Below are 144,179 nucleotides of genomic sequence, written 5' to 3'. Positions count from 1 at the left end.
CGCCTTATGTTCTCTAATGGTCTGTATGTTAGTTATTATTCTACTATTTCACAACATTTTAGAGAGGTAGATGAAAGAAGGAGATATTTTCAATATAAGTAAGCCACGAAATGTAGGCCATCTTGTGTTCTGATACTCACTGGGAAGTACAGAAGAGGCCAAATGGTTCAGACCTTGGGGTCCCCAGACAGTTCCAGTGAGTTCTGAGAAAATGACCTGAGCTGACTCTCTGTGAGTAACAATGGAAAGGAACCTCTGTTCTCTGAAAAAAAAAAGTCTGCAATTTGTTTTCTGCATAGATTGCAAAATTGTGATTAAATTCAAACTCTTGGAAATTGACCTGTACACATGACTCTAAGAGTCTGTAACTATAAATACAAAAGCAACACTGACCATTTCCCCACAATTTTTTATAGTTTAGAGCAGGTACTCAAATGCTTTCAATTTGCTAAATGATTGTTGGTTGAGGTGAACTAAACATGAGAGCTCACAACGAAGTTGTAAGAGCTCAGCACGGCATAGTGTGAAAAATGTTGGGTTAATATATTTGGGCGCAGGCATGCAGAAGCTAGTGGGGATTATTCTTGAGTTTGAGGGGCACATTACTTTTTCTTATTGCATACAGCCAAAACTGTACCCAAGAGAGTTTAACTGGGTAAGAAGGTAACAGGGCACTGGACTATGAAACAATACTTTTGATAAGACAAGTCATGGAGAGACTGCATGTTGAAACCATACTTACATGTTTGGATCAACAGAACACAAGGTCTCTTTATTCGTTTTTTAAATGATAAAATAGGAGTTATTATGGTTAGTTAGTAAGCAGAAACATCAGGAACATGCAGAAGAAGAAAGGTGGGTCAAACTTGAAGATCGCAGTTCATGGAAGTAAGGCAGCCCATCAATATGGTCACCCACCTGACCCCCATGGGCCTCGGCACTGATTAGAGAACTATGTGATGTTGTCTCTTAACTATGGTTAAGAGTCTGTTTCTATACCTATAGCTATGTTTCACAGAGTAATTCAGAGGGCTATAATTCTAGACATCTGACACAATTGAGAGATTGGGAAACTCAAAAACAGTTCCATATAGCTCATGTTCACTTTGTTCTAAAGTGATTCATGAGGCCAGATCAATCTGAGGTATAGAAATATGAAATAATAATAGAACCTAGAATTTATAGGTTATCTTCACTCCCAAGAGTATGAAATGTTTTCCTGTAGACTCTTTTTGATTTAGGTTGATATCCTCTCCATTAACTAATGCAGGGAAGTGGAATAATTCCCACTGATGAGAGAGATGAGCCAAGGCACAGAGAGGGGAATTGATTCACCCAGCACCCAGTCATCAGAAGAACTAGAATTTTCAGTTCACCAGTCACTCTTCCATAAATGATGATGGTCCAGATTCTTGTGAATTTTCCTGGGAGTCATCAAGACCCATCAGTGGCCCAGGACTTATCTGTTTCTTCACATTATTTTTTTAATCTCTTTGCCAGTTGTGTATAGTTTCACATGAATATATTTTTTTTTTCAGTGAGAGAAACAGGAGGTTAAAGGGTTTTCTTTGGAAGCCAAGGAAATCATTACTGTTTTGTGGAAGGGAAGAGAACTTGGCTAATTGCCGCTCTGCCACTTTAGAAATGTTGAAAAATCAGTAGCAAAGGCTTAGTTAAAGCTTAAAAGAAATAAAAGCAGAGCAATAAGCCACCTGCCATGGCTGGGGGGTGCAAGGGCAGTAAATCCAGGAGGTGGTTTTCATGTACAGTGTATAATTTGGGCCCTGACAGAGCTCAGATGAGGAATAGGCCTATATAACTATTGATCCACAGAGCTATCAGGGACATCATTTAACTTGATGGCTTGTGTTGGTCCCTTAGGATGTGGAGTCAGCTTTAACCTGAGAGGAAAAAAAATTAAAGGTAAATGAAAAGAAAAGAAGGGAAAGACCATGGAGACTCTTCTGTACCCTTGCTTTTAATAAGAAACACTTCCAAATGACCTCGATTTTCAGCTGCCATTTTAAATGTTGGCTTATTTCATTCATTTACCTAATTACATTGAGAAACGCCTATCGTCGGACATTCTATTAGACATAGACAAAGATATCACCAACACCCAATTTTTGACAGTGATTACAGCTCAGGAGACAAAGGAAAGCAAGGCCACCCTGGCCACAACTGGTAGCAATCACAGGTCAGTGTGACAAGCCAAAGAAGGAAACGGAATGCTGCCACTCAGCCGGAAGAGCTGCTGCCAGTCTCCTTTGGTGGAGACTTTGTAGGGGCTGCTGTGTTTCAGTCCTTTGATCTGAGCCTGCCAATCCTTTGGGCTGTAGGTCATATTCCTGAACCATGAATCTGCCTCCATACTCAGCCATCTCTGACCTTCCTGCTTTCTTTCTGAACCCTCGCTCTGGCCCACTGTACATGCTGCATTCCCACCTGTCTGCCTTTATTCTGGTTTCTGAACTCATGATTAGGTTTCCTCCTTCTGGCCTAATTGCTGGGTGCTGCTGCTCTAGCTGGCTCTTTGCACCCTCTTTGACCACAAATGAGACTGTCCTTCCAGTTATATTGCATTCGGCTGCCTTGGGTAAATACTCCACTTGGTCCTGACCACAGTCTGGAAACTCAAACCTCAGAGCATGTTTTCAAGGAGGTAACACCCCTTCTGACTTCACATCCTGCTAAAGGGTTAGAACTACACACATATTTAAAGGCTAACGGGATTAATACCTATGCAAATCCATAGCCAGTGTTTTGTTCATTTCTACCATTAATTCAAATGATTTGTTTGCAATAAACTCATGGTCATTACTCACTGTTGGTGAGAAATAAGACGCTTGCATCTCATATCCATTGACATGCATGCCTCTCTATGACTTAAGGTCTTTGAGGTCAGGACAGACTCTTATAAAATTTGTTATTCCTTCCAGGTACACCTGAAATAAATATTTTGGATTATTTTATCCAGAGAATTTATGAATTGGAATAAAAATGTTTTGTTTCATGTCTTCTAAAAAGAGAAACCTCTGCTCCTTTAGGGGCCCTGAGCCCAGGCTCTTTGAGTTCTTCATCTACTTCTCTGACTTCCTCCGTGCCCTCCTCGCCTGGTGGTCCTCCACCCTCATAGTCTGGTCTGATCTTAGCAGTCTTCTTAGTTCACACAATTTCTCTTATGACTCCCAAATCCAAAGATTGAGCCCACATCTTTCTCCTTGTTTTCTAAACACCCAATAGGTATCTCTTCTGATTCTCATCATGAAAAAATTTCTAACAAAATATGCACAACCTGGTACTCATTATTGTCCTGATGATCCACCTGTGCCTCACTCTCCAACTGAACCCATCCCTCCCTTCCAACTTCACCTGAAATGGCCTCCTACCTTGGCTCCTTGGCTTCCCTTTTGTTCCCCCCATACCCATTATTCACTCTGTACCAATTGATCACCCTCCAGCACACAATAGGTAAATTATTTGTTCCATTCTTATTATTGGGCACCTGCTATATTCAAGTCACCAAATTATACAGTGATGAGGGAAACAAACTTGATCCATATAAAGTTCGTGCTATCTTCCTCATGTAACCCTTTAGTGGCTCCTATGGTCTTGAGACAAAATCCAGTGCTTTAGCCAGTCATACAAGATATTCAAGAACTGGATTTTCTCAGTTCATCTCTAGTCACGTACCTTCTCACATTCTGCTCTTCAGTTAGATAAAACTATTTGCAGTTTTTCAAACATCCTGTGGGATTTCCTCCCTCTGCCAACCTGTTCAATTCTCTTTTTCAGGTAGAGTTGCTTTCTCTCTCTTTTTGTATCATTACTGTATCATAGAGTACTTCTATTTTAGAAATACTGTTTACTCCAAAGTAAGGCATGTTTGCATTTCTGTCTTTCCAAATAAATTGTGAACTACTATGTCTCCTTAATTAATAGCATAGTTGGCACTTAGCCATAATGTCTGGGACATAGTAGGTACATTTTAGACCAAAAAAAAAATACTCAGCTAACTCAATTCTTTTCAGAGAATTACTTAATTCTAATGGATATTCTAATTTTTATCTCATAATAATGTACACTGTCATGTACTTAATTCATCAGCAGGATCATATTCATTAAGAGTCAGCAAACTGATGAGATCTGTTTTAGAAATGAATAATGGTTGCCTGTCTTTATCTGATTCTTTGCCAATTTGTTTTAACACCATGATTTTCAAATGTTAAAGATGCCGAATGAGGATAATTAAATAAATAAGCTGTTGATTTGAGAATGCAAGTGTAATTTCCTAACTTGTTGGTAGGCAGTGGCTTCATAAGTCATTTTGTCAAGGACATAGTTCTTATTCTGTACACATCGCTGTCCAAGGCAATAAGAAGGTAAAAGAAAGTAGAAGGTGCAGCCATTGCTTGTAATAGAGTTAGAGAAACAAGATAAACAGGCAGGAAATTGATAGCATGATACCTGAAATGAGAAATAATATGCAAGAAGCTGTAAGAAAGATTGTAGGGGGTCACACTGTAGTAGCAGTCCAAGAGAAACGGGGGCAAGCAAGGAAGTCTTCTTAAATGTCTTTATCTGGTTCTTGCTCGTGGAGCTAGATAAGCTAGACATGTTGAGAGTGACATCTGCTTATCTCTTTATTCTCAGTATGAAGCCTAGTGCTTGGTATATAATAGGGAGCTCTACAAATGTGGAATTAATGCATGAATCAATTAATATATTAATGGTAAATAAAGAACAAAGCCTCAGGGGTGAATGAAAGCAAAATATGAGCATTTAATTTGAACTAGGTAGGGCGAGCCCATATCTACTCCCTTGCCAATTAAGATCTAATAGTTGTAGTTGTCTGCAGCACTGACTTTTAGGAGTGTTGGACTAAGGTTGGACTTTTACTAAGGTAAGAATTCAAATGATAGGACCTGGGAGGAGAATACAACACTGCAGCCCTCTGGCCGGGAATTTGCCACTTCTGTTCTCTAGGCAGAAGGGTTTTCTGTAACTTACTATATGAAGATATGAGATTGAGAAGTGTCTTGGATATATAATGGTATATAGATTTTTTGGAGAAGGGAGCCTCCCTGTACACATACATATGTATGTGTTTGTGAGTACATGTGAAAACATGTTTTCTTCAAGCTGTCTTGCAATGCATAGTATTCACATGTCTCCATCCAGATTTGCTGTGTTATTCATAAATTCCTGGAGGGTGGACATTTTTTTTTGAATGAAAGAATTCTTGTATTACTTCCTCTTCATGGAAGCTTAGCAGATGAACCTAGGATCAATGGTTCAGGTGGACTGTCTGGAATGGATTCTCCCAAGAAGCTTTCAAAGCTGGTACCCACTTTGATGCTTGAATTCTCCAGAAGAAATTGGCAGAAAGTAAGTAGATGTGTGTCAGAAGATATAAACAAAAGTCATGAGTGTTATTTATAAGGCATCCATGTATTCCCAAGGCCAGAAACAGTGCCATGGCAGAATGAATCTAAATGGTCTGACATACCAAGAAATGTCTGCTTCAGAGACTTCTACTGCATGCAGAAAGATATAGCACTTGACATTTACAGGGTAGTCCTGCTAAGGCTTTTGGGCTGTGTGTAGGCAGAGTCATAAAATGATACTGGAAAGAAAAAGAAAAAAAAAACGTTACTGAAGCACAAGAGGAATCAACCTGAAAGCTTGATTTTTCTCCTCCTCCTTAAATCTTTGGCTTTAGAAACAACTTCTCCCCTTTCTGAATGGAGTTGCTTCCAATTACACAGGACCATGGAGCTCACCAAGTTAATATTGGGGGGTGATTAGGGACCTGCATGGTTGAACATAGAAAAGAGAACAAGACTGCTATTCCTAGGGGATCTAGTAACTGTTTCTCATCTTAAAGATTTATAGAACTTTATACATTAAATATTTAGACTAGAAAATTTACTGAGAATGAAATCAGGCACAGGTTATAGGACTGGGATATACAGTTGGTTGAAAGGAAAACAGCATAAAAGTAAGGACACTTACTCAGAGTCATAAGGGCATGCATTGGTGACTTGAGGATGCATTGCCACAGAATACACGTGACTAATTTTGAGAGTTTGTTTTGAGTTTGTTCCTGTGCCATCTTCTCACTATGTACTGCTTTCTCTCTGAAGTTACCCATTGGAGGTGAATACAGTCCTACCTACACCCTTCAGCATAAGTCCAAACTGCAATTGGAACAGAATTTAGAAGCTCCAAATTCTAGCCCAGATGCTGCTTTGCCATTGATTTACTTAATAGATACCACTTAATCTTTTATTGCCTCAGTTTCCCCATCTATAAGATAGGACTTGTAAGGATAAAAATAAGCTTCATCACTTATGAAGGAGTGATGCACACTGAGATGAAGCTAGCCAAGGGAACTTCTAAGTGTGTGAGTGAAAAATGAGGAGCTGCCTCAGTGGTAGGTATTGAAGGTACAAGAAATGGAAGTGACTGGAGAAGCAGCGTGTAGGACTAAGATATGCAGAAGATGGCATAAAAATGGATAACTGCTATCAGAAGATTGTAGATGTTTGCATCAGTAATACTGAAGTCAACTCACCATCTACACGCGCCATACTTTCACTTATCACCAAGGGAAGCAGGAGTATCCAGTGTCATTGGTGGACACTCTTGCTCCATTTGCCCCTATTCTAATCCAGTTTATGTGGCCACTGGCTCTGCTTCTGTGCTCTGGCCTGGACATTTTCACAAGGCTCTCAGTGTGGTTCCACAGGTTCCTTCCAGGGGTCTTCTCCAGGCTTACCATGGTGGGATGCCTTATATTAAATTTGCGGCAGCTATCTCCTGACCGGGGCCTGAACTGGATTTAACTTCTCAACTTGTTCTTCTAATCTGGGATTTTAAAAGCATCATCTTCTTTTGTTTGTTTGTTTGTTTATTTGTTTTTATGACATTAAGGGAGATCTGGTAGCCATACATATTGGGTCTTTGAAGACAAATGTTCTAAGATGGTATCATGGTGCAAACTGGGAAGGACAGAAGAAGAAAGTAAAACATGAAGGTAATCCTGGTTTTTCTGAATTTTCAGAGCATAAGAGAATTTGTGTAGTTTCTGGGGAGGGAAAAAGCAAAAGAATCATAAACCTTTGGGACACACAGTGGACCTGACTCTTGGGTCTCCCTTTTGAGGCAAAGATCAACTACTCAGAAAAAGACAATTCAGTGGTGGAAACCTGATGATGGATTCAGTGAAAGGGTGCTATTTATAGCATGCTGTATTTCTTCAGGCTTGGAGTTCAATGGCGCAGAAGCATTGGATATGGTGTGGAGGTTGTATAAGGAGAGAAAGAACGCTGGACGAACATGTTGGGCTTTAATAGGGCAGCTCAGGGTCAGGGGCTCTGTTCATTCTACTCATGAATGAAAGGGCAAGTATAGAAAACACTGTGACTTTGTTTAGGAGGGATTTACTTGTGGTCACAGTTCCAGTAAAGCAGCGTGGTTTGAGGTTTGAACTTGGCAATATAAGTGGGAAGTTGGGCTGTGGCGAGTTGGAGGATGGTTTCTATCTACCTGCTAAGAACTGCTTCTTTTTTTCCCGCCTTCTTAATTTAGAGTAGGGTAGAGAAGGGTGTTGGAATGAGGATGATCTAAAAGGTAAAAATGAGATGCAAGAAATCATTTGTGCTTAGTAATGTGTCAGTAAGTCAAATGTTTTGGTTGTGGAAAGCAAGGAGGTCGGATTACTGGATTTATATAAACATTTGGGAAAGAGACTCTATAAAAAATACCAAACAAACCAAACTTTGTTAAAAGAGAATTTTTTTTTCAATTTAAAAAAATGAAATTAAGCACACTTGAATCTTAGTTCAAATAAAATATAAAATTTGAAACTCTATAGTGTATAGTTGTCATGTATGAAATGAGTACACCACACACAGAGATACAGCTAAAAGCCATAATAAAAGAAAAATTTATAACCATAAATGTTTTAATTAATACAGAAGGAAGACTAAAATAAACAAGTCAAGCATTTAGTTCAAAAAAATAAAAAGCATAATAGAGAGACCAGTAAATAGAAAATATTTTAATGAAAAAGGAGGGAAGAGGAAGTGGAATGGATTATTATTATTTATTTCAGCTGGTCTCAAGATTGAAACCGATACTCATTATCTTTCTCTTCTGTCATGTATTCTAGATCCCCTTTACCCTTGTCTAACAACTCTTTTGGTCTAGGTGACTTACTTGGTAGGATCCACACTGAGATCCACATGCTTGTTTTCAATCTTACTTTCTGATATGGATGGGAGATACCACACTCACCAGCTCAGTTGCCACATACCATGTACTTAAGGCCACGTTGATCTACTCTAGAAAAGGTAACACCTATGACATAGAAACTGCAATTAGAGCTAAGTTTGGTGTTATCTGTTGACGTCCTCCAGGATCTATCAGGTTTTTGTAGAGGCCAGACTAATGAATAAAATAGGAATATAATGGGATCCACCACCCCTCTTCAACCTAGTTTATGATGGGTTTTTAGAGGTAGAAATAATCTTTATTATTATCCTCAGGATATGACAGTATATTTTATTTACATTTTTTTGGTGTTGCTAGGGATTGAACCCAGAACCTCACTCATGCTAAGCACAAACTCTACCACAGATCTATACCCCAAACCCTTTATTTACATTTCTTATTTGGGAAGGCATAGGTTCAAAGGCTTCCCTTTGACCTCTCCCCAAATAGTTACTCTTAACTACAAAGAGGAAGGGGCCCATGTAAGAATTTTGCCAACTAGCAGATATGTCCACTTCAATTGTACATTTGGGGTCCAAGGAAATTTTCATTGCATGTTTCTATGGATCTAGTGGGCCTATTGTGAGCAAGGTTATGTCCGGGTCTCCATTGATTACTCAGCCCCTGTGTTCAATTCTCCATGAAAGATTGATGTATTCCATTTACCCCAGTGTACTATTACCACAGTAAGTGGTGTGAGGTGCCTCTGGAAACAGATTGGCAAAATTATTCTTGTGCATACTTGCTTTGGTGTTGCAATGTCCTTTCTTACCAGCACCAAGCTTCTCCTTCATTTGGTGGGTTGTGACCTAACCCAACAAACAAAACTGGCTCAGGTTCAAAAACTATACAAGGGATTACACTGTTTTATTAGAATTTCCCCCTTGGCTTCCCCAATCATCTACCTGTGATTTCTTTGATTGTTTAGATTGAGCACTGCCCTCATTGGCTGCCTATCTGTTTTGCCTCTAGCTTGCCATGTTCCGTTAACCATCTACACAGCTCTTCCTGAGTCAGGTACTCCTGAATGCCACTTATGACTTGTAGTTCATTAGGGTCATTGGGCCTGCAATGGACTGAGTGTTGTTTCCCCTCAAAACATAGGTGTTGAAATCTAACCCCTAATGCGATGATCTGTAAGTGATAATAATTAGGTCATGAAGGTGGATGCCTCATGAATGAGATTAGTGCCCTTATAAAAGGGATCTCAGAGAGTTCCTTTGCCTTTTTCTACCTTGTGAGGATACAGAAGTAAGACAGTTGTGTATGAACTAGGAAATGGGCCCTCTCCAGACACAGAATCTTTTGACATCTTGATCTTGGTCTCTCTACCTCTATAACACGAGAAATAAATGTTTGTTGCTTAAATCACCCAATTTATAGCATCACCCACTTCATAGCATCTTTTTAATAATAGCCATGACAAAGAGAGTGGCTTTCTTGCCTCTGACAATTAAGTATCACTGCCACAGTGATCAGCAACTCCATTTTGACTAGTGGCATATATATCTTTTTAATTGTAATTGAATATTTATTTATTTATTTTTATGTGGTGCTGAGGATCGAACCCAGTGCCTTGCACATTCCAGATGAGCACTCTACTGCTGAGCCAAAAAATGAACTTTATTTTAATAGGGGGACTATAGTATATCTAATCTCTTTGCAAACGCAGTACATGATCAGCCAAATTACATTGTAACTTGATCCTCCTTCTTGTTTTCTTGACCAGCAGGGGTAGGGGTGGAAAAGCTGTTGCCTTATAGAACAGAGGCCTCTTCATCACCTTTAAGCAAGGGAGTAGTGACTAACATGAAGCAGTCAGACACTGCTGTAGGCCCCCAAAGCTCAGGTGGATCTGGAGAGTAAAGATGTTTAAGTGCATTTACCCAAAAATCTGTCTCAAGTCTCAGGCCACTCCTTCCCAATTGGGGTCCTGACCCTGGAAGAACAGACTTATTGAGGCTGAGAGCTCAGCTTTCTCTGGAGTTTTGCTACTCTCGTAATTAAGTCTTGAGCTTGATCCTTAGACCCCTCCTCCCCCAGGAGTTGAGAAGATCAGAACCTCTGTATGTTGCCAAGGAGGTCCTCTGGTGTTCACACTTAGCTCTCAATTAGTGATTAATTACCCTTAGCCTTTTCTTGTCTTTCCCCACAGCGTCAATGCCACTCAGCAACCACTGGATTTCATTGTTCTTGTAATTAGTGCTGCTTCAGAACCTAACACTTACGCTGCAGTGCCTGCCAGTGCATTTTCTTCCAAGAGCATCCTGTCCCGGGATGTCACTGATAAAAAGTTCTGCTACTGCCTGCCTAGAGTTTTCAGTGACCCAACTGCCACGGGGGATGGGGTTCTCCTTGCCAGCTCGGTGGCTGGTGATCCAGTTTCAAAATTGCTCTTCAGTTCAGTCTTTTTCCTCCCATCACCCTCAGCAACAATTGCCTTAAGACTGGTTCTCAGGAAAATAGACTCTAAGAAGGAGAATTTCATGCAGGACATGGATTGATAGGTGTTCTTAGGATCAGTAGCTTTGGGGGAGTAGAGGGAGGGGTGAAGGGTGATGTAGCTGTTGCAAGAACCTTGTCTACTTCCTGGAAGTGGGAGTCCCGGAGCTGGATGGGTTCCTTAGCATTTCCTGGCCTTGAAGCAAGGGGTTTGGATCTTGACACCTGCAACTTACTAGTCACTGGGTATGAGGTATGTGGGGAGAAGTGAACCTTTGGGCAAGGTGGCTATCCTCTGCTAAGGGCAGAGAGAGACTCAACTCTGTTGTCCATTAATACCCAGCAGCTGAGGAAATGCCTGCCTAAGCCCACAGTGGGTCTGAGGTGCATTTCACAGTGCATATTGAAATACCCCAGTAATCAATATAATGGGGAAGACAATCCATTAATGATACCAGCTGGAAATATAAAATGTGTTCATGTTAACTGAATTTAATTAGAAACTAAGAACTTATTTGGGAAACAACAAGTCTTTATTAAGAAACATTAATAACTTATTGAAAGAAGAAACATAAATATATAAATGAAGTAGTTACTTCATGTCTGAGTAGGAAGACTTAATAGTAAAAATGCCAATTCTTTTCAAATTAACAGGATAGAATATCCCAAGAAGGACTCAACTATATATAAGATGTTTAATAAGACAAAGTATGGTAGTTAAAAGCACTGAGGAAAAGAAGGAATATTTAATGGGTGGTTTTGAAACAAATGGCTAGCCATTTGGAGCAAAAATGAGATTTTCTACTTCACAACATTTACCAAATTAAGTTCCCTGTGAACTCACTGTTTAAATATAAAAAGGAATCAATAAAAATACTAGAAGAAAATACAGATGCTTGTCTAAAAAAAAAATCTCATTTGTTGGAGACGACAGCAAAAATGAGATTTTCTACTTCACAACATTTACCAAATTAAGTTCCCTGTGAACTCACTGTTTAAATATAAAAAGGAATCAATAAAAATACTAGAAGAAAATACAGATGCTTGTCTAAAAAAAAAATCTCATTTGTTGGAGACGACATTTAAGGCATAGCCAAGCCAGATTGTACACAAGAAAAGAATAGTATAATTAAATAAAATAGTATTATAAATAAAAAGACTGTTCATTAATAAACACAATGGAAATTTAAAGCCAGTGGGGAACTAGAAGTAAGTTATTTGTAAGAACAGGTCTACTACTATTATTAAGGTATAAAAGACTCCTATGATTAAAAAAAAAGACAATCACCAAAGAAATAAAGTCTATAAAATATTTGAGCAGATAATTCACAAAAGCAGAAACGAAAGTCAATAAATATTTGGAAAATATTATTACCTACTAGTAATTAAATGAGATTATTAAAAGTAACAAATGATAACATTTATCACCTATCAAATTGAATTTTTTTATTGTAATGCCTACAATGGTCCTGAATGTTGAATGTACACATGCTCAATCCAGAGAATCTAAACTGATAAATTTAGAGAGTGTGAAGCTCATATGGAAAGTGAATATGTGATCTATATTCCAAAATTCCATTCATATCCTTTGATCAAGCAGTTTCATTTCTAGGAATGAGTCCTAAATAAACAATCATTGATATACTCAAAAGATTTTCCTATAATGATGTCCACTATGCAATTATTTTTTTGACACAAAATATTGGAAACAACCTAAGTCTGACAATTGGCACTTGTTGTTTAAATAATAGCTTATCATCTACCATATGAAATACTACATATGCTTTTAAAATGATGTTGTAGAACAATATTTAGTAACAGAAATATGTGCATAGTAGAATGTTCAGGGAACTTAGTAAGCAATAAAATGCAGTGCACAAATTATCCCATATTTTTGCAAGTGAAGAGGAGAAAAAATAAAACCATGTAAGTTTACACTCCCAAATATTGATCATGATTATTTCTCTTTGGCCAGATTTTGGATAAATTCAGTGTTTTTCTTTTCAATATTCTGTATTTGTTGCAATGTTCTATGAATCAAGTTGCAATGAAAACACTAAAGTAAATGAAAAAGTTTTATGCAAGGTTAATTCCAATTTCGCTCTCAAGCTATTCTCATGACTTTAGAGGGATGAACTTAACTGAGGAAAAAAAAAAAAGAAAAGAAATCATAGAATAGGGTTGGCCTCTCAGCTCCCTCTTGAATAAACTTGGATTTTTAAAGATGTACCAATATTTCGGAGAATAAGCTCTAATTCAGAGATGTCAGAAAGGGAATGTCTAGCATTTTTTAAAAGAAGATAATAAAAGGTAAAAGTTTAAGATCAGAAAGCTAAAGTCTAAAGTGAACCACGGGTTCCAAAATGCTTACTATGGGGGAAAAAGATTTAAAACTAAGCATGGAATTAGAAGAAAAGCAACCCTTTGGCTGTGTGCTTGGTGGCACTGTTGATGAACGATGGGTGCAGTGCAAACTCTTGTCAATGCTGCTGGTTTGCAGTCACCTTTTCTGCCAAAGGGAACGATGCTGGGGCTGCAAAGGGAGGAAGAAATCATGTTTCATGAGTAGGAAGGAACTGTGGCCCAGTGCAAATGAACAGACCCAGGGACCTCCCTGTTCGGGATGAATTCTAATTGCTAGCTGGAGCAGACACATTTCTGAGAAGGCAGGTCTGCCAGTGACCCTGGACCAACAGTGGAGGAGATGTGAGGGGGGGGCAGCGGATGGGAGATGGGCAGGCACAGTTCCCTGTTGCAAAAAGAAAAGAAAGGTGAGGCCTTTCTGCTGCAGTCTGGTGAGCAAGATTCTCAAGTCAATTATTACAGGGGAGGTTCTGAGGAAGCCCAGAATAGGAAGCAAATAAAGGTGAATGAAGGGGTAGGGATAGTGCACGTCAGAAAGCAAATGAGAGTCACTTGTTGATGTTGTGCAGGTGACAAAGCATGAGAGAAGACCAAGGAAGTGCTACAGTGCCACCCACACACACCTGGAGATAACCTAGGGGATGGTGATGAGAGAAGTGGAATAAAGAAGCAGTTCCAGATGTAGTTGTTTTCAGGGAAGATGCAGAAATTGCTGAAGTGAATCAGGAGTCTAAGGGTAAGAATGAGTTGGAGAAGTCCAGAAGTTCCCCCATGACTGAGGGCCTTGTGATCTGCAGGACTCTGTTGAGGCTGATGATTGTCTAATCCATTTCTTAGCAGTTCTTCTTCTTCTTTTTTTTTTAAAGACTCTGTGCCTCTGTATTTTATTAAAGCCAGGGGTCTCCCTTACTCAAGATGAGGGCCAAGGGGGCATTTTGGCCAGGATGTAGGACGTGGGAGATGTTTTGGATAGGCTACCTGGAGGGTCAAGGGATTCTAAATAAATTTTTTTTATATCATTCTTTTTAGATATACATGACAGTAGAGTGTATTTTGACATATTCTACATACATGGAACATAACTTATTCTAATTAGGATCCCATTCTTGTGGTTGTACATACTGTGGAGTGACACTGGTCGTGTATTCACATATGAACATAGGAAAAAGATGTCCGATTCATTTTACGGTCTTTCTTATTCCCACCCATCCTCTCTTCTCTTCATTCTCTTGTCTGATCCAATGAACTTTATTCATTTCTCCCCACCTTATTGTGTGTTAGCATCCACATATCAGAGAGGATATTCAGTCTTTGGTGTTTGGGGATTGTCTTATTTCACTTAGCATGATAGCCTCTGAGTCCATCCATTTACCAGCAATTTTGGCGATTATTTTTGATGGGTCATGGGAGAAAGACAAAGCAACAAACACAATAAAAGAAGCTGTAACAACCTTTAAAGAAAGGTGGAAGCTATTCTCAACTCCCAAGTTTCAGCATTTGTCCTTCCCTTCCTTCCTTCCACTGTCAATCATTTATCAAATGACGACTATAAACAAAGCATTACACTAAACACTGGGCATACTCATTCATTTAACAAATATTACTAGGCCCTAAAGATTCATCAGTGACAAAGACAAGCAATAGGTTCTGTTCTCATGGCCCTTAAAGTTTCGTGTGATGGTGAGGGGGTGGGGGTGGGGCAGAGACAATGATCAGCAAATGAGTATATAATCTGTACAGTTGTGCCCTGTGCCATGAACAAGAGTGAATCAGAGAAGAAAGATGGAGACCAGGGGTGAGGAGTGCAAGGAATGCTGCTGCTAGCAGGACCTCTGAAAAGATGACATTTGAACAAAGAACTGGAGGAATTGAGGCCCAGGCTGTGCAAAGATCTAGGGGCAGCAATATCTAAAGCAGATACTTGAGTGGGAATAAAATTTGCTGTTCAGACAAATAAAATAGAAGAGGAAAATCTTGGGGACAGAGGGAATGTTTTGTGCAAAGCGTCAATGGTAGGATAGAGCATGATTTATCTGAGCAACTGAAATAATTCGGTTTGGAATGTGATGTCAAAGCAGTCAAAGAGGAGCCTGAAGATAAGAAGGGGCCGACACGTGGACAGCCTTGTAAGTCCTGCTCAGACTCCATTCTAAGGACAATGAGGACTCATTGAGAGTTTTCAGTAGGCTAGTTAAAATGATCAAGTTTTTTATTTTAGAGCTGAATGGAGAGATGATTGCAATTGGAGGTGAACAACAGGAGAAACAGAGAGAGCACTTTGAAAGCTATTGTGGAAATTCAAGGAAGAGTTGGTGGTGATAGTGATAGTGAAGTTCAAGGGAAGGAGACAGATCAAGAGATGAACAGGGGGTGAGGGTGAGAAAGGAGAGGAATCAGAATGACCACAGATCAAGGTGCCTGGTGGTATATTCGCCAGGCAGGACCAGCAGGTTTTGTGGTGAGAGAAGAAGTTGGTGAAGGTGAGGAATTCAGTTATGAAAACTGAATAAGTTCTAAATACTTCTGGGTCACCAGGTGACAGCACCAAGTAATTTATAAATATGAAAGTCAGGAGATGTGACCAGTTAAATATCAAAATATGTTGCAAAGACCAAATACCTGAGACCTAGGTTTGGATCCCTGTTTACTCATCTTTAACTGAGCTGGTTGGATTAGATTTTATAGGTTTCTTTTAACTTTGTGGTCCTGTCCTGGGGGTGAAAAATAAAGATTGAGTTTGTGAGAAGAAAAATTTTGGAAGGATTCTTCACCTAAATAAGTAATTTCATTTTGAAGTTGACGGTCTTGAAGACTAACATCAACTTATCTTTGGAGCCACAGAAATAGAATCAGGGCAAGGAGGGCCTGGGAGATGCTCCCTACCCAAATCACAAGGAAATTCAATGCAGGTACTAAAGAGTATAGCCAAGAAAAGGGGATTGTAAAGAGATGACAAAGCAAAATATCTTGTGAAATATGTGGGCATAATTTGATCAGGGTTACTGGAGTACAAAAAGAGAATAAATAGAAAGAAATTTAAAAGGGAAAATAGTCGAGATACCTCACTTTATGAATAAAGATTCTCAGAGGTGATGGAAATGCAAACACCTGTAGCTATAGTAACGTCGGCAGTAATAAAAGTTGTGAGAGAGGCAGAATTGAACAGGAGGGGAATGAAGCTTTTAGGGAAGAGGAAGGAGTGAGGCTCTGGATGAAGAGAAAGATCATTCAAGGCTATAAGCAATAGAGTCACGTGTCACATTGATGGGCTTTATCAAATGTGACTACAGATCTGAGGGTACTTGGACACTGTGCAAGTCTAAGCATATGTTAGAGAAGAAAAATACTCCTTTTGATGAGAATACCTGTTCTCCCCCACTTAAAATCTCAAAGGAGCAGCTCAGACAAAGAAAGGTGTGCTTGCCTCCCACATAATCCCCGGAGAAAGAAACGTGTTTGTGTGCTACAAATGTGGAAATTTGGGCAATTTATTTCGGATAATTTAGGACAATGATATTCAGGTTTCTCCGTGTGTCTTAGCCAGGTCTATGGGGACCTACTGGATCTGTCAATTCTGTTGAAGTCTCAGTTTGAAGATTGTTTCGTTGCTGTGAGTGCCTTTGATAAATCAACGACGGTCTTAATACCCTAGACAAGAGCAAATGTGATTCGAAGGGAAATAACGTGGGAAGGCAGGAGTTGGGGAAGGTGTCATCCTTCTTCGGGGGTTTCCCAGCTGACAATGATTCAGGTCAACAGAGAGAGGCGGTGCGGTGGGGGAGGGAGAGAGGAAGGAAGGAAGGCAGAGAAAGATCTGGATTAGATTCAGTGGAAGGCAAGCACATACCACATGTGTATTTTTGCCATTAGACAGTTAACATAGTTAATCAGTTAACAGGATTTTTCTCTGTAGCAGAGCATAAACTCCCCGAGGCTGAACTGGAAAGTCTGGATGGCTCTCAGTGTGGGTTCCTCTTATCTCCATCTCTTGGCTCCTTACTGAGCCAGTTTCTCCTTAGCGGCGTGGTGACTGCCACGTGGCATTATTTATGAAGAGAAAAACCTACTCTTGCCTTCCAGGTTTTCTCACACAGATGCCTCTTAGCTTCTCCTTATGCTCACATTATTGTCTTCTGCCTTTTCACCCATTTATTTTTTAACAATTGTAATGTACACATTTTACCATAAGAATATATATATATATTTTTTTTCTTCAAAATTTACCCCTTTTAGAGGATGCTCTTTTATCTCCTTGCCATGTTTCTAGGGAATACCTTTTCTTTTTCTCCTTTCCATGTTTTCATTCTCTGTCTTCTTATCTTTTCTCCCTGCAGAGCTGGATGGTCTAGATTGGAAGGTTAAGGCCTATAGTGAATTCATTCCTCATCCTTCTCTGCTCTTTTTTCCCACTTGGATCCCTGAGTCAAACGTCTGGGCTGTAAGAGGTTCCTTGGGGGGACTGGTTCCCTCTCTCTGAGGTTGCCGAGTAATGTTTTACATGTGGCCGGCACATGGTTGCATGTTCTGCCTTTGCGTGGGATTGGATGTTGATTGACAAGGCACCAATAGCAACTCATTTCCTATTCCCAGAGCTCAGCTCTGCTGTGTTCCTTACCAGGTGGCAAAGGCTGGACTGAAGGCCTGGAGAATCTGGGAGTGTCTGGGTGCGTTTTGATATTTAATGTTGTTCTGATTCATTTGAGAGGCAGGGAGGGAAGACCGTGGGTGGTACAGAGCCTCTGGGGTGTAAGTGACACTCTGAAAGCATTCCCTTCTTCCTCTGCGGCTGCTCCCTGATCTAACAGAAACAGAGGGCTGTAGAGAAAACTCTTCAGCTTTCAAGTCTATCTGGTGCGTTTGGGGAATTGAAGGAGGGGGGCACTCTTCCAAACTCGTAGAAAGACCCCCAACATTGAAAGAAGAGAAAACCCTTTAAAATATCTGAAGGCAAATTAAAATAAATAGGGCCACCTGGCCTTTTTCCCCTCCTGACAAGATTTTTCATGTAGCCACACAGGACTCCATCCTTGACGGACTCAAGACAGGGACTCGGAGCACTGTGCTAATGGTGCTGACCCCCAGAGAAGAGATAACGAAGGATCATCCTACGACCTTGCATAACCCACTCCTCATAAGCCATGTTTAATCACACCTAAGGTGTTTCTGATGTATTATATCCCATTATTATATGTTCCTCTGAGGAAGGGGGAAATGTTCCTGTTAAACTATAATATGCCACTGATTGTAAGGTTCTTTCTGAGTTTAGATATGTTAGTAGGTTAAGAGACTTAGAAAAGATCAAGCACAGTAAAATGCATCTTCGAATTATAAAAAGACAGGGGGACAACCTGCTCTTCATCCAAAAACAGTAAGTGGCAAGCCTAGCCCTTCCTTGGGATTGTCTTAATGGCCATACCTCACCTGGTTGGTGATTAGACATGGCTCTGCCTATGTACTTTGGAAAAGTCTCCTATGTACTTTGGAAAGTTAGATTTGTCTCTTAATCCCAGAATGAGCAAATGTGTTCAGCAGATGGTGTATGCTTTTCAGACATCTCCATCTTGCTGAATCCAATGCAGCCCAGTTATTCTGCTCCCCAACACTGTGTGGACAGTCACCCTCTAGTGACTGTCCAGGCTATACTATGGAATCCAATGTGTGTGTGTGTGTGTGTGTGTGTGTGTGTGTGTGTGTGTGTGTGTGTGTGTGTGTGTGTTTGGGGAAAAGTTCTACAAACTCCTTTCTTTTTTACCTCCTCAATTTGAAACTTACCTGCCCTGGTACTCCTTCCCATAGAGACCTACTATTAGATTAGGTCATTCTTCCCAAGAAACACGTTTTAAGGATCACTGAGATTTTTGTTGAAGCTCTTTAGTCCTAAAATTGGTTAGAGGGAAAAGGAAGTAGTTGAGAAAATATTTTACCTGAAGGCCTTACCACCTTTGATTATAGGCTGCTACCATAGCACCCTGTTTTAAAGCTTTGAACAGGTTGGTTTACAGACTGACAGAAGGATCTAGATTGGTCTAGCAAATACCTCAAACTGTTTTCAGCCTCTGAGCCCATGGCACACACTAATATTTGATCAAAGTGAATTTTCTTTTTGAGGTTAGAATCCTCCTTCACAGAACTCTTGCTGGGCTGGACTGGAGGTGACATAGGAAAGAAGCCTATTTTTCAGCTCTGAGGTAGGACCCCATGGTTAGGGAAATTTATCAGCTGACATCTTTTCTCAGTTTGGAGCACATTCAGCTCTTTTCTACTGGAGACCTCTAGATCCATCAGATTAAGGCAAAGAAAATAGTAAGAAAGTATATGGAATCTTGCTTTTAGAAGTATCTGTCTGCATGCACGACACATTTGTCAGAACTGAACACAGGGGAAAGTGATTTTGGAGACTGGCAGGTGCTTGTCCTATCTGGAGCTCTCCTGGACAACACAGAGAAATGAATGAAGGAAGACCCTGGGTTAAAGGATGATTAAAGGCTTGGTGTATATGTGGGTGTTCTGTGTGTAGCAATGTGAAGAATGGATTAAGAGGATCTGATGGATCACCTAAGAGACTCATCAGGTGCTAGGGGCATTGTGGTGGAGAAGGTGCTCAGGAGCCATCTCTGATCAGGCCAGAAGGAATGCAGGTTTGCTTAAACAAGAGCTCCCAGGCAATGTGACATACACATACTAGACGATCTGGCATACACTAGACGATCTTGTGTGAGGAATACCAATCTGTGATGGAGACTGAGTGCTAAAAATTCCCTGATTCCAAACAGCTGACAACTGGTGTGTGGGAGGCACCTTCTTAGTAGTGGATGCCTGCAGAAGGCCCATGTGGAGTTTGTAGGGAACTGTTCCATGCTTGATGTGTGACCTTATTGTAGCTGTGCTAGTTAGTTTACCGTTGGTGTGAAAAATACCTGAGATAATCAACTATAAGGAGGGAATATAATTTAGGCCTCACAGTTTTAGAAATGTCAGTCTGTGGTGGGTTGTCCCCATCACTTCAGGCCAGGGATGAGGCAGCAGCATATCAGGATGGAAGCATGTGGTAGAGGAGGCTGCTCATCTCATGGTAGCCAGAGAGGCAAGGGTCAGGGTGCCAACATCCTCTTCAAGTCATACCCCCAATGACTTAACTTCTTTCCACTAGGTCACCACCTCCCAACAGTGGCATCAGCTGGGGACCAAAACTTTCAACACATAGGCCTTTGGGGAACATTTAAGATCCAAGCCTTAACAGTACCCATTTTACAGATGAGGAATGGAGACCTGGAGATGTTCTTTAATTTGTCTGGGTCACTCGACTGGCAAAGACTTATAATTTACTTAGAGCCAGTATCCACACCAGACAGCATCCAGAATCAACGCCCTGCATCAAAATGTAGTATTGTCTCTCTAATTACTATTCCACTGGGCAGAAGGAACTAATCCCCCAAAAGAGAAGTGTAAAGGAGAGGGGAGCTTCATGGGTTCCAGCTCACCAGGACGATGATTAGCAGTTCTCTGTGATGGACCAAGTGGTTCTCCTCTAGCTTCTGAGAGCAGGACCATGGTTTCCACCTATTTGCATCCCATGAAAAGCACAGCTCTTCTCAGTATGAAGAATGAGAGACCGAGAGAATGAATGACGGCTGTACTTTTATACGTGTGCATGTTTACACCTAGCATCAGTCTAGTTTTGAACCTTAAACTGGAAGAGAACAAAAAGCTGCTCCAGTTAAAGAGGGACATATTGCTATGTCCCATGGTCCCAGATGGTCTCAGTGCAGTGACAGTCAGGATTCAGGACCCTCGTCCTTCCAAAGAACTCAAAGCTCATGACTTGGGATGCCTTACCCACCCCCCAGTTTCTCCACCAAGGCTTCCCAATCTTCCTCCTTCCATGAAGCTTGCTTCCTCCTTCTAAGAAGTATCTCCTTCTCTGCCTTTTTCTCATCTCATCCCTTCTCTGCCTTTTCTCATCTCATCAAGAAGCATGCACTTCTTGTAACTTCAACATGGAATGATGTTAATTCTAACGAATCCTAAGAAAGAAGAAATTCGGTGAGCTACACAGGAACTCTCCAGGAGAGGGGAGGGTGTCATGTCTTATGTTAGGGTTTGATTGTGAGGTATCCCCCAATGCCCTAGTGTGAAACAAAGCAAGAAGGTCTAGAGGTGAAATGATGGGTTTGAGAACCTTAACTCAATCAGGGAATTAATCCCCTGATGGGATTAATTGGGTAGTAACTGAGAGTGGCTAGGGTGTGGCTAGAGTAGGTAGGTCACTGAGGTCATGCCTTTGGGCTATATGTTTTGTATCTGGCAAGTGGAGTCTCTCTCTCTCTCTTCTTCTTGATCATCACATGAGCCAATTCTCTCTGCCACACTCTTCTACCATGATATCCCATCTCACCTCAAGCCCCAAGGAATGGAGCCTGCTGTCTATGGACTGAGACCCAAATAAATTTTTCCTCTCCTAAAATTGTTCTTTTAGTCACAGCAGTGAAAACGCTGACTGAAACATCTTATTTCTTACATTCATTGCTTGGGATCTGGTTTGACCCAGAATGGATATTTGACAAGTACCATTGGCATTCAACTGAGTTGAGTATTTCCTCCCAATATGTAGTAGGTGAACCAAAGTCGTCTCAGAAAGCACCAAAGCATCAAGCCAGGATTATTGAAATACCTGCTGCTGATCTTGGCTTAGAGAAAAGAAATCTGGACTTTGTTGCCCTGATGTTCATCACCTCCCTAATAATAATTGCACTTATTAACCCACTTTACTGTAGGAGGGATGAGGTCATCTAGTTTTTTAGTGGATGATCTGAGAGTACAGTCCAGTCTTCCTGGCTCTTAGCCCAGTGCTTGTTCCTCTGTGATTCTATTAGAGTCTTCACCAAAAAATAATGGTAACCCACAGAAATTACAAATAAACATATGAATTACTGATATGTTAAGGTAGTGATTCTGGGAATCTAGTCGGGGAGGCCACATGCCACCAGAAGTGACTTGTGTTCTTATTTAAAATACATATTCCTGGGCTTATCCTCAGAAGGAATAAATCAGAATACCCGTGGGACAGCCCAGGACTCTGCATGCATTCCTCAGCTAATACTCACACCCTTGAATCTGATGCACCAGCTGGTCAAATGTTTTCCTATAGTAGCAATAGTTCATCAAATGAACTTTTTACATTCCAAAAGGTCTTAGAAAATAATTGAATTCCATCCCTTTGGTTACTTTCTTATAAGGCCTTTCTTTTCCTTTGTTACTTCTCATCTTTCTGGACATTTAAAATGACATTTAAAAGGAATAAAATAAAGGAATAATGCATTTTTAAAAAATATCAGTCTTCTTGCACTTGCAATTTGGCCTGATCCATTTATATATATATATATATATAAATATATATATATGAAAACAAATTATATATAGTATATATAACAATTTATGTATATATATATATGTATATGTGTAACTATATATATACTTTTTCTATACATCACAATTGTTTTCAACTTTTAGCCTGATACAATTGCAGTAGATAATATATGTATGTAAAGGATTACCTTTGGTAGCTAGCTCACCTAAAATGGGAAGTGCTACATAGAAGTGATTTGGAAAAGAAGAAGGTTGGAAGAAACTATCCATCTGTACTGATTTCCTTTTTAATGATGCTTCAATAATCTTTCTTTCTCATAGCCCTTGAGGTTTGCCATATGAATTTTTTTTTTTTGGCACCGGGTATTCAACCCAGGGATACTTCAGCACTGATTCACATTCCCAGCCCTTTTTTGTGTGTGTTTTATTTAGAGATAGGGTCTCACTAAGATGCTTAGGGCCTTGCTAAATTGCTGAGGCTGGCTTTGAACTTTAGATCCTCCTACCTCAACCTTCTGAGCCCCTGGGATTATAGGAGTGTACCCCTGTGCCCGGCTCCCATAAGGATTTTAATGTAAATCCTGAGAGCTGCCCTGTCCAGAATAGAATTTATAGAGAGGCACCATAAAAAGTGTCCAAAGAAATGAATCTTTGCAATGGGTTCCTTCTTGTTTTTCCCACTCTGGTTCTATAGGCCACATTCCTTCCTCTACCTGATTTGCAGACTCTGCTTTGTGTTCAGGTGCCTGAGGACTTGCTCATGATATCTCTTCAGGTATGTATTTTACCAACTGTAAAATGATTGTATTTACATTCTACCAAAGCATCTTCAGTGATACTACAAGTTCATCTTTTTTATACCTGTACTTACAATACACTGATAAATAGAAGTTTGAATTTCTGCCAGGAAGGTATAATCAAGCCTGGCTTGTTGCCTGTTCAAGCCCAATTTTTTCTCTTCCAGACATTTTTCAAATGGGATTAATATTGCAGTCTCAAACATTGAGATTCTTGTGGCTAAAAGCAGATACTAGAATCTGAATTTAATTTTATAGATCATCTGGTCTAATGGGTACAACTGAAGCCCTAGAAGATAAAAAAGATTTTCTAAAGCCATTCAGCCAACCATGGCACAGCTGGTGCACTGAGTCTCCAGGCTTCTGGTCCAGTGTTCGCCTCAGCAGAGCACCAGAAAGGGGCTCATTTTTTCTGTGGCAGATCTTTTTAGTATGCTCATGAGTGGTGAGGGGTGGAAGAGACCACATCTGGATTCCCAGGCATCCATGATTCAGGTTGAGAGGATGACGTCCCTGGGGCTACAATGCACCTGTGTCTTTGCTTCCCCCCCCCAGGACAGACAGAAACATTTTTTTAAAGCAAATATTGGCCATTATACAAGTCATACTGGGCCAATGTCTTTTCGACACATTCTAAAAATTACAACGTAAATGCAGTTTGTTTTTCACTTCTTCACATTTCTCTATGATACTCTAATTGGCAAGAGTCTGTGAGCTCCTCAATATTAGCTGTGCAGTACTGGTACAGCTACCTACCCTCTCCATGTTGTTTGGTCTTCCTCTTTCAAAAGAGGCTGAGAAGGTCTACTCCAAGCGTACAACACTGTTGATGATATTTCAAAAATTGGAAGAATTATATGAGAATTCCTGAGATCTGACATAAATGTTACAGATTTCAAGAGTCTAACAGCCATTCTGGGAGGGAGGAGAGAAGTGCTGAAGAGTGGTATTGGTCAAATTATATTGTCATATTGTATGCATGTATGAATATGCAACAACAGATCCCTTCAGTATGTACAGCTATAATGCACCAGTGGAAAATGTGGGAAGAAAACGAGTATAACAACCCTTTAAAAGAAGAGTGAGCAAAAATTTGTAAAAGACAGGAATAAGCAGAAGAAGACTATCGTTCATCCTCAGTTTACAGCTTTAACACGGCCTAGCTGGAGGTCCCCATTATGAGTGAACGGATGGGTGACTCTCACTATACAGCATTCTCAGTTATTTCTTGGCTCTCACTGGTCAAAGTTCAAAGTATAACAACTCTCTAGGATATTTTATTTTCCTTGTTCCCTGTCTCAGAAGTGGAAAGCTACAGAAGGGTGCAGTGATTGCCCAATGACATAAACTTTTCCAAAAGATTCAGAGAGCCAAAGTCAACTTGGTGAGAAAACAAATAAAGAAAATACTAAAATAACATTGAGGGCAGAGGCCCCTGTGGAACCTGCCAAAAAGATATGAAGTTTTATTAGAATAATTATTTTAATTGAATTATCATTTTAAATCAATTAAAGGAAAGGATTTCAATGGAAGGATGCCAAATCCTATGCATGGGATCCATTTGTTGGGCAGAGTGTTGGGAGCCCAAATGACACGTGTGACTGCTGGGTACACTCATGCCCTCTTTAATAAATACTCACACACAAAACCTCTCACAATTGATCTTCACACCCAGGACTGCAGACCTCAGCTCTGTTGAGCCCTGTAATGGGATAACTCAGGGTGATTATGTGGTTTAGTAAATATCCATAAATTAAGGGCAGTGTTTGAAGGCTGCCAATAACGACCTCAGTTTCCCAGTATCCCCCAGAGGAGTGAATTAATTCTTTTAAGAGTTCGGGGTAAAAGGCAAGCCAGGACAGAGAAGATTAACTCCTTCTCTTTCTCCTCTTCCATAATTGGTTACCTTCCTGGACCCTCCAAGGGCACTGGAAGTGTTTCACACAATCTCTGGGTCTCGACAATAATGTACTTCGAAAGGAGGCTGATTACGTTGACTGAAATCCGTCCTGGCAGAGGGCCTTTGCTGCAGCTGGTTCCATTTACATTTTGTATTTTTGGAGCTTGTGCCTGTTCCAGGGAGGGATGGGATAATTGATTTAAATCAAATTATGAAACGCGATACTTTGAATTCCTAAAAACATGTTTCCTGGCACTGCCTTCAGCAATAGTGCCTCGCAGGTACGGTAGAATGGGGATGGGTGCGTCTGCCCCTCTTCAACTGTGTGTGTGTGTGTGTGTGTGTGTGTGTGTGTGTGTGTGTGTGTGACTTCAGATTCCTCCCTTACTGCCTGGAACCCTGTCCCCAGGCTCTCTTAGGTGAGAAGCCGTCATCACGTGGCTGCCATTCCTCACTCATGCCAAACACAGCCATTGATTTTAACAGAGAGCTTCTCGAGTTTCATCCCTTTGATCATGGAGCTGAAATTAAAGACTATACATCGCGTCGATGACAAAGGCAATAGACGAGGGCTCAGCAAAAGATGCTAATAACTTTAAGACTTCACGGCGTCACGTGTTCATTTCCATTTGGAAAGACAATTTGCCTCCTAGATTTTAAAAGCTATTTTAGAACGGTTTCAAAATCAAGATCCTTAATGTTGCTTTGCTCCCCATCTGTAGCCTAAATTATTTGTAATTAAGTTAAATAGCTTCATATAAATAGTAGACCTATGCAGTCAGGGAATGATTGTTTCACATACATCCATGCTTTGTGCATTTGTTAGTAGCAAGGGCATCTTTGAGAAGTAGCCCCCCTCTATCTGGTGCAGAACTTTGATGCTGATTTTGAGAAAAACGATACTTATTCCAAATACTGTGACCAACTGACTGACATCTCTGGGACCAGCCAGATAGCTGGATTCAAACTGAAACCTGGGTATGATATTTCACCTCTCAGTGCCTCCATTTTTTTTATTAGTAAAATGGAGATCATGACCATGCTGACCCATGAGGGGATGCACAAAGCACTTAGTACAGTACCTCGTACACATAGCAAGGCTGTTTTTCTATTTCAGTTATTACTGAAGAAAAAATAATATTCATTCTAACCATCTATAATCCTTGGAGTGTTTCCAGCCATTTATTTAGATGGCTTGTTGAGCCTTGCCATTTCTACCTGCTTTTCTTCTCTTAGAATAACTCACCTCAGCCCAGGGGGCAGCTTGGTTTGTGGGAAGGTCTTGGCATCTTGCAACTACATCCAACTGTTTGGATCTTGGGGCTTTACCTCACTGGAGATGCAGGGCACTGGGAGGATGGGTCTTTTTGGAGCCCCGGCTTGACTGGCTTTTTATTTATGAACAAAGATGGAACTCTCAGTCCAGGAGTTAATTTCAGATAAGTTATCAGAAAAATAATTTATCCAGAAAAGTGTGTGGCTTCTTCCACCTTCTCCCCAGTAGCTCTCCTGGCTGGGCTATGCCAAGGTTTTATGTTTCATATGAGTCAGACCTGGTGACATTGGAGTGCTCTCAGGGGAACCTGGATGTCTTTGCCCAGTCCTGACATGCAGCCTCCTTGGGAATAACAAGGCAGCCAAGGCGAAGCTTCAAGGCATAGGTTGGGTGAGAACCAATATAGCTTTGCCTTCAAGGGCATGGATTCAATGATATGGGGAGAAAAATTCAACTCTTTTAAGATAGAATTATCAAATAAAATTAGGTATTTAGAATCACTATTGAGATTCCTTTGAGCTAAATGATACATGTTCATGGTTAACATAAAGTGGGACTAGATAACATAGCTAAAGAGAGTGGTTCCTGGCTCCTGTTCTCATCACTACCAAGTTCTATTACCCAGAAACAATCTCTTTGAGTACTCAGAACTGTTTCTTCCAGTGTTTGTCTCCATGTGGTTACAATAACAACTACTATTTTATGATTTATTAATTTTAGATATTATCTGTTGATTCCTTTCTGTAATAATGACTAAGCTCTTTTAAATTACCACCATGCTGACATTCCCCCCTCAACCTCTCAATATAGTCATATCAAAAATTTTAATTAATCGTCAGAATTTCCACCATGATGATGATATAAATATTATCAGTATAAAATCAGCAAGTATTGTCCTATTTATTCATGGATTCCTAGGTACTTGTCAAGTTGGGCTAGGTTTTGTTAAAAAACAGCTTCAACATCGTAGTGGCTCAAAACTACAGAGGATTGTGTCTTGCTCACAGTACATACCCAAGGTAGGTTGACACAGGTAGAGGGAGTGCATGTCTACTGTAGTACTTAGAGTAGTTGTGATCTTGAACCTGGTTGGGCTCCATGCTAGAAAGGAAGATGTTCTAGAAGGCAACAAACCAGCATTTAAAGCTCTGACCCAGAAGTGATGGACACACTTTTGTTTACAAGTTCTTGATTAGAACTGGTTAAATGGCTCCACCATCCATGAGGTGTCCACAAAGAACAATTCTACCACGAAATGCAAGAGTAAAAAATTTAGTGGAGAGTATTTAAGAGAACTATTGAACCTTCTCTTAATCTTTCCTAATTCACCTATCAGATCTATTATAAATCTCTTAGTTCTCTGTTTTCCACCAAATGTTTGACTTTATCATTTAATCAATGCCATTGAGAACAAACAGAAAAAAAATATCCTGGAAGTCTTCTGTCTACCTCCTGTACAATTGCCTTAAAGAAGGATTCTCTTGGGCAGAGCAGGACCAGCGACCCACCAGTGTGGTAGACACATTGCCCCGGTTGGGGGAGGGGCAGAGCCGCCGCATGCCTGCAAGGTAGGCGGACCTGCGACCTGGCAGAACAGGCCCAGCAACTCGCGGAAGGGCAGATCTGCCCCCTGCACCAGCAAGGTAGGCAGACCTTCGACCCACCTGCAGAACAGGACCAGCGACCCGCCAGTGTGGTAGACACATCGCCCCCGTTGGGGGAGGGGCAGAGCCGCTGCCCTCGCTTGCAAGGTAGGCGGAAATGCGGCCACCAACAGAATAGGCCCAGGGGCCCGTAGAGGGGCAGAACTACCGCCTGCGCCTGCAAGGTACGCAGACCTGCTACCAACCGGCAGAACAGGCCCAGCAGCCTGCTGGCGTGGTAGGCACATATTGCCCCAATTGGAGGAGGGGCAGAGCCGCCGCCCACGCCTGCAAGGGAGACTTTGCAACTATACAAGAGCAATATAAATATATAGGGGGAAAATTCAATAACACAACAGTTTCACCAAGCAGAAAGAAACTCGAGCAGTATGAAAAGACAAGGAAAGAAAGGACCACAAGTAATGCAGGTCAACTCAACTTTAGAAGAGGTAATAGCTGCAGCAGATAGAATGTCAGATAAAGAATTCAGGATATACATGCTTCAGATGATCTGGAGTCTCAAGGAAGACATTAGACAGCAAAATCAGACAATGAAAGATCACTTCAACAATGAATTACATAAACAAATCCAAGAAGCAAAAGGTCAACTATACAGGGAGATAGAGGTTATAAAAAACAAACAAACAGAAATCCTAGAAATTCAGGAAGCAATAAACCAACTTAAAAACTCAATTGAGAATACTACCAGCAGAGTAGAACACTTAGAAGATAGGACATCAGACAATGAAGACAAAGTATTTCAACTTGAAAAGAACATAGACAGCTCAGCAAGACTGTTAAGAAACCATGAGCAGAACATCCAAGAAATATGGGATAACATAAAGAGACCAAACTTAAGAGTCATTGGGATACAGGAAGGTATAGAGGTATATTCCAAACCAAAGGAATGAGCAATCTATTCAATGAAATAATACAAGAAAACTTCCCAGACTTGAAGAATAAGACAGAATCCCAAATCCTAAAAGCCTACAGGATGCCGAATGTGCAAAATCATAAGAGATCCACACCTAGACACATTATAATAAAGATGCCCAACGTACAGAATAAGGAGAGAATTTTAAAAGCTACAAGAGAAAGGAAGCAGATTACATTTAGGGGTAAACCAATCAGGATAACAGCTGATCTTTCAACACAGACTCTGAAAGCTAGAAGATCCTGGAATAACATATTTCAAACACTGAAAGAAAATGGGTTCCAACCAAGAATTGTGTATCCAGCAAAATTAAGCTTCAGGATGGAAGATGAAATTAAAGCCTTCCATGATAAACAAAAGTTAAAAGAATTTGCAGCTAGAAAACCAGCTCTCCAAAAAATCCTCAGCAAAACATTACAGGAAGAGGAAATGGAAAATAACAATAGAAACCAACAGTGGGAGGTAGTATAGTAAAGGGGGGGGAATAATCAAAGAGGAAAACAAACTATGTTTAGTAACATAAATAAACAAATATGGCTGGAAGAACAACCCATATCTCAATAATAACCCTAAATGTTAATGGCTTAAACTCACCAATTAAGAGACACAGGCTAGTAGAATGGATCACAAAACAAGACCCAACAATATGCTGCCTACAGGAGACGCACTTGATAGGAAAAGACATACATAGACTGAAGGTGAAAGGTTGGGAAAAATCATATCACTCATATGGACTGCGGAAACAAGCAGGAGTGTCCATACTCATATCAAATAAAATATATTTCAAGCCAAAGTTAATCAAAAGGGATAAAGAGGGACACTACATACTGCTCAAGGGAACCATACACCAACAAGACATAACAATCATAACTATATATGCCCCAAACAATGGTGCAGCTATGTTCATCAAACAAACTCTTCTCAAGTTCAAGAGTCTAATAGACCACCATACAATAATCATGGGAGACTTCAACACACCTCTCTCACCACTGGACAGATCTTCCAAACAAAAGTTGAATAAGGAAACTATAGAACTCAATAGCACAATTAATAACCTAGACTTATTTGACATATATAGAATATACCACCCAACATCAAGCAGTTACACTTTTTTCTCAGCAGCACATGGATCCTTCTCAAAAATAGATCATATATTATGTCACAGGGCAACTCTTAGACAATATAAAGGAGTAGAGATAATACCATGCATTTTATCTGATCATAATGGAATGAAACTCGAAATCAATGATAAAAGAAGGAAGGAAAAATCATGCATCACTTGGAGAATGAAAAATAGGTTACTGAATGATCAATGGGTTATAGAAGACATCAAGGAGGAAATTAAAAAATTCTTAGAGATAAATGAAAACACAGACACAACATATCGGAATCTATGGGACACATTGAAAGCAGTTCTAAGAGGAAAATTCATTGCTTGGAGTTCATTCCTTAAAAAAAGAAAAAACCAACAAATAAATGATCTCATACTTCATCTCAAAATCCTAGAAAAAGAAGAGCAAAACAACAGCAAAAGAAGTAGAAGGCAAGAAATAATTAAAATCAGAGCTGAAATTAATGAAATCAAAACAAAAGAAACAATTGAAAAAATTGATAAAACTAAAAGTTGGTTCTTTGAAAAAATAAATAAAATCAACAGACCCTTAGCCATGCTAATGAAGAGAGAAGAACTCAAATTACTAGCATATGGAATGAAAAAGGCAAGATCACAACAGACACTTCAGAAATACAGAAGATAATCAGAAATTATTTTGAATCCTTATACTCCAATAAAATAGAAGATAGTGAAGGCATTGATAAATTTCTTAAGTCATATGATCTGCCCAGATTGAGTCAGGAGGATATAGAAAACTTAAACAGAGCAATATCAATTGAGGAAATAGAAGAAACCATCAAAAGACTACCAGTTAAGAAAAGCCCAGGACCGGATGGGTATACAGCAGAGTTTTACAAAACCTTTAAAGAGGAACTAATACCAATACTTTTCAAGCTATTCCAGGAAATAGAAAAAGAGGGAGAACTTCCAAATTCATTCTACGAGGCCAACATCACCCTGATTCCTAAACCAGATAAAGACACTTCAAAGAAAGAAAACTACAGACCAATATCTTTAATGAACCTAGATGCAAAAATCCTCAATAAAATTCTGGCGAATCGGATACAAAAACATATCAAAAAAATTGTGCACCATGATCAAGTAGGATTCATCCCTGGGATGCAAGGCTGGTTCAATATATGGAAATCAATAAATGTTATTCACCACATCAATAGACTTAAAAATAAGAACCATATGATCATCTCTATAGATGCAGAAAAAGCATCCGACAAAGTACAGCATCCCTTTATGTTCAAAACTCTAGAAAAACTAGGGATAACAGGAACATACCTCAATATTGTAAAAGCAATCTATGCTAAGCCTCAGGCTAGCATCATTCTGAATGGAGAAAAATTGAAGGCATTCCCTCTAAAATCTGGAACAAGACAGGGATGCCCTCTCTCACCACTTCTGTTCAACATAGTTCTTGAAATACTGGCCAGAGCAATTAGACAGACAAAAGAAATTAAAGGCATAAAAATAGGAAAAGAAGAACTTAAATTATTACTATTTGCAGATGACATGATTCTATACCTAACAGACCCAAAAGGGTCTACAAAGAATCTATTAGAGCTAATAAATGAATTCAGCAAAGTGGCAGGATATAAAATCAACACGCATAAATCAAAGGCATTCCTGTATATCAGTGACAAATCCTCTGAAATGGAAATGAGGACAACCACTCTATTCACAATAGCCTCAAAAAAATAAAATAAAATACTTGGGAATCAACCTAACAAAAGAGGTGAAAGACTTATACAGTGAAAACTACAGAACCCTAAAGAGAGAAATAGAAGAAGATCTTAGAAGATGGAAAAATATACCCTGTTCATGGATAGGCAGAACTAACATCATCAAAATGGCGATATTACCCAAAGTTCTCTATAGGTTTAATGCAATGCCAATCAAAATCTCAACGGCATTTCTTGTAGAAATAGATAAAGTAATCATGAAATTCATATGGAAAAATAAAAGACCCAAAATAGCAAAAACAACTCTAAGCAGGAAGTGTGAATCAGGCGGTATAGCGATACCAGATTTCAAACTATATTACAGAGCAATAGTAACAAAAACAGCATGGTACTGGTACCAAAACAGGCAGGTGGACCAATGGTACAGAATAGAGGACACAGAAACCAACCCACAAAACTACAACTATCTTATATTTGATAAAGGGGCTAAAAGCATGAAATGGAGGAAGGATAGCATCTTCAACAAATAGTGCTGGGAAAACTGGAAATCCATATGCAACAAAATGAAACTGAATCCCTTTCTCTCGCCATGCACAAAAGTTAACTCAAAATGGATCAAGGAGCTTGATATCAAGTCAGAGACATGGAGTCTGATAGAAGAAAAAGTTGGCTACAATCTACATACTGTGGGGTCGGGCTCCAAATTCCTCAATAGGACACCCATAGCACAAGAGTTAATAACTAGAATCAACAAATGGGATTTACTAAAACTAAAAAGTTTTTTCTCAGCAAAAGAAACAATAAGAGAGGTAAATAGAGAGCCTACATCCTGGGAACAAATCTTTACTCCTCACACTTCAGATACAGCCCTAATATCCAGAGTATACAAAGAACTCAAAAAATTAAACAATAAGAAAACGAATAACCCAATCAACAAATGGGCCAAGGACCTGAACAGACACTTCTCAGAGGAGGACATACAATCAATCAATAAGTACATGAAAAAATGCTCACCATCTCTAGCAGTCAAAGAAATGCAAATCAAAACCACCCTAAGATACCATCTCACTCCAGTAAGATTGGCAGCCATTAGGAAGTCAAACAACAACAAATGCTGGCGAGGATGTGGGGAAAGGGTACACTTGTACATTGCTGGTGGGACTGCAAATTGGTGCAGCCAATTTGGAAAGCAGTATGGAGATTTCTTGGAAAGCTGGGAATGGAACCACCATTTGACCCAGCTATTCCCCTTCTCGGTCTATTCCCTAAAGACCTAAAAAGAGCATGCTACAGGGACACTGCTACATCGATGTTCATAGCAGCACAATTCACAATAGCAAGACTGTGGAACCAACCTATATGCCCTTCAATAGACAAATGGATAAAAAAATGTGGCATTTATACACAATGGAGTACTATTCTGCATTAAAAAATGACAAAATCATAGAATTTGCAGGGAAATGGATGGCATTAGAACAGATTATGCTAAGTGAAGCTAGCCAATCCCTAAAAATCAAATGCCAAATGTTTTCTTTGATATAAGGAGAGTAACTAAGAACAGAGTTGGGAGGAAGAGCATGAGAAGAAGATTAACTTTAAACAGGGGTGAGAGGGGGGAGGGAAAAGGAAAGAGAAGGGAAATTGCATGGAAATGGAAGGAGACCCTCATGGTTATACAAAATTACATACAAGAGGAAGTGAGGGGAAAGAGGAAAAAAACAAGGGGGAGAAATAAATTACAGTAGATGGGGTAGAGAGAGAAGATGGGAGGGGAGGGGAGGGGGGATAGTAGAGGATAGGAAAGGCAGCAGAATACAACAGACACTAGTATGGCAATATGTAAAACAGTGGATGTATAACTGATGCAATGCTGCAATCTGTATACAGGGTAAAAATGGGAGTTCATAACCCACTTGAATCAAAGTGTGAAATATGATATGTCAAGAACTATGTAATGTTTTGAACAACCAAGAATAAAAATTAAAGGGAAAAAAAAGAAGGATTCTCTTTGCCATGGTTTTGGGGTTGGATCCCTTGCTTCCCAGAACTTTAATTTTTTCCTTCTTAGTGTATTACTTTCCATCCATGTGGTACATTCTTAGCTTCCTAAGAATGAGTATAGAGAGGTATAAGATTCAAGGAAGCCATATCTGAGTTGTTCATAGCAGTCCCTTTCCCTTATGCCCATCTAATTTTCGGTTTGGCTGGGTAAAGAATCCTGTGTTGGAAATCACTCCTCGCTAAGAATTTTGAAGTCATTATTCTATTGCCATCCTGTAAGTTACTGTTACTGAGAAGTCTTTTGCCACTCTGATTGTTATATTTTTGCATATGACCTGTATCTTCTCAGTGAAATCATCCTAGAGTTATTCTGAAATTTCACAATCATGTAACTTAGTATACATCCTTTTTTTGTGTGTGTGGAAAATTCGGCATTCATTTGGAATTGTAAAGCTGTGGGAGCATCAGAAGATTCATAATTTTAGCTTAGAAAAATATTTTTAGTGTTTTATGTTTGATAATTTCCATCTCACCATTTAAAAATTTTTATTTTTATTTTATGGAACTTTCATAAATTAAATGCTGGAATGTGTAGATTGATTTTCTATGTCTGTTTCTTTACTATTTCTTATTTATCTATCTTCTGATTTATTTTAGGAGGCTTATGTGCTTTTGTCTTTGAAATCTACTGATTTTTTTATGATAGAATGTTTTACATATCATAAATTTAGTTTTCAAGGACTCTTTTTTTCGGATGGTTTTTCCTCAATGGCATTAATTCTTGTTTTATGGTTGTAGTATCCTTTTATCTCTCTGAGAATGTTAATTATATTTTTGCAAAATCTTTTGTAATTCCTAATTATCTCTATTTCATATGGAACCCCTTTATTGGTTTATTTTCTTCTCTTTGATTCTGGAGGCTTTCCTCAAGTCTAGTAATCTTTGAAGATCTGTTCTTATTTGAGACTGAGATTTTTTGAAAACTTTGTGGGTTTGCTAACTGATGGGCTTCACTGCCACAGTCTGGCTGGGCACAAAATCACAAGCCACTCACAGCCTTGTAGATTCAAACAGCAATTCTTTATTCCCGAACTCTCATCGGCACTTTACACGCACGTTCTGGGGAAAATACACTACCTCCACTGGGCTCCGCATCCCAAAATACTCTCTGAATCCTGCGAGAACTCAACGGGAACTCAAGGAGCAGGCGCCTGAAGCAGCAGGATACGCCCTATTCCCAGTAGGATCCACCTTAAACCTGAAACTGCCCTAAACCCAGATCCGCCCTAAACCCGGATCTGCCCTAATCCATGAGCAAGGTCACCTTACATGCAATGTCACTGCAAATGACCTGGGTCCAAGGCAAGCCCATTTCCACAATGGAGAGTCCTCCCTCTAAGCAACATTGGGTAGGCTGACAAGGAAATTGCCATGCGTCATTCCTACTTGGCTATGGCTCTCAGCACTTCACCGTAACATCACCGGGCATAGGAGAGTGGCATCTCCATTGCAACAATGTCCCACAAGTCACATAGAATAGACTCAGTCTGTTCCATGCCTCCAGATTTGAGAATGGAAACCCTAAGGGTGTAGGAGTTCTGGGGAAAGGACAACCAGGCTGGCAGGCAGGCCCACCAAGCCTCCTTAATCTTCCAGTTTTGACCTCTTGGTATGTTTCCTTTTCATTGATGTGCTTGGACCAGACTTTCCAGTTTATTCTTTTTGGAAGGGACATCCCTATAGCTCTTTGCAGGGGAACCATGTTATATGAGGGAAGAGATTTAGGGATGCAGACTTTATATGCAGACTTTATCACCCCTCCCCCAACCGTGTTTTAGACTTGAGGATGACCCCTGCCTTGGCAATAGCCAGCACTTTCAGTTCCCGAGCCTCGGAGGTCAACCTCTCTTCCTATTGGTGTCTTCCTCTTCAGGGACTTTTGCTTCAAACTTTCCCTGATCAATTAGATTGGTCTCCACTAGTCCTTCTTGATCTTTTTTCTTTTTATAGGTGTATTAAATTTCTTATCTGCTGAAGCTTCCTGTCCTCGTTCTTTATTTCTTCTGTCTTTTTTTTTAATTCCTTTATTATCAGTTTAGTGGGCCTACCTGGAGAAAGGATCGATGCCTGCAGTTAGGCTGCCATATTTAACTAGAAGTTTCTATAATCAAAGAAGTGACCTCCCAGTTTGGGTGACAGACTCCTTTCCTTCTCACGTTGTTTGCAATAGTTCTCCTCATTCTGAGAAGACTGAACTTCTTGTTCAAAGAAGAGTCAGACCTTTCCCAGGAGTCCTTCAGATGCTATTCTCAGGGTTATGATAAACACCAGTGTCCTGGCTTGAAACATAATTAGCTAATGGATTTAAAGCATGGACTTTATTTAAGAGGGCTTAGGTGTGTGTTCCAGCCACGTGGCTACTCAACATTGTGACCTTAGGTAATTTTTTATTATTTCCAAATTTCTTTCCTCAGCTCTAAAATGTGAATGATCATAGTGATCATTACCCATCACCTAGAATTGATATAAGAATTAAAGAAGATAATAAGTATTTGTGAAGCATACAATACAGTGCCTAGCCCACAAAGAAGTATGCAGTAATAGTGATCATTATTATACTCAGTTGAAACATTTTGATTTTAGTGGTTGGATTCTGCCTAAGTGAGAATTTTAAGCTCATTTCAGAATTCTCAAAAAAAATCGCAAGCTGAACCTTTGGACTTCAGATCATTCTTTGCAGGCACTGATCTTGAGCTTGAGGTTAGTACAATGTCTAGAACCCATGTTCTGACCTATTTATATAGTGAGCATACTTGCCTTGGCAAGCTTCAGTTAAGGTTCAGCAGTCATCCAAGTTCAGAAAGACCAAGCCATACCTTGGGAAGCAGATATGAGGATCAACCCATAGCTTAGAGCAGATGTTGGCAAACATTTTGTGTAAAGAGCCAAATAATAAATACTTTAGGCTTTGTGGTTCCTACAGTCTTTTTCCTAACTACTCAACTCCACCACTGATGTGCAAAAGCTACCCTAGATAATACACAAATGATTGTCCCTGGCTGTGTTCCAGTGAAACTTTACTCACAAAAAAAATGGGGGCAGTTGAGTGTGGCCGTGACTTTCCAAACCCTGACACAGGGCATAGGGAAGAGAGGGCAACAAAGGGCTTTGGAAAAAAACAGAGGAAATAAAAATATCTATGCAAAGTCATGCCTCTCAAAAGCAATTTTTGGTGATTTAAAGGAGACTTAAAGAGGTTGACTATGAAATCTCTCCCACTCCTCTATCCTAGCCAAATAAGAGATTACTCTTAGGAAAAGTAGGATGAAGGGCAAATTTGAAGTTGCAGTCTGAGGATCTTTAGCTCTGCTCTTTCTGTTTCATGTTCTTCGACTCCCTTTCTGTTGGCTGGTAAATGGCTTCAAACTCCTTTCCTTATTCCTATAAGAGCTCATTAATACTAAAGGGTAAAATTACCAGTAATAGCTTTAATTATTATTCCTCCAAGGGGAATTTTCAATTTAGAAAGAAAATAAAATGTCAGAACATGATATTTCCTCCTTAGAAATATTATTTTTAATGTATACAAGGGACACACCTCATTTCTGAGCCTCACCTCATCTAGGGTGTGGTTCAGAGATTGGGTGGGGATTGTGGTTTCTGTTGCAAATAATTCCTTGGTAATAAATATAATGCTTCAACAATTTGATTTGTTTTGAAATGATCATGTCAGAATGTCTCATCATCAAAAACATTACTTAACTTTATAATAGACTGATTTGACTAGATATCCCCAGTGGGAAATACTCAAATAGCAAAAGGACTGACTAGGAAGAAAAAGAAAGACGAAGAGAAAGAGAAGGAAGGAGGAGACTATTTTCAGTATTTGAAGTCAGTATCTTTGTGTCAAATTATTGGTGATAGTACTAATATTGTTGTGCTACAGTTGTGTGTGTAAATGATATTTCAAGTGAGGATTATTTTGGTTTGCTCAGAATTAAGGTTTTTCACACAGGTTTAAAGAAGTAATAATGAAATATCAATGAGAAAAATAAAAATTCTATAGTCCTGAATTTGCATTGGAAGAATCAAAATAAATTTATTTTGATTCTGCTCTCCAAAAAACTTTAAGATGACCACTCCTATATTAATGTGTACTTGTTTTTCTGTACTTTGTTTACTAAATATCACTTTCCAGCAATGGTCCACAGCTCCTTGGAAAAATGGGTAATTTTGTGTGTGGGGAAAGAAATGTACAAGATAGCTTTAGAACATCTTGTAATAAAGTTCCCAATTATATAGGATTATTTCAGAAGGATTTAGAAGATAAATAAGTTTCTACCTAGAAAAAGGAGAGACTGAGTGTTAATGAAAATGGAAGGCAATGACTTTGAACATATTTGTAATAATACTTTAAAACAAGATGAACAAAAATGGTAAAACCAAAAAAAAATCACAATACCTTATTGGTCACTTTTGGATAATATCAGGAATTGACCTTATGTAAAAAGCTGGTAAGAAGTGGGTAACTACCTAGCACATTTCCTGATTTTCCAACATGTTCTGTACCTCACATAACCAAATAATTGAGAAGTTTTCTTTAGAGGAATATTTTGGTAATAAAAAAGAATAAAATGAAAAAGATCCTATTTTGCTTGATCTGAAGACAAGAGACTTTTTCTGTCAAGGATCAGACAATAAATATCTTGGGCTTTATGAGATATACAATCTCTCTCACAACTACTCAAGGCTGACTGTGGAATGTGAGAGCAGCTATGGCACTCTCTCAGGGAAGCACATGAACATGATTGTGTTACAACAAAACTTTATTCACCCAGCCAGGTGCGGTGGCGCACACCTGTAATCCCAGTGGCTCGGAAGGTGGAGGCAGGAGGATTGTGAGGTCAAAGCCAGCCTCAGCAAAAGCAAGATGCTAAGCAACTCAGTGAGACCCTGACTCTAATAAAATACAAAATAGGGCTGGAGATGTGGCTCAGTGGTCGAGTGCCCCTGAGTTCAACCCTGGTTTCCCCCTAACAAACAAACAAACAAACAAACAAATAAAAACTTTATTCACAATAACAGGATTCAATAGCTGGATGCTACCCAGAGGTGGTAGTTTGCAGACCCCTAATATAGATAACAATCATCAGTGCCTGAATTTTAAAACACACACACACACACACACACACACACACACACACACACTTATACACAACATGTTCTGTGCCTCACATAACCAAATAATTGATACACTCATAAGAAGAGAAGATTTGGATATGGATATACAGAGAGTTGCTTCAAAATTATCCAAAGAAGGCGTTGGTTCCATAAAGATGAAACAAGATTAACCCCATATTGGTAATTGTTGAACTTGGATGATGGGTGCATGGTGCTTCATGATACACGCTCTTTCCTGATGCATTTGTTTGAGAATTTCCATAATCAAAAGTAATAAAACTAAACGAAACAGAGCACTAGATTAAAGCTTAATGTGTTCTAAAGGTGAAATCCCATCCATTTTACAGCAGGAAGAGAGTTAAGGATTTGAGCAGTAGAGCCTTCCTGACCATCTTGAAAATACCATGAAGATAAATGCCCACTCAGTAATACCAGCACTTCTGTTAAAATTATCACACTGAGGGTTATTCTTTTAGTATTATCTATAACTAGAATACTAATGTTAAAATTGATTTTCGAAACCCTAGGAATGACATATTAACTTATTTTCACCTAAGTTTATACAAGATAATTCCTTGTAAAAACCCTCTTCTTTCAACTAACTGAGAAGAGTATTATCAAATCTCAACTCCTTTGTTGTTTTCCACTTGATAATGACCTAAGACTCTGAGACCAACTGGGGATTCTCCTAGAAGGGGTAGGGAACAAGCCACTGTCAGTTCTTGGTTTTAGAGAACTAGAAAGTACTTAGGACCTTCTCCAAAACTTTTTTTTTCCCAGAGAAAAACAGATAATCAAAGAATTTTGGTGATGTAGGTATCATAATGGGTTGAATTATGTTTTCTTAAATTCATAGCTTCAGTTGTAACATCTGGTATCTCAGAATATGACTGTATTTGGAGATAGGCCTTTAAAGAGATAACCAAAATATGAATTATACACTCATAAGAAGAGAAGATTTGGATATGGATATACAGAGAGAAAGCCATGTGAAGATAGAGAGAAAAGACAACTATGTACAAGTCACAGAGTGAGCTCTCATAACCAACCAAACCCATCAGCACCTTGATCATGGACTTCTGGAATTTAGAATTGTGAGAAAGTAAATTTCTGTGGTTGAAGCCACCCAGTCTGCTGTACTTTGTTATGGCAGAACTGGCAAACTAACACAAGTGAAACCAGGAGTAGTACTTTCCTCAAAGCCTTATGGGCCTCAAGAATATACCACAGTGAATCTCACCATCAAGTACATCCACAAGACTGGGATCTTAATCATTGAATAAGATAAACTGCATGTTTTTACACATATATCAAAACAGACTCTACTATCATGTATAACTAAGAAGAAGAACAACGACAACACAATAATTATGATTCTCAACAAGAAGTGTGGGAGGATCTAGAAGGCAGTCAGTATGGGAAAGAAAGGGCAAAAGCAAAACCAGAGGAGCAGGGTAGTATGATGGTGCCCTGGTGCTCACTAGACTCCATGGACCAATTATTGACAGGCAATGCCACCAATGTGAATATCACCTCTGCACACCAATGTATAGGATGGGACTTGCTGGCATAACCTGTGGATGTGGGGCGGTGGCTACACCGTCAGTGACTGCAGCTAGCTAACAGGACTGCAGTAACTTACTACCAGGTGCACAACTGCCTCAGAGAGAATGCTGCATAACCATGTTTAAAATTTTTTTTTAAAAAGTGTCTAAAATAAGAAATACACAAGGCTTTTGTTATTATATATTTAGAGTTTTAAAAGGAACAGGCACCATCTAGGAAGAAGTATGTACTGATGAGGGGAATTTGGGATCAGTTTTCACTGTCTGCACTTACCTCATGTGTCTTAGTCTTCCCTGACTCTGGACTTAAACTTCAGGATGGAAAAAAAACAAACAAAACAAACAAAAAAAACCCCAAGCTTCATGATGGAAATATTTTTTAATTATTATTTTTATTTGTTCTTATTAGTTATATGATAGTAGAATGTATTTTGACATATTATACACACATGGAGTATAACTTCTTCTGGTTGTACATGATGTAGAGTTGCATTGGTCGTGTATTCATACATACACATATAAAAGTAATGTCTGATTCATTCTACTGTCTTTCCTTTTCCCATTCTACCTTCCTTTCCTTCGTTCCCCTTTGTCTAATTCAAAGTACTTCTGCTTTTCTCTACCTCCCCACCGCCATGGTGAGTTAGCATCTGCATATTAGAGAAAAAACAATTGGCCTTTGTTTTTTTGGGATTGGCTTATGTCATTTAGCATGATATTCTCCAGTTCCATCCATTTACTGGAAAATGCCATAATTTCATTTTTCTTTATGGCTGAATAATATTCCATGTGTGTGTGTATCACTACATATATATATGTCCCTGCATGCCACAGTCTGGCTGGGCAAAATAACCAGGGGGTGACAAGCAACTTGTGAAGGTTGAAACAGTAGAAGCCGCTTTACGGGACAGTAGAGGTATATATACCCAAATAATTACACACAGCTTAACTTAATTAACATCATCTAGATACAGCAGTCAGTCATTAAGGAATCCTCATCATCTTAATGGCTCCCAGGCGTTACTTCACAAACCACTCCTCCTGGCCAAGTGCCAGTCGCTATCTTAACTTGGTTGTGGCCCTCAACAACTACATATATATATATATATATATATATATATATATATATATATATATATATGGTGTGTGTGTGTGTCACATTTTCTTTATCCATTTATTTTCTTTATCCATTTATCATGATGGAAATCTTTCCCAAATTTCAGTTCAAGCTCAGTCTTCCTTCCCCCATAGAGCATTCCTGGAAGGTCCCTGAATAATAACTACAAAAAAAAAAAATATATATATATATATATATATATATATATATATATATATATATATATATATATCTGAGCCTGAAGCACAGAGAAAGTCTGTTGAGAGCCACAGCCGAAGGGGCCCCAGCAAACTTACAGCTGCCGGCTGATGATTGGCTCACAGCAGCCCCAGCAACATCTAGCTGATTGGCTCCTCTGCAGTGATGCTCATTGGGCTGTTTCCCTGCCCTTTCAAACCACGGAGCTGCTCATTGGGGGACTTCTTTGGCTCCGCCCACACGACCCAGCCAATCGGCCTCAAGAGCAGGAGGATTGTGGGAGGTGGAGAGGCGTGTGTTAGTGTGAGAGGCTTGTGGGAAGCCGGTGGTGGCAGTTGGGCTCTGAGGGTTTTTTCCTGAGGAGCTGTTTTGTTTGGTGTGTGTGGTTCTAAAAATAAAGTTAGTTTCTTTTGACAAGTGGCTCCTGAATTGTGCCCAGCCAGACTGCGGCAAAAGTCTTCACAGTTCTATGTTTTATCTTTTAGTTGTTTTTCATGCATTTTCCCCTTTTTGGAGATTGAAAACTGCCAAGGTCTCGGCTTGGCACCAGAATCACGAGCCACCACACAGCTTTGTAGGTTCAAACAGCAATTCTTTATTCCCACTCTCACACCGCCTCCACACAGGTCCAGGGACAATCGCGTTCTGCCATCTCCCGCACAATCCACCTACTCCACGAGGCTCTCTCCAAATCCCATTTTAATCTCACGAGAACTCAACGGGAACAAGCAGCAGGAACACCCTAATCCCAGCAATAATCTTCAACCTCTAACTTCCCTAAAACCCATTATCTTAAACTGGCAACGCCTTAAACTCAAGAAACCAGTTACTTCCTCAAACCTAATTGGCTCTAAACCCGGATCCGCCTTGGTCCTTGAGCAAGGTCACCTTATTAAAGCATGCATGCAATGTCCCATCAAATGTCCTCTAAGCAGCATGGGGTATGCTTGGCAAGGAAATTTCGATGTGTCATTCCTACTTGGTAATGGCCCTCAGCAGAAAACTCTTGGAGGTCTTGAGCTGTCTTGATGTTTGTAGCTCTATACTGCCTAGCAGAGTGCACATTGTATGCTGACCATGAATATGTATTTGTTAAATTACATTTTATTGCACTTCCAGAGACTTCAGGAATTAAAAAGCAGCCACGACCTGGTTTTGATTTGGTGTGATTTAAAATGCCCTCAAAAGTGCTAGATTTTATGTCATCAGGATGAGGCACTGCCACCCTCATACCTCTCTTTCTTTAAATGACTGACAAAGATTTTCTCTTTGACTAAACTTTAGTCAGACTCCTCTGAATCTTTTTCCCAGCTAGGCCTTGACTTTTGGCTTTCCCTATTCATCTCTGTCTTGTCCAGTTTTAGCAAGGATCCTGCCCAGTTCATTTAGCCAGAATCCCCTCAACTTAATGTCTGAGCACCCTGGTGTCTGATCGGGTTCCTCGTCCTCCACTCCCTGTGGATGTGAGCACTTTGGCCTGAATTCAGCAAGAGCCCCATCAGCCAGAGTCTCCCCTCACCCTGATCTTTGCTCTTAGACATTTCCCATCCATGAGCTCCTCCCTTCCTCCCACTTCTGGGCTCTAAATTCCCACTTTTCCTCCCTGTTTTTGGAATGAAGCCTAGTTCTATATTGAAGTCTCTTTTTTCCCTATTGCCATACTTTTTAAAAAATAAAAATCTGTTTTTATCACTTTACTCCCCAGTCTGGGTTCTTCTGTGACACTAGCGGAAAGTCTTGGGGGCTCCTAAACATGATGGGTGCTTCCTTCTTTTCCTGCCCATCTTATCTCTGAAGCTGTGCCTCATTGCCACCTCTTGCTTATAGGGTTAGGTCAGAAAACCCCACTGAACAAGTATCAAACCAAAAAAAAAAAAAATACCTTTTCTCACACTCTGGAATCTCACCTTCCTACTAATTTATTACAACGAAGCTAGGATCTGTGAAGTTCTCCATTTTACACTTTTCATTTTTGTTCTTTATTTCTCCTTTATTAAAAAAAAATAGGCACTGCCATAGCATAGCTTTTTTTTTCCCTTGAAGCCTCAAGATTTTTATATTTTACCACTTGCCGCCTATTTCCATGTAAAAAAGCTTAAACTTTTTTTTTCTTTTATGAACTTTCTGAAATGTTTTTGATTGTAACATAATAGACCAGTAATTAAATACTGATTTTGGGAGTGATTTTCTTTTGTCTCATTTCATCATCTGGGGGACGAAAACAGTCATAGCCATCCATCCGTGGGGCCGCGTGGTGTCAACGTAAGGTTTTGATTAGAAGCTTTTCATCCACCATCCTCCTCCAACATTTTATCAGCCCTCGGAATTTTTCTCGCACTTTGCTGAGGCTTCCGGAGGGAATCTCCACCATGTCTTCATGGCTTAGACACAGACAGGATAACACGACCCCTCTCAGGGTTTCTTTCCTTCCTCTCATCCTACACCCTCTGCTCAGCCTCTGGCTCCAGGTAAAAATGCTGGCTCTGGTGACTGGTGTGAAACCTGAACCTCCCACACATCTGCTGAGGACACTGACTATGGCAGAGAAAGTGACTCTCTTCAAGTTTTATTTGGGTCATAAAAATTCATGCTGTGCACCGCCTCTTTAAGAATCGGTGCCATTAAATGTGGCTAGGTCCAGAGTACACTCAGGAGGAAGCCAGAAAGGACATTAAAATGCTTAGTCTATGACACACTTCCTTATTTTTGTCATTTTGACATTTATGTGTTGTTTCATTAGGGATTTTTAAGAGAAGACCCTTTTTTCGGCAAGAAGTTTCCCCCAGATCGCCCTAAGAATCAACAGTTTATAATCAAACAGCTGTCTGGTTTGCATTTCCACTGAGCCCGGCCACCTGCTGGCTGTTAACCTCTGGAAGGTTATTATGATACAATTGTTGTTGTTGTTTGTTTAAAAAGTTTCAGAGCTCAAGGAAAATATTAGTAATGAATTACTTAACCTGCGGTGTTTACTGTTCCCACTCAACTCGCAGATGGTGTTCCAGTGGCCAGAGAGAGGGAGGACGCTCTGAGGCCAACACTATTTTGCACTTGTTTTGGAGACAGACCATAAAAATAGGCTTGGCAACGAGGAGCAGGAGCTCTGCCCTGTGGGAGGAGGGGCGGGCAGCATTGCAAAAGCCCTTTAAAAGGAAACAACCATGTCTGAAGGCCCAAGTGGAAAGGTAACCCTTCCCCGCAGCCCTTTAGGTTCAGCACGTGGTGGGCTCAGCGCAGGTGGGTGGAGCAACTCACCTTCTGCGCATGCGTCGTTCAGCGCTGGTGTCTCCAAGCTCGCCCCATCTGCTTTCTTCTCCTCGCTGCGTGTAACCTCTGACTAATGCGAATGATGGCTGGGAGTTCTCGTAAATGGCCGTAAGGGGACAGTTTTCCAAAAAAATTGAGTTCCTGGATATCTGTGTGTATGTTCTGATTACAAGGCAACCTGTCTGCACTCAGCACTTGGGGACAGAACTTTAGTGTCATTTGTTTGTGGAGGTGGGAATAGCTGGAGGGTGGGGGTGGGGGTAGCCGTGCCTGGAACAAGATTAGGGACCCCGAGCTGGACTTCTGTAGATTTTGTCTGCTTCACACTTTTCTTCATTCCCAGTCAAGGTCAAGGCCAGAGCATAGTGAGACTCACTAAATATTGAATGAATGAATGTATGTTTTCTCTCTCTCTCTCTCTCTCTCTCTCTCTCTCTCTCTCTCTCTCTCTCTCTCTCTCTCTTAATTTGCTGTTCTTTTTTGTTCACTTCCGTGTTCCCTACCCTTCTCCCCTCAATATTAGAGAATAATGATCAGGAGGTGTGGTTGAGTCTCAGAACTCACATCACAAAACAATCACATCACAAATTCTTTCTGGCCATGAATTTCACAACACTTCGGGTTAAAGATTTATGCAAAAGAGCAACCAGGGGGCTGATTTATGAGGGAGAACAAGATGGTAGGAACATGGGGTTGGAGAGGCAATATGTCGCTTGCTCTGTAACCTCAAGCAAATTAGCTAACTTCTCTGATTCTTAGTTTCTTCATTTATAAAATAGAACAATGTCAGGTATCCTACAGGCTTTTCTGTTTGGGTAGGTAAAGCCTAGCACAGAACAGAGGGACAGTAAGTGATTGCTATTATTAATATCGTTACTGCACTACGAATGCTATTCAACTATATAATATCACTATCATAATTTTTCTTCTTTCTCACACTCACTGACCACCAAGAAATTAACTTCCTCTTGGCTCTGGCCTTTTGGGGTAGGAACTGTCTAGGATTTGATGGGTTCTGATCCTGTCTCCACCAGTGACTGATTTTATACAGTCGGGGGCAAGTCACATAACTTTTGAATCTCACTTTTCTCATAGGTAAAGTGAGGGGAATAATTATGCTGATTCTACCTGGTGGAGAGCATTCCAGAGAATGGACCGATGCAAATGATTACTTTGCACAGTTTTTATAACCCGCGGATAATTGATGTGAAGCTATTTGGTCAACTGTTAAATATCATACAAATGTCAGTTATTTGGTTCAGTTCAGTTCAGCGCCACAAATGTTATCTCACATCCACTGTGTGCCAGACACTGTGCTATGAACAGTGTTACAAAATAATAAATAAATAAATTTCGAAAAATTTTTTAAAATATATTAAAAATCAAGGGAGGACTCCTATTTCTGAGAGCTTTAAGTCTGCTAAAGGGACAGTCACACAGTGATGGTAAAGTCTGTGTTATTCTCATTCATTTTCCATGCTGGCACTTGAAGATAGGTTTGGCGAACTAGAACCAAGGGAACCTGGTTGGGTTCCCCTCCTTGTGTGTTTGCACAGAGCTGGAAGTGGCCTGTGCTGCCTTACTTCTCAGTTTGCATCAGAACTACTGTAGGAGGCTCGTGAGGTCAGTGTTTTGACTGTGTCATGTCTTCTTGGAAAACACATTATAATGTCCTCTACAAAATCTCCCGACAGTCTTTGCTTCCACCATGATGTCATGGAGAGATTGATCAGGAGTTTCTGTGTAACTTGTAATGAATGGATGAAGAGTGCCTTGGGGAAAGAGGACTCGTCTCCATCTGTACTTCCTCAGGACTAGGCCTGTGGTGTGATCCTTGGAGGGCACTTGTAATAACCGTTTGTTGAATGGATGGATGGAGGATATAACTTGAACTGACCCAACGTCTCTGGAGCTCCCTCTGTTCCAAGTCCTTCCACTTTGCCTCCTAGATCCTGCCTTTGAGGATCATTTATTTCACGTTTTTTTTAAAAAAAAATTATTTATTTTTGCATTACAATTCTTAATACACCTTTATACCACAATTTATCATATCTCTGATTATATATAAGGTATGTTGACACCAAATTCACATCTTCACATGTATTTTTAATCTCTTCCCTAATTTGTCATCCATTTTCTAGTCTGGCTTTGTCCTAGGGACATGATTTCTTCTGCACTGGTTTCCATCACCTTCATATAACAAGATTCTGGCCTGGGAGTTACCTGGATGATAATAACGCTGCCCTCCTCATCATTTATGTATAGTTGCCTTTTCTCCTTTGAGACCTACCATTCAGTTATTTATCTATATTTATTCTCTAAATTGTTTACAGTGGTAGGGCCTCATGCAAAGCATTTACCACTAAGCGACATCCCCAGCCCTTCATACTATTCGATGATACTGTCCTCTGCCTCTTGTAATTGTTCACTTTCTGCATGATATCTTCTTTTCCAATGGAGACTTCCTCAGTCCGTCTCTCTGTCCTCAAGCCAAGATCATCCATCACCCAGGGTTAAAACATCATCCATGTGATGATCTGCTGACACACTGACCACCCAGCTTCTTCGCCACTTCAGTTCCTAATTTTAGCCTCCATCTATTTGCTCCCATGGCTATCCTCCAGACGATGGTGTCACCAGTCACTGCTTTGCTGATGAAGTCACTGCTATTTTACAATCCCACCTTGTCTTCCTGTCCCTCTGGGGTCTCAGCATCATTGATATTCAGGTCACTTAACATTTTCCAGTCCTACAGATCTCTGGTTTCTTGTGTCTTCTTCCCTACTCATCCTGGTCCCATGGTTCATTTTAAATCACTCTTTTAAAAGGCTCTTCAGCTCCTCAGGCTCCTTATTTTTCTGTCACACATGCCAAGTCAAACTCCCAGTTGTGGGTTCTTGCCCCTCTCTCTGTCTTCTCTGTGCCAGGCTGCTGAGTGGATGGGGCTGCTGAAAATCCAAGGTCTCCATCTAGATGTTCTTGGCAGTCCTTTTTATTCTGCTAATCAACTCTTTGTCTCTTTATCCTATTTTTCATGACAGCTGTGACATCATGAGTCAAACATCTCCCCTCTTTACGTGTCCTACATCTTCTCATATCCCTTATGAGATGACATTGTGTCTTGCTTCACAGAAAAGATAGAAGGCATAACAGAGAACTCCTTCCACTTCCTGCAACCAGATCACCTTCTCTGCTTGTATCTGTGCTCACCTTCCAATATTCCCTGCTGAGATAACTTTCTTTTTTTTTTTTTTAAAGAGAGAGTGAGAGAGGAGAGAGAGAGAGAGAGAATTTTTAATATTTATTTTTTTTTAGTTCTCGGCGGACACAACATCTTTGTTGGTATGTGGTGCTGAGGATCGAACCCGGGCCGCACGCATGCCAGGCCAGTGCGCTACCGCTTGAGCCACATCCCCAGCCCTAGATAACTTTCTATCTTTGCAAAGTTCAGATGTGATAGCATTGCCCTCTGCCCAGTGCTATTTAAAACCTTCCCTTCTGCCTGTGAGAAATTTCCAATTTTCTTGGTAAGCATTCAAGTGGTTTTTCATGATCTGTCTCCTGTTTGCCTTTCCAGTTTCATTTATGACTCACCCACTGCCTGTACCTCAGCCTCTACTTTCCAAGGTGCACACTTTCTGAAATTCTATGCACACTCTTACCTACTGATCTTTCTAACTAGACTTCTGTTATCTTCCTCACCACCCTTTCCCAGCTACTCCAACTCACATTGGTGTTTCCTTTAAGATCTTCCTTTCCCAAGAAACCTCCCCTGACTACACCCTGGTCCCAGGTATCATGTGTCTTCAGATGTTCCCTTGATTTGGGCACTTATCATTATGCATTTTAATTGCCTGCTTCTCTGTAGGTACAGTAAGATCCTTGAAGGCAGGAGAAGTTTCTTGTTCACCTTGCTCTCCTTTATGCTTTCAAATGTTCAAGGAACACTTGGAAGGTAATACATATTTGCAGAATTAAAACTAAAGGAAGAAGAAAATGTAGTCACTGAATCTTGAAAACTCGCAACTTAAAAGATAGTAACAGGAAAGATGGAAAAGGCACATCTGGCTGAAGGAATTGAGTGAGCAAGATAGTTCATGGGACAAGACCTCAGGAGAAGGCAGGGATTTGGTGAGGTGGATAGATGGGGAAGCCTTAAGAACTTTTGAGATGGGTGGGATTTAAGTTTCTAAACGCTGTTGAGTAGAAATAAACAAACATTTCAATGAGCCAACAACAGATGGTTGACTGGATTGATGAGTTATCTACTTAACTGGTCAATTCAGTGTAACTATATAAGTGACCATGGACCTTGGATTGCAAACCTCAATGATGGCCTGACAAAGCCCCCATCAATATTCACAAAATAAAGAACACTTAAGAAGCAAAGTATTAAAAATCACTGTCATTAGTGTTTTTTTTTTTAATTCTGGAAAATTCTTAGTTATTGTGTTCTCACATATAGTTTCTATGCCATTTGCTGTGTTTTTACTGTAACTGGGATGTTAGGGTGGGAGTCTGGAAAATTCTGTAAAGAGCCAGATTGTGACTATAGCTAGCCTGGGGAGTGGAGGCACTCAGTTCTCGTTGCTCAATTCCACCCTGGCTGAGAGTACTTATAAAACATAAGCCAACCAGTGTGGCTGTGTTCTTATAGAGCTTTATGTATGGATACTGAAAATTGGGTTTTCATGTGTCACAAAATATTATTGAGATATATATATATATATATATATATATATATATATATATATAATTTCTCAACTCTTAATAGCTGTAAATACCACTCTTGGTTCACAGTCTGTATAAAAACAGGCAGAAGGCTGGATACGGGCCATGGCTGGGCTTAGCTTACTGTCCCTGCGTTAGAGCATCTCTGTCTAGAACCTGTATCTTTTAATTGTCCTCACATTTGTTTTCCAGAGGGAAAACAAATCCAATTGCTGCTCTTGATCTTATCCAGTCTCAATTTTGACTTATCTATTAAGTTCCTTTCATAATTTCAATGACCATATTTTTATATGTATGATTCCTAATTCATGTTTTTTAAATATTCATGATGTTATATTATTTCTACCTGTTCTTGTTTCAAAATTTCTTGTCTCCTTTAAACAAAGACTGCAATTTAAATTTTAATCAATTACCTTAAATAAACTTCAATGCAGTCTTGGTCATATTGTTCTAAAAATTCATGGCATGAATTCATATTTCTAGTCTTAATTTTCAGCTATTTCTCTCAGCATTAGATCATCCCATGTGTTCCGTAATTTTGTGAAATTTTGAACGCTCCACTCTTATTTCTATCCCTCAGTGAGCACCTTGTCTTGTCTTTTGTTTTGTGGTTGCCTCTACCTTATCCTTTCCTCCTTCTACCCTGAGTGTGGCTCAGATCTCATAATAATAATATTCTTAATTCTTCTTCAAGATAATAGTAGGAATGTGAGAGATTCAGGCACTGAGTCAATGAATGGCTTAACTCAGTTCTTTGTAAAGCTCATCACCTCTCTACCTTGTGTGGTCCACAGCAGTAGTGTCAAACAAAATATGGCAGTAGTTTCCAATCTCTACTCTCAATTTTTTCCCCTTAATCACAGAAACTTTATTTTCTTACATAGAATATTTCTGAGATAACCTATTGAAAAAAAATCTAAAAAACTCAAATAATTCAGTAACTTCCTTAGTGCACCCAAGTCTATTTCTACATTTTACTAACAAAAAGTAAAATGTAATTTAAAAATATAATCGTTAAAAATTATAATAATGCACAAGAAAAATCTTTCCAAAAATTATTATGGAATTTTACTTAAAGACTTTAAAGAAGACACAAATGTAGATGTTTGTCTTGCCAGTGGTTGAGGAGTTGATATATTTAGTAAGTTAATTTTTCCTTTGTTGATACGTAGACATCTACTCTCAACTTTATTTATCAATTTTGCTTAGTTTCTAACTTCAACCTCTCATTTTAGGTGGAACTGATTATTAGCTCCAGTGCTTGCTTCTAGTGCTGTAGCCCAGTTGACCAGTGGCTCCAGCCAACCTCACCACTTTGTATTTCTGATCTAAGAAACTTTTCTGTCAAGACCAATTATGTCTTTGTATTATTTCTGAAGATTTGGAGAGAGATATTGCACCAAAGTGTTCTCACTCTGTACCATCTTGACTAGAAATAAGATTACTTATATATTCCCTGGCTTAATTGCCAGAATGTTAGGAACGCAGACTGAATTATTTGAGTTTTTACTGAATTGAAGTGGGTAGCAGAAACTTGCTGTGAAAAAAATAGTTGATATAAATACAAAGTGTTATCATCACTTTTATTACCACATTGAGTTACTGAATTATTTGAGTTTTTTAGAACACGAGTCTATCTTGTTTGTCTCTGTTTTGCCAGTGCTAAGCACAGAGTAACGTTTGAAGAAATAATATAGATAATAATGAGCAATCTAAATATATATTAAAATTAAATCTTATTTATGCATGGTGCAATTTTATTTGATGACAAGTTATAATTAGGATCATACTCACCATTTACCCTAGGTATCAGTTATTTCATGGATTTTGTGCTTTCAGGAGATATTTGTGGAAGTACGGCATGGTCACATATTCATAAGTTATTCTTCTGCTCCCCATTAGCATTTAGTCTTTGCACCTGTGAGCAAAAAATAGATGATATAAATACAAAGTATTATCATCACTTTTATTACAACATTATTATGCCACCAGTGGTATCACCTGTAAGATAAAAATAGAAGAAACCGAAGCAATGACAGAGATTATTTGATGTTCAATTGACTGTTTTTGAGGGGAGACATGGATCAATATACCAATGGAGACCTTAACCAATATTCTAGTACTTCTGTGCTTTTAAAGATTGCTTCTTGACTTAATTCAAAAGCATTCATGGAACACATAGCAAGGTTCTGCTACCCACTTGAAGATGCCTGTGAATGTAGCAATCCTATCTGTCCACTTGATAAATGGTCTTCAGCCATATACGTGGGTATATAACCTTGTGGATTTTAGTAATAGAATCCTGGTAAACTGTCCAGGGAAGAACATGCCTCAGTGAGTCTAAGACCCTCTGTGATCCTTTCTTTGTCTTTCTAATTGGACAAATTTCTGAGACAAGAGCTCCTTCTGAGTTCTGCTCTTATTGGGCCCCACAGAATGTCATTTCTAATCAACAAATTGAGAGATGGCTGCCTTTCTTGGGAAAAGGGTACAATCTGTCTGTTGTTGGTTCTCTGTTAGATGTGTGTGGAGCTTGTTAAGCCCATCACAGGAGAGATTTATGTAGCAGAGAGGAAGTGAATATGGGTTAAATATTATTATTAAGAGCTAGTTTGCTCCAGTTCCAAGCCATGTAAAGTGCCAGAGAACAATTTATATTGCCAGCTAGAATAGTAATATTGGGAGCTTACTGAGATGACAGAGTAATCTTGTTAGCTAGACTACTTTTCTATATTGAAAACATAAAGTATTCTTCATCAAATCATATGATCTACATTCTCCCTTTCTCTCTTTAATTTGATTATGAACTATTACCATGGTTTGCCATAAAATATGAAAGTTTTACATTTTGATAGTTTTTCAAATGCTGATTTTACTTTCTGTGCAAATACTTCATATCTTTCCCGCATAATTATTTAGCAGCCTTTTCGGGTTAATTATTGTCATTAACAATATGAGTCCTATGAGGGAATATCAATTAAAATATGCACAGCTGAACTTTCAAATGAGTAAATAATTTAGTTTTGGAAAATGACTGGAAACAGCAGGGTAACAGTCAAAAGGGGAACAATTATTTTAATGCTTATTTGACAAATGAGTCATTTTTACAGCAAATTAGATTCTTATCATAGCACCCCTACTGGTTACCACAGGAAAGCTGTTAACATGAGTTTTTAAAATAAAAGCTGTTAAGTTATGCATGCAAAGTTAAGGAAATCATTTGTATGAAGAAAAGGTGATTAGGATATGCATTGTTAGCTGATGGAATACTGCCACTGGGATCTAATTAGGACCATAAATCACACAAAATGATGTGTGTATATAGGGCTTGAAGCATCAGAGTGATGCATGCCATTGACAGTGAGATGGATGACTTTGATGGCCATCCATGTCTTTGTACTGGCCAGATTCTAAAGTCTTACTTCTGATGATGGAGTAGGAACCTGAGCCACAGGAACTTACCACTGCAGAGAATGGTGGGGAGATTTCCAAGGTGGGTGGCATTCATCCCTACAGCTAGGGAGGAGCTCCAGAAAAACAAAATGGCGGCCTTCAGCTACATAGCCTGGAGGCCAGTTCCAGCTTGTACTTGGTCAATTTTATTTAGTTTGTTTAACATTTTTTGATTCGGTGATTCTAGAAGGAAAGATGGTAGAAAGCAAGGAAGGGAAGAAAGGGAGGAAGGAAAAATAGAAAGATGGAAGGAAGGAAAGAAAGAAGGAATAAAGGAAGGAAGGAACAGGTATTTGTAGAAATGATGTATTATTTCAAAGATATGAATAGTATTTCCCCTAGGCCTCAAATCTTGAGTTCAACATGGGTTGAGGCAAAGCTTCTTTGTATATTTTTGGAGTTCTGAGAAACAGATAAATGTATGCATCGCTTTCCCAGCTTTTGCTCTCATATTTGAATTGGATTTCTTACTGCATCACTTCATCATTCTACTAGCCACAGATGGAAACCACACTCCTCAACATGTGGGATGTAGGGTAGAATAATTTGGATGGGACCAGATTACCCGTCACAAAATTCAGACCCCCAGAAATGATATGGACCAGTCCCAGATCTTCAGCATCAGAATCACCCAGGAACTTGTTAGAAAGGCATTCTTGAGCCCTCTCCAGATCTGAGTCAGAATTTCTGGGATTGGAGCTGAGCCATTTATGTTTTCACAGGTTCCCCGGGAGACTCTCATGCACACTCAAGTTTGAGAAGCACTGATCCAGGCTATCTCCCAGAAGAACTAAGCTGACACTAATTCCTTTAGGGTGATTAACAGCGTGATTCCAAGTCATCTTTAGGACTTAGGTGCCCTTATGAGATATAAACCCCTAGTACCTTTCATCCCTCTGCTACTCATTGTTAACTGTAGGTGTGACCATGCATCTTTAGCTTATACAGGGTCTTAATTTTTCATGGGTAAATGAGGTTGAAACTGCACACAGGGAGGCAGAGATTTAGCCAAAAAAAGCTTATAAATCTGCTCTAAGTTAAAAATTCTTTTTAATTTTTAATATGGTCAGAAAGATTAAAACATAGCAATAATACATATTAAGAGATACTGACTGTCGTTTTCTTGAACTCTTCCAAAATTGTCACTTCTGACTTATCTCCCCTTTGTACACTCCCATAGAGAGACTCTGCAGTCAGGCTCTGAACTCTAGCTGGTAAGATCTGCACTTCAGGTAAGAAAAGTCACTTTTAAGGTGGACGTCCTTATACCAGCTTTCCTAGAACTCTTGGCCTTGTGCTCTGTTTTCCCCACTTTATACTTCCCCACCCAGTGAGATTCCAACTTCATCCCTTTCTCATCATTGAGAAATATGGCATCTGTTCCCATCCTTGAAGTTCAGTCCAAATCACGTTCTTTTACTGTGTGCCTTTGCCGCCCACCCATGCTAGTCCTGAGTGGTTTTCATGAACCATTTAGTGTTGATGGAATGAACTTCCCCACCCGACAACTTCACCAGACCAGTTCTACAGAATCTCCTGCTCTGGGGTTGAGCAGATGCAGGTCAAATGGTGGGTACATTTTTTAACTGCTACTGATTGAGGGCAAGGGGTTGTCCACTAGCATAAGGTGGACATGAGGGTCACCATGGAAATGTCCTATTTAGGCTTTGCCCTTTGGATGAAGCTTAGAGTCTCAAGCTTTCTTTGTGCTGGCCTGACCCTAAAGTCTTATTTTCTAGGAGCCTGAAGCACAGGAGGTTCTCACTGCAGAGGACGCTGGGGTGATTTCTAAGGTGGGCCTCCATTCCTTCCATTAAGGATGAGCTCTGGAAGAACAGAACAGTGGCCTTTAGAATAAATAGCCTTGAGGTGAGTTCCGACTTGTACTCTGTCAGTTGGGTCTAGTTATGTCTAATTTCACCTTGAAAAAGTTATCAGGGTCATCTTTTTTTCTAGGATTCCAGAAGGAAGTCTCACATGGCCTCTCTAAGGCTATCACAGTTTTCTCTAAAGTAGTCAAAAAGAAAATATTCCACAAACAAATCAGTGTATCTCTGGTTGGTTAGTGCAGCATTATGTACATACGTTGAGCTATCACAGGTAATAACCCATAAATGTGTATAATTATTACATGTTAACAAAACTTTTCAAATGTTTAAGGAGATAGACATGTTAACTACACTGACTTAATTATTAAACACTGTACATTTGTATCAAATTGTCACATGGAACCCCATAAATTCATAAAATTAATTAATAATTAAAAGCACAGTTGTAGAAATTAAATATAGAGATTAGCAAAGAAAACAATTTTTTTAAAAAAACTAACTCCTTTCTCATTACCAAGGAAATTTTTCTGGAAAAATCTAGATATTGCCCTCAGAGGCTCTTAAGTTTCTACAATTGCAGAGTTCTTAGCTTACTCTGTCTCCCTTTGGGAAAGGCCCAACATGACCACATAAATATAGTAGAATACACAGGATCCTGCTTTGACATGGAAGTCAGAATTCACAGAGAATTCTGGGCTTTGTTAAAACATGAAGTAGGGCTGGGATTGTGCTAATTTCCAGCCCTCCAGGCAGATTTTGAACATATCCACTCTAAAGACCTTGCTGACTGAGGCAGTGCTCCTAATGCACATGGCACCTATTACTAGCTTTGAGTATCAGTAGAGCAGCATTTACCATATGGGAAGTAGATTCCTCAGGTATTTTAGAATTTGAAACAAACAGGCATAGTGGGAATGTATGGGTGAGGAATGAAAGCTGGATTCAAATTAATTATTGACCGCTATAGAGGCCATTTTTTTGTAGTTTCCAATCAATTATCGATAAATCTTACAAGCTATTCACATATCTTGATGGAACATTCATCCTGTCAAACTCATGATGATGCAATAAACCATGTGGAAACTAGAAACAAGTGTCAGACAGTTTTAGTCCTTGAATATTTAATAGTATCGTCAGTGTAGGAATGTCCAAAAAAAATGTGGTGTGAGGTAGGGGTAAAAGAGGATTGGCATTCACTAGATCACCTGGAGAGTTGTTTTCAAAATATATCAACCTCAGACTCACCCTGTTTCTTCTGGATAAAGAAGTCAACAGAAGGAAAGGCACCTTGACTTGTGTACTTTAAGAGCACCAACCCCAAGTAATTCTGATGCACACCTCTGTTTAGGGCCCATGGGTTAAATGTAACACGGGCCATAGGACAGACCGCCTGGTGCCAAGTGAAGATGAGGGCACCAGGGATTGGAATGGTCCCAGAGCCTGAGAGATGAGAAATTTGAGTGAGGCTTTGAGGGACTGGCATGGTTTAAACAAAATCAAAAGATGACAATGGTGTTTATCCATCTTTACTATTCATCATTATTTCTCAAACTTGTTGAGTCATTAAAAATCACATTTTATATTTGTGAAATCAAGTCCTGTCCCAGAGCTAAAGGATCATGTTTTCTTGAAGCAGATTCTGGGGAACTTTATTTTAAATAACTAGCTAGGAAATTCTTGTTGGGCTTTTTGAATCATGAAATTGCGTTTGGGAAGCAGAAAGTAAAGCAGTGTGGTGCCAAGGCTTCACTTGGGTGCGATGGGGACCATGACAATGCCACCAGACTAGTTGTTGGGGCTTACAATATGGCGGACCTTCCGTGCCAATTCATAGGTATTGAACGGTGGGGGCAGAAGAGTGTCTTTATGCTTGCTTTTTATTTTTGGCAGAGGAAAGCCAAGATAATATGTTATTTTGCAACAGGAATTTCAGTGACTGTCTAGCTTATCTGGTGGAGACCCCAAATGAGGAGTGGGAAATAGGAGAAAGAGACTTGGATGAGCTCACATCAGTGCAGGAAACCTTCTGCTTTAGTGTGTAATGAAGAGTTCAACTGCAAGGTGCAGGCTGGAGCTGATAGGCAGGGATCGGCCGTGGATAAGCGCAGCTGTTTCTTCAACTCTTCCATGACCTACAGGGAGCTGGACATGGTTGTACGCTCCTTGGGTCGATCTCCAGAAGATGACCTCTCCTGTCTTGCTTCTCTCCTGTTTATAGGGATTTTGAAAGTGGAGGGCCTCTTACCAATAGTGTGAGAATGGAGTCCTTTGATCTCCTGAGGTTGCCCTGCTAGAGAGGACAGTCATCTTGCCACCAAAGCTAGTTGCTCCGAGGTGTGCTAATAATCATCTACGAGGGCGAATAGCACCAGGAGAGCCACTGGAAAGGCAAAACTGTTGGGAAAGTCACCAGATTAGTGAGCTCATTGCCAGGCAATGCAGAAAGAGCCCCCAGAGTCATCCAGGGGTGACCCTATCTATTGCTCCTTAAGCAGTCACCCGTGTTTGGGAGGGAACAGTGAGTGGGCTGGGAATGCAGGATACTTTTACCTCTCATGCAGGTCTTTAATCTAAGTCATGCACTTTTGTAAAGAAACAATCAAGGAAGAAAAATTTCCAGGACATAATCAGTGAAAGCCCCTTCTCACGCTTTCGCCATGGGAGTTTCTAGAGGCAGAACAATTTGGGAGCATTTTTTTTTCTCTTTTAATTATAGGAGGCCACACCTTCAAGTAAGCTGCTCTTCTCATTTCTTCTAAAGCAAACTTATCACTCTGTAAATAAACCTGTAGTCACTTTTACATAAACGTGTTTCATCTATAGGCGTCGTTCCTGGAGATTGGGAAAAAGAAACCAGACGGGATCTTCTCCTGTCAGTTAGGATTGGGTTCAGCTGCATGTAACCGAAAGCTGGGTTTCAGGGGCTTAAACAAATGGGGAGTTTGTTTTTCTTATGTAACTAGAAGGTTGGAGATGGGTGATTGCGGAGGTTGATGCAGAGGCTCTGCAGTTCAAGGATGATGCCTCTGAGCTCCCCTCGGTTGGCCTTTCTCTGATGGTCCATGGCAGGTCCAGCCACACATGATGTTCAAGGTCGGAAGGTCAAGGACGAGGAGAGGCACAAGGTGCCTTTTTCTCTTCTCATCAGAATAGTGAAAGCATTAAGGAAGTCACTCCTTCCTGCCCACCAGACTGCCCCTTAGTCCAGCCCTGGGCATTGTCATCCCTAAATTTAATGGAGGTTGAGAAAATGAGTCATTTCTCCTTCCAGCCTTCATGGAGGGTCATGGCAAGGGGAAGGGGGTTGGAAAGGCCAGATATCAGCATCTGTGTTACTGCTCAGGCTCATTAAATGAAGCAGCAGTTCTCGACCATGGCTGCATACTGGAATCTATTACGGGAGCCTTAAAAATCTGGGAGTATGGGCCACACCCTAGATAAATTCTACTCCAGTGGTATAGGGGTAGGAGACAGACAGCAGTATTTTTTAAAGCCCCTCGGTTTGGCAGTGTGCAGTCAAGGTGAAGACCCACTGCTCTAGCCCATGCCCAGAGGCATTATTTTAATAAGTTCTCCAGATAATATTGATGCAAGGGAATATCCCCCCCCCCTTTTAACGCTTTCTCTGATTATTATTCATTTTTAAAAATTTGTTCTTTTTAGGTGCACATGATAGTAGAGAGTATTTTGACATATTGTACATATGTAGGGTATAACTTATTCTAATTAGAATCCCATTCTTGTGGTTGTACATGATGTGGGTTTTAACTGATCGTGCATTCATATATGAACGTAGGAAAGTTATGTCTGATTCATGCCACTGTCTTTCCTATTCCCTCTCCCTCCCCTTCATTCCCCTTTGTGTAATCCACAGAACTTCTATTCTTCCCTCCCCCAACCTTGTTGTGCGTTAGCAACTGCATATCAGAACATTTGACCTTTGGTTTTGGGAGATTGACTTATTTCACTTAGCATGATTGTCTCCGGATCCATCCACTTACCAGCAAAAGTCATGAAGTCATTCTTTTTTTTATGGCTGAGTAATATTCCATTTTAGGAAAGACAGCCTTTTCCACAAACTGTGCTGGGAAAACTGAATATCCATATGTAGAAGATTGAAACCTGTCTCTCACCTGGCACAAAAGCCAACTCAAAAGGAATCAAAGACTTAGGGATTAGACCAGAAACTTTGCAACTACTAGAAGAAAATACAGGGAAAACACTCCAACATATATGCATAGGCAGTGACTTTCCCAAAAGGGTTCCTAGTGATCCAGAAATGATACCAAGAATCAATGAATAGGATGGTATCAAATTATAAATCATCATTGCAGCATAGGAAATCATTCATAGTGTTAAGGGAGAGACTTTCACTGGGAGAAAATCTTTGCCAGCCACTCTTCTGACAGAGGATTAATAGCTAGAATATATAAAGAACTCAAAAAACTTAAAGCCAAATAAATAAGTAAATAAATAAATAAGTAACCCAATCAATAAATGGGCAAATGAAGTAAAAAAAGGACATTTCTCAAAAGAAAAAGTACAAATGGCTAGCAATTATATGAAAAATTAGGGAAATACAAATGAAAATCACACTGAGATGTCAGCTCCCTTCAGTTAGAATGGCAATCATCAAAAATACAAATATGAATAAATTCTGAAAAGAATGTGGGAAAAAGGAACATTTATATACTATTGTTGGGATTGTCAATTAGTACAAGTGTGGTGGAGATCCTCACCAGACTAGGAATGGAACCAGCATAGGATCCAGTTATACAACTCCTCAATATCTATCACAAAGAACTAAAATCAGCATACTATAGTGATACGTGCATACCCATGTTGATAGCAGCATGATTCACAATAGCCGAATTCTGGAACCAGCCTACGTGTCTGTCAACAGATAAATTGATCAAGAAAACATGTATATATACACAATAGAGTTGTATACTAGCACGAAGGAGAATTAAATCATGTCATTTTCAAGAAAATGAACAGAACTTGAGCACATCATGGTAAGTTAAATAATTCAAACTCTGAAAGTCAAGGGTTGTAGGTTCTCTCTCATATGTGGAAGCTAAAGAGAAATAAGGGAGTAAAAGGAATCTCATAAAAATAGAAGGGAGATCAGTGGGATAGAGGAAGGGGACCAGGAGGAGGGGAGAGAAAAAGGAAGTACTGAGGAATGAATTTGATCAAATTATTTTATGTGCATGCATAAATATGCCTCAGTGAATCCCAATGTTAAATATAGTTTTTATGCACCAGTAAAAAGATTTTTTAAAACCTTCAGTTCAGATTATGGAAAAAACTGGCTATAGAATGCAGAATGCAGAATAACATATTTTATAACACAGTGTAAATATGGGTGAAGAGCAAGCAAATTGAGGAAAAGGATTTCTAGAAATAAAAAAATTAATAATATTCTAATAGCCATTTTTATATTTAATGTTACAACATTAGCATGTTTTTATGTCATTTCTTTTGTAAGGGACTAATTTATAGAAAGCATTCTGTTGATAGAACGCTTGCTTAAAGCCATTCCATTTCTCTGAACGTTTTTCTATTTGGATATAAATTTGCACATGGACACCGTGCTCTCTATTTGTAAGAACCAACCACGAGAGAATCTGTGCGTGATCCTATTGGATGACTTGATGGTATTCCATGGGAACTGATTCAGAGTGCCAGTTTTCCAATTGCCTTGATTTTCTATTTGTAAAAGCACATATTTCGTGATATCATCAAGGGGGGGACAGGTGACATAATGTACACAAAGTGCTCTCCAAGTGGCAAGCACACAAGAGATTCTGTGGCTGTGATTATACAGTGTATGTAGTGTCTGGTGTATGGGAAGCCGTTAAAAAATGGTGCCCTGTTAAGTGTTATTATTCTTTAATCAGACGTGAGTTGAATTTGCTTTGTTAGGGAGGTATCCGTTAATTGTCAGCTGAAAGATGCCTTATGGTTTGACTAATCCAATTCCCTAAATTTACAGGCCAAAAAAACTTGATCGGTTGAGTTTGCATCAGAGTCAGTCTTCCTGGCTTTTAGAGCCATAGACATGGTAATGAAAGAGAGAGAGAAACTCTGTAAGTACTTTAAACATTTGGGGATAAATCAAATCTCTATTCTTCTGTAATGAAAAATCCCATTTGTGCCTTGATTACCTTTTTTTCTCATGGAGCAAGACTGTCAATGGGTGTGGCTAGAATTGTTCAGGACAGGTAGAGGTTTTAGATGGTTATGGTTTGCGTCTGAAATGTGCCCCAAAGGCACATGTGGAAAAGGCTTGGTCCTCAGCCTGCGGTGGTGCGGAGGGTGCTGGTGAAACTTTTAGGAGGTGGGGCCTAGTTGAAGGAAGTTAGGGCACTGGGGGTGTCTCCCTGAAGGAGAATCAAGACCTTTCCTCTCTCTCTCTCCTTTTTTCCCTCTCTGTCGTCGTTTCTGGATTTCATGTGACTAGGCCTCCTTTGACACATGCTTCTGCCTTGATGTACAGTGGCCACAGGCCCAAAGCAACATAGCTAAGTGACCGTGGACTAAAACCTCTGAAATTATGAGCCCAAACAAGCCTTTCCTCCTTTAAGTTGATTTTCTCAGGTATTTTGTTACAGCAATGGTAAGCTGACACAGACAGAGATGCTGAATGTGATTCCCTCCTGGGAGTTTGACAGGCAGGAGGCTGGGCAGAGAGCCCACTTAGCAGCAGCAAACCCAGACATCAAGAAAATGATGAAGGAAGGAGAGGCTGGTGGGACATGGAGGAAAGGGCAGGAAGTGGGCAGAGAATTCAAAAGAAGAGGAAAAGAGCGGTTTAGGCATTTTGTGTTGGAAGAGCACCTCTGGGACTGATTTATTAATATTACTTTTTAAAGCATCCCATGTTCTGTCTTATAGCAGCTGTACGTATAGTTGTTTTGAGTTTGAATGGATTGTAAAATATGCCCCAAAAGCATTATGGAAAACTCTCCTGTCATGAAACAATGTAAGCCATGAAAAAAGTTACTTAACTTCTTTCAATAGAAGATATTTGCTCTGTATAAGGGAGCGGATTCCAAAGCTACAGTTTTTGAAGCTTTTGTGTTCTTAATGTATCAGAGATAATTCCCAAGGCTGAGAGTTCTGAGCATGTTCTAAGGTAGTTGAGAGCTTGGTGTAACTGATTAAATCCTCTATAGAAATTTGTTTTAACCAGTTCTGCCAGATGCTTGAAATAGCTGATTAGGGATTAGGGAAGTTGGGACAGAAATGAATAAAGTAGAGATTAAGCTGCATCTAGTTTGTAGAGAAATAGAAAAGGCTTCATGCTGTCACATGAAGGACAAGAAACAAGCATTGAACCCTGAATTCATTCCTAGACGAAGTGCCTAGAATATCTGTTAGTGAGACAGGATGATAATGTATGGATGTTAACGTGAAACCCAGAGGGTTACTTGAATGGGAGGGAACTCAGGAGTTTTGGAGAAATTGCTGAGAAGGGATTTTGATGCCAAGCTTAGTAATTGAGATAAGACAATTTAAAGAAAAGCTTAGAATTAATTAAAAAAGGTACTTAGTTGTACGTACCTTAAACATTCATTTCCTTAAAAGTTGATCTAGAATGTCATCTTTGAGTTTATCTATTTAAACATGGCTAAGTGTCTCACATATGGAAGGCAATCCTGTTTCTACTTAGAATTTTCATTCTGAAGGAATTTTATACTAGAGGACAAGGAAATATATTATTAGGTAACTGCACATATAACTGTTTTTGATGTGTTGACGGTGGGAAAATAAATTGGTAAAAAAGGCCTAATAAGTCTATAAAGAAAAAAGGTATTAGTAGAGATCTACTTGTGACTGGCAGGCAAAGCCAAAGGTTTTAAGATTTGGATCAGGGGACTGTAGTAGGACTGCCACTTGGTGGCAGCATACTTAAAATGTGGCTACTAGTTTTTTGAGCTGGGGTGATGAATAAAGTTCTTTAAAAAGTTGAAACTGTGAAATAAAGGTTATGAAGTGCCAAGAAAACGCTATAGCAGTAGTGTTTGAATGGCTTCAACATGGCCAAGAAAATATAAAGTATCTCTTGTGCTACTAAAAATGAACACGGGGCTGGAAGAGATTTCTTGCTATATTCTAACTAGATCTTAAAATTATGTCCATTTATCTTGAGTGTTTTTAATCTTAAATTATTTTTTTAAAAATCTGTAGACCTTATATCTGAGTTATTTTTAAAGTTGTTATCTTTCTTTCCCCTTTTTGCAGGGGTGGGGGATGAGAAGGGAAAAGCAAAAAAAAAAACTTGAGTTATTATTATTCATCAACCATTTGTAGAATAGGGAAATTATTCTGTTTTGGCTCTTTAGTCACTAGATGACAGAATTTAAGGGAGGGGTGAAAATGTGGATATTTATTTTATTCTAAAGAGGAGAAATATTTTAATGTCAGAAAGATGTTTTTTGGCTTTCTTAGTTTTTGGTGGTGGTTGTTCTTAACATGAAAATCCGCGAGTTGAACTATATGAACTACTGACTTGTTTTAGGTGTAGCTCAAAGAGCATTTTGTCCTTTCAGGTTTTTCCAGCTCAATAATGTGAGAAAAAATATGTAAGTCAAATTCCTACTAAACCAGTGCATCGCACAAGGCCTAAATTTAGGGGAGGAAAGATCTCAGTTGATGACTTCACTGAAAATGGTAATATTTGTGTTTGCTGCATTTTATCCTAATTTTATGTCTTTAGTTTGATAGATTTAAGACCCTCATAAGAAACAACTGGAATGTTGAAAATATGCATGTGGAGTTATAAAACACTTTTAGTTTACTATATCCTGGAAGAAATGACTTTATTTGTCGATACTGGTTGAACACACTTAGTGCCTCTCCATCTTTCTCTGCATTTCACCCGAGGATGGTCTGTAATCCCAGATTGACTGGGTTGGGCTACCTTCCTCAGGCGTCAACAGCATCAAGTGGACAAATTCTGTCCACACATCCTGCATGGAGGTTTTATCTGGAGCAAATAGCTGAGAGACAGTTGCTTATGTTGGGCCCCCAGTCCCTTCTAGAGAAGTATCCCATATTAAGTGAAGTCATGAAAAGTCTCACCATCTGAATTCAAGTCATTGAGCCCCCAAGGACAAATGTCCTCTGAAATGGAAAGAAAAATTATTATTTAAAGCTAAAACTGGCTGCAGCCTCGTCCATCTTTTGAGAGAGGTGGCATAATTTATTATCAGTTGGGCCAGGATTCTTGATGCTGTCTCTGTCCCCTAGATGAACCTAAAAGGAGGTGTGTGTTAGTTAACTTTCCGTTACTGTGACAAATGCTGAGAAACAAACAAATTAAAGGAGTAAAGAATTTATTTCAGCTCATGGTTTCAGTTTGTGGTCAGCTGGCTCCATTTGGGGGGCCTGTGGTGAGGCAGAACATCATGGCAGAAAGGCATTTAGAGAAAGCCCATCATCTCATGGCAGGGGGAGGCAGAGAGGAAGGGGTGGGTGGCAAGATAGACCTTTCCAAGGGCATGTCTCCAGTGACCTACTTATTCCAACTCTGCCCCACCTTCTATAGTTTCCGTCACCTCCCAATAATGTCATTGGATTAGGAATCCATCAATGGATTAATCTGTTGATAAGATCAGAGATGATCCAATTACTTCCCCCCATGATCCAGTTCTCAAAGGTCCCACCTCTGAACCTTGTGGCCTTGGGGATCCAGCCTTCAACGTATGAGCCTTTGGGGGGACATCTCGGATCTGAACTACAATGGGGAGACAGAAAAGGTGAGGCCTGGAGCCGTTGTTGCAAGAGGCTTTGAGAGGGACCAGAGGCCAGCTGAAGAGCAGGGGCTGGGGAGAGGGGAAGTATTCCTCAAAGGGAAATGGAAGGATTTTATGGGCGGAGGCTGTACCTCAGAGATTCCGGAGGAGAGAGGAGAGGTGGAGCAATGTGGTAGCGTGGTCAAAACTTGAAACAGAAATAGGGGTCTAACATTAAAGTGAACATTATTTATATTGCTGTGCTGCATCACCACAGATCTGCGGTAAAATCTGTAATACACATGGGTTCTTTGTGAGTGGGGTATTTGTTTCAGTTTTGTGGCAATCAAAAGTCCACTTAAAGTGTAGGAAAGGGGACAGCCATTGATTTGAAGCTGGTGGGTGATCTGCCTGTAGGAGCGGGCACTCAGGTCAGGCATGCTCAAGAAAATCCCAGGGAATGTGCAGATATCTTTGGGAAGACGAAAATCTTGAGCTGTGGTGTGTGTGTGTGTGTGTGTGTGTGTGTGTATAGATCGAGACAGATCACTTCTACCAGTATGTGACTGCCACAGGTTTGTGCGGAATCCTCAGTCCCATGTTAAGTATCATGCAGTGATACCAAAACATATAACATCAAACTCTTTCCTGAAGAAACCTCAAGCCATGTTGAGAAAATTGATTGATCACATGTAATGTGGTAGAAATACCACTTTATTTAATTTGTGTGTGTGTGTGTGGTCCTGGTGATTGAACCTAAGAATACTCTACCACTGAGCTACATCTGCAGCCCTTTTTATTTTTTATTTTCAGGCAGAGTCTCACTAAGTTGCCCAGGCTGGTCTCAAATTTGTGATCTTCCTGCCTCAGCCTCCTGAGTTGCTGGGATAACAGGTACATGCCACTGCATCCAGCCATATTTTCTTATATGGCTGAAACAGAAAGTCCTGAGTGAAACATCTTGGGGAAAAAAATTGAGATGGTAATGTCTTTGTGGCTTTCATCTAAGTAGAACAGAGTGGGCAAAATGACTGGACACCATAGAGAAGTGTGAATGAGGCTTTGCCTCTCTATGGGACTTGCCTCTTTGCCCATGCTTCCGAAGCAAACTGTAGAAAATAATATTCTCAATTACCAAGAGCTTCAATTGGAGAAACAATGGCTTGGAGCAACTACCATTTCATACCAACCCATTAATAATACACAAAGATAACATTTGTGTGCACCTGATTAACAAACATATGCAATTATTAATGCATCTAATTTTCATAAAAATAGCCTTGAAGTAAGTACTCCAATTTCCTCATTTTACAGAGTAGAAAACTCAGGGAGATCAAGCAGATCACCCAAGGTCATCTAGCCAGTGAAAACTAAAATGTGCTGGTCTCTTGTTGAGTCAGGCTGTGTGAATGGTTCCTAACATGGGTGGCACCACCTTACAAGGGACATTGAGAATTTTGTAGGGACACCCTTTGGATGTCACAGTGATCAGTGGGTGGAAATAGCCTGGGATGTGAAGTTCTGTGGGACAGTTTTGTGCTACAGGACACTGTCCTGCATACTTTGTGGCTTATAAATATACCCCTGGACATTTGTGCAGGGTACAGGAAGCCCTTGCTGGTGATTATATCTGCGTCATTAACTGATATCCTTGTGTCACCTGCATTTGTAGCTTTTCCATTCTTGGCAATTTTCTCTAAAGGGCCCAGGATCTGAGGACTTCCTTGTGTCTTCTGGGGTAGCTGAGACACTGGAATACAAATATTTCAAATATAAATCACCCAACTTATTTCTCCTTGACATTGTAGCTAGGACATTATATTTAAATCTTTGAATTAGATCTACAGGTGGGTTATATTATCTGTCAACTTTATCTTAGGATGGAAAGGAATATGTTTCGAAATATTGATTATAAAAAAGGGGACACTATGCATGTGAAAGACCAGATTAATAGTGCCACTTTCAGGTGAGAGATTGCTGAGTGGTAGCTCCAGGACACAACCAGCTCATAGTTTGGGGGTGGTGTGCAGAATATTCTGATAAATTTTTTAAATGTTTTGCCAAAGTTCACAACTAAAGATTTTTTTTGGAAAACATCTGTATTTTTTAGAAATTATGGCAGCCCTGCAAAACAGGGATGGTCTTGGTGGCCCCATTTTCTCTGGGGAAATAGCAGGTTTCCAAAGCAGCATGGTTTAACAGGGCCTACTTGACTCATGGAAGTTCCTTCTGGTGCCAGGGGTGTTTGCCTTTGCTGCCCTAAGACCCAGGTGACTTGTTTGGTCAAGGTGACTTTGCTACTCGTCACTGCTCTTTTTGTTCCGCATGGTGGAGATTTTGCTGAAGAGACTGGAGCCTGGCCTTTCTTTATCCCCAATGCAACTGTCCCACTTGGAGGCTCTTCAACTACCTGGTACACTCAACCCCAGGGGCTGCTGCTCACCGAGATCTGGCCTTGAACTCACAGTTTATACAGGAGAGATTTTGCTACCCAGGCTCAGCCTCCTAAGCCATCCTCTCCCCCAGGCCTCCCAAGGTTAGTGCATTTTATAACCATCCATTCCTCTTTGCCCTTCTTTGTTGTATTAATTTGGTTTGGGGTTTTGAAGTTCATATTGAAAGAGATGAAGGCTAATAGTTGAGAACATTTTTTATTTTATTTTTTTTTTAAGCAAGGGAGAAATCACTGCTGAGGAGGAGAACATGAGAGATCAGCTAAACGGTGGGCCATAATTTTCTCCAGCACGGGCTTCCGTGATTGTATTTTCTGGCCATGCAGAATGAAGGAATAATTAAAGTTTAGAAAATGGATTGTCCAGAAGAAATTACCAGTGCTACAGTGAACTAGATACATTTTGAAAATCACACTCTTGGAGTGTAATAAGAGGCTCTGAAAGTTTGGGAAGTGAATGGGAAGGGCAAACTATGTCTTATTTTATTTCTGAGCCTCCAGTTGGTCTTTGGTATCACCGTGATGCTCTGTTCTCTTGGAGGCAGATCTAGTTTGGGGATAGCCTCTCTGCTAGTTCAGGTCTTGCCCAGATCACTAGACAGGCTGGAGTAGACACTTCCTGCTAAGGAGAGGCGGGGTTGGTGTGGTAACCAGCATTGCTGTTTCACTAATAGTCTAGTGGCTTAGTCACCCTTGGAAGCACACACTCCACCCTGCTAAAAAAGCACGCAATTAGAGATAAAGTTAAACCCTGTTTCCATAAATGCCACAGTAGCGCCCCACATTCCAAGGGATAGCCCTCACTCAACAAATCTGTTGAACAAGAAATCATTGTATCGAGCGAACCCTATCTTCTTATCGCCTGTACCAATTCAGGGTCTCTCATAAAATAAGCACTTGATAAAATCTGTGCGAGGAATGAATAAGCAATTGAATTTTGGTTAGCTCTAATCTAATCTTGAGATATTTATTTCCTTATGGTTTCATTCACCATTCACTCATTTATCCATCCAATAAATATATGCTAACCATTCACTCCATGCTAGTTGCTGTTCCAGCTGCCAGGGATAGAGTGGTGGATAAGATGGGTTATCACAGACCTGCGGTTGAGAAAGGGAGACAATATACAAGGAGGCCAACACACGTGAGGAGAGTCGTGCTGGAGAAAATAGGAAGAGTTGTGGGAATGACTGACAGCATGGGGCTAATTTGGGTTGGGTGATCAGGGAAGGCTGCAGAGGGGAGATGAGTTTTAAGAAGATTTGCATAAAAAATAAATAGCCAGGTATAAAAATATCTGGGAATTCAATGGTTCAGGGAGGGGTACCAGTGAGTGTCCAAGGGTGAGAGTAAGTTTGATGTATTCTAGGAACCAAAAGAAAGCCAGGAATTGGAGAGAGTAGGATGAAGTAGGATGAAGGGGTAAGGGTGAGACACAGGGAAGAGTCTGATTTAACTGCTAGAGGAAGCAGAGGTGGGCCCTGGTCAAGGGATGTTGTGATGGAATTTACCCTTTCCTAAAATCAATCTAGGTGCAAATACACAAATGATAGTATATTCATAAAGTGGAATACACTATAGTAGAGAAAATGAATGATAAGCCTACACTTATAATGATATGGATGAATCTCAGATACATAATACGGTGTGAAAGACTTGCCACATAAATAAGATACAGCTTTAGTCCATTTATGTAAAGTTCAAAAGCAGATAGCATCAGACCATTCTGGGGAAGTAATTTGGGTTCATTAAAACCTAAAACTAAAATAAATGTACTCTTTCCTGAATACATCCATGCATATGAATTCATAGAAAAAGAACTAAACTGTTAAAAACTCAGAACTTATGACAATGCCTCAGAGGAGGGGAATGGAATCAGGTAGGAGGAGGGTAGATGGATGGGCAATAGGTGATGCATGTATCAGTTTCCTGTGGCTGCTATAACAAATTACCACACCAGGTTGGATTAAGACAACATGTTTATTTCTCATGGTTCTGGAGGTCAGAAACTTGAAATTAGTTTCTTGGAGTTGAAATGAAGGTGTTGGCAGAGGTGTGTCCCTGGGGAGAATGGGTCCTTTGCTTCTTCCAGCTTCTTGTGGCTGCTGGCCTTCCTTGACGTGTGTCAGCATCACTCTGATCTCCTCTGTAATATCTCTAATTGTAATATTCCCCTCTCCCAAGGACTCTGGTGTGGGCATTTTAGGCCCATCTAGATTATCCAGGATCTTTTCCCCAACATAAGATCCTTAATCATACCTGCAAAATGAAACCACATTAAGTCATGCTTACAGACCCAGGAGTTAAGGCATGAATATTTGGGGTGGGGGGCATTTTCAGCTTAACACAGTCAATTTATGCTCATGTATAATTAAAGATAAAAAGAATGTTTTGAAGGGTGGGTGGAGAACAGTGTCCTGGATGCTGTGTGAAGACCTTGTAGAAGGTGATTAGACCTATACAGGTGAAAGGTGAGGTCCCCTGGACTTGGAAAGTCATAGTAGAGATGAGAAGAGGGAGAAGAATTGAGATACAATCTGAAGGAAGCCTTTAGGAGTGACTGGTGGTTAGATGAAGAGGAGGAGTGATCCAAGGAAGAGACAGGATGACTCTTGTTTGTGACCTGAGAAGCTGAGAGGTGCCACATGCTGAGATGGGACATGCAGGGAAGAGCAGGTATGGAGGGGAATTTAGAAACTTTGGCTACTTATAATATGCTGAATATATTTTCAGAAGAAGGATCAAAATTAGTAAGCTAACCCGGGTGCAGTGCTGCACACCTGTGATCCTAGTGGCTTGGGAGTCTGAAGCAGGAGGATTGAAAGTTCAAAGCAGCCTCAGCAATTTAGAAAGGCCGTGAGCAACTTAGCAAGACCCTGTCTCAAGAAATTAAAAACAACAACAACAACAACAATGGGCTGGTGATGTGGCTTAGTAGTTAAGCGCCTCCAGGTCCCATCCCCCAAATAAATAAATAAATAATTACTGAGTTTTTCTTTTTTTAATTTTTAAAATTTTTCCTTATTTTGTTTAGAGTTTTGATAATTGTGGGGGTGTACCTTGGGTTACCCAGGCCTGGGAAAGAGGTTGGGTAAGATCATAAGGAAGATGAAATGCTTCGTAGATGGTTTGCCAAGTACTTGGTTCCTTCAGCAAATTGGGTGACCCAGGAAAGAAGTATAGGCAATGACCACTATAATGAGAGCAAATAGTAAAGGAGCGGGCAGTGGGCTCTGATATTTGAGTCTGTGGGTATAGCTCCCCTGCTCCTGATCACTGACACTTGATCTCTCCGTGGTGACTGGGGCTCTTACGTAGCTTCCACCTGTCTACATAACTGTAGAAGGAAAGAATATTCTATATGCATTCTTTCCATTTTCCTCCCAAACAGCAGCAACACTTTATGGAAAACCAGTTTCTTTATTTTGCAAATTCTGAACTGCTCTCCGCCTAGAAGAGCCTTGGAGAGACATAGGTAGCTGGCCCTCCCACTTACCATGAGACCTGGGCTTGTCACCCAATCTCTCTGGTCCTGTGCTTCCTCGTGGGATTACTGTGAAGATCAAAGCATGTGCTCAGTAAATGTCTGATGTTACCAGCCTGCTTCACAGTCTTCAGAAGTCTCCCAGTAGTTTCCTCTAATTTGAAAATGCTGAAATTTAACATTTCCTTCAGAATCAAAACAGGCCCCAAACAATTCATTTTTGTTCATTCTAGGCAGAGGCTGAACTGTGAAGACCTATAATGCCCATGTCAATTTCTTAGAAGAGATTGCTTAGAAGTTAACAACTGTAATAATTTTCAGGTCCTTCAAACAGCCTTCAACGTTTTCTGTTCTAATAGGGTTTTGTTTATTCTGTCCAGATTCCTCTCAGCTGCAGTTATCTGAAAAGTTATTGCAAAACAACCTACTTACTTAAGCTCAAGTTCTCTGGTCCCTGAGGCGAAAATGGGGATGATGACTGAGGGAGGATTATCGGGGAGCAGTGGTATCCTCATCACCTAACCCTTCTCTAGGATGCCTGGGTGCAGACTTTGCAAACACATCAGCAGAGGGCCTGCCAAATCCCATCGGGTTTGAGCTCTCTTTGTTTCTAAAGATAAATAATGCTTCGATAATCTCTTTGGCCCCCACCTCCATCTCCAAACATTTTTTTTTTTTTTTGGTAAAGAAAGAAAATCTAACTAACAATTTCCATGCACCCGTTGCTGGCCTGTAAATTAATTACCAAGCAAGGTCTGGCTTCTGTTTGTAAAGGAAGACAACCCAAACTGAATCTAGAAATCCCATTTTTTAAATTCTCTTTGTAAAAGTTAAGTGGCTGAGATATACGACAAGGAAGGAGTTGTTTCAGGATAAAAGACGTCGTCACAGAAAGAGATTGAACCATCTTGAGCTCTGTTCATACCCTCCTGTCACCCCCTCTTCTTCTAATGAGATGAGAATTATTTTCCTCCACGGATCTGGCAACTTGAATAGTTTGGTACTTTCAGTTCTTAGGCACGTCAACTTCTGAGTTCCCTGGTTTCTTCTTCTCCTAGTTGAATACTAATCCTGTCCTTCACCATGGGCATTGGAGCTCACTGCCAAGGCAAGAGTCTCCTCTAATGAGATTGCTTTCTTTAAATGAACTCTAGCTTTGGCCTGAAGAGACCTTCGTGCTTACTTCCCGAGAGAGCTCAGATGGTATCAAAGTACTCAAAGCCCTTCAGGTCACGAAATAACTATGTCTAAGGAAACAGAAGTCGCACACTGAGCTCCTGGTTCTCTAAATGCAGTGGGTGGACCATCAGCATCAGCATCCCCTGGGAACTTCTTAGAAAGAAAATTCTCAGGCTCTCCCAGACCTCCTAGATCAAAACCTCCAGGGTTTCTGTTTTTTGCACTGTGAAGAACCTGCAGTGATACAGATGCCTGACGAAGTCTGCAAGCCATAGGTCTGGTTCATGCAAAAATTCAGATAAATGTAATTGAAAGTTACTCCTCCTCTCCCCTTTTCTCATTCTACTTTTAGAGATACACAAATCAAAGAAGTAGAGTCCAATGCCACACACACAGTGTTTTCTCCTGGCAGGTCACCCCAGGCCAACAGAAATGTCCTTGCTGGGGTCTGATCTCTTAAGAAGACAAACATCTGGAAACTTTACTTCTCTATCTCCAGACTGAGATGGAGGAGAGTAACTCTCACCTCTGTTTGAAAATATTTAACTTGAGTGATGTGAAGATTTCAGTAGATCGGTGACGAGATCAAAGACCATAAATTATTTAATAGGGGTTCTACTTTTGTGGAATTATTTAAAGTATCATAATTGCAGTTTGGCTTCCTAGCTTTCATTTTCAAGCGTGGAATTCTATTGGGAACTATCATAATCACTGAAGAGTATAATATTACAGGCTGGGTATAAAAATATCTATTTAATGACTTGCAAATTAGGGAAATATCTTGACCCGGGTGGGGACCAAATAGAAGACCGTTTTTTGTGTGTGAAAGGGAGGGGGAAACTAAATTGGCTCCACATTGTTAGGCTTGTTGAATTCTCCACTCCTTAATATGGCAGATGATTAGATAAAATTTGTAGCACAGAACATCAGGATAAGTGATGAAAGGCTGTGTGGCAGACAGAGGTGTCTTGCAACTTCTGCAGTTGTGTCTTTGGATTGAATTTTAGTGTGCATAGTCTGAAAGTCAACCTCAGGTGATTCATTACATTAATTGCATAAGCATGGTTCTAAGGACTCTTCTCATATGATCAGGACAGTAGGATTGGGGCTCACAGACCAAAACTGTAAAAATAAAAAAAATGAAACAGCTTTCTGAAACATCAGGCAAGTGGGTCCCATTACAATTTTCCCAGTAAATCAAATACTTGCTACACATATTTTCCAGTTTGTTATAACTTCACTAACATTTAACCCAAGGAGTCATAAATTCAGCTGTGTGGATCAAAATCACAGCCTGCTTGTACAGATTTATATTTCAAAATGGCATTTTATTTTTTTTTGTTCACAGTTAAGATAGCAGGCTTAGAGTTTAAAACCCTAACTTGAAATTTTTGTGCTATCAAATCTGTTTTTAAAAGCAGCTTAGAGTCTAAAGAGATTGCTTTGACATCAATTAGCTTTTTTTCAACCAGGGTCTTAATGAATTAATTTAAAACTCAACCACAGATGTAAGGTCAAACATACCTAATTAACTCATGCAGTTAGTTCATTTGAGGGCTTAATGATGACTTTAATTTTTTTTTTTTTTTTTTTTGGTACTAGGGACTTAACTAGTACGTCCCCAACTTCTTTCTTTCTTTATTTATTTTTTGAGTCAGGGTCTTGCTAAGTTGCTTTAGGGCCATGTTAAATTGCTGAGGCTATTCTTGAACTTGTTATCCTCCTGCCTCAACCTCCTGAGTCATTGGGATTACAGGTGTGTGCCACCATGCCTAGCCTAGTGATCATTTCTTTTTAAATTAGAAATAATATCTATGAAAGGTATGTCATGTTCAGTGGGGCCAAAGCAATAAAGTAAGAACTTACTGGGAAGCCTACAAAGCGCAGTTCATGAGCTTTCAATTCACCACACCGTGCCTTGTTCAGATTTATTCAAGGCAGATACTACATGCTACAGCTGGAACATTTTGTTAATTCCACCCCCCCCCCCAAGTAGTTCAGCATCATTGTGCAATGCAAATGGACAGTTGTTTCTTTCTTTCATAGGACTCCCCCATATGCACCCTGGACCTGGGACTACCATGGTTTTGGGAATGAGATGGAGCCACTGCCTCTTGCCCTCTGCCCCTTGCCCTCTGCCTTGTCTACAGTCATTCCTCTTTGAGCCCCAGGAATCCAGACACAGGTGGCTCTTGCTCATCCTTGGGCAGCCAATTCAGTCACAGGATCCTCACACCCACCTGGGATAGTCCTCGGCTCCCAGGAGGGGAGGGCCCCGGGCGTTCACCCAATTCTTATGGTTTACTTAAACTAACTCAGAAAGATTATGGAGAGGCTTTTAGAAAGCTTCTGGTGACTCATTGCCGCAGGAGGGCTTGCCTTTTGTCCCCTCCCATTAGACAACAGTAGCTGTACTAAGGCAGCTTAACTCACATCATCTCAATTAATCCCTCTATTTACACATTTCAACTGGCTAATAGAACCCAGATTTAGAGCCAGAGACTCCCAACTGCCACTGGGTTCTGCTGCTGCTTAATGGGACCTAAGTCATAGCAACTACTGTTTTGAGGATGCCTCCAGGTCAGGGGCACTTTTTCAAATAGAAACTGATGCCTCTTTCACAATAGCCTGGTGAGGTGGGTCCATTAAATCCATTTTATAGATTAGGAATCAGGAGCCTGAGAGGTGAAACTACTTGTGTAGTCTCACTCAGGTGTAAGGTGAAGTTAGCATTTGAATTCAGGTTACTCTTCTGGCAATTGCAAAGATCATTTTCTTCCCACGTTTATATAAATCTCTTGATGCCTAAGCCCAAGTTCATCTGCATTTTTTTTTTCCTTATCTTTTCTTGTACAGACTCAAAACATGTTCAGGATGAATGCTTTGGGGGCTGAGTGGGCATCGTTTTATTCACTCATTGCTATTATTTCCTAAGTGAGTGAATTAAATATATCTAATCGTGTACCCATTCATTAAGTATATTGCATGTGTGAGTTAATATATTTATTTGCTTGTAATAGTGCCTGGTGCATAGTATACGCTCCATGAGCGTTAGTAGTTTCCAACCATCAATTCATACATTATTTATTGAGTTCTTGCCCTGTGCCCATTGCCAAGCAATTTCTACTGGGGAAATCAAAATAAATAATACATGTCACTTTCTCCTTTCCTAATGTCGCACTTGTCTATCTTATCTCCCAGGTTGCAGTTTTTATGGGATCAAAGAGGTAACTGTATTATTCACCTTTATATTTCTAGTGCCCAGCATAGGGCCTGGCATAGTTGAAGTACAAAAAAATATTGATGGAATAAATGAATGCTGGGTCATTGGAATTTTTTAAAATCATCTCAATTTAGAAACCAAGCCATACCATTCCAGTTGAGTTGTCATTATTATTTTCTTTGTTTTGTTGGCTGTGTGAATGAATCCCATTCACCACGTATCAGGTGAACATTTTCTTCCTTCTGTGCTGTGGAGATGCAGGCACATCCTTGGCAGCGCTCAGCGGGGGCAGCCTCCAGTCCGTTCTCCTTGAAGACACTAACAGCCTTAGGAAACCTAGGAAGAGTCTGGTGCAGTTAGTCTTAGGGAATTCTGCTCAGGGCTGGAGGCATGCTGAAGGGTGATCTTTTGGGAAGTTTCAGGCACTGATGTGAGCTCCATTTTCCAACTCATTTAACATCTTGCTTTATGATTCTGGGCCAACAACCTGGAACGCTGGTCCTTTTGAGTTTGCCCTCTTGGGAGGCTAATGATGTTCCTGGACTTCTAGATGGTGCTCCTGGGAGAGGGTAGGACATGGAGGGAAGAGGTCATTCTAAATAGTTGCACATGGTGAGAGAAAGGCAGACTACAGTAGCTGGTTGAGTGTCATGAAGGCTGGGGTCTAGCTCCAGTTTATGTTGATGCTAGCAGGGATCCTCTGTAGTTTAGAAAGTTGCCCCCAAACACTTTTGTGGTAAAGGCTTGGTCACTAGTCTATGGCACTATTAGGATGTGGTGCAACCTTTAGGAAGTTGGGCCTCATGGAAGGAGATGAAGTTATTGGATGTGTTCCCTGGAAGGAGATATTGGGACCTCCACATCTCCTCATTCTTTGCTTCTTGGCTGCCATGGATGAGAAGTGTCCCTGGCCACGTGCTCCTTCCATGATTCACTGCCTTGCCACAAATCCAAAGGCAGTGGGCGCTAGGAGACCATGGACTAAAGCCTCTGAATCTGTGCATTCCTTCTTTTATGTTGATTTATCTCCCAGGGTTTGTTATAGCAATGGAAAGCTGACTCATGCAGCTTCCAACCAGGTTCCAATGCAGTATAATTGTGTAGTGTGTGTAAGTTGCACAGAAAAGAGATTACAAAGACTAAAAGTACCTAGGATTCCTCCTAAAATGTAGAATATTTAGTGAACATCATTTAAATAAGGGTTATGGTTTGGACATGAGGCGTTCCCCCCAAAATTACCTGTGTGAATGGCGAAAGTGAAATGCTTAGATTAGGAAAGCTATAACCTAATAGGTGGATTAATCCATCAAACGGGTTAATCATTTGAAAAGACTAACTGGATGGTAACTGTAGGTAGACAGGGTGGAGCTGGAGGAGGTAGGTCACTGGGGCCATGCCCTTAAGGATTCATCTTTCTGGTGATCTCTTTCCCTTGTTTTCTCTGCTTTCTGGCTGCCATGAGGTACTTTCCTCCATGACTGCCCTTTTGCCACGATGTTCTAACTCACCTTGGGCCCAAAGAGATGGAGTCAGCTGACCATGAACTGAATGAAACCATGAGCCCCAAATAAACTTTTCTTCCTCTAAGTTGTTCATGTCAGGTATTTTTGGTCATAGCAACGAAAAGCTGACTAACAACAATAAACAAGGAAAGTGTTGGCTGCATCTTCCAGTCGGGGATACATGGTGCAGAGAGTTTGACTTATCTACCTTGGCTCAGACCTGGGAGGAAGCCAAGGAACATACTCTAATCTCGTCATAAGAACTACCATTTTTGAGCACCTTGTGACATGTCATTTACACAGATGGTGTCATTCAAATTATTATTTTTGGCAGTCCTGTGGAGTTCTAATTAAGAACCCTTCCCATCCTCCCATGATTTTCTTTTAAAAATCTAGGCAATTAAATTTGGTGAGGTTAAGTGTTGTTTTTTTTTTTTCCTGCAGACAAAAAAAGAACTTGGATTTGAACCAGTTTGATCCAAAACCCATGTTCTTAAGCACTTTAACATCCACCTCATTTTCTATGCTGCTCCCCAGAACAGCTCCACCACTTGGAAAGCCAATGAAAGAGTTGAGGACAGTTGTCTCTGTAGCTTCCAATGTATTCCTCCATGTTTTCTATACTGATAAAACTGATGTTGCCTAAGCAATCAAAATTTCACAAACTTCAAATGGTAGAGAGGAGTTGTCATGTTATACATTTACCATGGATTGACGCCCAACAGGCCTCTCTAGAACTCACATCATGTATAGAGAAACAGAACTAATAAATGTCTCCCCTCTGGCACTCACCAGAAAAGTTAAGACATAAGAATGAGAGCAGGAACATAACACCTGGGTTGCTTGGATGGTGAGTACAAAACGTGCTGAAATTTCTGGGTGGAGACTGGGTGATTTCTCAAACACAACAAGGGTTAATAGAAATGATCTCTAGGGTTCATTGGGCCACTCCAGCCAATTAGAATCTGATGTCAACTCTCTTCTATGGCTCAACCTTTGTACCATTGCACCAACAATCTCTCCTGCTGCATCTCACACTCTGAGAAAAATTAGAAAGCACTCAACCTTGCTCTTTCCAAGAAAGGAAATTATAATTGCAATTCAGATCACTGGAAAGTGATCATGAAACTAAAAGATAATGCCAAATCTAAAATATTGACTTTTTTCCTTATAGTTGGGTTGATAGGTTGATCAAGAACTTGAATTTCTATCAGACCAATGCAAGAGAAAAGAAATTCCAGAATGTCTAGAGATGATGTTAAGACCCCATTCTAAGGGTCAGATGGCCCAGGGAAGAAGTATGGACAGTGTGGGTCTTGAGAACCAGACCTGGAAACAGCTTAATTTGCTATTTGCTATCTTCAAAATGTGGGGAAAAGTTACTTAAATTTTCTGAGCTTTAGCTGCTTTATCTGCGAAGTGGAGGTGATACTTGGCTTTGTAAATTTTGATGAGAATGAGATGACAGCAATGAAGTATGAAATGAAGTGTGCATTTAAGAAATATTAGTTTTCTTCCTCATTCCTATAGGAGAACACATTGCTCTTTTTAGATGATAACCCTTCTGGGGTGTATTAGTTTGTGTGGGCTGCTATAACAAAGAATCAAAAGCTGAATGTCTTAAGTGGCAAATTTATTGTCTTACAGTTCGTGAGGCTGGAAGTCCAAGGTCAAGGTGTTGGCAGTGTTGGTTCTTGAGAGCTTAGAGAGAGAATCTTTTCTAGGCCTCCCCCCCAGCTTCTGGTGGCTTGCTGACAGTCTTTGGTGTTCCTTGACTTCTAGAGACATCACCCTGATCTCTGCCTTCCTCTTCACATGGGTTCTCCCTGTGTCTCTGTCCCCAAATTTCTCTTTTTGTATAAGGATAACAACCATAATGGATTAGGCCCTACCATATTGACTTTGTTTTAAATTGATAATCTTTGTAAAGATTTTACCTCTAAATAAGTTCACATTCTTAGGTATCGGGAGTTAGGATTCCTACATGTAAATTTAATGGGCAACTCAACCCCTGACACAGGGCAGTGGGTATGATGCTGACTAAATTGATGATATAATGGATTGAAATTTGAGTGCTCATCTGGGGATTTTGTGTTCACTGTGGGCTGATTTTGCTACAGAGTGACTTCTTTTATATCATTACCCCTTTTGGAAAAATGAAGTTACTGCAATGATAGCAGGAAAATAGGTTTCTAGCAAGCCCTAGAAATAAACTTCATCCCTGCATTCAGAGTATGAAGACTCATTTTATAAACACGCTTTAAACAGGCACAGCCAGAAAAAAGCATTGCTTGTATGGCTTAAGAAATTTTGGTTGCTTCTAGGAAATTATACCTGCAGAAAGCAGCAAAGTAGAAAACATTTGGTTTCAGTGTCAACATTGTTAGCATCATGTAACTATTTCCAATTCAGTTATAAAATCAAGGCACTTTTTAGTTTTACAGTTAACACTTTAATTGCTCACCATTTAACAGGGACATTTATGTTATCTCTTTTTATTCCTAAAACAAGATGTAAAATAGCATTTCAGGAGCCTGTTTTACAAATAAAGAGATGGAGGTTCAAAGAGATGTGTGAATTCTACCAATCTGGCTCTCACAAAGGGACTTCCCAGTGAGTCCAGGAAATGTGTTCAGATACAGCAGCCCTGGGATTCAGCAGACATCTTGCCTTTGACAGATACTACAAGGCCTTTTGCATGTGGCAGTTTAGCCCGCTGGAGACCATTCCAATTGTGACTAAGCCAATCTTATCATCCATGGTTTGTCTACACAGTAGCACAATTGGCAGAAACACAGGAGTATTGGTTACTCTGATTACAGTGACTTTGGAGACCATGACTGATCAGTTTAGACCAAAATTCCAGCCACAATAATTCTGGAAATTTGCACTGCCATGGCGAATGTAGGAAAAGTCACAGTCAGAAATTGTATCCATAACACATCCTTTTTTTTTTTTTATTGGAACCTGAAAAATTGGTGGTTTTCACATTCTGCAGTTATCATTATATCTAAGTCCAGAGTTTCAGCCTGTTATGGAGTGAAATCATCCTTTGGAGGCTTAGTCTTTGAATGACCAGGCATCTTTGAGATTTCTAACTGCAGTGGTGGACAAATGAACCTCCTTTATATTACCACGGGGGATAGACAGTGCTGCTGTCAAGGAGTCTTCTGATCCTTTCTAGAGCTTTCTGGATTTTTCCATTAAATACAAAAGTTTTCCCTGAGAGGACCTTTTCATCTTGGAAGGAAAATGCTATAAAAATTTTCAACTGAAGTTTGAGAGACTGCATCATTGAGCTCTGCCACGTTCAGTCTAGCCCATCCTGTCAGGGTCCCTCCATGGAGGAAGAAAAGGTGCCAGGCACAATCAAACAGACCTAAAGTCACTTTTGTCTTCTTAGATTTTTAAATGTAACAGTGAACAAATGGCCTTCAACTTGGATGTAGCCACAGAACCAACTTGCCCAGTGCCACAGGGGCAACTTGTTGATTTTTTTTTTAACCTCCAACATGATTTTGGCATTTTGTGATAAAGAAGTTATAGCTCTAGTGTATGTCATACATCCCTTGAGATTTGGCAGAGGAGCACTGTAGGGGTCACATAGGTGGTACAGGTACCACACAGAGTCCTGCCATTTCTCCTCTCCTTGACTCAGTCTCAGATGTAAGCTGACATTCCCAGCCACATGGGGTCCTTGTAGCAGCTGCAAAGCCCAGATGTCTCGCTGGAGAAATGTGGCCCGTATCCTGTTAATCTGAAAGACATCTGAGTCCGCGACAGGGAAAGCTGGCAGCTGAGTAACCTTGCTCCTCATGTTCCTTCGAGTTGATCGTAAGTGGGTACGTTGGGAGTTTCCAATCTGCTTCTTTCACACTCAGAAAAGATACAATAGAGAAAAGGAGAAATGAAGTATTTGCTTGTTTGTGATTATTATTCTAATTAAAAAAAAACCTAGATGTTTTCTATTGGGGTGAGGATCGATGGCTCCCCCCCCCAAAAGGTAGATTTTTCCAAAATCATTTACTGTCCAAATGAGAAATGGTATTTCAATTTAATATGAAAAACAAAAACCTAATGAATAAATATGAAGTGAGCCAGAAAGGGAAACGAGGACAGTAAATCTGAATATTTAAAACTGATCACTGATTTCACAGATTTCTTTGTGAGTTAATTTAAAGGCTTCAACTCTAGTTCAGGCAAAAAGAGAATCACAGGTACAGATACCAGGGTATGCCAAAGGTTGAAAGAGTTTTCAACATTTGAGGTCTCACAGCATCCCTTTATTCTACTGCATTTTTCTGCGTTCACAATTTAGATATTATGTGCTGCTAATAAGAGGGCATTTTTCCATTTCTTATATAAATGTATTCAAATGCTTTTTTGTAAATCTTTACTGATTTGTTGAGTCTGCCTATATCTCTATCACTGACATTGAAATCTTTAAACAAGGTTTTAGTGACTGCCATAACTAGAAAAATTGCACCATACAATATGATGACCTCTAGAAAGATGTTACTATTTAAATTTAAATTAATTAAAATCAAAATTTAAAATTCAGTCCAAGAGGGCTGGGAATGTGGCTCAGGCGGTAGCGCGCTCCTCTGGCATGCGTGCGGCCCAGGTTCGATCCTCAGCACCACATACCAACAAAGATGTTGTGTCCGCCAAGAACTAAGAAATAAATATTAAAAATTCTCTCTCTCTCTCTCTCTCTCTCTCTCTCTCTCTCTCTCTCTCTCTCTCTCTCTCTCTCTCTCTCTCTCTCTCTCTTTAAAAAAAAAATTCAGTCCAAGAAAATTGGACAACACAGAAACAGAATCTTCCTATCATTGGACAGCTCTGATCTAGAAAACACCTATGCTCTTTTCATCTAGAATTTTTGAGAAACTGATTTCCTTTGCTAGCCAGAATTTAAAAACAAACAAACCAAAAAAACCAGTAGGAATAAGCCCCTCTAGATTTAACTTACTTCACCTGCTTTTGTTTTTTTCTTTTCTTTCTTTCTTTTTTTTTTTTACTGTGCGTTATAGTTACACATAATAGTTTGGTTCATTTTAAGAAAATCATACATGCAAAGAATTTGATTTACTCCAAGTCAGTCCCTGGTGGTGCCTCTTGCTTTTTTTCCCTCTTTTCCCTCACCTTGTTCCCCTTCCTTTACTGTACTGGTCTTTCTTTCATTCATTTACTTATTTATTTTTAATTAGTGCTTTATAGATATACATAAAGGTGGAATCAATTCCCTGGGGTATGTTTATATAGATACCTAGGGTAATTATGTGAAGTTCATCCTGCATTTCCTTCCCATTCCCATCCCTCCTCCCTCCCTCTCAATTTCCTTCTTCTACTCCATTAAACTTCCCTATTTCTTTATGATATCCAACCCTCTCTTCCAATTTTTTTTTTCCTTATTTTGCCCTAGCTTCCACATATGAGAGAAGACATTTAACCCTTGACTTTGTGAGTCTGGCTTGCTTACTTAGCATGATGTTCTCCAGTTCCATCCATTTTTCAGTAAATGCCATAATTTCATCATGGCTAAGCATAACTCCTTGTGATACATATACCACGTTTTATCGATTCGTTCATCTATTGATGGGCCCCTGGGCTGCTTCTATAACTTGGCTATTGTGAATTGTGCTGCTATATACATCAACATGGCTAGCCAGTATTTTGAACAACTGTCCTTTCTGTTTCATCCAAGAGATAATGGAAAAATGAAACTGTATTGTCAGATAGGACAGTATCAAATAGCTTTTTCTTGCAGAAAACACGATTCTCCACTGTTACTCAACGTTTGAGTGGTATGGTAACAACTAGCATATTCCAATCTGTAGTGATATTTGGGACTGGCATCTACAATCCTTATATGTGGTTCCAGTTATCCTAAGACAGAGACTGGAAATTTTTCTCTAAAGGGGGTTGATAAGAAATAATTTAGATTTTATGGGCTGTAGTGGCTTTTGCAATGATTTAATTCTGTCACAAGAATGCAAAAGAAGCTATTAACAAGAAGTGGACAAATAGACATAACTGTGTCCCAGGGAAATTTTATTGACACAAATAGGTGGAGTGGTAGTTGGCCTACACCTGTCCTGGAATAGTTAAGATGACTCCCTCGTGTTTCAGAATTTGTTCAACAGTGCAATAAAATAGCCTAGCTAATACTCTCCCACTACAGCACTGTGCTTATAATGCAGATGCCAACGATTTTAAATTTGTCTCCTTTGGAGTGTGCTCAGATAAATTTGCACTGTTCACTTCTTGACAATATCTGCACTTGGCCTAGTAAGACTAATCCCCCTTCAAACTGCTCTAAATAGATGGGTAACTGCTCCAAGGTGGGCACTATTGTGTGTCTTCATTACTCCCCATCAGTGGCATGTGGTTCTTGGGGTCATTCCAAAGGCCCACCCCAGAGACCTGCTCCTTCAGCCTTTCTGGTGATTATGTAAGCGCCTGATCATCTGCTTAAAATACTTAGAATATCTTTTTCCTACACTGAATCCTGACAGATGCCAATTTTTATAAATTCTGAAATGTGTCCAAACTGGTCATCTCTTTCCGAAGGTTGAATCTCTAAATGAGCCTAAAACTCCATTTTTATAAACCCCAAGTGTGCCTCTTCCCCCCATCCTTTCTGAAGTGTCTTGGTTGGTGTGACATGGTGATTCAGCAAGAAATATTTATTTGGTCTCCATCTCTGTTTCTGCTCAAACCCCTGGAATTTACTGAATAATAGGGGCGAGTTATGTATCTTATGTTATCCGCAGTAACGTCTTTCACCCACACCTATGTTTATGCTAATGAGGTGATACTTGGTGACCCCCTAGGTAGTTTCAGGATGAGGACTGGTTGCTCCTATCATGTGATTAGATGGTTGGAAATTTCAGCCCCATCCTTGGGTCTCCAGGAGAGGAGAAGGGCTAGAGATGGAATAAATCACCAATGACCGATGATTTAATCATGATTTAATCATGTCTACATGATGTAACCTACATAGAAGTCCCAAATGCAGGGGTTTAGAAAGTTGGATTGATGAATGAATCCAAGTATGAAAAGGTGGTGTGCCCACAGAGGACCTGGGAGTACCATAAACTCCCCATATCTTGCCCTATACATCTCTTCCATTGACTGCTCTTAAGATGTGTGTATCCTTTATAATAAGTCAGTAAATGTATATAAACTATTTCTGAATTCTTCGAGCCATTGTAAAAAACAAAATCCACTGGCTATATGTGGCAGACCCTTTCCCGCTTTGCCATATATAGCCAGTTGGTTAGAAACTTGGGGTCCTGGGTCTTGCAATTGTGTCTAACATGGGGGCAGGCTGTGGGACTGAGTCTTTAACATGTAGAATCTGACACTAACTCCAGATAGATAGTATCAGAATCAAATTGAATTAACTTTCAGGACTCCAGCTGATGTCAGAACAGTGGTTGGTAAGGGTAAAAACCCCCATGCATTTGGTGTCAGAAGTGTTCTGTGGGTAGGGTGGAACAGACCATAATAGATAGGACTTATTTCCTCGATGTGGAATTTTTCACTGAGCTGGGAACCCGAACACCAATCTACCTTTGAGAGAGGCAGGAATCATTATGTCCTATGGGTTCGAGCCTTGGACTTCATAGGAATGATGAAACTAAGGTTATGTGATATAAATCTGCCATTAAAACTGGAGGGGACCACAATCCATTTAATGGAAGCACCTATCAATCTTCAGAAACATGTATCCAGTATGGTCCCATGACATAATTATGCAGTGGGCTTCAAAGCCTCTGCTATGTTTGCAAAATGTATTCAAGAGACAACTCATCACCTGATTTTTTAAAAGTTTTCAAGTTCGATTGTCTCTGTATACCGGGGACCCTGCCAGATCATACGGGTCTTTTCTTTGATCTGCTTAACATTTCTCAAAATGCCATCTTGACGCTCTTATTTGGATCCCCGAAAGGGCGGAGGTTCTCAATGTGCTCCTTGTGCAGCCTTGTCCAGGAAGGATGCCCAGTCTGAATGTATCAGTGATATTCACAAGACATCACAGATAGCCTTTTCTTTTTAATTGTGATGCAATGGAATGCCAACCAGGAGGGGGAAAAAACAGCAGGAGAGAAGGAAAAAAAAAACACATTACAAAGCATAAAGCCTTATGATTAATTACCTTGAGTTCAGATATAATTTAAACATATTGACTTGTCTGAAATAAGTGCCAGACAGTAGAGCTGGGGAGACAGGAAGTGCCTGGTGAGACTGCTGAAATAGGCTGGAAGGGAAGTCCAGGGGGGTACGGACATCATCATTTAACTGTTCTCCGCAGCCAGGCAGAAAATGGCCACAACTGCTGATGGTCAGTGGAATCAAAGAGATAAATTATGGCCCAACTCTGCCTTTGAAATGAATGGAAAGTTAGTCGATACTTCAACTTTATATAATCCTAAAAATATTGGTTCTGAGACCATCCATTACAACTGATTTTTTTCCCCCTTCACACACATGATCTGCCCAGAGATTTCTATGAGGGGCCAGAACTACCTTGCTAATTCCCAGCCTCAGGCGAACTGATGGGATTTCAGGCTCCCTGCTTAGCTGCAGCTCCCCAGCTGGAGGTAGAGTGGCACCAGCAGGAGTGAAGATGACTGCAAATTCTTCAGCATGAATGAAGCCCTGAGATCTGCATGCTGGGCCCTCATTTTGGGAGCCAGGCTGTTCCCAGTGCTTTTTGTAGCTGGCTTGGGGAAAACTGATTTCTTTGCAGTAAACTGGGACCAGATGCGTTTCTTTGTGTAGAAGGTTTAAAAATCCAACCAGCTGCTTTCAGTTTTTGATAATGGATTATGGTGTTGAGGGGCCTGCAACTCACTTTGAAACTCATGCATGCATAGGAAGGCCAAACGTGAGCATTCGGGCTAACCTCACTTCTGCATTTTAACACACCCTGGGCACATGTGATTCAGCGACCCCTTGAAGCCCAGCCTGTTTTATGCCATCTGGATGACAACAACATCATCCGCCAACGCCTGTCACAGACGCCTATTCATCCCATAGCCTGATTCCATGGATCCTCCTGGAGGTTCTTCTACTCAGCATGAAGAGCTGAATTTTGATTCCAGTCTCCCAAGTTTCTGAAGAGCTTGGGATCCGGCCTGCAGCTCCTCTTCCTCACACTGAGTCTCCTTGAAGCCTGCAGCTGTGCAAAAATTTCACACATACAGTGAGAGTAGCAGCCTCTTGGCTAGTTTTTCAAATAAACTCCCTGTCCTGTCTCTGATACTGAAACCCAAGCTCCACGCGGTAGGCAAGAAGGCATGTTTGCAGGTGGAGTCGCCCTTCCGGAGTGAAGTGGCAGAAGAGAAGAAGGGGGCTCTCCTCGGCTCTCTGGCTCAGGCTGCATGTAGATGCGGGCTTCCCAGGCCTCCACTAATTCAAGACAGAGAGCCCAGAAAACCATAGAGAACTCAGAGAGGATTCCAAGAGGATTTCAGGAACTGATTACATAATGAAAAGTAGAAAAATAGGGATTTGACTATCTTATTTGATTGAATTTTGGTAAAAAGACCTATATTAGTTAGGGTTTTCCAGGGAAACAGAACCAAGAGGATGTGTGTGTGTGTGTGTGTGTGTGTGTGTGTGTGTGTGTGTGTGTGAGAGAGAGAGAGAGAGAGAGAGAAGGGGATGGGTATTAATTTATTTTTAAGGATTGGCTCATGCAATCTTCAAGGCTGACAAGTTTGAAATTGAAGCCTGGAGATTTAGGAAAGAGTGCATGCTGTAGCTCGAGTCTGAAGGCAGATGCTAGCAGAATTCCCTCTTCCTTGGGAAGTTCTAGTCTTTTTTCTTTTAAGAAAGACCTTCAGCTGATGGCATGTGGCCCCCTCATATTACGGAGGGTAATCTGCTTTACTCAAAGTCTACTGATTTAAATGTTAATTCCACCCCCCTCCCCCAAAAAAATGCCTTCATGGCAATAGCTAGATTGGTGTTGGAGCAAACATCTGGGTACTTGGGTACTGTGGCCTAGCCAAGTAGATACATAAAATTAAATATATATATATTTCCCTGAAAGGTAAAATAACAAGGTACAAAGAAAGAAGTTGCCACATCATGGGTGATGGTAGAACCAAATGCATTCATCACACATCTGTGTATATACAGACACACACATATACACACACGTGTGCTCACATGCACACACATCCATCCCTAGGTGCCCTGAGCACATCCATGTAAGAGGGCAAATGAGCCTCAGGACAAAAAAATCTGTCAGTGAAGAAAGGAAATCAGAGATGCACAGCTCCCTATGTCTCAAACGTTTTCTGTCTGGATTTAAGAAAAACTGAAAAATTGGCTCTGGAAACTCTCCCCAACCTTTGCTCTTTCCTGTTGGAATTTCCTAAGGTAAAGACTGATTTTTTTTTTAAATGTTGCAGCTCAAATATCAAGATGTGCAGGTCAGAAAGCTTTGCACATACTACCCCCTTCTGCTTGTGATTGTCCTGAAGGGGGATGGATCACCACAGTGAGAGTCTCATCAGAGAGGCCCAACTAGGTGTTAAAGGGCAGCAGTGGTCCACATTCCAGTCCCTAGGTTTTCCAAGGAAGAAACCCTGAGTCTGAGAAATCACCAGGATTGTGTCTTTGGAGATACATAAATATTTGGTAAAATTTGGTAAAATCATAGTAAAACTTTTTCTTTTTTTTTTTTTTTTGAGTAAATATTGGCTATGGTAAAATAATAGTAATAATAAAAAATCAATAAAAAAGTGACTTGATGGTTTTCATTCTTTTTCTTTTCTCTCTGACTTTTGGCCAATATTTGGATGGCTGTTCTGTAGAGCATGCCTCTAGATTATTCTGCTTTATCTAGAGGCAAGATAGATATTGAAGGACCTATGTCCAGTCCCTGAGAAGCATTTTTTTTTTCCAAATCTGGTGTCTACTAAGCCACTTCTTTGGCCATTTGTGTAAGATTCCATCAGGAAGGGGGAATAAATGACTTGCAAGGTACCAAACCATTGAGTCTATTCCCAAATAGTTTTTCAGCCTCCATGCTTTTTTTTTTTTTTTTTTTTTTCCTTTTGTTACTGGGGATGAAACTAAGGGGCACTCGACCACTGAGCCACACCCCCAGACCTATTTTTGTATTTTACTTAGAGCCAGGATCTCACTGAATTGCTTAGCACCTTGCTTTTGCTGAGGCTGCCTTTGAACCCTCCATAACCCTGCCTCAGCCTCCTGAGCCACTGGGTTTAGAAGCGTGTGCCACGGCTCCCGGCTCTTCCATTCATCTCTGATAGTTGAGGAGTCACATAGTCTTTACTGTCATCACTATTCTGCTGATGGAGAATCTAAAAAGTTGGGAGATGAGGTACCAATTCCTTTTCTATGCATTATAAACAAACAAACAAAAAAGAATAAAACTTATAAGTTGCTACCAGGCCACTGGCTAGTTGTCCCTAGAGTAAGTTTGCCAGATTTAGTAAATTAAAATTCGTAATAGCCAATTAAATTTGGCCATTTGTGTAAGATTCCTTCAGGGAAGGGGACTAAATGACTGGCAAGGTACCAAACCATTGATTCTATTCCCAAATTTGAATTTCAGGTAAAGAAAAATTTCTTAGTGTAAGTATATCCTACACAATATTTGAGATATACTTATGGTACAAAGCATCCCTTGTTTCTTAGAAATCCAAATTTAACTGTAAATTTTATATTTTATCTGGTAATTCTATTCTTAAGGAGTCCCATTTTGATTGTACCCCAAGATTAGGGTACAAGATTGGTGTGGATTGGAGGCCACATTTTACTCCCTGTGGGTTTGTCTCCCTAGTTAATTAATCACTGTGAGAGTTAAACAAGGCATGTCTGTTCAGCTAATGCATTGTTATCTTATATCTCCTGGTTTATACCACTCCCCAAATGGTTCCTCGGAATACTTGGGTCTTACAAACGACTGGAATTGGGCTGGGGATGTGGCTCAAGAGGTAGCGCGCTTGCCTGGCATGCATGCTGCCTGGGTTCGATCCTCAGCACCACATACCAACAAAGATGTTGTGTCCGCCAAGAACTAAAAAATAAATATTAAAAAAATTCTCTCTCTCTCCTCTCTCACTCTTTCTTTAAAAAAAAAAAAAAAAAAACGACTGGAATAAGTTTGAGAAAAATTGCACATGTCTCTCTTGAAAAGTATCCATGCAACACTTGCTAACTAGCTTCAAGAAGGCAGGAGACATGTCTGTTATGTTCATTATTTAACCCCACATCATAGCATAAGAAGGCTCTCACTAGTATTTGTTGAGTGAATAAATAGCCGGGCTGCTAGTGAGCTCAGTGCTTGCCTAGCATGGCCAAGACCCTCAGTTCAATCCCCAATGCTGTAAAAAGAAAAAAAAAAACAAACAGAAAATAAAAATGAAGTCTTAGTCATTTTTTTATTCTCACTGTCTCATCCATCATGAGAAACCACTACTTTAACTATAAATTTTGGATGAAAACCAAACTGCACAAGATTATTAAAGATTCTTGTGGTTGTGAAATTAATTTAATTCAACATATGATACTTCAACTTTGAACCTGGGTCTTGCTAGCCAAATCTGGCCCTGGGATATATTTTATTTGGCTGGCCTACTGTTTTAGAAAAATGTGAACTTTTATGCTCTAAGACAGACATGAGTTGATAGCTCACCAGTGTATTTGCTGCTCCCAGCTGTCTCATGGGCTCTCTCCCCTTGCATACCTACCTGGCCTCGAGAAGAATTTGAGGTTCCGTGCCTACAAGGGGATGATTCATCAACCTTAAGAACAAAGATTTTGACATAAAACAGTTTTAGGGTTGAGGACTAGATCTCCTGTTTACTAACTGTATGATTTTGGAGAAATTATTTACCTACCTTAGCCTCAGGATCCTCATTGGCAAAAGCAATGCTCCTGATGATATTACTTACTTCATATAGCTGTTAGAGGGTCAAATGATATAATACATGAAAACTGCTTAGCATGCATCTGGCACACAGTAAGTGACCAACAAATGGTATTAATGTAATGAGAGGAATTGTTGTTAATTGTTTCACATGTAAGAAGACCAGGTTCTAGAAAAAAGAGATTTCCCTTGAAATCAGAAGCAGCCAATACTTTGTGTACACAATCTAGCAAGAGGGCAGCTGATGTATGGATACGTGGCTTAGTCTCTTTGTGCCATGTTATTTGGTCCTTGGTTACTTGGTCCTCAGGGTGGTGCTGTTGGGAGGTGCTGAGGGCCCTGAGGAGGGGCCTTGTGGGAAGTTCTTAGGTCACTGAGGACATATTCCCAAAGGGGACTGTGGGCCCCAGCCCCTTCTTTCTCTCTTCACCCTGGCTATGAAGTGAGCAATTGGCTCTGTCACTGGCTCCCCATTGTTGCCATCTGGCACACCCCCGCAGAGCCCCAAAGCAATGAGTCCACCTCATCCTGGACTGGAACTTTCAAAACTGTGAGCCCAAATCCACCTTTTCCTCTGCATATGTTAATTATCTTAGGGATAATTATAGCGATGGAAGGTTGACTAACAGAGCGGCTTAGAGATCGATGAAATTCACTACTGCATCTCTTCCGTGAAGATCAAGAAATAAAAGTCCTCTGGGTGTCCTCCACTTTTAGCTGATGAAACTACTTTCCTCACTTGTGTTTTCCTTATTCCTTTACATTCTCCCCCTTTTAAGTAATTAATGCAGGGCTTGTATGTTCCTGTAAACATGTGTGTGCCTGCATGCATGCATGCACACATAAATAACCTAACCATGTAAGGTTACAGGTTTGTGCCCACTGTCTGGTGGGGTTCCCAGGAGAAGATGAGCTGAACAGAGTTCCTGGCCCTGTCTAACCACCTCCCTGAGAGTTTATAAGACATCCTAGGGTTACGAGTGCACAAAAAGAAGACCATGCAGGCCAAAGAGAGAGGCCTTGGGAAAAAAACAGATCTGCTAGACCTGCCAGCCTTCATCTTAAACTTCTAGCCTCCAGAAGTGTGAGAAAATAAATTTCCATTGTTTAAGTTTCCCTGTCTGGTATTTTGTTGTAGCAACTTTGTGAAGATTATATAGGACTGGGTGCTCTTTATACTCTACCTTGCTTCTTGCTCTCAGGAGAAGGTCTCCTGAAAAAATAGTCTACCACTGCTATCTACTCCCCACCCCCCACATACACACTGGAGGGTGGCAGGTAAATAAATTATAAATGGTTCATTGATGTTAGATTGATAGATGAAAAAATCATATTATTAATGTTTTTAGACTTTATGGTCATTCACTGAATTATAAAATCTAAGGCTGACAGACTTGGGGATTGGGGATTGGAGCTGGATCCCTGTTTTAGTCAGTTTTTGTTCTTGTTGCTGTGACCAAAAGGTCTGACAAGAACAGTTAGAAGAGGAAACATTTATTTAGCTCATAGCTCCAGAGGCCTCAGTCCATAGATGACTGACTCCATAGTTCTGGGCCCAAAGTGAGGCAGAACATTGTGGCAGAAGATATGGCAGAGGAAAGCAGCTCAGGATCTGGAAGTCAGGAAGCAGAGAGATCTATGCTCACCAGGGATAAAATATAAACCCCAAAGTCACACCCCCAGTGACCTATTTCCTCCAGCCACAACCTACCTGCCTTCAGTTGCCATTCAGTTAATGTCTATCAGGAGATTAACTGATTGTGTTAAGGCGATCATAACCCAATCATTTCACCTCTGAACTTTCTTGCATTGTCTCATGCATGAGCTTTTGGGGGACACCTCACATCTAAACCATAACAGTCCCAATTCTGGCAATTTCTCTCTTGATGATTCCTTGGGAGAGTCATTTAATCTCTATGTACTTCAGTTTCCTCATCTTTAAAAAGGAACCTACAAAATTAGGAGATGAAAACAGAGGTTAAGAATAAGTCATATAGTCAAATGCAAAAACACTTGGAAGGTATTCCTTTGATATATATTACCTGCTACTATCATTATCATTACTTTCTTTGCCACAGTTTGCTTTTGAAGTGAGAAGGATTGTACTGAATGTATCAGGTACCATGTAGATGTCGTGCCCTGTGAGACATCAGTGGGTGTGTTTATGACATATCTGGATACACCCTGAAGGGTGCTGCAGAGGACCTTTCACATAGCAGGTGTCAGAATATACATTGAATTGAACAAAACATGCTGATATTTAGATGTCTTATAAAAAGGCACAATCATGTGTGTGTTTTTTGGTCAGTGAAGAGGTTGGTATTTTCCATCTGTTCCAGAGTACTGAGAGAAACCAGTCCTTCTGTCAAGTTAGCCTGTTTCATTTGGAAGACCCTAGAATTATATGTCTTTGGCTCAATATACTGTAGTTCTCCAAACCTAGAGAAGGCAAAAGGTAGAGTTTGTTACAGTCACATGCAAAAGTAGGTTGACAGGTTTCCCCATTGTTTTAGAAATTTTGCAAGTCTTGAAGCATTAAAGAACATTTACAGTGTGAAAAAAAAAACCAATTGTTAACTAGTGACCATCTCAAACTCTTTCTCCTGGTATCCACCATTCCCAGTGTGTACAGGCATGTACTGTTTAGTGTTTGTGTTTTCCTGTTTACAGAGACATTTGCCTAAACACAGAAACTTGGCTGCTTAGGGACACATCAACTCTTGTTGCATATCCTTCATCTGTGATCTCGATTCTCAGTTTATGAAATTGTAATCGATTGCTATGGCAACAATCATGATGTCACAAGACAAGCACAGTAACTTAAGGTGAGTAAGCAACCAGAGGAGCTGGTGAACTTGTGATGAAGAACCTTCAACCTTGTCAACATTCTTAGTTACTGAATCTATAGAAGAAAAAAAAAGTATAATGTAAAGACACTGCACATCAGTCTGGCTTCCACTTGGTGCTTGACATGATTGTCCTCAAAGTTTTCCATATAATCCAAGCACTCTGCTTAAAGGGTCTGATTAGGGAGTGTATAAAATAGCTAAGCCTCGAGTTGTTAAATTTTAGCACTTGGTTTTGTTTGCCCATCTTTTCTTCTCCCTGTGGAGCCTTACAATGTGCCTCTTAAATTTAAACGTGTATATGAGTCACCTGGGGTGCTGTTATAGGCCCAGATGCTGAGTGAGCTAGTCTGGGGTATGCGCTACTCTGCATTTCTGACAGCTCTCAGGTGACGCGAAGCTGCTGGTCCTCAGAGTGTGGAGACCTTGAGGTTAGAATTCCAATTTTAAGTAAAAAATGGAGAACTTGTGGGTGAAAAAGCAAAGGAGCACTTAACCTTCTAGTCACCAATAATAATAATAATACCGTGTCTTCAGAGTTCTGATCTACATGTTTCTTCACATTTTAGCTTTTCTGAAATGGGCATGTGGCCATCCTATCAAAATATTTTATAGCTACTAAGCGGTAGGGTAAATTGTGACATATGGGTTGTTGTCTGAAGATGTGCAAAACAAGTGGGCAGTAGCATTTGTTCATCCATTTTTCACTTCAGTTATTTATATTGGTGGCAACACATGGGGCCAAATTTTATATTTGTTCACTAATATTTCCATAAAACACTTGGCTCCACCCGGAATTTATTTAGACTGTAAATGTTATAGGAGCCTAGGTCCCACACACCTTGGCTTTTGATGCACTTGTTCTCCCCAGATGATCCTACCATGCAGCAAACTTTGAGAACCACCCTATGTTAAAATAGCTCCACAATTGCAGAATACCAAATGAGTTCGTTCTTGTGCACATTTCCAGGCAGCCAAAATCAGAAGAAATCGCCACCGTTGTCTTAGAAGATATCACAGACTTCTCCAAGTCTGGAGAGGCCAATTAGCTGATTTGTGCATAAGCAGGGATCTCAGCCTGGTGGCGATCCTCTCTCCATAGAAAGCATTCTGACTACATTCTTGAGATGCTATTTCATGTTCTGTGAGATATCAAAATGATGCATTTACCCTGGCCAAAACCCAGATGAAATTCTGGTTTCATTTGGCATGCCTCCAAATCATGTCAAATCCCAGATGCAGAGATCATCATCATGAACCCTGGTTATAAAATCCTCCATCTTTGTGATGCTAAGCATGGCTGTATATGGCCAATAGAGGGTCTTTCAATCCTTGTACAAAGAAAGTTTGTACTCAAATTGTGACACTAAATTAGAAAGTGTTGTGTTGTCATAAATATATATTACTATTTGCTAATGAGATAAAGCATTTACTTAAATCAATGGCATCTGGAGATTCTTGGGATCTTAGAATGGAGGTGAAAACAACAGGGAATACAACCCAACAACCTCGACATTTATTGTGTTATCAAACAAAGTCAGTGATTTTATGTTAGGGTCTCTCACTGGAGTCTCATGAGATCACTACCCCATTTTATAGAAGTAAAAGTTAGGGTTCTGGCATCCACTTACATGTTCTATACAACTTCCAAAAATAGGCCCTACAGAAAGTGTTCACCCCAGCTGACACTAGAACTGTCTCTGTGGTAAAAACTGTTAAATAATAAGTGTTTTGCCAACTGTGTTCCCCAGAATCCTAAGGTTTGGGGGAGGTCTCAGAGTTACAGAAAAGAGTCACATTGAGTGGAGAAGGGGCATGGTTGCAGTTAGAGAGAGAAGTGCTTGCTTGCAAACACTTGCAAGATACTGACTTCAACGATCCCAATCTGACAGCAGTCAGTCACCCAAAACCTTTAGGTTTCCTCCAAGATCCAGAGTAATGGGCACCTGACCTCTCTTAAACACTTTATTTGGAGTATGACTGTTAAACTTGCCTTAAGTTAAGAGGGGGTTAAAAAAAACTATGAAGAAACAAGTTAAGAGGGGGTTATCTGGGACCTGGGGTTGTGGCTCAGTGGTAGAGTGCTTGCCTAGCATGCATGAGGCACTGGCTTCGATCCCTGCACCACATAAAAACAAACAAACAAACAAAATAAAGGTAATGTGTCCATACACCACTTAAAAAAATCTTAAAAAAGGGGGTTATCTTATAAGATATACTTATAAATTAATATAAATAATTGATAATGATTACTTTTTTAAAACCTCAGAGATTATGATGTCAAGAGGTTTTAGAGTTTATTTTAAAGTGGAATGCATTTTGCAAATAAATCATATGTAGAGTCCTGCCTGGTAGAAAAAGATACATAAAGTTGACAAGGTGCTCAGATCAGCTAAATTCCTGATGTCTTCTCTCTGTCACCTCTGTTGGAGGTAGAGAATGAAATCTCTATCATGCTAAGTGAAATAAACCAATTCCCCAAAACAAAGGCTGAATATTCTCTCTGATATGTGGATGTTGACTCACAGGGTGGGGAGGAGGAGTGGAGGTTCCCCAGACTGGACAGACAGAGGAGGAAGAAAGGAGAGATGGGAATAGGAAAGACAGTAGAATGAGTTGTACATACCATTCCTATGTTCATATATGAATGCACAACCAGTGTAACTCCACAACATGTACAACCACAAGAATGGGAAGTTATACTCCATGTATATATGATGTGTCAAAATACATTCTACTGTCACATATAACTAAAGAGAACAACAAAAGCAAACAAACAAAGAAGAGTAGGCATAGCACCACCATATGACCCAGCTATACCCTCCTTCGGTAATTATCCTAAAGAATTACAATCATCTTACTACAGTGACACGTTTTTTAGCAGCACAATTCACAATAGCCAAACTGTGGAACCAGCCTAGGTGTTCATTAACAGATAACGGGTAAAGAAAATGTGATCAAACATACCTTGGGATTTTATTCAGCCATAAAGAAAGATGCAATTATGTCTTTTGCAGCAAAATGGATTATGATAAGGGAAATAAGTCAAACTCAGAAGGTCAAGGATTGTATGTTTTCCTCTCATATAGAGAAGCTAGAGAGGAGAAAGGTAAAGAAATATGGGGCACATCTCATGAAAATCAAAGGGAGATCAGTAGAGGAAGGGGGAGCAAGAGGTAGAAGGTAGGGAGTGAGGGGGAAAAGCGTGGGGAGCCATGTTGGTCAAATATTGTGAATATGTGACTCATCATTGTGCACAACTACAATGCACCAACGAAAAATTGTGAAAAAAAGGAAAAAAAAGAATGAAGTCTCTATCCAAAAGCAAATCTCATCTCTTCCTGCTTGCTGGGTTCCTGAAACTTACAATCACACACATGCACGCACGCGCACATTCACACAGCACAGAATTATACAGTTGGTTATAACATCTTACTGGTTACAACTTTCTAATAAGAACATTTAGAATAATTTAATATTGTAACTTATAGTCTTTATTCCTGTTTCCTTAATTATCCAGAAAATGTCTTTTGTAACACTTTTTAAAAACCATGATCCAATCAAGGTTCACAAATTGCATTGGGTTATCATGTCATTTCTAGACTTTTGAAAATCTAAAATAATTCCCTCTTCTTCTACTTTTTTTCCCCTAATACTGACCCTTTTTGAATTTTCCAGGTTGCTTGTCAATGGGAATCATCCATTGAGTTTTTAATATGAACTGTGTTACTTTTCCAGAATTTTTTTGGGGGGTGGTACCAGGAATTAAACCCACGGGTGCTTAACCACTGAGCTACATTTCCCAGTCCTTTTAAAATTTTTTAATTTTGAGACAGGGCCTTGCTAAGTTGGCTAAGGTTGGCTTTGAACTTGTGATCCTCCTGCCACAGCCTCCCAAGCCGCTGTGATTATAGGCATTGTGCCCAGCAAATTCTATGGTTTTTAAATGGATTCTTTGAAATACTGTTCTTTGTTTATTTTTTTCCTGTTCCATTTTTAACTTCTTTAAATATTTTATTGTTTTTTCTATATCTGGAAACTCCATCACCTGAAGTTCTTGGAAGTCTGATGGTTGGTTTGTTCTTTCTGGTGTCTCTTGTAATTTGGTAATTTTTAATCACGAGCACCTATTTTATTGAGATAGGATCCTGAGGGACTTGGATAGAAGGTGTATCCCTATAAGGAATTTCGTGTTTCATTTTACTGGCATGCAGTGGGGCACACATAGGGCCATTTAATTTTATTTTTCAGGTGAAGTTTCCTTATTATCCAAGATGGAATACACTGGACCCCTGGACATATATTTTTCCAATTCACAGTGCTGCTTAGAAAGAGTTTCCATTGTGACTATTTTTTCTGTTGTTTCCCTGAGCTTGGGGGGGCTAGTGATCACCTTCCCATCTTGCATATCTAGTCTCCCATTCCCCCATGTGACCGTTAATCCCCAGGGTTCTAGATGCCTAATAGCATTTGCCCCAGGGCAGACCCATATTCTCCATTAGCTCACCACTCTAGTTCAGTTCACCAGGCAGCTCTTCACCCATGTGGATCTACCTTATTTTCATGCAATTTCAGTAGGGCATTAAAATATGCTGTAATTGATTCTGCACTAAGAGTTCTGCAGCAGGCGGATTTTCAGAGTAGCTGATCTGCCATGCTGCGGGAAGCAAACCCCCCTACCTAGCTCTATGACCTAATTTCCCTTAGTTTTACCTTCTTCACTCCTCTCCAGCCATAGTGGCCTTTTTTTCTATAATTAACACACATTAAAACCTCACAGCTATCTCAGAGTCTTTTCACCTGTCATTTGTTTTCCTTAAAAGACTCTTTCCTCCAATTCTTCACATGGTTGCACTTTATCACCAGTCTGAGCTCATGTTCTACCCTCAGATTCTTCCCTGACCAATCTTAGTTACTTTGTCTTACCTTAGCCTAATATGTCTTCTGCATAGAACTTTCCAGGGCCTAACATTATTTTGCTTATTGATTTATTTATATTTTAGTTTCTAGAATGTAAACTGGTTAAGGGCAGGGATCCTATTCTGGAAAAGTACTTGGCACAAATCAGATAATCTAAAAGTAAATATTTGCTGACTGGTTGGGTAATATCCCCTGTGTCTTCTGCTGAGATACCTCCCTGGAAACCAGGGCCATGTCGATAGTTGCAATAGCCAGCCAACTATAGCAAGGCCACCATGGAAGTGCATCCTGTGCTTTGTAAGGGACAAATGTATATGTATATATGTATATGTGTGTGTGCATACATGTATGTGCATGCATGTGTGTGCATGCACATGCATATAACTATATTGTAAGTCTAGAAAAGGAAACAGGTCTAGCTGTATAATCCACATCTATACCTCTTGAATCATCAAGCAATCAAAAACTATAATTTCTACCTTGGTACCCAGGGAAACTTTAAGAAAGTGATGCAGTGGGATGAGATGAACTCTTCCTTAATTCATAGTTCCATGCCTTTAGATAGATTTTTAAAAATTCTGCTGCCACAGCTATGAAGCCATCTCCAAATTTATCCCAATGGCCAAAACACTGAAAAGGGTTTGCAGGAAAGCAATTAACTCACTTTAGGAAGTGTCTTTCAAATGTATAAGTTGTATTTTGGACTATGAATGCATAAATGGCTGTCCCTTCACTGAAAAGTACTAAAATTTTTGTAGGTTTGTAGTATGACACTGATGATGTTGACGATTGAAAGGATAGTCAAGCACTCCAAAATTTTGAATCAGGGTAGATGTGTGACCCATATCTTATATAAGGGTGAAATTAAAAGCATTTAATAGACATTGGATCTGGATACCAGCCATAGCACAGGAGCAGAGAGTCTCCTACCATGTCAGGACAGGGTGGTGGGGAGATCAGTGGGCTCAAGACAGCCACTGTCCAATAACTGGAATAATATGGAAGTATTTCAACATTTTATTAACCAATATGTATAAGCCAAATATAAGTCTTGATCTTATGGGATCATGATTGGTCTGAGCTTCCAAGGACCTTAGAAAATGTCTAGTTCTGAGATTTTCCTGTTTATTCTTTTTAAAAAAGTTATTCAAATTTGTTACATATGACAACAGAGTGCATTTCAATTCATAGTACACATACATAGCACAAATTTTCATATCTCTGGTTGTACACAATGTAGAGTCTCACCATTTGCGACTTCATACATGTACTTAGAGTAATGATGTCCATCTCATTCCACTGCCTTTCCTACTTCATGTTCATTCTTAATTTATGGAAACCAATAAGCTATAGTTTAGTTGTAAGCTATTTTAAAACTTTTTCCAACATTGTCTCTTAGTTCCTTTCCCATATATTTTAGAGTTGGTTTCATCCATATATGATCATGAATTTGTGAAGCGTAGCAGTTATAAAAGGCTTCTCAGAAGCATGTCTGCTTAAAAAAAATCTTTTAAAAATGACTGGTCATGGATAATTATCTCTGCAGAGAACCTTCCATCTATTAAGTGAACAAATATAACTTCCTTCTATTTCTCCATTATAGCTGAACAGAAGATACAAATTAATTCTAAAGCCTCATTTTAGTCCTAAATTTCAGTTTTTATGACCAAAGCTGTGTATCATGGAAAGAGACGTGACTTTCCAGAATCTGAAGACTTTTGTAAGAGACCAAAGGAAAGTTCCTGAACAGTACTTACCATCTACAGTAGTCTCTCAAAAATGCTTTTTGAACCTGAGGTAAAAATGAGAAGGGGAAGGTCAGCTAAGAAGTAAAGGAGAACAGGAGCTCCCAATAAATCACAACTAGTCATCAGACTCAACCACTCAGTGTTCATGAACTTGCTCATCTTCTGATGGAAGGCAGGTACATAGTGGGGTGTCTATTGTACTGTGCATATCCTCTCCAGGCACGAAATTGAGACAGTTTTCTTGAGTACTGTCCAGAGGTCTTTCCCCAAATTACTTTTTATGATTCCAATGACAGTTTTTCCAAAAATGTGGCCAATGTGCGGGAATTGTTTAACAACTATATCAAGGGAAAATAGAAATATCTTACTTATTTAACTGGACCTTCAGTTTTTAAAAGAAGACAACTTGTTCATCAAGTGCAAAGAAGGTGAGATAAATTTGGCATTTTGCAGCAGGAAAGAAATATTAAGGAGAAGTATTATATCTGTGGTCCCAGGAACTGTGTAGTTGAAGTTTGGGAGAGGGTGTGCTAAGGAAAAGGGAGGAAGGATAAACTGTTTTTACAAATGAGATTTCTTTAGAATCCAGAAATAGAGAAAGTAGTTTACATACCCTTGCACATCTGTGTAGACTTGCAAGATGTGCTTTGCCTAATTCTTAGGTTGTACTGTGTGTGCTGTTGACATGCAGAAGCCCAGTGCTGTTTTAATATTTATGCTGTTAACAAACTCCTCCTGCCCTAGCTTCTGTTTATAATGGAGGATCAGGACAAGCACTGGCATTTTAAAGAGATCAAATTTAGACTCAGAAGGGACAATGTATATCAATTTCTTTTCCTTGGGGGAACAGGGAGAATCTCTTTTCTAGCTTTATCAGAAAATACTTTATTTTCTATATAATGTCAAGAATATGATCACAAAATATACTGACGCAAACATTCTCTATTTGCAGCTACAGAATTCTGTGTTGAATAGTGTGTTTAAATCTTTAGTCCCACATGCAGTAAAGGGCAGATCCAGGTGATCATGAGTATATTGCATGTAAGAAAGAACCTCCAACCTCAAGACAAGTAGCCCCTAAAATTTTTCTACATTGTTTTTTATATTGTTGTCTTTTTTGAAGGTTTCAAATGTGGCAACCATTTCAAATTCTTCTTGCATTTCTCTTCCTTTCTTCAGGATGTCTTAATTGGGCACCCAGGCTCACTTATGCTCATTCATCTGTCATTAGCTCCTGTTCATTGGAGGGATCTTTGCTTCACATCTTTCCTGCCAATCATAAAAATTCCTTTCCAGACATGCAGTTTCTGTGCAGCAAAGTTGGATCACTTAGCCAGTACTCCTGTGTACCTCATAACTGTTGAGGGATGAGGACCATTTTGGTGGCCCCATTTGTCCCCCCATCTCCTTGACCATCACTCCATCCTACTGAGTATTAACCTCCTTAAATGTGGGAGGATGCACAGGTGAAGCTGCTACTCTAATCAGAAGGAGGACTTTACTCAGCCTCTGAGTTTTTCTGTGATTTCGTCTGGTAGAGCTAGAGCTCCCGTGTCTTTTGAAAGCAACTTTCGTTAAAAAGGAAACTCCTTAATGCATTTACCAGCTCATTTCACTTTGGATCCAACAATTATCTACAACCATATTATAATAATAAGCCATATGACCTATTGATAAAGAAGTGTGTGTGCTCAGTGAGGGGCTGTCTCTAGGTGAAAATAAAGACTTGAAAATCTCAAGCTTTGATTGGGAAGCCTCTCTTCAGCACTCACGAGGCGCTCTTGAAGCTGGCAGGGCCACACACTCATTCAAGTGGCTTGAGTTCTACTTCACACCTGTTTGAGGGCTGTGCCTTTCCACAGCATTCCTCTCCAACCCAGAACCCCTTTGCCCTGCTATCCCTTGTTGGTGCTTTGTCTGGGAATAATTTTTTTAAATGAACTGAGATTAACAGGCAACGGGGTATTTCTTTTCCCTTGTGTTCCTTCCACTTCTCTCTCTTCTTTCGTTTTCTACTCCCTTTGTTCTTTGAATCCTTCTTTTTATGCCTCAACTTCTTCTGTTCAAAATGGAAAGCCCTGTGGTAGAGTTAAAGCCCATCCCAGGAGGGCCGGGACGGAGGCAGTTGGAGGTTCTTTCTTACATGCAATATACTCATGGTCACCTGGATGGTCATTCCACTGGCTTTGCAACTCCATAGGCTCAGAGTTAGACATGATCCCTCAAGAAGGTCACATACACACCACAGTGCTACGTGACTGTACGGTCCTGCCCAGAGTGTGCTATGCCTTAGTCAAAAGAGAAAAGAAAAGAAAGCCTCTGTCTTGAACAAGCACACTTTCAATACAGATGTGTAAAACTTTTGGATGTTTCCTCCTTTATATAACATATATGACATATTCCATCCATGATTCCTTTCTTCTTCCTCCTCTTCCTCCTCAAAGAGAGAGAGAGAGAGAGAGAGAGAGAGAGAGAGAGAAAGTAGGGAAGGAAGGAAATGGCCATGGATTGCTCTCTCTCTCCACTCTGAGACTGTGTGTGGAGTACAGGAAATAGAGAGGGTCCTCTAACTCCTCTCGGCTCCACCATCGGCCATCCTAGGACCCCCTCTCTGAGCCTCTCTGTGCTCAGGTCTGGAGTGAGGTGATGGGCTAGAGGTCTCCATGGTCTCCTCCACAATTTTGATTGACCCTTTAAGCAGCAATACTTTTAAAGTTTTCGTTTCACACTCCAAATTTTTATAGAGAAGCTGGGGTGGGGGGATCCTGATTATTTTTCTGTGTCTTGCCCTGAACACCATTAGCGAGAAGGCCCCTTGTCAAACATCACGTACAGCAGCCAAGGTTTAGCAATATGGTTAAGTCAGGCTACCAGAAGTGAAGCCAAGCAAGGGATTGAGGACTTAACTCAGTTCTCCAGCTGAGTCCTGGGAGACTCGGTCTTTTGAGAAGCATCCACTGTATCAGGAATTGAAATGAGCTGGAGAAGCTGGTGAAAGCAGGCTTTCTCATGACAAATGCAGATGTGGCCAGCAGGGGGGTTTGCCTACAGGAGGAATACAGAAGGAGGTCCTCTGAGAGGCATCCATCATCCCCACAAATACTTCCTTAAAAGCTACCTTTAAATAATGGAAAATGCATGTTAATATGTATGTAGACAATGGAGCTTGGATAGGCCTCCTGTTGTACAGTGTGGAGAGTAACAACTGAGCGTCTCTGTCCACTGGGAGGCAAGATGTCTGCAGAGACCATAGCTGACTGTGAAATTCAGCCCGCTTCTCACTTTGCCCATCACGGCCATTCTGACAGTGAATAATTCTCTATTCCTCTTTCAGGGTTTGCCAAATCGACACTGTTTAGACATTCAACTAATAGTGGCTTCCAGCCTTCTCACCAGTCCTCCTCATCAGCATTAGGAGTTGGCCAGAGCACCCTGGGATCCAGGCAGGGGGAGGCAAGCAGGTTTAAGCAAAGGGAGGCAGCAGAGGCTGGGATGGTATCATCTGAATTGCAAGTCTTGGCGCAACATGTTCCAGTAGCGTTTATGCTGATGTCCTACTAAATTAGCCTGTCCATTCAGAAATGTCGAAGTCAGAACAAAATGTTGATAAAATGAAAATATACGCCCCTGAGCTGGATCCACTGTGGCAGTCATTATGTGTCATTGTGACCACAATAAGGAGACTATCCTGCCTGCTGGAAAGGCAAAGTAGAACTTGGATATCTTCTGGTCCCTATGAGAATGATGATTTAAGCATTTGCCTGTGTTCCTTAAGCCAACCATTGCAGACAGAGGGGGAAAACTGTACTTGGGTTTCATTTATCTCATACTTTCCGCGTGCTGGCTCCTTACTTGCTTTGTCTCCCTCATTCTTCATAATAACTCTATAAGGAATACACAGTCATTCTCCATCTGGAAGGGGAGAAGACCAAAGGCTTCTCACATAGGCAGGAAGGGGCAGATCTAGGACGCAGACTTGACCTGACGGGGGCACTTACCCAACGGTGGATGGATGCTGTCATCCAATCCTGGATTCGGCATTCTTTCAGAGGAAAAGGTCTAGCTTCCCCCAGCCCAAGGTCCTAATGGAGGACGAGAAATTTCCCCTATGGGGTATCTGAGGCAGGAATGAAATGGCTGCTTGGTCACTTGTGGTTGTGATTCAGTTCTCCAGGGAGCCTGTTTTTAAGGGTGGTGCTGACCAGGTTATGAGCCCGAGTGGTACCATCGGTTCTAAAGTGGGTAACCCAAACAACTGTGCATGCTGGGCTCTCAGTGTGTACAACTTCAGGCAGCAGAGAAACAGTAGCCCTAACCCATATAGATTCAGTCAGCATGGAAGAAGGGGCTTCATACGGATGGGCAGAAGAGTTCGTTGGTTGAGGGCTATTAAAAGTAGCCAGCAAAGCATGTGGATTTGGGGAATCTTAAGAAGAGACAAAATTCTGTTCTGGTCTGAATATGTCCCCTAAATTTCACATGTTGGTACTATAATCCCCAAATTCATATGGTAAAGATAGTTGAGGGTTGAAACTCTGGGGTGTACCCTCATGAATGGATTAATTCATGGACTAATGGGTTATTGACAGAGTGATTTTGTTACAGAAGCAAACTCTCCTTGATGTGCCTGCTCTATCTTGCCATTTGATGCCCTTTGCCCTCACCAAATGCTAAGTGAATGCCAGCACTATGCTCTTGGGCTTCTCAGCCTCCAGAACAGTGAACTAAATAAACCTCAGTTCTTTATAAATCATCCACTCTGTGGAATTCAGATACAGCAACAGTGAATGGACTAAGACAGGTATCATGTTTGGTTTGGGACCTGAAGGCTAGGTGTTAGGCACTCAAGTTCCCCTTCCGGTTCAAGAATGTCTTATCAAAAGAAATTGCCTGGATAAACAGAGAGACTCCTGATTTTGTGTGCCAAAACACAACTGAGCTTCCACAATGGGTTCTTAGTTCATCTGAGTCCCTACAGCTGTGTGCCTCTGCAGTCTAGAGCAATTTCAATGCAGAGGTAGTAACTTTTCCAACCATGTAGGATATTCCGGGTTGAAAGTATACTTACTCATCATGCCTTGCCCAAATCCTGCTGTTCTGTTCCCAAACTGCTGTATTACCACAATTTTTCCAGATGCAGTGGCCAGTGTGTACATTCATTCACATGAACGGAGGGGAAAATGGCAGAGGGAGTCAGAAAAAAAGAGTGCTAGGGATTGAACCCTGGGCCTTGTGCACGCTAGAGACAGCATCTCACTGAGTTCCTTAGTGCCTCACTTCTGCTGAAGCTGGATTTGAACTCACAGTCCTCCTATCTCAACCTCCTGAGCCGATGGGATTACAGGCATGGGCCACTATCCTGGCCCCTCACTTACTCATCTTCAAAATGTACAGTCATACCACCCCAGCATTTTGTAGAAAATATACACAACAGGCCAAGTGGACACAAACTGAAGCATGATACTTTGTACCCAGCTCCTTTGCACAACCAATTTCCATGAAACTGGCTGAGCAAAGGAAAGTTGATTCTGCCTGTGGGCTGAGAACATGCCAGGGACATGCCCAAAACACAGCAGCAAGCTTCCTTTTGTTGCTAAAAGCTTGGTCACTGTCCCTGATGCCAATCAATAATGAGGACATGGTTTTGAGAAAAAAGGAAAAAGAGATGGTTTTTTGCTTTTGCTAGCAAAGGAGAAACACAGGGGACACCTGTCCTAAAGGCTGTGATTCTGTCCATCAGCAGGAACAAGGGACTTTTAAAGAAGTGATTCAAAAGGCTACATTCCACAGGAGTTCTGACTGGAGTTATAATTCACTTGTTAATTTGGGAGAGAGTCCTTTCTGAGATCTTCTGGTACCCTCCCCAAAGTCTGGATTACTTCATTCTTATGGTGGGTGTGAACTCAAGGACAGATTAATCTGCCTAAAGTGGGAAGAAAAGGTAATCCCATTTCCCTGAGATTAGGGAGTGGAGAGATTAGGGTGGAGTAGGGAGAAATAAATTGGAGTTAGTCCTAGAGGAAGGTTCTAGAAAAGCAGCAGCAGCAGCAGCAGCAGCAGCAGCAGCAGCAGCAGCAGCAGCAGCAGCAGCTCTAGCGGCAGTAGCAGCAGAAGCCGGACCTGTGTGGAGGTGCTCTTCAGCGGCAGTTCTCACTACAGCGCTAGGATGAGTCCGGTTCGTGTTTGTCTGTGGAGATCTCTCTTATCTCACTTGCCGGAGGGAAATCGGGCTGAAGCCACTGAGTCCAAGATGGAGAGAGAAAAGATACAGTTCCGTAAACTCTTTATTGGTGGCTTAAGTTTTGAAACCACAGAGGACAGTTTAAGAAACTACTACGGGCAATGGGGAAAACTCACAGATTGTGTGGTTATGAGGGATCCTGCAAGCAAAAGATCAAGAGGATTTGGTTTTGTAACTTTCTCATCCATGGCTGAGGTTGATGCTGCCATGGCTGCAAGACCTCATTCCATTGATGGGAGAGTGGTTGAGCCAAAACGAGCTGTAGCAAGAGAGGAATCTGGAAAACCAGGGGCTCGTGTGACTGTGAAGAAGCTGTTTGTTGGCGGAATTAAAGGAGATACCGAGGAACACCACCTTAGAGATTACTTTGCAGGATATGGAAAAATCGACACCATCGAGATAATTACGGATAGGCAGTCTGGAAAGAAGAGAGGCTTTGGTTTTGTGACTTTTGATGACCATGATCCTGTGGACAAAATTGTATTGCAAAAATACCACACCATCAACGGTCATAATGCAGAAGTAAGAAAGGCTTTGTCTAGACAAGAAATGCAGAAAGTCCAAAGTTCCAGGAGTGGAAGAGGAGGCAACTTCAGAGGAAGATCTGATGGATATGGAAGCAGACATGGATTTGGGGATGGCTCTAATGGATATGGAAGAGGACCTGGACGTGGCGATTTTAGAGGTAGCCCTGGTTATGGAGGAGGAAGAGGAGGCTGTGGTGGTAGAGAACGTGGATATGGAAACCGGGGTGGGGGCTATGGAGGTGGTTATGACAAGTATGGAGGAGGAAATTATGGAAGTGGAAGTTATAATGATTTTAGAAATTATAACCAGCAACCTTCTAAATATAGTCTAATGAAGAGCGGAAACTTGGGTAGCAGGAACATGGGGCGACCACGTGGTCGAGGAAATTATGGTCCTGGAGGAAGTGAGGGTTATGATGGGAGGAGCCGATACTGAGCTTCATCCTATTTGTCTTGAGCTTCATTGTATAAATAGGAGAGGATGAGAGCCCAAAGATAACTGAAGAGCTTCAGGTTATTGAAATAACAACGTTAAGGAAACTCTTATCTCAGTCATGCATAAATATGCAATGATATGGCAGAAGACACCAGAGCAGATGCAGAGAGCCATTTTGGGAATGGATTGGATTATTTAGTAACATTACCTTACTGTGGGGGAAGGATTGTAAAAATAAAAAATAATAAAAGCCTTTGAAACAGTTAAAAAAAAAAAGAAATTGCCTATTGTGTTCTGAAATTCTTAGTAAAGTTTCCTCTTCCTACACATTTCTCAAGGTGATAATTGTTGTTTAGGAATCACAGTGGCTACACATGCCTGCCTCATTCATTGGGACATTTTCTTGGCTACTCGGCTGTTTTCCTGAGTGTAGGTGTTGGTTCTACATAGACTGTAAGGGACTTCAGGGCAAGGCCTGTTTCTTCAATATTTCTGTAATTATTTCCCCCCAATACTTAGCATGTCAAACACTGCACTTATAAAATACAATGAATTTCAGTGCCAGTCATTGGAGAGCTTACATCGTAGACACAAGCAAGTAAGTGGAGATTGTGCTAAGTATTATATGTGAGAATACTTATGGTGTGAAAAGGGGAGAGAGTTTTGTATCATGTATGAAATCTTTGCTAAATGAATGAAGTATATGCATGAGAAATATAATAAAATAATGAAAGATCTGTTATATTAGGAGTCCTCATATCATAAAATGTTCCTTTTGGATAGAAAACAAAAGGCCACGTGCTCATATCTCAGTTACCCTGACTCCTATGGTTTTTAAGGTTAAAAGGGGTTTTATAGTGTTCAATGGAACTCTCCCCTCTAAGACACAGAGGTTGGCTAGCCTCAGTTTACCATATCATCACAACACAAGTTGCGTCTTCTCCTTCCTCACCCACGGCCTCCTCCAGACAACACTAACTCAGAGGACCACAGGCTAACGCAGCATCCTTAATAACCCTGGTTATTGCCTTGATTTAGCTTTCCCTAATCAAAGCACAGCCCTCGTGTAGAAGGGAATTTCCAAAAAGCTGCCTGAGGCTGCTGATCAACAATTCATTTTTAGCATTTCTTTTTAAATCGCTCTAAGTCGTTGCACCTGGGTCACAGTGACAGCTGAATAAGGGGGCTGAGCGGCAACGTTCCGGGCACCAGGTTGGTGAGCCCCCTCCACCATGTATATGCATGAGCTCGCCATTTGCATAAAGTGAAAAAGCATCGCTCCCATTAATCACCGCATTCATCTTAATAATTAGTGGCAATAATGTTGAAGAGCGGTGGTCTCCACATCGATCTCTGCGGCACCATGGGCTATTTCTGTTGCAGATGAATGATCATCAAGAGTGACAAGTTGATGTCTTTGGATCGACCACCCCAGCTCCACGTGTTTTACAGCCTGGCAGCTGGTCAGGAAGCTCGAGTGATCTGTGGGGCTAATGCTGCCCCTCTAACAAGACCAGTAAAAAGGAGTGATGTGACACCTGGGAGGGGGCTTGGGAAAAAGTCCCTGACCACTTTAAGGGGCCCTTGCTTAGCCATATGCATAGTAAACTAGCCGTAACTGCAAAGCAAGAGGCTATTTGTCATAAAGATTATGACTCTATGGTTAAGCACTTGAAAGGCTACCACTTGCTCTCAGACCTTCTCCATAAAAGATTGGCTTGGGGTCTGTAATTTGCCAATGCTTCTGGGTCAAGAGAAAGCCGTTTCAGATCAGAAATGTAATAGAACGTTTTAAGGCCCGTGGTACCGTGCCAGAAGGAGGGAAGTATTAATAATTTTCACCGTTTTTTTAAAAAACCCTATCAGGTTAAAAAAAAAAAAACAGAAGTCACAAAGGAATCCACAGGAAGATTTGAAGAGAAACTACAAAGGACTTCATTAATACAAAAGGGGAGATTAGTCAGAGAACAAAAGAATAAGGAAGAAGGCAGCAAATGGAAATCCAGAGAGGAATTATAATAATGTAGGATTGGGGAGAGTAGCGGGTAAAAACTAAGGGGGAATTAAAACAAAGGCTCCTCAACTTCTAAGATCCTGAGATCAACCTGGATATTCCCACTCTGTGAGGAGAAAGACCAAGCAAGAGCGGCCGGGAAATTCAGGTTCCAGATGCAAGTTAAAAAAAAAAAAAAAAAGGAACAATTAAATTTCTCCAGCAATCTGGGATAGCAGAGCACTATCAGCAAAGCATTTGAGTTGATTTGGGAAATTTGATAATACTTATTCTTCTGCTCGCTCAGTTTCTATTCACCACAGAAGGACTGAACCTACCTTTGTGATCTCTCCTCCTGCCTTCAACAGAGGGCACGTCTGCAGCATCTCGATTAAATTGATAAAAAAAGCTCCTAAAGAGAGTCAACTGTTTCCAGTGGCTGTTTTCTTAGGGGTATATTCACATGCCACACTCACCAACATGACATAAAGAGAATCAATCTTTGCATGTCCCCCACTACTTACGGAGTTTCTGTACTTGTACATTTTCTATGAGAGGAACAACACACTGAATCTAGTCAATGTCTGCATATAAAGCATCTTGGAGAAAGAAAAGGTTTAATTTGCTTAAGCAATGGCCTACTCTGTACACTACTGGATGTTCTCAGCAATTCTTTTTTTAAGATCTATGTGGGATGTGTGCATGCATGCGTGCGTGCGTGGGTGCATGTTATGGGCAGTTTTATGTGAAACACAGCCAACTCAACTTTGGGGACAAGACATGACTCCAAAGAGAGCACTTAGAGGATTTGTTTGTTTGTTTGTTGTTATTCATTTTTTTTTTCCTCCTCTTTGCAGCATTATCTGGCTTTGGTACCTAGAGAGAGATTTTGTTATACCTCTGTGCTAGGTTTTGAAGGCAAAGTAAGGGTGCAACTGAAAAAAAAATCTATAAATGTGTGAATAAATTGCAGGGATGATATGTGACCTCTTCAATTAAGTCCCTAAATATTGGGTCTTGCATGATCCTATTCCTCCCTAGATATGAAGGATGCTAGAAAGAAAGGGTCTTCTATATACAGGTTTGGAAATTGAACAAGGTTATGGGGGATGTGAACAATAGCATCCTCTTGCTCTATGGTGGCAGGAGGGAAAGGAGGGAGCTAAATGACCTCGAGAATCACAGCATTTGAACCAACAAAGGAGGAACAGAATGGGACTCCATCTGGGGGTCACTGGTCTGTCTATTTTGACCTGAGGACAGCTTGACCCTCATCAGCTAAATGGGTGCATTCCTAGGGCACAGAGTCCACACACGAAGTACTTGATTTGTGTTTTCTGGGTAAGATCTGGGCATTTTGCAAGGCCAGGTTTTTCCCTTCTTACCCTCCTCTCCAGCGTGTCTTGCTGTGCATGGTTTCTTTGCCCTGCTGCTGGGTGTCTGGCATGTGAGCGGGTGTTTTTAATTGGACCCTCTGCAATGCATTTTCTGACACTCATTTGGTTACATTATATCCTATTCTGTTATCAAACAAATTTGCTGTCAAACAAAAGATCAATGTTATTGTAATGTCCTACTTGATGGATTAAATAGGGTATTATTCAACTCTTATTAAACAATCAAGAAAAACACACTGGGACACGCTTTCATTCGCAGCTGCTAACAAATACAGTGTATCTGATCTGTGATTAAGAAACAAAGCAGGAGCAGTTATTTTCAGATTAATTAAACAAACAAGTAGGATTTAGGGACCAGGATTTTTTTTAAAACCCAGTACAATTCTTTGAAACATGTTTGGAAAAGGACATAATTTACTTTAACTACACGAGTGAACACTTAAGAATATAAAATCTTTGGGTGACGCGATTCTGGGATTAATTGCCCAGAACTATCTCGGTGCCATAAACAAAACCATTCTAGGGACGGACCTTTCAGTCCGTTTTTTTTTTTTTTTTCCTTCCTTGTGAGTAAATGTCCATTTAGAGAGCTTTTCTAAATTTAGAAGCAATGTTCATCAATCATTTATAATAAGCACCGAATAACTGCACTTGCCTGCCCGAGACGCATCCCCCCTTGCGAGGAGTGCTCCCTGCAGAGTGCTTATGTTGCCGGGCTGGCACCCACTCCATTACCAGGGCCTGACCTTTCTGTTTCTCCGACTTCACTCTCAAGATGCCCAGAGAAAGCAAATATTAAATCAGTAGAAATCTCCCTCTTATCTCAGCCCGCCTGGCTCTATATTATCTTTAGACTCCCCCCCTCCACCCCCCCATCACCCGGCTTTGCATACAGTTGGCTACATTTTGCCTCCTTCTGTCTGATGCTGTTTCCGCTAATGGCTGAAGAAATGGAACATTACACCATTTAACGTGTGTGGGTCACATTAATCACAGAAAATTCTTTTAATGTCTCAGAAGTAACTGTCAAACTGGACATACTGAATCTATTTAAACTAAAGCATGCCATTTTTTATCTACAGTGATCTTTAATTCCCATAAAAGGGTCAAGAAAATGTGATTAAGTGACAGTTTTAAAATGTACTATAATATTAAATAGCTTGATTAAGTGACAACTATAAAATGTAATACAATATTAAGTATCTGGCTATGTCCCAAAAGAACTTTAAAGTATTTTTGAACGGTTTGGGAATTCACTAACCCATAATGGGTTACTGAAGAATTTTGTATGTGTGTGTGTGTGGGGGGGGTGTGGACATAAAAAACAGTTGAACTTAAAACACGCTCAGGACAAAACAAATCAAGAAAATAAACAAAATGAAAAATAAAGCCCTTAATATTTGCCGATGATATAGAATTGCAGAGTTTCTCTCTGGAGCATTGAAGAGAAATCGGTTTATTGGTAATAGGGAGTGATCATTTTTAGGATCTACATTTAGCTGGGTTTGACTGGAATGGCAAGGACTGTAATACAAAGAATAGGATCAAAGGGAGACCTCACACCTGGATGGAAGGGTTACAGACCAGGCAATGACCTCTCCAGTTACCTCCTAGGGTTGATTCTAATTCCCCCAGGGTCTGGCTTGTCTGGTGGGTTACATCTCAGCCCCTGAGGGGGACAGAGTAGTAAACAGTGACTTGGCTGGGCTCAAGTTCTCCAGGAGAGTAAGCCAGTGGAGACGTTGAAATATAAGATGGGGTCCCTGAAAAGGCCCTTATAATGTCAAGACATTCCTGAGGGCAGTCAGGGTCCCCCATTGGAGGGCTGAGGTTGGAAGGAGACAAGTTAATACAACAGCTAGGAAGAATGTCTGGCCCCGATGCCCAGGACTAATGATCAAAGACATTAATGCATTTATCAAGACCCTTTAATAATGCTTCTCCCTCACTACATTGATCATGCTTTACCTGGGATCTCCTAGTAAGCAGAACTTACTTATAGCAAAGCTTTTCTTGCTATTCTTCTGAGAAGAGGTCCTGTCTTAGGGGGTAGAAGGAGGAGGAAAGGAGAGTGAGGCAGGGAAGGAGGCAGAGCCAGTATGAAGCTTGGCTGACCCCTTGCTTATTCTTTGCAGGACCCTCCCTCTCAGAAAACCATAGACATTGTGTAAGTAGACAGTTCATCTTGGAGGAGAAGAGAGGAAAAATTCACCCATTCGTTCTAAGCTCTCATGGGTCAAAAGTTTCCCCCACTGTGTGACAGCTCCTCATCATTTCCAAATTGCCTATGGGCATGTGCTTGGTGGCTCGTCAGCATCCTGCTTCTCTGTAGTGTCAGGGCAGCCTGGAGGCAGGATAGGTATAGCCTATGGAATGTTAGCTGATGTCCCTGCAGAAGTGGTTGCTACTGTGGTTCCTGGAACAAGGAGAGTCTGAAGGAATCTGAAGTAGCACAATAAGAAGTTCCCTCTCCAGGTCAGAAAATCAGAGACACTGAGCAGGTGGTAAGATCAACCAAAATGTTTCCCTGTGCTTCTGCTGACAGCACAGCAGTGGAATCTTGAATTGTCCTCCTGACTTTTCTCCCAAGCACTAGTCTCTCTCTCCATCTCCGGGGAGATTCTGGGCTGGGTACCATGGACAAGTGCACTCTGTCTCTTCCAAAAATTGTGAAGTAAATAATAAGCTTTGGTGCTGCTGGTTAGCAAGCAGCTATGCCTAGAATTGCAGACATGAGCCACATGACCTTTTAAAGCCTTCCAGAATCCCATAGGGATTTCAGAAAAGGGTGATTCTGACTTTTAAGGACACTCTTCAGGAGAAAGATGGAAAGCCAAGCTGGGTATCACAACCCGTCCCATAGTGACAGAGACAAATGGCCGTGACACATTTATGTAGGCTCACTCTCTCTCTCGGAGTGAGAATGAAGCTTCATTTAGAAGATTTGCTCATCTGTCCAATAAATCATTGCAGAAAGTTTCCCCGATATTTACTCAGGACTTTCTTTCCTGTCTCCATTTCATTCCATGCCTCTGATTGCTCACCCTCGTACCAGGCTACATAAATCTCTTCTCTTTCTTCTGCCCCTTTGTCAACCATTAGCCTGCTCCCCCTCTGTCATTGTTTCACCAGACTATAGATGTAACTCTTCTAATCTTCCCTGATAAATCAGGCTCTCGGAATCACTCCTTGTTGCTCCCTCAAACTCCCTGGAGCTGGGATATAGGGCTCTGAGGGCCTGGTGCAGACGTTTCTTTTATAATGGGCCCTGAAAGGTTGTCAGCTACAGATAATTAGGATCTCACTTTCCGCCATGAAGCTGCATATATCTTCCATGCAAAGAACTCCCATCACCTTCAAAAGAATTAACACATGCCGAGGATATATACCAGGGGGTTGAGTGACCAGAGGGTGGGGCCTACCCTTCCAAAGGCTTCTACTTCTTGTGAGAGAGGCCTTCTCTCAGCTGGGGAACTCCCTCTTCTCATACCACTCATGGTAAAAATCATACACCACATGTCTGGACTGCTTCACGGAGCAGCAACAAAAATACCCTTTTGAGGAAATTTTATAATAGTGCTATTTTTTAAATGCTCTACGCTTCTCTCCCCCTACCCCCACCCCACTCTCTCTCTCTCGCTCGCTTTGAGATAAAAGTCTTGAAATAAAAACTCAAGTGTACTTTATGGGATTTTTTTTAATCTTCTAACTCTGATAATAATTGGCCACATCACTTTCAGACACACAGTTTAGATTTCTCTAAGAGTTTCTCAGAAATATCAGGGATGTAGCTTCAGAAATTTGGGTGGGCTGGCAAATGAGCATGACATCAGAATGCCACTTTGTCCCCAAACTCAGCCTGGCATGGAAGAAAATCTTCCCAGGCAAGTGATCCAGGAGATGCCAGGGTCTATCTTGGATAGGGGTGGGGACAATATGCAGAGGGGAGGACAAAAGTAGGTGAGATGGGTCTGAGACTTGAGTCAGAGCAGTTGTATTTTAATTCGTATTATGTATTGAGATTCCATGGAAGGTTTTATGTTTTCAAAGAGGGGAGCTGAGTGTGAAAACAGCAGATGTCATCACCTTGTAAATGAGCACAGAGGCCCAGAGATGTCACAGTCGCAAGGGCTTATTAGTGCTAAGCCAGAGTTAGAAGCCAGGGCCCCACACCCAGACCCCAACCCTTGTTTTCTTCATTATTCTCCACCACCAGGCTGCCACAGAAGCTCATAAAGCTGTTGTTCTTGAGTATTATCTTGGAAACATTAGGAGATAGGCAGGTCCGGATGGGCCCAGGCACCAGGGCTGATGATAAAGTGCTCTTCGTGGTCCAAGATGCCTCTGCTGACCTGTGTACTTGGAGTGATTTCTCTGGTGGTCAGAGAGACATACACGGAGTCACCCTCACCATCACCATCCTTTGGAGATGATTGGTGAGTCTCGTGGGTGTGATCTTTGACCATGAATTTTAGCAAAAGGAACTAATGCCTCCAGGGAGAAAACACACCTCGGCTTGGGCCTCATCAGGGTCATCACTGGGCAAACGGTAGAATTTTAGAGCGAGGTGGGATCCCAGCTGTACCCCCAGCCCCACCTCATCCATCCATTGAAAGCTGAGGACACGGAGGTCCATGAAGGTCAAGTGATTTTCCCACACAGAGGAGGGTGGGTAGGCAACAGGAGGAGCTCAGGATGAGTCGGCAACAGGCACTGGTTCTTTCTCATGGCTGGATGGAGCTTCTTTTGTGTGCACCTGGATCCATACAGTTCGTCGTGTGAACCATGGCAAGGTCTAGGTCACAGAGAGAAAGGACCCTGCCGGAAGTTGTCGAGTGTGCCTGCTTCTCAGCCTAACCCGGGTCTTCCCTTGGGTCTTGACAATGTTAAGAATGGTAGGTTCCAGCTCGATATGTTAATGGGTTTTCTTTTCTCACTCGGTTCGGGGCTTTGTGAGGAAGAGAAATATTATCTTTCAGAGGCCCTCACATTCCAGGTGTCAGTATCCTACTTTCTAGAATGTACATCACAAGCAGTCTGTCTGCTAGCACCTGCGTGGATCTAAACCGACTTCCCTGCGGAGAATGGAGCCAGCTGCAGTCGTTCTTAACAAGAAACCTGGTGGTTGGCATCCATCCTTGAAGTCGGTGAAGACCAGAGTCATCGTGGGTTTCGACCGAGAGATTCCTTTTCCTAAGGCCGGTTTCTGTCAACATTTCTTCAGAGTAAAACTTGAAACAAATGGGAGGCCTTGTTGCCACCAGGACTTAAAATACCAACATATGTAGTGAGGAATCGATTCAACTTGATAAGTCAGTTCAAAGTGACCAGGAAATAGCAACAGGAAAGAAGCCAGGCAGGAAAAAACGGCATTCGGTGTTTAGAGATCGTTCAACACCATCTGTACAGGAGTGGTTGCCGCAGTCTGGCTGGGCACAAATCATGAGCCACTGAAGCAGGAACAAACTTTATTTTTGAACTGCAAGAAAAAAACCTCACACAGGCTCCTGTAGGAACCCCCAGCCGGAAATAGCTCCCCGGGAAATCCCTCCTCCTGCACTTCGCCAACCAATGGGGAATCCCCGGAAATCCCCATGAGAACTCCAAAATAGCACAAGAAGTCCAAAATAGCACGAGAACTCAAAAGTAGTGGCAGAGGCGGATATTAATGCCTGGCCTGTCAATCAATACTGTTGGCAAAATGCCCAGGAGCCATACAGACTCGGGTGTGGCTCTCAGCAGGTTGTTCTCCAAAACTGTCAAGTTCTGAAATATTTCTCTTCCACTTCTGTTCCTCCCGACCCCCTTTTCATCATCAGATATTCACTTATTCCTAGAGAGTCAAGAGTTTTCTATGATTAGCTCAAGGTGTCACTCAAGAAAAACAAAAAGGGGCCCACCCAACAAGAAGGTGTCTTGTCCAAGAAGAGAAAGCACAAGGGAGAGAAGCCCTGGAGTCATGAGACCAGGGAGCCTCTAATCAGTGGTCAAGGGTATCTCTGAGAATGCCATGATGCTGTGGGGAAAGTCACTTATTATTGAGAAAGGCAATGGTTTTAAATAAGTTTCCTCATCTGGAAGGATGCTAATGATACCTACCTTATGAATTGATGTTGGGGTAACATAACTGTTTAACATTGCATGAAATAGAAAATGCTGCAAAATATAGTGTATGATTAAGAGAGGTGATTCAAAACCCTGAAACACCACAGTCTCTCAAGAGTCGGGACCCAGTAGGAGGAAGTTAGGACATTGGGATTGTGACCCTGAAGGGGATATTGAGACCTCAGCCTCTTCCTGTTTCTCTCTTTGCTTTCTAGCGATCATGAGGGAAACACGCCTCCTCCACCATGTGCATCTGCCATGATGGACTGTATTGCATCATAGCCCAAAGCAAGAGGGCCAAGTAACCTGGTCTAAAAACTCTAAAACTCGGGGATAAACCTTTACACTTTACAAGTTGATTATCTCAGATAATTTGTTATAGTAACAGAAAACTGACATAGATAGGCACCAATCCTAAGTGTTTCTATTATCTTAAAAATTAAACTTGCTAAGAACAAACAATGTATCTGGCATTTATTGCATAGTGTGTAACCTTCTGCCATCCTTAGAGGAGCATCTCCTTGGGCCTTGAAAATGGGAAAGACTTTCCCTAAATGTGAATAGCCAAACATAGCTAGCACCTGCAGTGTTGAGTTTTCTACCCAGAAAAAACTAGAGAAGATGAATAATATAGCTAACAGATGGGAAAGACATCACTTGACTTGGTATCCAAATTAGAACTAAGAGTAGGAATAGAGGGAGCTTTAGATGGTGTTGTTTTTCCTCCCAGGCTAAAACTGGTATCAATTATAACTGAGTCCAAACATTATTAACACTTAATAAAGACAAGGGCACCTTCCAGAATGCAAATGTTTATTCACACCATGAACATCCATTGAGCACTTAGTATGTTCAGATCTCTGTGATGGGAGATCCACACATACTAGGTGCTCAATAGATGTTCATATAGCCCCAGGGGTATATTTCCCAGTAGGATGATAATAGGGCAGGGATGATTTGACTCAGCCGGAAGGAAACCCCAAAGGGAGCTGCTCAGTGGCCCTCCTTAAGCAGCATAATCTGTGTGGCTTGATTCTGACGTTAAGGCAGGTAAGATTTTTTTCACTTTTTGCCTATCATCTGTTAGTTTTTCTTATTCTTATTTTGTTCTTAAAAATCAAAGAAAAATCATATACTTTCCAATGCCATTTCAACTTGTTACTAGTGAGCATCTGACCTGGGTGTTTTCCATTAGCATGAAAATTCAGAAGGTTGCAGGAGGAAATACCTACAGCCAGAGAGCGGCTCCATTCCCTCGCCAGGCAATGTGTCTTGCATTTATCTAGGGTAAATAAAATGATAATTCAAAGAGTGGTCCCATTAATGAGTATCTGATTTGGAATAAAATAAAATCCATGCTGGGAAGTTGATGAGCTTGATTTTGCTGGATTGCTTCTAGTGCGGAGCTCATATTTATTGGTCCTTTCCTTCTGACAATTGCCACCAGTTGTCTGCTGTTCTTTCCGCTGAGTGGAAAGGGAGAGGGCTGGGAGGTTGATTTTTGTTCCCTGTAACTGGAGGTGACATTCAAAAGCTCAAAGCTATTGAGAAGGTAGGTGATTATTAAAATGTAATGTGTTTCTGTTTTCCTGATTATGACCTCCAGGTCTTACAAAATTTGCTGCCAAGCACGTGCCAAACCTGGAACACAGGTGGTGATGCGTCTTCCCAGCTTAGGGAGTTGGAGACTGTACTGTCCACCGACTCCTTCATCATTTCCAATCATTTTAAACAGCAGACATAGTGAAAAAAAATTAAGATACATGGAGAGAGAGAAGTGCAATTTTATCTATGGTGCTTTTAATGAAGAGAGGGAATGGCAGGGGTGGGTGGGCAAAGAAGAATCCTGTTTTAATGATCATGGGTCCAGAGCCCCTGTGCAGGACACTCATCATTTATCCCCAGCAAAACTTGTTCTTTTTTTGGAAACAGAGAAGGAACAGAGGGAGAGAAAGAGAGAGAAGAAAGCACAAAACTAATCAGAATTTACACTTAAAAACAATCTGGGTAGAAGGGTATATCTCAGAAACACAGTAAAGCCCTCTCTGAGCAAATGTACTCATTATATTAACCACTTAACCATTCAAGAGAGTGGCACTTTGCTTCTGTCCATTCTCTACTGGTTCCTTGTCAGGCTTCAGCTGGCCACTCCAATGTGCTTGTTCAGATGAGAATGGTTGGAGGAGGCGGCTCTGGAAATGCAGAGTGTTCAGGAGAGCAGCAACTGCAGTCAAGTTTTGCTGGGGATAAATGATGAGTGCCCTGCACAGGGGCTTTGGACCCATGATCGTTAAAACAGGATTCCTTCCACTGCTCTGATGGAAACCAGCAGCCAATTGGAGGGCTGGGAGAATGAGGCAGGCCAGATCAATTAAAAGAGCCAGAGCTCTGCAGCTAATAGTTGTGTGAGGATCCTTTACCGACGGAGGCCTCTGCTTTGTCATCTGTAAAGTGGGACTAAGCCTGTATCCAAAGACTAGATAATGACCTCATCTGTCACAGGAATTCCTGGCACACTGTGTGGACTCAGCTAGAAAACTGGTGCTCATTAGTTCTGAGGCTGTCCCCGGGGAATATAACTTAAAAAAAAAACAAAAAAAAAACCTCATGGTATTTCATTGACAGGCAATTCAGATATTTAACTTAGGGCAGATTCCAGGAGGGAACATATTCTGCTACATGTAGACTGGGTCTGTAGGGACAAAACAAAGGAATTTATGTCCCAAGCCTCCTGCCTTTATGACAGTTTATTCTTATTTCTATTTATTTCATGATTGATTTATTCTTCTAAACCCCAGACCTGCTACCCTTACTCTATCCCCCACTAAGCAATATCAAATCAAAAGCTACCAGCCCATTATCTCTTCTTCTGAATCAGGCAAGGCATACAAATAGCTAGGCCCTTTACATAAGGACATACGGAGACCAGTGCCAAAGTGGGCTTTGTTCAAAGGAACTTCACACTGAACCCTCCTTGCTTTCTCTTGTTCCAGGGCCAGATGCTATTCTCAGCATACAAGGGACACAGGTGCAGCCTGCAGATCTGGGTGGGGACTGCGAAGTCCTTGCTGTTTCCCCGTGTCTGACTGTGCCGCAGGCTGGGCCAGGCATCCCAGAGAAAGAGCATCTCGTGGGGCTCCAGGAGGGAACACGCACACAGCAAAAGCTACCCCCTCCACCTAATCAGATCCATCTCTGCCCCTGGGGGGGCCAAGTGGCAGTTGAATGTGCTTAGAGATGGCATAAATCACTTGCAGAATCTCAAGGAACAAATAACTTGGATTGAAAATAGCTACTAAGCTTTCACCTCCTTGGGTGTTTATGTCTCTTCATTTCAGCTTTTAGTTTTGCAAAAGGGAGGATTAAAATTGCTCCAAGGGCTGAGTTGCAAGGAGGGGCCAGTCTTCGGCTGTGGTGATCTGAATCCTTAGGTGAATGTATACACCTACTCTACCCCCCCTTAAAAAACAAACAAACAAACAAAAAAACAAATAAAGAACAAAAACCAGAAGTCAACCTAGCAGTTTTGAACAGGTCAATGGGTTTCAACACCAAGGAGGAGGAGAGAGAGAGGTTAGAGCAGGGAAGGAAGGGAGGGGATGGACGGACAGATAGATAATCCAAGAATATCTTCTAGAAAGAGAGCAGGTTAGCAAGAGTAGACTGTCCGTGTCTTTTTGTCCCTTTAGACCTGTCCACAGCCCTGTTGCTCCTTCACTTCAGGTACAACAAGGTGTCACTTGCTCACTTAGCACATTGTCCAGTGCAGGAAGAGTTCATGGAAATGTTGGGGGCTGGAGAGTGTTTCCTTTCATAAAGAACCAGGCTAAGAGCCATTGCCTTCTTTTTTTGGAAGAGTTCTTAATATTTTTTTTTCTGATGATAAAAGGAATATCTGTTCATGGAAGAAAATCTGGAAATATTAGTATTATATCTTAAAACAGCAAGAACATCTCTAGTTCTGCTTCTTCACATTTTGATACTTTTCTTTCCAGCGGGAAAGCCCACATTGGAGACCCTCAGTGTGGAGGGAGCAGGAAGTGGGTCAAGACTTTGGGAGGATTGGCTGAGGTTCAGGACCACCAGATCCTGCTTCCTGATAGCCCAGCTGCTTCTCCGAGAGCTTTGGGCTCTGTTCATCTCTTTGTCCAGAGGAGGATGCTTAGGTCGCACTCTTCCCAGAGTTCCAGCGCTTACGATCTGCAAGTCTTTATAGGGAACTACTGTGGTCCTAGTGGCAAGGGAAAGCTGAATCTAATCTTGAATCTTCTTTCTTTTCTTTTCTTGGAACCATCTCTTTCTACTCTCTGATTTCCTATTTGGCCTTATTTACGAGCCCTTGTCTTGCCAAGGGAGGAGATCCTGGGTTCCAGCCACCCTGGACCTATTCTGGGTGAACTTGGGCAAGTTTGCTTTCCTGTTCTGGGGGTCGGGGTGGGGGTGGTAAGTAGAAATGAAGCCCATGGCTCTTCCTTGGGAATGGGAGGACAGTAGGTCATCACAATCACCCGGGGAACTTTTTTTTTTTAAACTAAAACTAAAATGACAAGATCTGTAAATGTTCTTCCCCGGTCAAGCCCTTTGTGACTCACTATGGGTGTGGAGAGAGCGGGGAGAGGAGGAAGCAGCAGGTGGGGACCTGGCTGTGAAACTGGGGTGGGGGCGCCTGAGCCTCAGGGAGGAGGCTCTTACTCACCTCTGTTTCTGTTGAGCAGCCGTGTCACCCAGGCAACCCTCAGCACCCGCCATCTGAGAGTCCTGGTGGGAAGATACAAACATGAAAAAGAGCAAAGATGTTGCTGTGAATCAATGAGGGGAGATAAAAGTGGACTCCTTCTCCATTTCCTGTTGCCGTACGATGCCTTGCCCACAGACACTGACCACAAGAAAAGGGGAAAGCATCCTTCCCTCTCCTTTGGCGTTAGCATCCAACAAGACTATTTTTCTTTTTTTTTTTTTTTTTTTTTTTTTACTTTGGTTTTGGAATTTTCTAGAAAGAAAGGAAAGCAGGTCTCTGGGGTTGTTATTTGTTTATTTATTTTTCTTAACATGTCCCTGTGCTCCTCTATGTTTTTAAAGGTTGTCTCACTCCTTCCTCTACTCAATGGGGTTTGCTGGATCTAAGTTTTGTGGGTGTTCCATGGTGAGTCAGAGGAAGGTTGCTCTGATGTTTCTTGGTGGACAGTAGGTGAGACGTAGGAAACCAGGAACAGACACGTTTTTGCCCTTGGTGAGTCAGAGACCAGTTGTAAAAATGGAGGTTAGCTTGGGTTTAGCAATTGGTTTTCCATTTGAAAATATGAAATGCCTTTCACACTTTCAAGATACAATGTTCTTACTTCCACTAAAATGAACCCATTTTCAATGACTTCATTCAGGAGTCTGTTGAAAGAGGAAAAGACACTTAGATCCTGTTACAATTTATTGGGTTGAATGTAGGAAAGAATAACTGGATAAATTCAGCTTAGATGACCCTTGATTTTCATGGGTATTTATCCTTTTCCCCCCACTCTGAACAAGAAGGGATTTGTTTTATTGCTGTTTTGGTTTGGTTTGGTTTATTTATTTTTTATATTTTTTCCTCCAGCAGCAAAGAATTAAGGATCTAGTAACTACTTAGTTATATTTGTGTGCTGGGTGTTTATATGTAAATAAGAAATTTTTTGATGTAGTTACTCAGTTATTCAACATGTAATTGAAAACCCCCAAACCAGCAATTCACAGCAATAGTTGTATAGATTTGGAGGTGGAATCATGAGAGTGACTTTAGGCTCATCCTAAGCCAATGTACTTAGGCAACATGAATGAGTCCAGAGAGTGAGTGGATATCCTGACCTTGGAATCAACAGAGAATAGATCTGAAAAAATGGGATCAGCAAATCCTTCACCATGTTACAGCATTAGATAGTCAAAATAAATAAATAAATAAAAAGGCCATGTGGAGTGGCACACGCCTGTAATCCCCATGACTTGAGAGGCTGAGTCAGGAGGATCACAGTTTGAGGCCACCCTCAGCAACTACTTTGTGAGGTCCTGAACAAAGCAAGATCCTGTCTTAAAAAAATAATAAAATAAAAGGAGTGGGGATGTGGCTCAGTGGTTAAGTGCCCCTGAGTTTAATACCCAGTGCAAAAAAAAAAAAAATATGAGTGAGAGTATTGTGAATCAAAGGTGTATCAACAGAGCATTGGGGCCCAAATCCCACATCTGTGCCTACGTTAACTTGAGAGGTTACTTATCTTTCTTGAGACTTTTCTCTTCATCTACAGAGTGGTAATAATACCTAATTTGTGGATTGTCCTAAAAGTAAAGCATCATGACCAGTGATTTATCTTTGGCATCTACACTAGTCACCAAGTGCTCCAAGTGACTAATTAGTACTGTGGTTGCTATTACTGATGTTGGTGCTGATGTCATTCCTCATTCCCAAAGTACCATTCATGATGGACTTGCTCAGAAAACTGCAAGAGCTTCAAGGGTCTTCTTTCTCTGGTTGACATTGTTTCCACCTTGCATTTTCACGGACAAATGAAACCCCTCCACAGACTGCTAAAAAAACAAAAATCAAAACCAAACCAAACAAATGCAAGTGAGTTCCAGGTGCTGTGCTTGACAGCAGGAGGATATCCAGTGGGTCCTGACTTCTGAGTCTGTGCTAGGGCTTATGGAAAGCCTAAGTCATTCATTCTATCACTTTATTTTATAAGAGCTAGCACAGACTCAGACGTTAGTACCCACCGTGGCCCCCAGTAGAAGGTGGTGTTTCAATGAAAGTAGAGGGGTGCTTCCTACTGCTCAGAATGTCATCTATGGAAGGGGACATGCAAAAGCAACGAAGAGACTCACTATAGTTTGGGTATGAGGTGTCTGCCAAAAGCTCTTGCATGAATACAGGAACGTTCAGAGCTGAAATGATTGGATAGTGAGAGCTGCATGTAACCCAATCAGCCCGTCCTAGTTTAAATGGTCTGACTGGGTGGTAACATAGGCAGGTAGGGTGTGGCTAGAGGAGCTGAGTCACTGGGGCCATTTCCTGGAGAGGTTCATCTTCCTGTGGCCCCTTCCCCTTGATCTCTCTGCTTCCTGGCCTCCATGAATGGAGCAGCTCTCCTCCACCACCCCTTTCCACCATGACGTTCTGCATCACCTTTGGCCCAGAGCCATGAAACTGGCCAACCATACACCGAACCTCTGAAACCACGAGCCTAAAATAAACCTTTTCTCCTCTAAGTTGTTCCTGTCAGGTGTTTTGATCACAGTGATGAAACCTAATTCAAAACCCTATTTGTTCTTGCAAGACTCAGTATTTTACAGCTACCTCAATGAACTGTTGTAGTAGGTGTTTTGTTTGGTTTGGATGTTCTGTGTTAAGAGAAATCTTACCATTTAGAGTATTACCACCATGGATTGATGGTTGGGGGAATTTCTTGCTCATAAATAGATTTCACCATGGGCCCATTTGTCCTGGGTTGGAATTGACACTGTGATTGATCTTGTAGACTCTACATTTTTGAAGACAGAGTGAGGAATCTACTTTCAGTATTCATACAATATTGAAAGTCTCCTAGGGAATAATTTTGTTAATTGTTTAAAGAATTTCACAAAAAAAAATTGCCTTAAAGAACTTCTGTTTGCATCACATTGAACCTGGAAAAGCATCTTGCTTGTGCTAAATTTGTTATTCTGTCATTGGATGAGATAATTTATAAATAGGAACCTACCTGAATTAACACTCTGCCACAAGACGATGTACAACTGGAAAGGAAAAAAAAAAAAGATAAGATGGTTTAATGATGAGTTCCCAAAAAGGACAAAAATCTGTTAAAAATGTTTTGTCTTACCACCCAATGTTCCAGGCTCCAAGAAAAGAGTAATTTCAGTTGAATTAACACATGCATTTCCCATGACCATCTTTTACCAGATAACATGAGGACGTATATAAACAAGAGAAATGTCTTTAGGATACTGTTTGGATGTATGTGAGTGTTTTTTAAAAGCCACTCATCTGTTAGTCCAAGTTGGATTTTGCCACTAGAAACAGGGTGGCTGGGTCTGATCCATGCCTGGTTGAGATAGAGGATCAGGCAGTGTGACATGTTCCCGGGGAACACCAACAAATATGTTTCCCCCAAGGTGACAGGGTGACCACACAGTCATTTAAAGATACTCCATTAGAGTCAGCTTCCAGTACATATGCAACTTTACCCCTGCCATGTCTCTTGGGTCACAAACAAAAGGAAGCCGAAATTCTGGTCTGGCTTCCACAAATGGTAAAGTGCCATCACCTGCCATCCCAATGCTCCTATGTCAAGGTAGAATATTACAAAATGAGATCTTCATCTCCCTACCAAAAAAAGTTTTGACTTAGTGAGTCAGAGGTAGAGCCCAGAAACTGACAATTTTAACAAGAACCGGAGTGGTTTTTATGTGTGTGGTATATGGCCTACATTTTTGGAAGCCTCAGCCTAGCAGTGGTTCTCAAACCTAAGCTACATCAGAACTACGTCTGGTTTGTTAAAGCAAATTACTGGGTCTATATCCCAGTATCACTCCTTCAGCAGGTCCAGGATGTGGCCCAAGGGTTTATATATCTAACAAGTTCCCAGGTGATGCTGCTGCATCACAGAACCCACAGCCCTAGTAAAAGAAAAATTTTACCTCTTTTAAAAATCTGCTGGTTAATATCTGCATGTGAGAGAGAACACACAGTCTTTGTCTTTCTGTGTCTGATTTGTTTCACTTAACATAATGCCTTCCAATTCCATCCATTTTGCTGCAAATGGTAGGATATCATTGTTTTTTTATGATTTAATAATAGTCCATTGTGAATCTCTTTTCTTTACCCATTCAATATGCTGATGGGCATCTAGGTTGATTCCATATCTTAAGAAAAATGTTGGAGTATATAATAGAGACTTCTAGAGGCTAAGAAGGGAGGGAGGGGTATAGAGAGGGCTGAATAGTGTACCAAAACACAGTTAGTGGAAGCAATAAATTGTAGTGGATTATAGCCCAGTGGGGAGCAGGGGATTAATCTATTGTATATTGTATGAATAACTACAGAGAGGAGGTTGAAGCCTCCAAACTTAAAAGTAATGATAAGGAGATGGTTTTAGTCAGCTATGCATAGCTGTGATCAAAAGACCTAACAAGAATAATTAGAAGAGGAAATACTTATTTGAGGTTCATGGTTTTAGAGTTTGTTTCACAATTGGCTGACTCCATACCTCTGGGTCAAAGGCGAGGCAGAACATCATGGCAGAAGGGTGTGGTGGAGGAAAGCCTCTCAGAACGTGAAGGCCAGGAAGCAGAGAGAGCTTCTATCACCAGGGACCAAATATAAACCCCAAAGGTATGCCCCCCCCAGGGACCCACCTCTTCCGGTCACACCCTACCTGCCTGTAGTTACCACCCAGTTAATCCAGATCATTGGCGTAATCCAGTGATTAGGCTTTCATAACCCAATCATTTTGCCATTGAATGTTCTTGCATTGTCTCACCTATGAGCTTTTTGGGGGACTCCTCATATGGAAACCATAACAGAGATAGAAACATTGATTACTCCGATTTGGTCGGTATATATTGTATACGTGCATTGAAATATCACACTGGACTGCATCAACATGCACAATTACTACATTGATCAAAAATTTTAGCAAAAACTGTCTAAGGAAATAACGATGTTAACCACTCTGACTTGATCATTATACTCTGTATGTGTGTACTGAATTATGAAACAGTACTTCATACATTTGTACAACTAAATTTTTTCTTAAAATAAAAAAATACCGGTTGACTAAGAAGACTGGGTACTCTGAGAAAAGAACCAAGTCGACATTCATTGCATTAGGAGAAAACGCCTGGCACCGTGAAATAATATTTTTTTCCCCTGATAACCATTTTTAAATGTATTTTTTTTGAAGATGAGAAATCCAAAGAGTGGAACAGTCATTACCTTGTTAAAGATCACATAGCCAGCTATATATTTTAAAATATATATATTTTTCTTTGAGTTCCTATACATACGTATGCCACAATTTAGGGTAGCTTTGGGGCCAGTATCAAGGCTTTTTTATTAGTACTCAGGTCAGACTTCCCCAACCTCCTCCTGTGAGGGAGAATAGCACTCCTGCCACACACTCCCTGTGATCAGGGGTCATGCCTGCTGGAACCAGATGGCTGGAGTTCATTGCTGACGTTTGTCATTTCATGGGCCAAGAAGCTTCCCCAGTACAGAGCCATTGTATAATCAGCAAGATGAGTCTTAAGGCATTGATTTCATTAGTTTCTTTATTTGCTCATTAGTTCACTCAAATATTTACTGAGAACAACTGTATTTACCAGGTATTGTGCAAGGCACTAATAATAATAATAGAGAATTCTGGAATGGAGCCAGGAAATCAGAATTATGTGCCTTGTTCTCTTACAAGCTCTTTTCCTGGGTTTGTTCCTTTGGATGTCTGGATCTCAGTCATCTCCCTATTAGCAGACTCAGGGAGTGAGACGGGATGTGATTTCCAAGATTCCTTTACTTTTGCATGCCCTCAGATTTATAATTTTCCCCTCACTATGAGCCTAACCTTTGTGGTATGAGATGCATGAGTGGAGAGTAAGCATGGTGAGTGTAGAAGGGAGTAGAAAGAGAAGGAAGAGTTCCTCCCTGTCTTTGAGAAGTGAAAAATCAAAATATGAACACGTTATCATTGGAGAAAATTACAAGTCAACATATAATCCCAAGGGAGGTGGGGTAGGTAGCTTTCTGTGGGAGGAGTGATCGGAGATGGTAGGATATGAGCTGGGGAATGAGGGATGGTGAGGAGCAGGTTAGTGGAGAGGAGAGGTTAGATGTTCTAATATGTGAGCTTAGAAGAAATGTTCACGATTTCATACCCCTTCCCAGGCCAGAATAGTTCTTCTCTGTGCTGGTCACATCTTCAGATGCCTCTAGGACTGTGTGCGCTGTCTGTTTGTGGGTAAGTTTGCCAAGTTTAGCACATTAAAATACAGGGAGCCCAGTGAAATTTAAATTCTGGGTCAGTAACATGAATTTTAAGTGTAAGTCTATCCCAAATATTTTACGGGATAGACTTACACTTTAGAAATTATGCATTGTTTGCCTGAAGTTCAAATATAACTAAGTGTATTATATTGTATCTGGCAACTCTAAGCTTTGGGGGCTCTCTCAGAACCTGAGTATAGACAGTGAGGAAACACTGGCCTCATTTGCTATCACACTGGGCTTGTTTTTTATTTTTCAACTCATGGCTCACTCAGAATGCCTAAGCAGAGTTTTCTCTGGCCAGAGAGAAGGAGGAACCCAGTTTCCCTTTCCTCTGCTATGTACCCTTTTCTCAGGCCAGAGTTGAAAGTAGAACAGCTCTTGGAATCCTCGTGAGCTTGCTTATCATCAGGGTTAACTACCAGTGGTCTGGCAGTATTAGATTCTTCTAGATCTCCCTCTCCCATAGTGGAGAGTCCTCTAGACACTTATGGACATTTCTCTGCTTGCTCTTGGGCCTTATTCTATTCCCATGATTCTGAAGCCCAACAGTGTAAGAACAGGAAGAGCAAGAGGAGCTGGAGGAAAGACTTGCTGGCACCAGGGGTTAGGCACTGGCTGCCTTGTAGTGAATTTTTTTTTTCTTTAAGAATCTGTTTTTCCAACTCAATGTAACAGGTCTTTGGTTGGTGTGTGTTTGACTTTTTCCCCCATCTCCCTATGGGTTCATCTTTGTCCTCACCTCTGTGTCCTTGAGCCCATTTCCAGGATGAATTTGTCTTTTCCTGTTAGTTGGGCCATACCCAAGGATGTCTGGGATTCCAAGGCTGATTGAGGACCCTGTGTTAGTCCAGATTCTCCAGAGAAACAGAACCAATAGGATAAGTATATCGAGAGAGATATAAGAGATAAGCTAGCTGTAGGAAGTGTGTGTGTGTGTGTGTGTATACACATAAGTACATACACAGAGAGAGAGAAGAGATTTATTATGGGAATTGATTATTGAAACTAAAAAGTTCTTTGATACATCACTGACAACTGGAGAGCCTCAGGGATGGTGGTGTAATTCATTTCAAGTTCAAAGGCCTGAGAACCAGGAGAGCAAATAACATAACTCCTACTCCAAGGCTTAAGGCCCAACAATCATGAGCTCTAATGTCTAAGGTCAGGAAAAGATGTATGCATGAGTTCAAGAAAGAATAGAATAATTTTTCCCTTCCTCCACCTGGGCATTCCTTATCCTAGTCAAGTTGACACCATGACTAGGAATTGATCATCATGGATTCTGAGTGCCACAAGTCCTCCCTTTAATCTGGGCCATTCCCATCTGTATAATTCAAGTTGAAGGAGTCCTTCTGGCACACGAAGAAATACCTTTTGCTTTCTTTCTTTGCTGGAGCTTCTGATGGGTTTCCATGATCCCAGACATTTAATGACCATTTCAGACTTTGAAAGTGATTTTCAGTGGGTGAATCAATCCAATCAGACTACATTCCTGGACAATTTGCTGGGCAACATATTTGAAACTTAGAGTAGAGGAACAGACAGAAGGACCTGGCTTCCTCTGGAAACTGGGACTTTTGCTTGGTCCCTGGATAAAGACACAAACTAGGAAACAATACTGGAGGAGGATGCTGAAACCTGATGCAGGTTGGGAGTTGATACAAGTGTCAACGTGTAGTAGGGCCTGCTTCCCCGGAGTGCCATGCTCTTTGCCCAGCTGAGGACTGACTGGTGGATGCCCCATGGGCACAGGCCCTGCAGATCAGTGAAGAGGAAACAAACGTTCCAGTCCTGGGCCAGAAGCCAAGCAGGCAAGGCCCTGAAGGAATGGTGGAGCCATGTGGCAGCAGGTGCTTCCCTCTCCTGAGCTCCTGGAGTTGGCCTGGGAAGGAGCCAGCTGTCTCTGGTGATGAGTGACCATTATCAAGCTCTCCAGAGCCCGGAGTCATCTGAGCAGAAAGATCAGTTTATGGTTGAGTGAAGACAAAACAGAAATGCTGGTGCCTGTCTTGTGGGGGCTCAGACCCAGGAAACAGATTTGGGACCCCTACAGGTGGAAGAAGGTAGAAGATGCAGTTAGGATAGTAGACATGCTTTATTCAGAGGTGGCAGCATCCTCCAGCCCCCAGCTTCAGCGTTACCCCCCCAAGGTGGTTCCATTTTGCCCCAGTCAGTTCCATTTAGCCTCCAGTCTTTTGAAGAGGGCCTTTATAGATGCAAACAAAGACAGCACACTGCCAGCAGGTTACATAAGCAGGCACAGGCTCACAGGCCAGTGTTCGTGACCTCAAGTATGTATGCTGAATCCGAGTGTTCATGACCTTGGCTACGTGCTCACCACAACATGGACAGTTCGTGGCCTTGGCTACATTCTAAAAACATTACACATAATATAACATAGCCCCCTGGAAGCCTTGGTGCGGGAGTCTAACTATAGCCATTTTGGGTCTGCCCCCACGTGAGTTTGAGAGGCTGATTAAGGACAAGAAAGAAGCACAACAGAGGTCTGCAGGCTCCTCTGAGAGTGGGGAGAGACCCAGGAAGCTCTCTGACATCCCAGGCCATCTATCCACCCGGAAGGTGCTCACCAACCTCTTTACCAGGATGGCAGGTATTTGTGGCAGTGACTGTTCTATCAGGGCCTTGTACTGCTGCTCCTTCCCAGAAGTCACACAGCCAGTGGTGGGTCAAAAGAGTCGATAAGCTCTTATAGATCCTCAGGACTTGGGCTGATATTGTTAAAGGTTTCTAGATATTGACAGATGAGGCTTCCCTTGGAGCCACGACGACCACTTACCTAGCTTATGATGATTCTAGAACTGTATCTGGAGTGCACCATACTTTGATCCACATCCTGGGATGACCAGCTAGTCCAGGTAAATACCCCTCACCTGGCCCACTGCGTACTGAGCAGTTCTGAGGTTGGGAGGCAACTGACGTTTCAGTCCAAAATTCTGCAAGGCAGGGTTTCTGTCTCCATTCCCTGAACTCTCTTAGTGTTCCAGCCTGGAACGTGTTAATGCAAAGTCCAGAGATGCTTATACTAGAGAGGGGATTATAAGGTAATAATCCTGAACACCTGCCTAAGTCTTTTCACTTTTAAAACTATAATGACAGCTAATAGCTCCACTTGATTCTCATAACAATCCTGTGGAGGAAGTCAGGTCATTATTATTATCTTAATTATTTGAATGAGAGAATGAAGGCCCAGAGGGGCTGAGTGACTTGCCTGAGGCCACACAGTTAACACAATCCAGCATTTTCCTCAGAAATCCTAAAATTGAGGATATGTTTCACAAGCATGCCTGGTGGGTTGCTTATTTGAGTAGTTCTTTTTATTTTCTCCAATGTTCATTTAAAAGAGGTGAGCATTGGTGATTCTCCACAACAATTTGGGGATTTTGGATGCTTCAAACCCAAGGATTTTGATGTCTGAGAGTCTTCTTTACTCTTTTTCCTTTCATTCATTTTAATCCTTGGCAAGAACTTTAATTTCTATTTAAGCTCTTACTCCACTGTTATTAGTTCTCTACTAATTCTAAGTCATTTTGTTTTCTTCTGATAACCCTTCAGGGGGAAAACAATCACCACCATTTTGCAAGTATAAACCAAGACCACAGACACTAGCAATTACCTTAGGTTGCACAATGAGAAATGGAAGAGTTGGGATTTGCACAGAAAGGAAATGCAAGAGTTGGTGGGATTTGCATGTAGGTCACAGGCTTGAGAGGTTACCACACTCTCACCTCTTTTACTCTAGAGCAGAGGTTCACAAAACTTTAGCTTGCATCAGGGTCTCTGGAGGGCTTGTTGCAACCTCGATTACCCTCAGACATTCTGACTCAATAGGTTTGGGGTGGGGACTGAGAATCTGCATTTCTGATAAGCACCACATGTTAGCTCATGCTGCCTGTGGGGAGCCCACACTTTGAGAACCACTGATTTAGGGTTCTGTGTGAATCAACCGAGTGACGCTTTGAAAAATGAAGATTACAAGGCCCATTCCTAGATATCTTGGTGGAACAGGCTTTGGAGGAAGGCCTAGGGATCTCCAGCCTTACAAAGTTCCACTGGGGATTCTATCGTGCCACCTGCTCTAGGGACTTCTGGGCTCATCTCCCGATGTGTTGTTTACCACCTAGAAAATTAATCTAAGAGGTGGTCCACCTACCTGGGATTGTTGACTCTCTTCAACGAGGAAACAGGAAAGTGCACTGCAAAGATTGAAGTTCTAGTTAGGAATAGCTGATGGTAGTTGGGAATCATGTTTTTTTTTTTATCACATGTTTTGGAATAGGAGAAATCTGATTTTCATTCTAAATCTTCCAATGTTACCTGTAAATCCTCACCTCTAAAGAAAAACTAATGACAGTGATTTCATAGTCACCATGAGAATTAGATGAAATAGTTCTTCTGCTAAGAAGTTAATAGTGAATGTTAAATAAAATATAATTTTATTTTATTTTTTTTTTACAAAATAAAGGGTTGGGGTTGTGGCTCAGCAGTAGAGTGCTTGCCTAGCATGTTCAAGGCCCTGTGTTCGATCCTTAGCACCACACACAAAAATAAATAAATAAAAGTATTATGTCCAACTACAATAAAAAAATAATGTTTAAAAAAATAAAAATAAGGTATGATTTTTATTATCTTCATTTCAGGCTGATATTTGTAAAACAAATTGGCTTATTAACACACCTTGATAGATTCTTCTTATTCCTGAGAACCCCTTGCTTCCTTGAACAAGTCCAGCTCTCTATTTGCTTGATTGTGTGGCATCTGATCTTTTGTGCATGTCCATAGAGCCTCTGACCTTAGGGTCTCATTCTTTGTTTTGTTAGTCTAATTTTGGATGAGAACAATAAGTAGTTGTTTTAATCAGGTTTTTTTTGTTTTGATTTTTTGTTTTGTTTTGTTTTGTTTTGCGTCTGTGATTCAACATCAGAGAATTCATAGTGCTGAGAAACCCTATGAATGTAAGGAATGTTTCAGAGGTCTCTGTCCACAGACAGCCAGCTCCATTTCTCAGGGCTCCAGATGAGCAGAACATCAGGGTGGAGGGTGTGGCAGAGGAAAGCATCACAGGACATCACACCAGGAAGGGGATGGATGGATGGATGGATAGATAGATAGAGAGATAGATAGATAAAGAAAGAGGCAGTTCTCCTCTCACCAAGAACAAAATACATACTCCAAAGCCATGCCCCCAAGGACCCAGCTCCTCCAGCTATACCTTCTGCCTGCGATTACCACCCAGTTAATCCTTACCAGGGGGTTAATGCACCGACTAGGTTACAATTCTCATAACCAACCATTTCACCTCTAAACTTTCTTGCATTGTTTTACATATGAGCTTTGGCCCGGGTGGGGGCGGGGACACCTAATATCTAAACTATAACAGTAGCCCTTGTGTCTCTTTAGAGTTTTGGGGAATACTGTAGGACACAAGGCTCATGATCATTAGGATGATGATAATTCCTTTTCACAAGTGGAATGAAGAAGCCATAGAGAAAAAGAAGTGATCTGCATCAGGCCTCCAAACTCCAAGTGTTGGAAACAGGACTCACCTGGTCTGCATACCATTCTCGTCCGAATGGACAGAGATATTTCATCTTTGGCATGTTTTTTTCCTTCAGATGCATTTTGATTCTTGGTTCCCTTAAATACTGTTGGGATTTTCAAGTTGAATTATAAGAAGTTTACCAATTAATTTTTGCAATATTGAAACTTTCTAACTTGCCACTCATCCAAGTCCTCCATTCCTTTTGATCAAGAGCCTCACTTTTCTTTATACATGGCATAAATATTTTCTTATTAATTAAGTTTATTTTTAGGAATCCTATATTTTGTGCTTATTTGGGGGTGCTCATTTTCCCCATTTTTTTTCTCTCCATGATTATTGCTAACATATAGGAAATTTGTTTATTTTGTAAAAGCATTGATTTTGATTACAGTTTTAAAAGAAATTACAACTAAATTCTACTTAATCATTTTCAGTAGAGTCTCCTGCTATTTTTATAGGCAGAAAATTATAAAAAATTTTAAAAGATGATAATTTTTTATTCTGTCCAACAATTTAATCTCTTTTTATGGCTTTCACGTGGATACTTATTGTAGCATTTGAGATAACAAAGAAGTTGGCTAAATTTACTTTTTATTTGTAAAATTAAATATGCTCTAAAGATGTAGCCATACAGATAAAGTTATACTTTGTGTCTTGTGACTCTCTCTAAAACAAGAACTTTTGAAAGGTTCATTTGCTCTGATAGTTTTCTTGATACGTGGGTGGGATATGATTTAAGTTTCAAGTAGCCACTGTTCCCTGGCTTGATTGCAGAAAAGCAAGTGAAAAACTTCTGGAAGATCAAAATAAATTTCACTGACTGAAATTAATTTACTGACAAAATAAATTCACTGGTAGTGAAGATGATCAAGCTTACCTTTTTTTTTTTGCCTTGATCATAATTGGTGTGTTTTTCATTAATCTAGAAAAACCATGATTGTATGGCACTTCATTTTCTGTTTTCTTTGGGGCCACACTTATGATTGTCACACTTAAAAAGAATAGTTTTTTTTCTGTTGATAAGAAATATTTAAGCACATGAATTCTTACATCAAAGTACAGAATAATAGAACTTTAAAACTCTGAAAGAGGTCTGGAAAATTGAACTAAGATGCAGAAGTTTGTGGATGCATTAGTAGCAGGAGACAAATTCTGTGATTCCATGACTCTCTGAACTCATCTATGTTAAGACAATTTTTAAAGCATGTCCTGTAGATAATTATCATTTTGTTGAAGTAAAAGTTGGGCAAATAGGCTTGATTCTACCTGTCAGATCCATCCCATTTGTGACTTCGATGAAGAGGAGGAAGCAAATATGCAAAGAGAAAGTGAGTGTTTTGAGGGTAAGAAGCTACTTCTGAGGCAGCAGTGGCAAAACTCTTATAGTCTAGTCTCCAGGGTGGCCAATATCAAGAGCAGGGCAGTGGCACTTCATTGTACAGTCCTGGAGTGTGCTTGTCTGCGATTCCTGGATGCTTCTGGCCTGAGACTCTGATTATCCTGGAGAACCTATGATCTTCTTAATATCCTTTAATGTCAATTTCTGATAAAGTTGTCCAGATTTGACTCTTGATTGGAACTAAGAGACATAACTTAAAAAATCTTAGTATTATTATTAATAATAATAATAGCAAACATTATGGCATATTTTATATTATTATACATATTTACAATTATAGTAATATTATTGTAATGTATCTAGCCTACTATACTATACTTCCTAGCACTCTACATGTATTGGTTTAACTAATCCACACCTCCATCCTTAGGAATTTGTTAGCATTATCCTCATTTTATAGATAAGTAAATGCAAATGTAGGGATGATAAGATGCCTATGGTCACCCAGTGAAAAAGGGAGAAAGATTCAGATTTCAACTTAGGTAATGTGGTTCTGCACCCTCTGATCCAGCTCCCCAGGTTCTGCTGCCTATCAGTCTTATGAATGAGGTATCATTGTTACTGATTTACAGAAGCAGAAATGGCATACATTCAGAGAGGTTCAATGGCAGCAGTTGTCCAGTTGGTAAGTGACAGGGCGTAAGTGGACTCAAGATCTCCAAATGCCCCATCCAGAGGTCTTTCTACTGTACCTGACTGCTGATCTGAATTTCACTCCATTCTTTGTCCATTCAGTTATTCACACTATCAGTTATTCATGCATCTTTCCATTGATTTAGCTGTATTATTCCTTTGAAAGTACTTTGGTCTTTTCTATTTATGGAAGAATATGGAGCTCATGGTCCCAGGGCCTCTTGCTATAATGTGCTGAGACCCACACCTCATTTCCTTTGGGGTCCTATCGAGGTGCAGCATGGCCCATAAAAAACACCATCTCTGCTCATATCTCATGATTTTTGCAAATTAATGATCTAAGTAAAATGGACCATTGCGTTTAAAAGTGTGCAATAAAAAATGATAATAAATGCCAAGCTGAGGATCATAATGGAAAAACAACTGTTTGGGGTATTTTGCTATGGTACAGTTCCCCAGCCTGAGTGCATTAAGTAGAGCTGGCTGGATTTTGGGGGGGGTGGGTGGGAGGGGTTCCGTGTTCAATGCCTCAAGTCTTCACACTTGGCTGGGTGCAGAATAAGAACTGCTTGTGAACTCAGAAGAGGCTTAAATCCAAGGCCTGCCAATAGGCATATCAATTAGACAGTGACCCAGAAATTCTTGGAAGAGTGATTTTTGAGCTCCCTTCTATCTCCTTAAGGGCTCCTTCCTTTCTTTCCTCCTCTCCATGATTCCTTGGTAAAAAGCTGGAAGAGCTGGGATTTTCGCCAAGGAAGGTTTAGGAAAACAAAAGTTAACTGCTGTAGCTTTGAGAAATAAATTGCTCCATGAGGCAGAGGGAAAAAAAAAATCAAAGATCTTGGGAGAAAAATGAAGCCACAGTCTCAATTATAACTGTTACCAGGTTTAGATCCAACTTTGGGCCAAAGTGTCAACCAGACAGATGTTCTTGCAATTTGGTTTCCATAATAAATGTTGTACTTGTGAAAATATTTTAATGACATCTCAGCTGTTTACTAGCCCTCAAATTCTAGAAGATTTTTCCAGGTCAGGCAAGGACCATTTGCACCATCTCACCCAGTGACCTCCCTCATTCTGCTGGGGCTCATGGAGAACATTAAACTTGCAGATGTAATTATTGCATAATAAAGTATTGATTTCCTAAGAAGCCCTATAACATTTTCTTCTTCATAATTAGCATTTACAAGGAATACATCCAAGAACTTTTACAGAGGATTAACCACCTAGTGCCACTTGAATGAGACACTTAGTACTTTAGTTAAAGAATAAACAACATTAGAAAATAGCTTCAATTCGCAGAACTGCAAATTAGATGCACATTACACATAAGAGTTCTCAAAGTGTCTTCGCTCAGATTTTAAAAATAGTTTTGATAGATAATATAAGCCATTCTGGAGATGTCATTTACAGGCAAATTGAATTATCTTCTCACAGCTGATTCGGACTTCAGTTTTGCTTGGCGATGGGGGTAACTTACTGACTCATCTCTGAGGCGTGGTTTTCAGCAGTTAAAGCATCAGCAACAAGAACAATGCACATTATAAAATGATGTCACAGACAATTTCAAGTCCAATTTACAGATAAGTTCTGCTATGTAGATAACTGAGGTTATTTAATACCCCAGTGAGCAAAGGCTGGGATGACTTCAAATATGTTCAGAGAGGAAAGAAGATTTATGAATCAGCTATCTGGACAAGATGTTTTTCCACATGTTTTTGGTTTGCTCCTGTTGAAGTTAAGGGAGTGCTTTTGTGTCCTTCATATGTTGTGTTGAAGTCAGCATTGGGAGATCCTCTGACACCAGGGACTGCTGGATTTTGAGCAGTACTGTGCTAGCATTCATAAAGCACCAGCCAATCTTGATGAGCTCTATGACATAAATAAGTCACCTGCTTTTGGCTCTATGCTTCAGCTCTGCTGACTGGACAGCAACTTGGGATTGACCTTGATATCAGGGAGACACGGTATCCCTTATTCCTTTTGTTTCTCTCAGCAGAGAATAGGATGCATTCATTCAATCAACAGAAAAATCTCTTGAGTTCCTCCTATGTCCTCAGTACTGTGTTGAGTAGGGTGTATTGGCAGGGTTGAAAGGAGACATGGCTTTTGTCCTCAGGTTATGGATGATAACAACACATCAATTATCTGTGCATGGATGACCAATCCTATGGAACTATATAGATAGAACGTGAGTTCATGTTATTCTCTGGGCTTGGGAAGAATTCCCCTATTTCTTCAGTCAACTAACTTGAATCACCCTTCAAGATGTAGCTCAAAACATCTTCCCTACCGGAAGTTTTAGTTAAATCTAAAGCTCATAGTTTCAGTAGTTTCCAGATATGTTAAAATGAACTTTTCTTAGGTAGGACTTAGTTTTTAAGAGTCTAGCTCCCCAAAGACAAAGTTTGGTTATGTTCATCTTCATGTCCCAGGGCCTAGCAACTATCTTTTAATGGTATTGGATAAACACCTGGCAGGGAGTCCTGTCATGTCTAGAACACAGTTTTCTTGAATGTAAGGGCATATAGTTGGCTTACAGTTATTTGGTTTGTGTCATAGTTCTAATATGCTGAAGGGTTAGTGGTGCTTTACAGCACAAAAATACTTGTCTAAATGCCAAGCCTAGCATTTGTTGGCCAAGGGACTTGGGCATTTTGTCAGATAACAGTATTTAGTTCATAGAATTGTTAAGAAATTTAAATGGCATGGACAGAGCCTAATAGTACTCAGCAAGCCATGTGTATTCAATAATTATCATTCACCATCCCTATACCCACATTGATAGAAGGAAAAGATACCTAGAATGTTATACCTTGCATATAGTAAATATTCAAAAACAGTAGGTGAAAAGATATAAAACCAAACTGATTATACAATCAGTAGGATGGAATTCAGAGAAAGGCAGTCATTGTGGTGCTCTTCAAACACTCCTTGCATGAAGGAAGAGCTAAATTAACATAAAGCCTCCACAGAAATTCCAATGGTGGCAAGCTAAGAAAAAATAGCTCCTGATTATTGAACACTTATTTTGTACCAGGTACTATGGAGACCACTACACGTCTTGTTTAATCTTCACAGTAAACCTATAAAGGAACTATTTTATAATTACTACTATTTTACAGAGAAGAAAACTGAAGCTTTGGGAAGTTAAATTATCATTTCAAACTTATAGAGGTTACATAATGCCACAATAAAGCTGTAAAACAAACCAAACCAAAACTCAGTGGCTTAAATAAAAATTATTTATTTTTATGCTCCTGGGTCTGCAGATTGGGTATAACTCAGCTGGCGTAGGCTGATCTCCAGGTTCTGGGCCCTCAGCTTCAGCTGCAAAGCTGCAATATCCTCCTTGTACCAGTGGCTACGTGGCTCATTCTATATGGATCCTGGGACTGAGGCTGATGGGACCACAATTAACTAGCACACATTCTTTGTGTGTGTGTGTGTGTGTGTGTGTGTGTGTGTGTGTGTGTGTGTGGTGTTGGGAATTGAACTCAGGGCTTTGTGCATGAAAGACAAGCACTCTACCAACTGAGCTATATCCCCAGCCCTGGCACACATTCTTCTAATGGCGCATCACAAGAGCACAAATGGACAAGTTAAACCATGCAAGCAAGCACATTTCAGTGTAGTTCAGTCACATGACTGACTCCACAGTCAAGGAGTAAGGAAGTTCATGTTACCTACCATAAGATCATAACAAGGGTCTGGATGTATCTTTCTGTTGCAAGAGAATGCTGTATTGGGATCATCAAGTCAATCCCATTTGTAATAAATGGCAAAGCTGGTGTCTAATCTAAATCTGTCGGACTTCAGTGCACAAGATCCGATTCTCTATCATGTAGCATCTCCAGAAAGTGGAAAAGTGCCTTCAGGTAGAGGAACAGCACACAAAAAATGATTACAAGAAGAGTGAGCAGAGAGATTAGAGCAAGAAAAGGCGTGAAACACTGACGTAGCCCCCCCCCCACAAAGCCCCGAAGGCAGATGACTGCAATGTAGACTTTGTAAATGTTCATGATTTTATTAGTGAGCCAGTCCTGAAATCTCAGAGATCCATCAGTGACATGGAAAATGTTTGTTCTAAATTTTAAAGTGTTACCTGCACCTGAGGTCTCTACAGATGAGAAAAAGGTTCATGATAGATTAGAAAAAAGACTCTCTATATGTGTTAGTGACCTAACAAGAAAGAGATGACAGAGTCAAAAGGGCTTAATTTAATAGAATTATTGAGGACCATTTGCAGAAGGATAGCCAGAAAACAGGGAACCCACAAAGATAAGCAGGCACATAGGGATTAGCAATAGTGAAAGCCATTACTACCCCTAAGTCTGAAAGAAGAGAAGAGGGAACATATAACTGGAGTTGAGTGACAGCTAGAGCTGTGGAGGGGCAGTCCAACAGAACTACAGTCACTGTTGGAACCCAGGGCACAGGAGTTGGGTGGAGGAAGAGAGGTGATGGAAGAAATAAATAACCTGGCCTATTTTTTTCTTTATCTTTCTCATCTCCTGCTGGTGATTCTACTTGGCCAAACCCAAGTGGAAGCCAGAAGGAAAGAGATGCTCACATTCTTCATGTAGAGGCCATCCTCTGGAGCACAGAGCAGGGCAAAGACAATGAATGGGTCTGGGGAGGAGGAAATGGAGAATCAGCATAAATTCCCCTGACTTGATAAATTTGGGGAAAATTCTCTCTGGGCAGATGCAGTTCCAAGGATGAGTAGCTTAGCAGAGGTACCCTACTAGGAACCACATGTCCAGTAAAAATGACTGGGCAAATGGAAACCAGGCTGGATTTTAATCCTCACTCCCTGAAATTTACCCTGATACCAAGGAATACAGCCTAGGAAGTGAAAGCTTTAAGTTTTTGCCAATCTGCACAAACAAGACAGCCCTCCTTATCTGGGAGTAATTGACTATCTGCTCCTGTTTTCAGACACCCAAGCTCTTTGAAAGTCAGGAGTGTCCCCATGTGTCCTTTTTCTCATTATTTCTGAAACTTCTGCTCTTGTCTGGTTCCTTTGGTATGCAGAATGATGTGGCTGAATCTCATTCTTTGCCAAAAATGCAAAAGAAAACAAAAACCTGGTAGTTGGTTGCTGCATTGTAGGTTATTTGCAAGAAAATATTTTTGGGAGGAATTATTATACTTATTTAAATATCAATTCAATGCAGTATAAATGACTCCCTAGCATGTAACAAGCACTGAGTTTACTGAAATAAAATCAAGATCTCTATCCCCAGGAACCCATGAAAAATATACCTTGAACCCTAGAGCTTTGAGTTGCAAAGAAATTAAGAGTCCTAGTGAGCAAAGTTCTTACATTTTAGAGCTATGCTGTTATCTCCACTTTATAGATAACCCACAGTGGGTCAGGATGTTAATAGTTTATCTCTTCCAAGACCTTGTATCTGGTTAATGGAAGACAGAAAGCTGGAGCACTGTTTTTTTTTCTCTGTCATGATCCCTTGGTTAATAGGAAAGAGTATCACCCTTGAATATATTGAGAAATTCCCATTATCTGAATGGAAGTTACTAAAGGCTGCATCACCTTATTCACAAGTGGAACCAGATATAGGCCATTCTTGTTCAAGGTTGCATTGGGTCTATAATCCTCCAAGCTTTGATGGGAAATCTGAAAATCTGAATTTGGGAGTGATTTCATTTTCAAAGCCAGTGCTAAGGCCTGCAGTCAAAGGTTTATTGCTTAGATCTGTTTCATATATCTCACTTTTTGGACTAAAGAGGAAGAAATTTTTGGCTTACCTGGTAGACCAGCTGTCTCAGGGTTGCTAGGCTTCGTCAAGAGAAGGTACTTGATAATTTCTTGCTTAGAATGAGGTCCTGGCCTAAATGATACAGTCCTGTCTGAGAGGTGACCCAGAGGGCCTAGTCCCCCAGCCTAAAGTCAAATAATTGTATCCCAGCACCCCTGAAATAAAAGTAGAATATTGCTCCATGACTGTGTGGTTATACTTAGTTACATAGCAGTGTAATTAATGCCACTTAATGTAAAGTGAAAACAGAATTTCTGCAGCTGCCAACTTCCTCCAGCTCAGCCAGTACTATATGCTGACTTCATTTATAAGCATTATTTTCTTTTTCATCATGCTGATTGCAGAAAGAAAATCAGTCCAAGAAAGAGAAATAGAAATCAAACACCAACTGACAACCCACCAAATACAACATTTAGATTATATGTATTGATTTTCATCTAGCATCATGCCAGTTGTTCCATAAAATTGAAGCCCTCCTGACATCTTAGTTAATGGTCAATTTGAATGTATCAGGCACATAAGCTCTGGTTGACTTTAGATAGGGACCCCAGTCTGGGGATCATAGTCCCTATTTCTTCAATTCATTCCCTACTCTCATGACAGATTCCCTGCTGAATGTCTGAGAAAATCTTCAGGAAAATAAATGAACTTTTGGTTTTCTGGTCATTTAGTTATTGGCATGGTTTCATCATTAAAGGCCTGGCCACCCCTGGGCATTTTCCTACATTCCATCTACTTTGCTTAAGTCTGGGATCCATGAGAGAGCATGGTATATTGGGCCACGCTGAAAGGCATTGCTGTCTGTGGAAACCAGAGTCAGAGCAAAGACATTTAATGCTTAGAAAATAAAAGCTTTCCCAAGTCATGCTTGATAATAATGGAGAAGATATGAATTTTGACATACAGTTGTGGTAAGAGTGAATGTGGTTTTTTTGGTTTGTTTGTTTCAGCCAAACTGCTAACTCATGTGTTTCGTTTGGTGTTGAAGAGGTGGCCAAATAGGGCTTGCAAATCTGTAATAACACCCATGTGAGTGGGAGTCAGTAGTGTCTCAGAAAATAGATGTTATTTTACTGGGCACCATGTTTAGTTATGAAATACCCCTTCCATTCAACGTTTCGGATCTAGCTCTAGCTCTTTTGAATAATTCTTGATGCACCCATTACCCAAAAGCAACTTGCTTTCTACAGTGATGACCAGATTTAAATTAGATGATAAAAAGATGTCGGCAAGAATCATATCCAACTCCACTGTTCAGCATCTCTGCTCTATTTTCTATGCCCTTTGAAATCAGTGGAAGCTTTCGTAGCAGAGCAGATTCATTGGGGTGGGAGTGTGGATTGGAAATCAGGCCATCCCTGGAAATGAAACACCCCCCTATAATTAAATTAAGCTCTTTGTCAATGCACATTTTCCAAAAGTACTGGAAATCTCTGAAGAGTGCAATTAGAGAACTCTGCTCTTCAACAATTGAATTTCCCACATCTTGCTTTAACTTTCAAGACATATGAAAATGCTAATGTCTATTGTTATATATAGAGAAGGATGGGAAAATTCCAAAACAGGCTCCAGAAAACAACAAAAAATGGCCTCCGCCCTCTCTCCCAGCCCTCTGCACCCTAATTGGTGCGTCATTAGAGTTGCACAGTTTATGGCCTCAGTAATCAATTACATTCCAGTCTTCATCATCTGGTCCTCCATCCCCAGGCAGGGCAGAGCAAAAGCAGGCTCCCAGAGAAGCTGAGAGTGACATGCATGCATTATGAGGGAGTCACAGATTTCCTTGGTAGTTATTGCCACATCAAAGTGTATTACTCTCTGTCTTTTTGAATGTGTGCTCTGTGAGAGGTCTCAACTATACTTCTGCAAAACCTAAAACACAGTCCTGCACAGGACAAAGCAGACATATTTTCTTCCCCTACTCTCCCATCCCTTTGTAGGTACTCTACCTCTGTTTCCCCGAGAGCCCTCTTGCCTCATCTTCTTGCTATGGAATTTGTCTCATCCATATCCTACACCTCCAGAAACTTTCCCTCTTCACTTTCTCCCTGTGTTTTGTTCCTTAGAGGAAGAAGCAAGAAGAGAGTCGATGGTAGAGAAGAGCAGCAGAAGGAAGAGGATAGGGTAGGAACTTGAGCTCTTTGTGAGATGAAGAACTAAGGAAAATTCCTCCTGGAAAACGGTCAGAGTGGGTTTTAAGAATGAGAGTGTCTACTATTGAATTCAAAATTGTGCATAATTGCAATGTAAGCACCCTTTTCTAACTCCCTGCAAGCACTGATTTGTATGTATTAGACCCACAGAACTTTCTGTGAGTAGATTGTGTATTTGTAAAAGCTACAAAATAAGATCACAAAAGCAAAGACTCCCTGTGGAGGAGTTGATGACCTGCAGACTGTGTATCACTAATGTGTCTAAGGATTAGTTTAGAGGTGAGAGGCCTCTGATATTATGCACAAGCTGTGCAGATGAACAAAAATGCCCCAGTTTCCCTCTTATTGTTAAAGAATGATTATTTTTTAGAAGTTGTGAATTCTGCTTCTAGAATTCATGAAGGTATGGAAATATGTAAGATCAAAACTGGGAAGAGCATCAAGATGAGTCCCTTTGGGGACCAACCTAGGCTCCTTTCTCTTCCCAGTCTGTTCTCATCCCCTAAATGATTCCATCCACAGACATGGCTCTTTTGATGACCTAGACACATGGTCTAGATACTATAGCCAATGCTTTCTTTGATGCTCCACTTAGATGTGTAAATTCAACCAGTGCAGAGAGGGAACTGGATCTTTCCCTCATACTTGACCCTTTCCAATGTTCCCAGCTGTGCATCCCAGAGAGTGGCTAATCATTCCTGATATCTCATTCCTCATCACCACTCTTTCCCATATCCATTTCATCACCAAATCCTATAATCTTTCACTTCCTAAATGTCTTCCAGGAAGTGAAGTCTCTTCCCGTCATCCTGGACCCAACTACCACTACCCCTGGTTTACCTCCAGGGAGCCACTCACTTGGGACACCTCTACCAACCACCGTGACCCCTCTCCAGATAATTCTCCACCTTACTGCTAGGTGGTAACAGGTTGGGTTTCCTAGGAAGCAGGTTCAACATGGAGATTTACATGCCAAAAGTTTATTAGGAATGTTTTTTTTTTTTTTATGAGAAGGAAGGGAAGTAGGCTTTGGGTACAGGAGAAGCTGAGCTTCCATCAAGTTGACCAAAGGCTCAGCCAGTGCTGGGGGACTTCTGAAGCTGGGGTGACCCTGCAGAGTTGTCCCAAAGTGGAAATAGCAGGTCAGGACATAATGCCCCCACATTGCTTGGTGCTCTACAGATCAGGTTATTCCCAAAGGAATTTGACAGGAAGGGTTGTCTTCTGGCAGTATTCCTAGTAGCTGGGGTAATACATATTTCATTTTTTAATTGAGATCTGACACAGGGACCTTTTCAATTCTGATCATGTCACTTTTCCTTTAAAACCTCTCAATAACCTTCCAATATCTCTAAGGAAAACTGAAACTGTCATGTGATCCTCAAAACTGTATGGCCCGACCCCTACTTGACCTACTCAGCTTTACTCTCTGAGCTTTAGTCACACTGGCTTATTTGGAGAGCCTCACTGGGCCTTTGCATGTGCCGTTTTCTGTTTTGCAATTTACTTCCCCCATCTCCACAACACCTAGTAGAGCCTTCAGATCTCACCTCCACACACCTCTTCCTGACCTCCCTGACTGGGTCACTCCCTCATTATAGACTCTCACAGCGTCTGTTTCTGTGTAGTAGCTCCTATATGGGTTGCCAGTTTTGCATTGGTTTGTGTGGTTATTTAACAACAATCCATATTTTTCCTCTGGAGGACAGGGCTGTTCTCCATGAAGACAGGGCTGTGTCAGTTTTTTGCTTACCATTGAAGTCTTAGGGCCTCTTACATTTCCTGGCA

At 40.7% G+C, this 144,179-nt stretch overlaps 1 protein-coding gene across 1 annotated transcript; it reads left to right on the top strand.

Annotated features, from left to right (window-relative positions):
• The first annotated feature begins 105,397 nt into the window (after nt 1-105,397).
• LOC101963985 (heterogeneous nuclear ribonucleoproteins A2/B1) lies at nt 105,398-106,381 on the top strand. Its single transcript, XM_040271316.2, has one exon. The coding sequence runs from the start codon at nt 105,413-105,415 to the stop codon at nt 106,364-106,366; it is 954 nt and encodes a 317-aa protein (XP_040127250.2). The 5' UTR covers nt 105,398-105,412; the 3' UTR covers nt 106,367-106,381.
• Nucleotides 106,382-144,179: the final 37,798 nt, after the last annotated feature.

Source organism: Ictidomys tridecemlineatus, chromosome 12, assembly GCF_052094955.1.
Source record: "Ictidomys tridecemlineatus isolate mIctTri1 chromosome 12, mIctTri1.hap1, whole genome shotgun sequence".
Taxonomy (NCBI): domain Eukaryota; kingdom Metazoa; phylum Chordata; class Mammalia; order Rodentia; family Sciuridae; genus Ictidomys; species Ictidomys tridecemlineatus.
The sequence above is the reverse complement of the archived record's forward strand: the minus strand, read 5'-3'. Positions and strand labels throughout refer to the sequence as shown.

Bases quoted from the DNA above. Each gene is read 5' to 3' on its own strand.
- LOC101963985 (XM_040271316.2), top strand. From the start codon at position 105,413: ATGGAGAGAGAAAAGATACAGTTCCGTAAACTCTTTATTGGTGGCTTA.